This window comes from Apis florea, unplaced genomic scaffold, assembly GCF_048593485.1.
Source record: "Apis florea isolate Af1SG1 unplaced genomic scaffold, ASM4859348v1 contig_2272_pilon, whole genome shotgun sequence".
Classification (NCBI taxonomy): domain Eukaryota; kingdom Metazoa; phylum Arthropoda; class Insecta; order Hymenoptera; family Apidae; genus Apis; species Apis florea.
In genome coordinates, this window is record NW_028256549.1 from 4,662,326 (window position 1) to 4,796,250 (window position 133,925).

General features: G+C 42.9%; 23 protein-coding genes and 1 long non-coding RNA gene across 33 annotated transcripts; 4 read left to right on the forward strand and 20 right to left on the reverse strand.

Moving 5' to 3' along the window:
* Positions 1 to 429: 429 nt before the first annotated feature.
* Positions 430 to 1,539, reverse strand: Osi18 (DUF1676 domain-containing protein Osi18). The gene is made up of 3 exons (XM_003695803.4): positions 1,426 to 1,539; positions 980 to 1,344; positions 430 to 876 (listed from the first exon to the last, which is right to left on the reverse strand). The coding sequence occupies exons 1-3, from the start codon at positions 1,527 to 1,529 to the stop codon at positions 596 to 598; spliced, it is 750 nt and encodes a 249-aa protein (XP_003695851.2). The 5' UTR covers positions 1,530 to 1,539; the 3' UTR covers positions 430 to 595.
* Positions 1,540 to 2,237: 698 nt separating this feature from the next.
* Osi17 (DUF1676 domain-containing protein Osi17) lies at positions 2,238 to 6,700 on the reverse strand. Its single transcript, XM_012489964.3, has 4 exons — positions 5,484 to 6,700; positions 5,047 to 5,279; positions 4,219 to 4,952; positions 2,238 to 3,371 (listed from the first exon to the last, which is right to left on the reverse strand). Exons 1-4 carry the CDS (start codon positions 6,136 to 6,138, stop codon positions 3,233 to 3,235), a joined length of 1,761 nt encoding a protein of 586 aa, XP_012345418.2. The 5' UTR covers positions 6,139 to 6,700; the 3' UTR covers positions 2,238 to 3,232.
* Positions 6,701 to 19,298: 12,598 nt separating this feature from the next.
* On the reverse strand, positions 19,299 to 21,396 carry LOC147658417 (uncharacterized). The gene is made up of 5 exons (XM_086917590.1): positions 21,212 to 21,396; positions 20,615 to 21,036; positions 20,425 to 20,535; positions 20,196 to 20,312; positions 19,299 to 20,113 (listed from the first exon to the last, which is right to left on the reverse strand). The coding sequence occupies exons 1-5, from the start codon at positions 21,370 to 21,372 to the stop codon at positions 19,413 to 19,415; spliced, it is 1,512 nt and encodes a 503-aa protein (XP_086773716.1). The 5' UTR covers positions 21,373 to 21,396; the 3' UTR covers positions 19,299 to 19,412.
* A 780-nt stretch (positions 21,397 to 22,176) lies between these two features.
* On the reverse strand, positions 22,177 to 24,621 carry Osi16 (DUF1676 domain-containing protein Osi16). 2 transcript variants are annotated; one of them, XM_086917592.1, is made up of 3 exons: positions 23,687 to 23,976; positions 23,195 to 23,487; positions 22,177 to 23,082 (listed from the first exon to the last, which is right to left on the reverse strand). In XM_086917592.1, the coding sequence occupies exons 1-3, from the start codon at positions 23,953 to 23,955 to the stop codon at positions 22,700 to 22,702; spliced, it is 945 nt and encodes a 314-aa protein (XP_086773718.1). In that variant the 5' UTR covers positions 23,956 to 23,976; the 3' UTR covers positions 22,177 to 22,699. The 2 variants fall into 2 exon arrangements, with proteins under 2 accessions (XP_086773718.1, XP_031773855.2); XM_031917995.2 differs by having other exon boundaries at positions 23,195 to 24,621.
* A 4,379-nt stretch (positions 24,622 to 29,000) lies between these two features.
* Osi15 (DUF1676 domain-containing protein Osi15) lies at positions 29,001 to 31,488 on the reverse strand. The gene is made up of 2 exons (XM_012489967.3): positions 31,057 to 31,488; positions 29,001 to 29,467 (listed from the first exon to the last, which is right to left on the reverse strand). Exons 1-2 carry the CDS (start codon positions 31,421 to 31,423, stop codon positions 29,136 to 29,138), a joined length of 699 nt encoding a protein of 232 aa, XP_012345421.2. The 5' UTR covers positions 31,424 to 31,488; the 3' UTR covers positions 29,001 to 29,135.
* Positions 31,489 to 33,247: 1,759 nt separating this feature from the next.
* Positions 33,248 to 35,254, reverse strand: Osi14 (DUF1676 domain-containing protein Osi14). Its single transcript, XM_003695800.4, has 3 exons — positions 34,808 to 35,254; positions 34,415 to 34,600; positions 33,248 to 33,810 (listed from the first exon to the last, which is right to left on the reverse strand). Exons 1-3 carry the CDS (start codon positions 35,037 to 35,039, stop codon positions 33,419 to 33,421), a joined length of 810 nt encoding a protein of 269 aa, XP_003695848.1. The 5' UTR covers positions 35,040 to 35,254; the 3' UTR covers positions 33,248 to 33,418.
* A 3,107-nt stretch (positions 35,255 to 38,361) lies between these two features.
* Osi13 (Protein) lies at positions 38,362 to 39,835 on the reverse strand. Its single transcript, XM_012489971.3, has 3 exons — positions 39,732 to 39,835; positions 39,308 to 39,528; positions 38,362 to 38,706 (listed from the first exon to the last, which is right to left on the reverse strand). The coding sequence occupies exons 2-3, from the start codon at positions 39,504 to 39,506 to the stop codon at positions 38,381 to 38,383; spliced, it is 525 nt and encodes a 174-aa protein (XP_012345425.2). The 5' UTR covers positions 39,507 to 39,528; positions 39,732 to 39,835; the 3' UTR covers positions 38,362 to 38,380.
* A 1,684-nt stretch (positions 39,836 to 41,519) lies between these two features.
* On the forward strand, positions 41,520 to 44,380 carry LOC105736238 (uncharacterized). Of its 3 annotated transcripts, none has more exons than XM_086917595.1 (3): positions 41,520 to 42,995; positions 43,176 to 43,602; positions 43,926 to 44,380. In XM_086917595.1, exons 2-3 carry the CDS (start codon positions 43,347 to 43,349, stop codon positions 44,111 to 44,113), a joined length of 444 nt encoding a protein of 147 aa, XP_086773721.1. In that variant the 5' UTR covers positions 41,520 to 42,995; positions 43,176 to 43,346; the 3' UTR covers positions 44,114 to 44,380. The 3 variants fall into 3 exon arrangements, with proteins under 3 accessions (XP_086773721.1, XP_012345426.1, XP_086773722.1); XM_012489972.3 differs by having other exon boundaries at positions 41,520 to 42,845; XM_086917596.1 differs by lacking the exon at positions 41,520 to 42,995 and adding an exon at positions 43,005 to 43,054.
* Osi12 (DUF1676 domain-containing protein Osi12) lies at positions 43,713 to 47,265 on the reverse strand. Its single transcript, XM_086917593.1, has one exon. It carries the CDS (start codon positions 46,626 to 46,628, stop codon positions 45,846 to 45,848), a length of 783 nt encoding a protein of 260 aa, XP_086773719.1. The 5' UTR covers positions 46,629 to 47,265; the 3' UTR covers positions 43,713 to 45,845.
* Positions 47,266 to 51,485: 4,220 nt separating this feature from the next.
* On the forward strand, positions 51,486 to 53,069 carry LOC105736236 (uncharacterized). The gene is made up of 3 exons (XM_012489970.3): positions 51,486 to 51,947; positions 52,519 to 52,701; positions 52,799 to 53,069. Exons 1-3 carry the CDS (start codon positions 51,635 to 51,637, stop codon positions 52,954 to 52,956), a joined length of 654 nt encoding a protein of 217 aa, XP_012345424.1. The 5' UTR covers positions 51,486 to 51,634; the 3' UTR covers positions 52,957 to 53,069.
* Positions 53,070 to 53,213: 144 nt separating this feature from the next.
* On the reverse strand, positions 53,214 to 54,735 carry LOC100863462 (DUF1676 domain-containing protein Osi10b). The gene is made up of 3 exons (XM_031918143.2): positions 54,031 to 54,735; positions 53,883 to 53,942; positions 53,214 to 53,795 (listed from the first exon to the last, which is right to left on the reverse strand). The coding sequence occupies exons 1-3, from the start codon at positions 54,389 to 54,391 to the stop codon at positions 53,560 to 53,562; spliced, it is 657 nt and encodes a 218-aa protein (XP_031774003.2). The 5' UTR covers positions 54,392 to 54,735; the 3' UTR covers positions 53,214 to 53,559.
* A 2,227-nt stretch (positions 54,736 to 56,962) lies between these two features.
* Positions 56,963 to 58,846, reverse strand: LOC147658418 (uncharacterized). The gene is made up of 2 exons (XM_086917597.1): positions 58,031 to 58,846; positions 56,963 to 57,487 (listed from the first exon to the last, which is right to left on the reverse strand). Exons 1-2 carry the CDS (start codon positions 58,533 to 58,535, stop codon positions 57,069 to 57,071), a joined length of 924 nt encoding a protein of 307 aa, XP_086773723.1. The 5' UTR covers positions 58,536 to 58,846; the 3' UTR covers positions 56,963 to 57,068.
* Positions 58,847 to 59,668: 822 nt separating this feature from the next.
* Positions 59,669 to 61,819, reverse strand: Osi9 (DUF1676 domain-containing protein Osi9). Its single transcript, XM_012489968.3, has 3 exons — positions 61,095 to 61,819; positions 60,809 to 60,981; positions 59,669 to 60,692 (listed from the first exon to the last, which is right to left on the reverse strand). The coding sequence occupies exons 1-3, from the start codon at positions 61,364 to 61,366 to the stop codon at positions 60,379 to 60,381; spliced, it is 759 nt and encodes a 252-aa protein (XP_012345422.3). The 5' UTR covers positions 61,367 to 61,819; the 3' UTR covers positions 59,669 to 60,378.
* A 4,742-nt stretch (positions 61,820 to 66,561) lies between these two features.
* LOC100863345 (uncharacterized) lies at positions 66,562 to 68,374 on the reverse strand. Of its 2 annotated transcripts, none has more exons than XM_086917598.1 (3): positions 68,035 to 68,374; positions 67,419 to 67,929; positions 66,562 to 67,244 (listed from the first exon to the last, which is right to left on the reverse strand). In XM_086917598.1, the coding sequence occupies exons 1-3, from the start codon at positions 68,302 to 68,304 to the stop codon at positions 66,955 to 66,957; spliced, it is 1,071 nt and encodes a 356-aa protein (XP_086773724.1). In that variant the 5' UTR covers positions 68,305 to 68,374; the 3' UTR covers positions 66,562 to 66,954. The 2 variants fall into 2 exon arrangements, with proteins under 2 accessions (XP_086773724.1, XP_003695845.3); XM_003695797.4 differs by having other exon boundaries at positions 68,048 to 68,348.
* Positions 68,375 to 69,609: 1,235 nt separating this feature from the next.
* LOC100867180 (uncharacterized) lies at positions 69,610 to 73,427 on the reverse strand. Its single transcript, XM_086917600.1, has 3 exons — positions 72,874 to 73,427; positions 72,519 to 72,697; positions 69,610 to 71,831 (listed from the first exon to the last, which is right to left on the reverse strand). The coding sequence occupies exons 1-3, from the start codon at positions 73,131 to 73,133 to the stop codon at positions 71,434 to 71,436; spliced, it is 837 nt and encodes a 278-aa protein (XP_086773726.1). The 5' UTR covers positions 73,134 to 73,427; the 3' UTR covers positions 69,610 to 71,433.
* Positions 73,428 to 77,939: 4,512 nt separating this feature from the next.
* Positions 77,940 to 79,607, reverse strand: Osi6 (DUF1676 domain-containing protein Osi6). Its single transcript, XM_012491598.3, has 3 exons — positions 79,097 to 79,607; positions 78,919 to 79,021; positions 77,940 to 78,836 (listed from the first exon to the last, which is right to left on the reverse strand). The coding sequence occupies exons 1-3, from the start codon at positions 79,433 to 79,435 to the stop codon at positions 78,496 to 78,498; spliced, it is 783 nt and encodes a 260-aa protein (XP_012347052.2). The 5' UTR covers positions 79,436 to 79,607; the 3' UTR covers positions 77,940 to 78,495.
* A 6,707-nt stretch (positions 79,608 to 86,314) lies between these two features.
* Positions 86,315 to 88,186, reverse strand: LOC105736110 (uncharacterized). The gene is made up of 3 exons (XM_012489458.2): positions 87,457 to 88,186; positions 87,278 to 87,379; positions 86,315 to 87,126 (listed from the first exon to the last, which is right to left on the reverse strand). Exons 1-3 carry the CDS (start codon positions 87,923 to 87,925, stop codon positions 86,867 to 86,869), a joined length of 831 nt encoding a protein of 276 aa, XP_012344912.2. The 5' UTR covers positions 87,926 to 88,186; the 3' UTR covers positions 86,315 to 86,866.
* A 3,608-nt stretch (positions 88,187 to 91,794) lies between these two features.
* Positions 91,795 to 94,014, reverse strand: LOC100863228 (uncharacterized). 2 transcript variants are annotated; one of them, XM_003695796.3, is made up of 3 exons: positions 93,844 to 94,014; positions 93,211 to 93,771; positions 91,795 to 92,980 (listed from the first exon to the last, which is right to left on the reverse strand). In XM_003695796.3, the coding sequence occupies exons 2-3, from the start codon at positions 93,728 to 93,730 to the stop codon at positions 92,622 to 92,624; spliced, it is 879 nt and encodes a 292-aa protein (XP_003695844.1). In that variant the 5' UTR covers positions 93,731 to 93,771; positions 93,844 to 94,014; the 3' UTR covers positions 91,795 to 92,621. The 2 variants fall into 2 exon arrangements, with proteins under 2 accessions (XP_003695844.1, XP_086773727.1); XM_086917601.1 differs by having other exon boundaries at positions 93,211 to 93,785; positions 93,844 to 93,987.
* A 4,541-nt stretch (positions 94,015 to 98,555) lies between these two features.
* Osi2 (DUF1676 domain-containing protein Osi2) lies at positions 98,556 to 101,576 on the reverse strand. The gene is made up of 5 exons (XM_003695795.4): positions 101,500 to 101,576; positions 100,586 to 100,736; positions 100,175 to 100,478; positions 99,899 to 100,092; positions 98,556 to 99,708 (listed from the first exon to the last, which is right to left on the reverse strand). The coding sequence occupies exons 2-5, from the start codon at positions 100,713 to 100,715 to the stop codon at positions 99,347 to 99,349; spliced, it is 990 nt and encodes a 329-aa protein (XP_003695843.1). The 5' UTR covers positions 100,716 to 100,736; positions 101,500 to 101,576; the 3' UTR covers positions 98,556 to 99,346.
* A 657-nt stretch (positions 101,577 to 102,233) lies between these two features.
* Positions 102,234 to 106,425, reverse strand: Osi24 (Protein). Of its 4 annotated transcripts, none has more exons than XM_086917606.1 (5): positions 106,143 to 106,425; positions 105,359 to 105,841; positions 104,258 to 104,377; positions 103,881 to 104,176; positions 102,234 to 103,673 (listed from the first exon to the last, which is right to left on the reverse strand). In XM_086917606.1, the coding sequence occupies exons 2-5, from the start codon at positions 105,717 to 105,719 to the stop codon at positions 103,251 to 103,253; spliced, it is 1,200 nt and encodes a 399-aa protein (XP_086773732.1). In that variant the 5' UTR covers positions 105,720 to 105,841; positions 106,143 to 106,425; the 3' UTR covers positions 102,234 to 103,250. The 4 variants fall into 4 exon arrangements, with proteins under 4 accessions (XP_086773732.1, XP_086773731.1, XP_086773729.1 ...); XM_086917605.1 differs by having other exon boundaries at positions 104,258 to 104,431; positions 106,143 to 106,408; XM_086917603.1 differs by having other exon boundaries at positions 105,254 to 105,841; positions 106,143 to 106,408.
* A 2,244-nt stretch (positions 106,426 to 108,669) lies between these two features.
* On the reverse strand, positions 108,670 to 112,167 carry LOC105736086 (uncharacterized). The gene is made up of 4 exons (XM_012489423.3): positions 111,711 to 112,167; positions 110,890 to 111,160; positions 110,168 to 110,428; positions 108,670 to 109,669 (listed from the first exon to the last, which is right to left on the reverse strand). The coding sequence occupies exons 1-4, from the start codon at positions 111,966 to 111,968 to the stop codon at positions 109,584 to 109,586; spliced, it is 876 nt and encodes a 291-aa protein (XP_012344877.2). The 5' UTR covers positions 111,969 to 112,167; the 3' UTR covers positions 108,670 to 109,583.
* A 2,057-nt stretch (positions 112,168 to 114,224) lies between these two features.
* On the forward strand, positions 114,225 to 115,271 carry LOC147658419 (uncharacterized). Its single transcript, XR_015295201.1, has 2 exons — positions 114,225 to 114,469; positions 114,535 to 115,271. It is a non-coding gene; the product is annotated as an uncharacterized LOC147658419 (long non-coding RNA).
* Positions 115,272 to 118,005: 2,734 nt separating this feature from the next.
* Positions 118,006 to 120,165, forward strand: Sfxn1-3 (Sideroflexin-1-3). Its single transcript, XM_012490028.3, has 4 exons — positions 118,006 to 118,558; positions 118,618 to 118,794; positions 119,148 to 119,536; positions 119,633 to 120,165. Exons 1-4 carry the CDS (start codon positions 118,404 to 118,406, stop codon positions 119,875 to 119,877), a joined length of 966 nt encoding a protein of 321 aa, XP_012345482.1. The 5' UTR covers positions 118,006 to 118,403; the 3' UTR covers positions 119,878 to 120,165.
* On the reverse strand, positions 120,147 to 121,397 carry mRpL2 (mitochondrial ribosomal protein L2). Of its 2 annotated transcripts, XM_086917607.1 has the most exons (3): positions 121,124 to 121,378; positions 120,641 to 120,877; positions 120,147 to 120,574 (listed from the first exon to the last, which is right to left on the reverse strand). In XM_086917607.1, the coding sequence occupies exons 1-3, from the start codon at positions 121,356 to 121,358 to the stop codon at positions 120,180 to 120,182; spliced, it is 867 nt and encodes a 288-aa protein (XP_086773733.1). In that variant the 5' UTR covers positions 121,359 to 121,378; the 3' UTR covers positions 120,147 to 120,179. The 2 variants fall into 2 exon arrangements, with proteins under 2 accessions (XP_086773733.1, XP_003697668.2); XM_003697620.4 differs by having other exon boundaries at positions 120,147 to 120,877; positions 121,124 to 121,397.
* Between the last annotated feature and the right edge of the window lie 12,528 nt (positions 121,398 to 133,925).

Genomic DNA, 133,925 nt, shown 5'->3' on the forward strand with positions numbered 1-133,925 from the left:
CTCCCTCGATAACGAAATGATCGGCGAGTTTGTTGGAAATCGATCGAGGAGATCAAAATCGTTCGATTTTACGAAAAAAAAAAAAAAAAGGAAAGAACGATCTGAAACAAGACCGATCGATCGACCCAATTATTCTTACGTCGCTCGAACTATCGCTGAATGCTCAATCGACCCTTTCCACTTTCTCGGTCTTTCGAACGAACGGTCGATCCTTGCCGACCGATTCTCCTCGCGTAGGCAAATAATAAAAAGGAAAGTGAGCACCAAATGTACCCGTTAGTTTCCTTCCTTCCTTCCTTCCTTCCTTTTTTCCTTCTTTCTTCGATGGACGCGAGGGTGGATTCGCTTGTCTTTCTTTTTCTTTCTCTTTTTTTTCTCCTCGACCAAGTGCGAAGGAGCGAAAGATACGGAGAGATATGGAGACAAAGATTTTTGACGAGACCATGAAAGAGATTTTTTTTATTTATTATAAATAAAAGTCAGAATCGTCGCGCGTCAATAAATATTATAAATAAAACGAAGTTGTTCTAAAAAAAAGGGTGGGGGGGAGGTGGGAAGAGGTGAGGTTATGGAATGTTCGAGTGTTTCTATTAATCTATTTCCTGTACGCCCTGTAGGGTCCGTGGGCCGAGGTCTCCCAGTGAGGCGGATGCTCGACGGGCGGGTGTCCGTAATGCACGACCTCGTAGGCGACCTTGGGCTTCGTCAGCTTGAAGATCATCATTGCACCGCTGAGCACCAACGAGAGGAGGCCCAAGGTGAGGGCTTTCCACGTTTTCAGGGCGATCAGGGCGAGGGCTAGGGGGACCAAAGCGGTGGCCTTGAACTTCAGACCCAACAGGAACGGTATCATCACCTTCTTCACGAAGCCACGACCTGTCGTTTCGATATAAAATAAAATCGTGTAAAAAAAATTGTTTCACAATTTTATACATAATTGGGTTAAAATCCAATTGAGATAATTGAAATCGTTGTTCACCTTGACCGTTGTCCGAGGAGTCGGAAAGAGGTACGGTCAAGCTTCTCGGCATGCTGTCCACCAAGGATCTCGGCACGATGTTGGACCCAACGACGGCTTCGGGCAGCTTAGCCTCCAGCTGATGGCTCGACAAGTAAGCGTCCAGTTTCTCCAACATCAAGGACCTCAACAGCTCCTTCCTGGCAGGGTCCACGGATTCGTATTGAACAGGGTAGTAATCCTCGCTGTTGTCCTCGGCCAGGTCTCTGGACTTCACCAGTGCCAAGTCTTCCGTGATGGCCAGCCTGTCTTGTTTCGCCGCTTGGCTGAGGTAGGCCAACACTTTGGGCTTCGCGCAGGACAACATGGACTCGTTGTCTATGCATCTGGAAGAAAGTTATTTTTATAAATCGTAATCTCGTTTTTTTTTTTTCTTTTTAATCAACGAATTTTCCTCGTTCACTCACCTGTAATAAATGTGTCGAAGGGCGTCGACAGTGGTCTCGGTCCTCTGCGCGTTGGCGAGGGCGGCCACAAGGGCGAGAGACGCGAGGATCGTTGTGAACTTCATGACGGTACCCATCGATTTGCGAGGCTAAACACCGAATGCCGGCTCGAACGAAGACAACGCGGTTTTATAGCCGATGGAAGCCACGTACGGCCGATGAATTTTGATCAGGGACGTGTGCCCGGCTGAAAGGAAAGAAGAAAGCCTCGTTATCTAGGGTGACGATGTTTTCACGGGCCCCTCGTTCCGCGATACGATTTTCGTTTCGACACCCACGATTTCCGGCCGTTCGCCCAAAAAATCCAGGCCAGAAGATTTTCCTTCGTTCGATTTGGATGATTCGAAGTGGTAACTAGTTTTCGAGAAAAAAGAAGAAAAGAAAGAAGAGATTATTGACGCGATTGATCGTCCATCGGCGGGGAAGAATTAACGAACGACGAAGTGAAATTGCTCGAGGTGAGAAGAGAAGAGAATGAAAGTAAAAATTGATTTATGAGGGAAGAATGAACGAAGATAGAGATTGGATGGAAAGTGATTTTATATATGGAGGCTTGGCTCAAGTTTCGTGAATGGAAGTGATGGATCGCTCGTTTTTCTTGAACGAGATTCAATCGAGAGTGTGAATTGAACTTTTCATGGTAATTTAAGCTTCACGATTATGCAATTTTTATCTTTCTTCGAAATGTAATTTTGTAAAACTTCGTAAGTATATATAATTCTTTCGGCAATTTTATTTTAATGATATGATGAGGTATGAAACAGTGATAGTTGTTTTGTTTTGTTTTTTTTTTACATTATTTATTACGAACAATACAACTTCGAGGTAATCATCATCGAAGTGTGAATCGTTTTTGTACAATAAATAACTTACAATCTAAACGTAATCAAATTATTAATACATATATAAGTACAGTAATAACTGGGTATGGCACCCGAGAACGTAACAATGAATAAACGTTAAGAGTTTATTTTTTAAAAATATACTCATTGCAATAAGTTACTTACATACGTTAAAATATAAATTACATTTTGTGTATTACACAACGACATCGTGTGGATTTAACAATATCTTAGAAGAAGTTATCGTTTATTTAATTTAATATCCGGGAAAAATCTACAATTCGTACAAAGGATAGTAGTTACAAGTTATCACTAGGAGTTCCTTTTCTGACAAAGTGTCAAAGGTACGAAATTTGACATTTCATCAGAAAAAATATTATCCAGCTCCGGACGAGGTACACCGAAGACTGGACATAAAAACGCTAAAAAATATATTCTTGTAACTCCGAGAAAAAAATCTTGTAGATATTTACATTTATAATGTGTTCGAACAGGAAGCCCATTCCATTCGACTCGATATCCATCACATTAAATTCCATTTAATATTACCACTAGATACTTCAAAGCCCCGTTCGTATATTAAAAATAATATTATTTATCGAAAATTCTAAATACTAATTTTGCGAGTAAAAACAAACCTTGCTTCGAAGAAACGATCAAAAAGTAAAATCTTTATCTTTCTAAAAATATTTAAGTGTACAAAATCATTCGACGTCATACTTTCTTCCTCGAAGAATCGTGACCCTGACACAAATAAATAACCTACACTCGCAGCCACCTAAATAACATCTAGCGGAACCAGACCAGTCAATCTCACGTGGAGACTTCGATGCCTGGCGATGTATGGCGGCGGAAACTTCGACGCCTAGTTTGGCGCCGTTGCATAGCCTATTTGCGAAATCGTTTTACAAAATTTACATCCCGATTTATTCGGTGTTTATATGGCATGGATACGTTCTTAAACAATCTCCACCATCTTGCCCGAGTCTGGCCGCCTCGAGATATCTGTGAAATTTCTGGCTGGACAAGCTTCCGGTCCCGGTTTGCTTCAACTCTTGCGGATCTCTGAAAAGAAAAAAAAAAAAAATTGTCTCCGTTAATAATCTCTCGACATAGAAATCAGGCGACAATCATATTAAATCCTGACCCTCTTTCTCCTGCCAATATTTGCAGGAGAGTCGAGGTGTGTAATACTTTCGCCATTTAGCGGATGCACACACTAACGAATTAATCTCTCTCTTAATAATACATTGATAATTATGTACGCGTGTATAATAAACGACTTTTCTTTTAATTTAATTCTTCTTCTTCGTAATTTCGGAGAATTTCGAATTCGAGAATTTGAAATTTCGTAAATAAGAACGCCTCTTTCTTTTTTCTAAAAATCGATCTCTTTTCATAACATTTTATTATTCATAGCTAATAATTAATAAAAGAGAATACTTAGAGAGAATATTTAACCTCGATTTATATATATATATATAATAACTTATTACTAGAATTAATGATTCTTGTAGAATGAATGCTTCTTGTTTCGCGAACAACGTTTATCGTTTTTAATGGGAAGAGAGAATAAAAAGAAAAGGAATCAAGTACGAGAGGAATGTGATTCAACGTTCTGATTCGAGCGATTCGAGAACGATGGCTACCTTTCTCCTCGTAAGCAATTAACCGATCGGATTCGAACGCGACGCGGATCGATGAATACGTAATTAATATCCGAAGATCAACAGAGGGAAGAAGAGGACAAAAGACATCAATATCGTCTCGATAACGTTCGTGAAATTATTTGACCAAGGACGGACAAAAACCAAATAACCACGTCCCCGTTTCCACGCTTTCCAACGTTGAGCCAACGTTCTTCTAAACGTTAATAATTATCGGTTAATCTTCATTTCTCATCCTCTCCTACCTGGACAACTCGTTCGAGACGAGGTTGCTGTGCGGCGAATAAACAGCCGGGTTCTTGTACATGCTGCACACGAGCCTCTCTCTGCAAGGCTCGTCGGCGAATCTCAATTGCTTGAATATGTCCTCCAGCCTGTTAATTATCGGCCCATAAAACTCATCGTCGTACTCAGATCGCCGAGTGCCAGCTGTTGTTATCTTCGCCTCTGCCTGATTGCTTTTCGCGGATCCTTGCCTATTGGCGTTCTGCATCTGTCCAAATGTGTACGCCTTCACATTCGTCACGGTTGGCAGCAAAGTGGAGGGCAAGTTGGCAGGATTCAAGGGATTCCCGTTGGCGGAATTGGTTCGACGTACGTTGTCGGCGTACGCTGAATAAGCCAAATTGTGGGCCGACACTTGTGGATGCTTCTCCAGGTACGGAGACGCTTGGATCGGTTGAACGTTGGACGCGTATTGAGAGACGCTGTACGTTCCAGAATAGGTGGGCGCTGGAAACGGCGCTGGAACCACACCGGGAGGATGGACTGGACCCGTGCCACCTCCTATTGACTCGGTTTGAACCTCGTACGGCTCCTCGTAAGGCTCTATGCCCCATTCCTTCAGCTCCTCGATATCTTTTCGATATTGGATGTGAGGATGGGCGTAATCGTAACCGTCGAATTCGTTGTGATGGTGGTGGTTGTAGTAGGTTGGAACCGGTACCGGAACCGGGACATGGTGATGATGATGCGATATCTAAAAAATAATAATAATAATAATAATAATAATTTAACGTGGCTGGAGAAGCTGGCGTTCGCCAGATGACATCGAAATGGATTTAACGATTAACCTGGTGATGATGATGGTGATACTTGGTGCCATGGGTCGAGTAATAGCTCGAGCACAATTTGAACACATGCGCGAATGCCGGTATGAAGAAGAGCAGCAGCTTGAGGAACAATTTCTTCGCGGTACCAACGCCGAATAAAAATGGTATCACGAACATGAACTTCAATTTGATCAATTTGATGAGCAGCAGCAGGGCCAGGAAGCTCGTCAACAGTTTGTTCTGTATGAACTTCTCTAAAAATCAATCAACGAACATCGATCAAATTGTGGAAAATTTTAAGCAAATTTTTCTTTCGTTCAAAAAGTGTTTATGCACGTTTCGTACCGTTGAATTTATATACGTATATGTATCAATTTCGTTTCTATAATTATACATAAAAAATTTGCATAAACATTCGTAATCTAGTATTGCAAAAGGATATTTACAAAGGATCGTACTAATTTTTTTGAAAAAGAGTCGCCCTTGTTGTTGGTTCTCCACTTCTCCACTCTGACCAAAGTCCACTCTGACCAGGGCCCCATTTTCGTCAACCTCGCGAGGGCTGAGTTTAATCGTGGCACCCTCGAAGAAAAAATCGGGCAATTGGATCTCGTAATCTCTAGTAGCGAGAAATTTCACCGTCTTCTTCCTCAACGCGTCAGTCACTTCCTCCAAAGGTGATTGCTTTTCGTCAAACTGTCGATCTCTTTCGTCCTCGTTTTCCTCTTCGTTGCAGTCATCCTTGATAGACCCGTCCACGAGATTCTCGTCCATGGAATCCTGATAATTCTCCTTCAAATTCCCCCTGCAAGTACCATAATCCAGTTTGTTCTTGGTCATGGTTAAACCATCGAACACCGTGATGTTGTCCCGTTCCTCGAAAACATTGTCCAGATAAGCGTATGCGTTCTTCTGTATGCAGGAGAACGTAACCGACCGATCGCAGTCCCTGATTAACCCGTTCCACAATTCGTTCCCGGTCTCGTTCACCCATAAACCACCAAAATTAAAGATCCTCGAATACTTCTCCAAGTTCTTCAAGACGAAGAGCCGAGAATTTGCACGCGCCACGAAGAAACAACACACGATCACGACCACGTACCTCAGATGCATCCTCGTCTTTGGACTAGATCCAACTACTTCAACCGAAACAAAAATTTAAAAACTCGTACGAGTTTCAAATAAACTCAAATAACTCGTCTCTGATATATATTTCCAATAATAATACTTTTTTACATGTTCAAACTATGAATCACAGCTACGAAATAGACCGTCTTATTACTCCGTCCTATCTCCAACCAGTCTGCTGTAATTCATCCGACATTTGCCATAACAGTTCGATCGAGGTGTTGATCGATACACTTTTGATTTCTTCCAACAGATATCCACGTGCACCTTTTATCACTTCCGCCGCCCCCACCAGCAGCCTCGACCTCGATATCGATCCGAACGGCGTTGCTCCCCTTTTCTTTTTTTCTTCAACGATGCTCGACTACCCTTTCACAGGTTGTTGTTGGGTTCCACGCAATTCATGTCGCGAACACATCGATTCCGTCGACATGCCCGTGTCACCTGGCACCCGGCATGTCACGCTCCGTCCTCTCGTTTCTCGTTCCTCTCCGTCCTCTCTCGCGAGACGCGTTCACCACGATCTCCCGCTCAAAACTAACCGCAACCTCCTCGGTTCCCGGCTACAATTCACTTGAGCGTCAAGTGTGTCAAAGGCCCTCCTACTCCGTCCATGCCCGCTCCGTGGAAGGTCATTATCGTCTCCTCTCCGGCTGCAACCGGCCACGCGCCACGGTACACGCACGCTCGTGTCGAGAGGCGTCGAGGAGGATTTCGGATTTCGTATGCGCCACGAGCTTGGACCTCTTGGCACCGGCCGCCGGTGAAAGCGGATGGAAAATTCTCTGTCGAGAAAATTTTTTTCTTTTTTTTTCTTTTTTTATGTTACCAGTTTTTCGTTTTTTAAACACGAGACACGAGTTATTTATATATATATGGATTGTGTGCCGGTTATTATGGAGGATCTTTCTTTATTTTTGGTTAGGTTTAGTTAGGTGAAATTTCATAGCTCTTTAAGTATCGAATACTCGTTTAATTATACATTCCATAACACGGTTATTCATGATATAACTGTACATGAATTTATTGTGAATCCTTTGGTTTATCTTGTTGCGGATGAAAAATAGTTAAGATGTTTAGAAAGTGTAGAAACTAGGAATTAAAGCTGATCTTTTAATTAACGTATGACATAACGTATAATACTACGAGTTGTCGAAAATTGTTCAAAGATCAGACGAATATTCTCAGATCGCTGTATCGTATCTTATATTTTGGACTCAATATTATATTTTTCTTTTCCATTTATCGTTCCATCTTCGTTTCATTTCCTCTTCCACATTGTGAAACAGGAAATAGATTCATCAAATAAATAAAGATTTAACAAGATTTTAATCGTAACAACGTTCGACGAGGTTGAAAAAAGAACCAAGTAATTTCTCGTGAAAAACTTTTCTTCCATCGGATTCAATGGAAACTGCAAATCAGTGAACCGTTGCGGCTCCCTGTTTATGTGCCATCAGACCGGTCTGACGCGAGATGACGCGAGTGATCTCATTTCGATTATCGCTTGATTGCAGCCACGAGATCCAGGATCGCTTTTTGCACCGCTATTTGAGCGATCGGCCCATGTATCCGAATGTATCCATGGAACAAATGCAAATAAGTGGAACGCGAGAGTGAAATTCGGATCGTGTACCGTGAAAAACAAAACGAGAAATGAAGAATATCATGGAGCGGAATATTAAGTAACTCTGTCCTCTCCTTATTTTTCGTATCGAGGTTAACTGTTGTGAAAGACGTAGCAAAGTTTTAGATTCGACTAGGAAGCGATGGCACAGTGATCTGGAACGAAGTGTAAGTCAACGATTTCCAATGAGTGCCTGAAATTTCATTTACATCCTTTCGCACATGTAATTTCTATTCTGAATTTTTATCATCTTGATTCTTCTGTTAATTATTCTAAACGATTACTCCGCTCCCTTCTATTCTTCTATTTCCAAGGAGTAGATATAAATTATACCTCCTCTTGGACAAAAGTTATTTCTACTCCAATTCCCAATTAATTATTCCACTCCTTTTTTTTTTTTTCGAAGTTATTTACAGACGTCATGGATCAAGTAGCCATCTCATAAACATTGTTACGAATTCTTAACCAGCTCCACCTTGGAGTTTTCACTAATGGATCGTTGGTGAAGGTGTTCCCATTATTGGAAACAGCCGGTTCCATGCCAATAACCTACATTCATGAGGAACGTACGATAAGCAACGTCGTCGTATGATCTCAGCCACTGTTTTCAACAATCGGCGTTTCCTCAATGGGAGAAACGGTTTCGATGTCACTTCTTCCTGAATGGGAAAACGTGATCTCGAGATTAAATGGTCAAGATATAGGAAATACAATAGGAAACGCGTGATCATCCTCTAAATTTGATGATCACATCGGACGGGTCAATGGAGATGAACACGATGATCGAACGAATTCCATTGACCTACTATCGATCTGACCACTGGGCAGGTAGAGCGACGACCGGCTTAGTCGCTCGACGACCACCGAAAACGATCGTGCTCGTTCATAGAAACGGCCTCGTCTTTTTCCTCCTTCTTTTTCGTCATGGCCCTCGATACCCATGGAGGAAGAACGGCCACGCTCCAGACAGCCTAGATATTAGTACCAGTACGTAGAATTCCTAGCCGCTACGTACACACGATACCACTCGTCGACCTAGAAGAATTTCCATAATAATAACACTCTTCGAAATCCTTTCGATTAATACTTGAAACATATATATATATATGTGTGTGTGTTGGCTGGCTGGTTTTATGGAAATTTTATTAATTTCCGAGAGATTTCGAAGAGCGATAGCGTGTAAGAAGAGATTAGACGAATGTCGTGGCGAGGAAACAAAAAGGAGAAACTCGAATGCCGAAGTAGGCTGAATGAACCGTGTCGTGGAAGAATATTTCCAAAAAAAATTCTTCCTTTTTTCGTAATATATTCGTATTCGTTTCTAATCGTCCACCAGATCCATTTTTATTTGTCTTCTTGTAGACGATGATTAAAGCTGTTTTTATGACAAACGTGAATAGATCGTGAAAAATTAATAATTCGGGAATATTCACTTCTGAAATTTTGATGATAAGCCGATACGAAATACAAAATTGTTGCAAATTTACATAAAATTAAAAATTATATATCATAAATATAATCTTATATATATATTTTAATATGTAATCACGTTTATCGATACTGATCGAGCATTGTGTTGTTGAACGGACAACAACATTAAATCGGAAGTCTATGCGTGTCATTAACTGAGAAACGCCGGCAGAAAGTATTTGTACAAGACATACTGCATCGAAACTGGTTTGCACGTGCTCTAAGTGAACCAAGGAACTGGGACACATTGCATATATTGGGTGTGCGTAAAAATTTTAAGCCTACTCCCTTGTTCGATATCACGTACGCGATCAAGATCGACGATTTGCTACGTGATATTATTCGCGCTTCCTGGTAGCTTCGAATATTTGGAACGGTAGATTCACTAGCCTGGAATGATACGAAAGAAAGTTAGAAGTAAAAGAGGAGAAGAAAAAGAAATGAATCCAGAGATTTTACTTGTATTTAAAAATTTTTCAAATTTTATTTATTAGCTCGAAAACGAAGCTTCGAAATGAAAAAAAATCCTTTCTTTCTTCGCGAAGAATCTTTTATCTGGTCATCGTATCATCGTATAACGAGACACGTTGTATAAACGGATGATTAAAATGGTCAATGAACTAAAGCGATTTCTGTTCGACTTACATAACGATTAATGATGTTATCTACAAGTAATTAAAAATGTCCTTGACCAAGAAAGTTTAAGATAGAGACGGATGGACATAGATTGACATAGATTTTTGATATAGAAAACGAGCGAGAAGCCAGACTTTTACCAGGATTTTCTTTGGAAATCATCGTCGTTTACTTTGACACATAGCGTGCACGCGAAGAAAGATACGATTTCTGCGCTCCTTAATTTGTTAATTATCGCGTCATTTCTAGGAAATGAAAACAATGCGATCACATTTCCACTCTTTTTCCTGTCCGGCCGGTTTCTCGTGTCGATAATGCCCCTGTTACATCAACGAGCAATTGAATAAAGATCCGTCACGAAGCGTGCATACGCTCGTAGGAAAGTGAACCGATCCACGAACTCGTGACGTGACACATTCCACCTATTTCTGGCACTGATAAACGAGTCTACGCAAGAACTTTCACCGATTTTCCCAATTGTCCCGTTGCCCATTATTCTTACGAGTTTTTCCTGAAATTAATTATTTTTATGCAACCATTGTACGTATAGAGAATTCTATGATGAGGTTGTCGAACGCGTTTTAGATTTAATCTAACATACTTTTGGCCCAAGTGAAAGTAGTTTAGAGAATCCTTAAAATATGGAGCAATTTTGTGTTCAACGTTTCGAGTTAAATGTTAAAATTATGTTAAACTCTTAATAGATTTAAGATATTTGAATTCTATGCAGACAAATTTTACAGGAACAGATTATTTTTTTATATCCATCTATGAGGAAGGAACAGGCGAAATCGTTGTGGTAAAAAAATCTGATTGCCGTTATACACTTTCAAATCGAATCGTGCTGTCTTCGAAAAAAAATACGTGGTACGAATATGAAATGTACGTGTTAAGCTCGCAAATCGATGTGGGTCAGTTATTGTACAGAGACGATTCTAAGACGAATCGTACGTTGAGTTGTATATTCTTCTTATATGTAGTATTAAAACACGCATTTTTATATGCAACTTAATGCTTCTTGGTATACAATTATCATATAATTAAAGCGTGTGCATCTTTTTACATTTGTCTATGTTGTAGCTTTTTATGGTATGGAATTATATTATGGTTTATCTCATTCTTTTATATTGCTTTAGATGGTCGTTAGTAACGAGTCGTTACACATAAGTATAGTCAATTATGATTAAAAGCGAGGTTTGAATGTGTAGTGTATATATAAATTGTAATTGTTATTTAAAATTGAATGACAAAAAACTTACAGATATTTTAAAATGTGATTGAATTAATAAAAGAAAATCTAATATTAGGTTGCAAATTTTATTTCTTTTATAAAATGTAAAAGATTTTATTAAAATTATTCAAAAATAAAAATTCTATTTCATACTTTGCATTTCGTCGATAATTATGCATCATCGTACGAAATATGAATTACTCGGAAGCTAATTTTTCGTACGATTCTTCATAATGGAAATTAATTGGTTGATAGATTTAAAAGACATAGTAACAATGCTCTTCAATTTGAAACTTTTCAATCGATAATTCAATCGATATCTTGTAGATTATTTCTGATTTTATATTTTTATCAAATTTTTATTTATATTTTACGAGATCTGAGTTGTTCTATACAAAATCGAGAATGCATATATTTTATATTAAATTAATATACATCGCAGTTTTGAAAGAGAAACGACGAAAGTATGTTCATTTGACATCTCATATTTTATTTGTGGTCACGCGCTAAAAGTAAAGGAAAATATAGTGAGAAAAGGATAGAGATAGGATAAGAATATTAAAATCAGCGCCATCTTCAGAGTGCTGTAAATAAAACATATAAAGAAAAGAAAGAAAATAAAAATAGAGTAAGAATTGATCATCAGTGCCATCTCTTGCATACTTTTAAAAAGATGCTTTACTTAAAAAATAATTGCAATTCTTATCCTTTTTCTATTTTTTCGCTCTTTATTTTCTTCTTTATTTATGTGTTTCATTTGTTATATTTTGGAGATGGCACTCATTTTTATTCTTTGTCTTTCATATTCTATTTGCTCTTTTTATTTATATTTGTTATATTTGTTCTGTAAAATTTATGTGCTCAACAAATGCTTATATATGATTATAAGAAATATAAAATTATTTCTAATATTAGATGATAATATTACTGACTAACTTGAAAATAAAATTAAATATAATAATTATAAAATTCTTTCTAATAACTACTGCGAATATTTCGTAGATTTTTATACGAGAGAAAATTTATCTGGCGAACTTAGAAGGAGCAGATCGTTTCGGCCAATAGTCGAGCCGCTAGCTGGTCACGTGATACATAATTCGGAATGTTTCGTAGTTCTTCGTTCGAAGAAAGATTTACCGCGCAAACGTTGTTGAGGGGGGGACTGCTCCAACCAATAGGAAAGCTGCTAGGAAGTCATGTGATACGTTGCGTCATTCGTCTCTCGAAAATCCTTGGGACAGGACGTGTCGCCGGTTCGTACGTCGCAATTTTTACTTTTATTAAGATATTTTATTAATATTGTTATTAATTTCGTTTATCTAAGTGTTCATTGTACATTGTGATAAGAAAATCAAATAGTTTTGTGAGTGATTATGTGATATATTGCGTTATTCGTCTTTCCGAAATCTTCTTGAAGGACGCATCACCGGCCTGAGGTACGTAAATACATATTTCGTCGCAATTTCTATTCTTATTAAGTTATATCGCTTATATTACTATTAGTTTTATCTAACTATCCATTGAATTATATTATTGAACAATGTTCAAAGTTGCAAAAACATTTTTCAACGTAATTCAATCTTTCGAGAAAATTTCAATTCGCGTTCATACCAACGTTCGACAGGTTTCGACTTGTTTAATTGCTTTTCCCCCTCTCCCTCCTCCCCATCAGTTTGAAATTGTTATATGGAGTATCGAAATTATAGTGTTTAAACGCTTCTCTTCCCTAAGTATGGCCAATTTATTACGTAATATGCTATTTTTTCAATTATTTTTTTATTTTTCATTATTATTTAATTAATACATTTATTCAATAATTTATTATTAAATATTATTATAATTCTTCGAGGATATTAATTTATTCAATTTTCTTTATTATCAAATTATATCAATTATTGCCTCGTTTTAATGCAATCTTTTAATTTTCATATAATTTATATATTTATTCTAAAAATTTGATTATTTTTTATGCAGATTAACTATTGGGATATCAAGATAGAATAAAGGAATTTCAATATGGATGCTATAGTAATTTTCGACAATGATTAAGGAAATCGGAAAAGTGGTAACATTTGATATTTTCATATCAAAAACAGATTCATTTTTATGTTTTTTTCATTGAATTATAATATACTAATATATCTATATTTGTTAAGTAACTCATAATACATGAATTATTAAGAATACTTTAATGACTTTAATGAAATTAGATTAAATAAATTACATTTTTATTTTCATAAATTATAATTTTTATTTCAAATAAATTAAATTTATTTTTTCATCATCTAATTCTTAATTCCTAGCTTCAGAAAAGTATTTTCTTTAATAATGCTCGATAAAAAATAAGAAAAGATCGAAAGATTATTTTGTTTCTTTTCTTAATTTATTCCCTCCCTGCTAATCCAACTTTTCTTTCAGAAAAAATTATGACCGCGCGCAATGCGGTTGATAGAGTCAGTGTTAGTCTCGTAATAGTATTTAAAATATTTTTTAGAGCACAGCTGCTCTAATTTAATTTAATTATATTAATTATTCGCGAAGTTAGAGTCAGTGTTTGTTCGTCGATTGAAATTTAAACGGGCGCGTTAATAATTTATTTTTTTATTTTTTTAAATATTCGTTTCGGATACATATTAGAGTCAGTGATTCAAGAAAATAAGGCGTTCATCCATCATTCGAAGAGGTAATTATTTTTATCATAATTTTCATTAAATTTTTATTTTTAATTTTTAAGAAAAATATTATGAGTATATTATGATATTTTACATTTTTTAAAGGTGCTGATAGTTTTGCTGTTTTTTCTTGGACTTGAATCTTAACAAATTTGGAACCGCGCGCAATGCGGTTGATAGAGTCAGTGTTATTTTCGTAATAGTATCTTAAATATTTTTTAGAGCACAGCTGCTCTAATTTAATTTAATTATATTAATTATTCGCGAAATTAGAGTCAGTTTTTGTTCGCCGAATATTAAATACGGACGCGTCAGTAGTTCATTTATTTATTTTTTTTTTTCTTACAAATTTTCGTTTTCGGTACAGGGTAAAATCAGTGATTTCAAGAATATAAGGCGATCATCCATCACGTGAAGAGGTAATTATCTTCTTATTATATCTTTTTATCAAATTAAAGTTTCTATTTTTTAAAATAATGATATATATGTATTTTAAATTATATTTTATTTTTTGATATAGCTGATGAGGATTTCCCATGGATCATCGATGGCAATGCAGATTCTTCGCATCGACTGGTGAGTCGCATGCATTTTGTTTCCTCTGGTTACTCAATCATGTCGTAGGATGAAAGATCCAAATCGACACGGGTAACTGGTTGTATACGTAGAATTTTGCACGAGCACAGTGACCACGGGTGTTTATTATACTCGTGAATAGTAACATTTTTCTTGTATTTTATTTATTAGTTCAGGCTAGGTCTTCTTGTACATCGCGTTTTTAAATACCATTAATTTTTCAAAATAATTAATTCTAAACATTTTCAAGATAATAAAGATAATAGTTTTATTTCTTTCGTTTAAAAATATATCAAATATTATGTGCAAGAAGACACTTCGCGACAGATAGATTTTGAAATCAAAGCTATAAGTTTTGAATATTTATTTTGTACTTTCAAAAATGTGCTTTGATGAAGGAATCGTCTGAGGATATTTTCATTGATATTTAACTTTCAATTATTAAATTTTAATTATTATATTATTATACATTATATTTCAATTTATTTTTTAAATAGATATATTCCTATTTGATTAATAATTTTATAGAATATTAATGTTAAAATTTCAATAATTCATTATATTGATAAAAAGTAAAGTAAAAGTAAAGTAGATTCATTAAAATTTGAAATATGACACAAATATATACATATATAAAAATCATTAGCCCGTTAAATATGTATATTTTAATCTATCCTTTTAGCTCAGGATTTTCAGATTTAACCCTTTCCATGTCATTGCCAGGAACTCACTCACGTGCCCAGGTGCTACTTGGGTGAGAGAGAGGCAATGGGCATGATGATCTTAGCTCATAAGCTCATAAAAATTTCTCAGCGATTGATGATGCGTTAGTGTATCGTGCACGACGTATTTTTCACATGTGTATGTGTGGTTAGGCTGTGGAATTGCGTCGTTTTAACGTTATTAGTCCATTAACAATTATTAATTCAATCAAAATTTGTAATATTAACATAATCCGTTATTATATATTACACATTAAAAGTAGTAAAATATAATCTTACTTATCAAATTGTAATAATGATACATTACTTCCATCCATTCCAATGTTTAATTTTGTTAATTAGAGGACATACATTTTTTCAATTGTACAGTATATCTACTATAAAAATTTATATATACGAAAGTTTATTGTCTCACGCAATGATCGCTAGCCATCATCAGTCGATTTCAGGAAAATGGTACGTAAAGTTAGAGTATGCGTGGTAGTGTGCCAAGCTCGGGTGTCGGAGGCGTCCCGGGACGTTTTCCCTAGTGTAGGCTTTTGCGCCCGAGTATTATGCGTGAGAATATCGTGGAATGAGTGTGTTGGTGTGCCTGCTTTGCTCATTTTTTAAATATAGGGCTAGGTAGGATAGGTAGTATGCTTCTGGTGTGCCTGTTAATTGTAAGTAGGTAGGGCCGGGCAGATTGTCACAGTCTCTGATCGGGTAGGCGCGTTTTCGCGTGGCAATCTGTTTCAGGGAATAAAATTTGAGAAATCGAGGGTGAAGCTGAGACGAGTGGAGGCCAATGCCATTCGTCTCTGGCTTTGCTCATCGATTTTTCGAATTTCGCGGTCGCGGTCGTGATTTGCTTTCGAAACGAACGTTGCGCTCGAGATTCTGCGCATGCACGGAGAACGATCGTTGCGGTCGTTGGTCGTCCATGTGCATTTAGCTTCCGCGATTTAGTCCTTTTTTTTTTCTCTTTTTTTCTTTGATTTCCGATTAGCGAATCTCGAGCCTAGATTTAAGTTTCAGCGGGCATCGCGCCCGAAGGAGGAAGACCGAAGAGGCCCGACAAACTGTCACGAAGAGGGCTGCAACGAATGGCTTCTCATCTTTTGGGTCCTCTTTGGGCCCAAAGAATGGGAACTCATTGTTACTATTTTGTCACTGTGCTCGTTTTACATGATACGTAGTTATTGTTTGTGTTGTCTGGCCGATTGCATGCCGGCCCATCATCATCCAGTTCCAGTCATCGTGGGCATCGCGGTTTTTTATTAGTGTTGCGATTGATAAATAACGGGTTGCATTAGAGTTGCGTTTACGAAACTCGCGTTTTGAATTAGTGTTGCGTTGAAAACGATATCGCGATTGTTTTTAATTATTTTGATGAATTAGCCTATTTTTTTTTATTTTTTTTTTTTATTTGAATTTATTTTTTACTTTTGCTATCGTATGATATCATTAATTCTATAGAGAAATGTAAATAATTTTGTATTGCATTCACTTTAAGAATTAGCGTTGCGATGACGAATGAATCGCGTTTTGTTAAATAGTATTTCGTTTACGAATTGCCCGTATTTCTTCCACTTGGATTGTGGAAACATGTTCCAGCTCTTGGATCACCTATTGCGACCAAAAGAGTTGCAAAGGTGGTTTTATACGACGGCAGCCTCTGATATGGCTGCAATCTTCCGCTGTTAGTGTTGCGTATTAATAAATACGAGTGCATAAATTAATTGATTTAGAGAGTTTCATAAATATTTAAAATATTTCGTTATATGTTTTCGCGAGTTTTTTTTATTTATTTATTTATTCTTTTCTTTTTAGCTTTTTCTTTTTTATTCAAGAATTGCATTATAATAAAGCACTCTTCGCGTATTTTTGGAGATTTTTTAGTATATTAGTGTTGCGAAATAGAAAAGATTCCGCTCACGGTTTGTTCGGGTTTACATTGAGTGGATATTTTTTTTTTTTTTGGTAACCCTTCTGGTTACCTCTTTTTTCTTTTCAGCATCCCCTTATTAAGAGCATTTGCTATTGAAAATACCTTTAAAAAATATTAAATACTGTTTTCCTTTAAAAAATGTATTCCTTTAAATACACAAATATCTTTCGTTTAAAATTATGAGTTACTTAACAATATTTTGATAATTTGATTTTATTTTAAAAATTAATATTTCTTTTTTACTAGTCCAGTGATTGAGTTTGTTACAGGTACGGATTGAAGAAAATAAATAGAAGAGAAGAAGTAATTAAGAAATAATGATTCGATTTTCATTTGTTAGAATCTAATTATCTGTGCTATTAAATTTCACTAATTCTGTTGTATAATTTGTTTCAGGAACTCTTCAGTCTTCAAATTCTTCAATAGAGGGATCATCTCATTCTTTTTTCATTTCAATTTTTATATTAGGTAGGATCGAATAAAGTTAGCTTTTTTGATAGATAGGATTTATAAATGATATATTTAATATTCTTTTCTTCCTCTTCTTAAAAGGCATCTTTGCCTTTCCTACTCCTACGATTCATAGTTTTCCGAAAGAATATTCCTTTTCAAGGCAACATGATCATGAAATTGCCATCCCTAAACTTCCTTATTTTAAACAATCAAATCCTTGATACTTGATAACTACGTGACTTCGTTCACTAGCTATCATTCGCTTTTTCTTTGACCACATGTGGTTCATATTCGTATTGTGAATTTTTGAAAATTGTGATGTTGTTGGTATGAATGTTTGGTTGTGAGAAGGATCCTTTTGATTTTTAATAGACAGGCTTCATAAATAAAATATTTCATTATTTGTGTATATAGGGATATGAAGAGAGCTCTTAGAATAGGTAGGAAAATGTTTTAATCCTATATTTAAGTTTGTTTCAGGATTCCTTCACAGAAGAATAGAAGATTACATCATGGAAGAATATTGATTAAAATGTATTTAAAAATGTAATTAAATGCATGCAAGTAGGGGTGTTACTTTGTAGACAAGTAGATAATGGCCAAAGTAGTAGTGCTTTGTAGAATTGTTTGCTTTGCTTCTTTTTTTTTTCTTCTTTTTTTTTAAGCTTCTAACTATCAATTATTTTCCATTTTCATAATGATGGAAATGTAAAATATCGATAGATTAATTAAAATTTCATTTTCAGATTTAGTCTTCCGCGCCGGTTTTCTTTTCATAGCTCCTTTTGTTGTTCGTATTGCGCAACGTGTAAAAAGCTTGAACGTTTTGCAAACGTACGCCAAAAGGAGAATTTATTTGAAAGTAAATTTTCACACGCAAAAGGAGGGTGGATGGGATGTCGTGGCCAGGGTGGGTCTCCAATTCGCAGCAACCTCCAAGCGGTGAGACCTGGGAAATCATTATTATTTAATATACAATATATAATCATATCATACCGTGTAGCCAATATCGTGTAGTGGTATAATTATACATTTTATAAGAAATAATATGAGCTAATTGGCTGCGATCGCGATTATATTTTTCATAGATAGGAATTTTATTAAAAAAATAAATAACAGTTTGCTAAAATCATTTTTATTTTGTATTTTGGAATCATTCAATTTTGTCTACTTAACTTTACTTATTACAGTTTGTTGGACAGCGTAAAAAATACTTTTGGTATTTTTTGAAGTCGGTATTTCAGAACAAAAAGTTCCATAAGTTTTACCGTTCGCAGATAAAATCGTGACTTAAATCATTAGCTTCTAGATCGTTCATTGTATTAATAAAAAAATGTACCGACACTGAATGTAATTTTAAATTATAAAATACATTAAAGCAAGATTTTAAATTTTATACGAAATTAAACGCGCATCGTATTTCGAAACGATGTGTTAATATCGCAAGTCGAAACGAAACTGAAACTTTATATAAACAGCTCGACGGGTAAAGTCACGCGCTGTATCGATACAAACGATTGTTTTTATTTGAAATCTTATAATTTCAGTATTCTACCGATAAATTATTAAATTTATTGAGTTCTTTTCTCTTTTTTTATTTATTTTTTTTTATTTTTATCGTTCTGATGATAGATCTATCCTATATTTCATCCGTAATTCATGGAATGTACGAATAAGGAATTACACTTGAAGACAGGTAAAACACACTTCTGCATTGTCTTACGTAGTTATTCGAAAGATTGCACCACTGTTTTGCACGTAATGGCACTTGATTTAAAATCGCGATCGCATTCGATTGATGGGTTTTAAATCAATTTCTTGAAAAAAGTAGTTTTTAATATTAATTTTATTTTCAAATAGTACACGAAGTTTTTCATTTTTTCGAGAGTTATATCAAATTGATCGCATAATGAAATATTCGAATTTTTTTCTCGAAATTCTTCTATTGAAATTTAAGATGTAATTTCTCTTCCGTTGATTGCCATTCGTCGCTGTAAATCGGTTGTGTTAAATTTGTATCGTAATTGCTACCTATATGATTCGTCAAAGCGACATTATTCGCGTAATCAACGATCGGTCTTGTATCGGTCACGTGATCCCTTGTACCCTCATTCACTTGATAAGTATTCGTATCAATAGCATATTTATCAGAAGAACGCAATAATGGCTCCATTCCTTTATTATTCTCCACGTTACTGACATTTTTAATTAAATACTGGTATTTCTGTGGTTGCTCGTGATTGCTGTAATTCCAATTCGAATACGTAAAATTGGAATTAACAAAAGGGTATAATCCATAATTCTTGTAACTGATAAAATTTGTATTTAGACCAGGTTTTCCTTCACTTTTGAAAAGTGAATTCGTCGAATTATTTGTACAATTCATTTTCTCGAGATTGTTGGCAGTTATAAATCGTCTTCCAAAACTGCGACCCCAACCACCACCCGAGGGTACACCATAGCTCATAGACGGTGGAGCACCGTAATAATCTCCTCCTCCGCCACCACCACCACCACCACCACCACCTCCGCCACCATAACCTCCTCCGCCTCCATAACCTCCTCCGCCTCCTCCACCGTAGCCTCCTCCACCTCCTCCTCCGCCATTAGCTTTCGTTAAGAGGACAATTTCTTTGTATTGACCTGCAAGTGACCAAGTGTATAATACTAGTGTTCATTCTATATTCGTAATAATCGACGATGATGAATATTCGTGATGTATTACCTCCACCACCGCCTCCGCCTCCGCCACCATAACCCTTCATGTATTTGTTCATCAACATTGCCATCGATATCATTAGGGACATACCTGCCATCATCATCCCTTTCATCGTTGCCATTCCTGATTTACAAAATTTGTTGATTAAAAATTTTAATTCGATAATTAAAATTGCATTGTATTCGAATTCTATTCCTATTCTTCGGAATGGAAGATAATATTTTATGCCGTTTACCCATAAATTTCATTTTGAGCATCATGAGACCTGCCATCATCATCATTTGACACCCTTTGCCTTTGCCACCTCCTTTACCACCACCACCACCACCTCCTTTTTTCCCTCTTCCTAGAATGTAATACGTACTTGGAAGTATTAATATATATTATTCCGTTAATTATTTATTACACTTTAAAATTTGACAAACCTTCCACAACGTCGGTTTCGTCGAACATAACGTCGATCTGATTCTTTTCTCGATTCCCCTTCCACCCGGGTAACGTAATTCTCAAGGCGAACGTGTCGAAGAAATCGTTTACACTGCGCTCTATATTGTCATTACTCTCGTTTACGAATCTGCCACGACTGCTCCTCGTTCTTGTCTTCACCAGTTTAATGTCTTGCCCGATTAAGTGAATCTCGTTCATGCTCCTAATGGACTCTAGGAACCGGCCGAGACGGTTCTTCGCGCAGATCAACGAGAGATCGATAACACAGCGGTTTATATCCATTGCAGGAAACTCCGGGAAGCCGTCGTCCTTGATCGAGTCATTTCTCAACGACGGCACCACTCTGATATCCACTCTGATCCCGTTCTTCCGGAAATCGAACACTCTTCGCCCGTTGTTACTAAAAATTCATACAGTTTCAAAAGAAAGCGAGAAGCGACATAGATATTAGAAGATTTTAAAAATTTTCCAAGAGGAAATAAAATCACTTGTCAGAAACGAACAAATTGGAAAACGGGCACATTTTCAAAGAATAACAAAGGGACAATAACAATCGTGTGAAGAAAATCAAGTACTATTGACGATCGCTGGCCTCGACGATCCTATGAGGATCCACTTGATTCTTCTTGATGGTCGCGTCGTTGGCTTGGCCTCGAATCGAAACGATCGGGATCACCAATAAAATTACGATCAACATCGATCCTTGCACTTCGCGCACGATCCTCCAACTTGTCATTGCTCGATCCCCAAATGATTTCCAAAGACTGGCTTCCGTCGGATCGTAATCGTTTATATACAATAAGATTTATGTCATCCGTCCGATTTTTTCCAAACTTTGTCACGATTACCATTTATCATTAGCCAGTAAGTAAACAACATAATGATACGTTTACTTGGTGTTTGATCTCCTAGATTGCAAAGCAGGATGCTGCTGCCTTTCGAGAATTCGGGGACAAGTTGTATTGCGAAAAGATTAATAGAATTTAATCCGGTCTGCGATGATGAAATCCTCCGCCGTTCGTTATTTAGCGTTTCTTGGATTATAATTGAAGAAATTATAATTTTTAAAGTAGAGGAACGTGCAAATCTCGTGTACGCAACAGGATTGGTAAGAAAAATTGTAACAAAAGTAATAATCTTTGAAAAAAATTATTTTGGGATGTCGAATTATGTCGAAATGGATAAAAGCATGATAGGTGTACGTACATTTTTTTTACAAAATATGCGAAATATGTATTCATAGAAAGCGTCGAATAGGAAATGTTCGATAATTGATTATGGATAACATCTGGATAGCTTCAGACATGCGCGCGAAGAAAGGAACGACCTTATTTCGCATCGATCTAATTGAATGCTACATTCATCTCGCTATTACAATCCGGTGTCTATAATTTACTTGGCAGAGAGCAGTCTTCAATTCTCGCGAGCTCTATGATTCCGTTCGATTTCTCGTTTCTTCCGCTACCAACGAATCTAAGGATGATCATTGAACGAGATGGATTCCAAATGTTAGAATACAAAAATAAGAGATAGGAAGCGGTTTCTTAAAAACATGATTTTTATTTAAAACTTTACAATGCGTATAAATACAATATAAATAACAAAGAGAAAATCATGTACATGATTCGAGGATGGTCCATGGTGCAACGACGACCAGCTTCTCTTCTCGAGCCTTGTGTGACCGTGTATGGAGGTGATACCGATAGCAATGGTTCCAGTAAAATAAATACCTACGAATAATCTATAACGAGTTTATAGCTCGGTGACGGTGATCGAGATTACAGAGAGACGGTACAATGAAACGAGAGAACCAGTTAGACGAGACGGATGGAATGAGCAGGGGAAGAAGAGCGATGAATGAGTGACAAAGAGAGATGAAAAGGAAGAGAGAGATAACACCGGTGGAGAGGGTGACGAAGAAAGGGAGCAAGAATACGAATGGAAAGATGAAAAGAAGACGGATAGAAGAGGAAACGGAAGTGACTCGGTGAGGTAGAGACGTGCTGCTAGATCTCTGCCACCGGCTGTTCGTCACCGGCGGCTCCTCCGATCACGAGTTAATGTTAATTTTGTCGAAGCAGCGATCGACGATCCCGCACGTTGCCGTACTTGAGAACGGCCTGCTCCACCTCGTCGTGGATCGCGTCCAAGGATCTTCCGTACCCGGAATGCCCGTACCCGTGGCCATGGTGCTCCTCCGAGCTGTGGGTGTGAGAACTCGAGTACACCGGTTTGCTCACGATCTCGTACGTGGTCTTCTTCTCGCCGCCGCTGGCCAGAGATTTCAGGCCGACGATGGCCGATAACATGAGGGCCATCAGGCCTGTCATCAGTGCTTTACCGGCGAGCAATGCCAGGGCGCCGAAGCCTATAGCGCCCAACGTGCCCTTCATCATCATCAGCCCGGCCATCATGCCTCCCATGCCGCCCTTCTCCTTCTTGCGTCCTGCGCGAATCAATCGAATCGAATCATTCAAAGTCTTAATCCTGAGAGAGAGAGAGAGAGAGAGAGAGAGAGAGGAGTTGATGAGTTAAAGAGGTTGAGAAAAATTTCTTACCAGTTCCGACGCTTTGCCCACCACCGCCAAGCCCGAGTTGTGCCAGGGTCTCCTCGTTAAAATTTCTCGCTGCCTCGAACGTCCTCGGATCGAACAGTTTGATGGAGATGGAGTGGCTGTTGAGGTAACTTCCCACCTTGTGAACGAGGTACGCGTCCAGCCTCTTCTCCACGTCGTTAGGGAAATCTCTGGCAAGGTTGGCGACCACCTCGGAGGCCGGCACGTTGGCCGAACCGTTCTCCTTGATCACCGAAACACCCGGCAGGATGCTGATGTCCTCCTGCTCGGACAGCCTGTCGAGGAACGAAACCACGTCCAATTTCAGGCAGGTGGCGCTGTACGACTTGCCGCAATCCTTGCTCAAGCTCGAGGCCAAGCTCTCGGGCGACTCCTCGACCATCTGCTTCGAGGTGCGTCTCTCGATCTCGCCGATCGCGGGACCGACGAGAAGGATTGGAAGCAGCATCACCGCGAACAGGACCTGCTGCTTACTTCGTTCGAGTAGTCCCTTCATTGTCCCTTTCGAGCTTTTGTCTCGTTTCAACGCTGGAGGAGGAGGAGGAGGAGGAGGAGGCCCCCGAGATATTGACGCGATCCTGCTGGTGAACGGATCCGGCGCGAGTCAGGACTGTTGCTTGGCCGAAGCTGACGGACGAGACGCGTACCGTGCACTGGACATACCCTCGGATAGTTGCACTATATATAGAGCGAATCACCGGGTAGTCCTTTTTCCTTTTTGCCTTTCGGCCCGTTCCATACATTCTCCTAAGTCGAGAGGCAACGGAGAGACGACGGCTCTCCTCTCTTGGCTCGTCCAAGAGGAGGCGAGGGGTCCACCATCGCCACCGCCGCCGCCGCCGCCGCCGTCTTGGCTCGCGGCGAGAGGGAGCGTCAAATAGAGCGGAGAATTCGAATCTCTGTCGAATTCGCGGGGGAAAAAGGATACACCGGAGACGCTCTAATGAGAGCGAAGCCTCGTTGATGATCACCTCGGATCACCCATTCACACCTTCTCGCGGAGTGAATCGGGATTATTCCAACTTCAGCTTTTTTCTTCGATACTCTAATAATAATTAAAATCGTACGGAAAGTTTCTACGCGATTAATATAAATCGTGAATCGAGAATTAAATTATCCGTTTTAAAGGATGGGAAGGATGACGAATTCGTTTCGTTATGGAAAATAATCTTTATCCACGATTTTTCTGTAAATCGTTTCTTTAGTCTTCTTTACTCTCGTCGTCGATTTTCCTCTTCTTGGGCGCGAAGAGGAGAAGGAAGAAGATCGGTCGATCGAAGTGTGGCGGATCGATGGACGACGACAGTAACGAACCCGGCGTGAACCACTTTCGATCTCGACGACGAAATCGAGGCTGGCGTCGATCGTCGATCGATCCGACGAAATGGGGGCTGGTTTACATCCGGTTATAGGCGGAAAATCGGTATTGCACTTTAACGGAAAACGACGCGGGGAGAGAGAGAAAGAGAGAGGGGGAAATGGCGAGCGTTGTTGCACATCGTTATATTTACATCGGCTGAGCGAAACGAGACGGAGAAGGCCTACTTTAAATTAGACCGGTTAACTCGGCGGAGATTGGATTTTCGCGCGCCACGCTCCAACGACGACAAGCGCGCTACAGACGGATCTGACGGCGAGAAAGTGGCCAATTTCCACAGGATCCGGAGGTGCATCTTTGAAGAGTTGTCCATTGGAAATCGCGTGAATCGTGGAAATCGTGATTTTACGCGTCCGCGGAAATTGCCTGACTCGGCAACCTTCGATGATCCTTAAATTTTTGCGCGACGATCGAGGAAAAATAATTCGATCGTTTTTGCCTGGAGAGAGAGACCTCCCCCCCTCCCTCCCCAATAATTAACATTTAGAAGAGAGGCCATTTATTTGTTCTTATGTAAATATTATTATTATTCTTAAAAACCGTTTAATTAAGAAGAATTTATTCGCTTGAAATTTGAACCATTGGAGGACAAAATTTGGCAAGTAAAAAAGGGACACTTGTTACATGGAAGCAACAGATCCATCCAGCCTGTGTAACGAAAATTAAATCGGAATTAAGGAAAACCTGGTTGGATAAGATTGGGGAAGAGATACTCGGTCGTATTTCACTAAATATTTAGAGCTTCTCGAAACAAAACGCGCGAACTGCGTGAAAAATTGCAGTTCTGCATTCCGCAGAAACGATCCACCGTCAATAGGGCGTGGAGTTTGGGGCGTGATAAATTCGCCGCGTGTGGCGTTTGCCAGGTATTTCGTAGCCGGGCAGGACGATGCGCTCCTCGGCGCGCTGCTCGGCCAACAGGTGTGTCGGAAAGGAGAGAGAATTAGCCTTCTTTTCTCCAGCTATCCATCTTTCGCCACTTCCTTTTACCGCAACGCCTTCCTTTCGTTAATAATCAGCTCAGCTGCTCTTGTTTCTCGCGATGCCGGAATCGGCCAATCGTAATCCAATCGGATTTTGTGTAAATTTTCTTCCAGATTTAAAAATTTACCAAAAATGTGAAAAAACTCTCATTAAGATTCATCGAATCTTTGGAAAATTCTCTTTCGAATTTTTTGATAAAATTTTGACAAAGAAACCGACATCTTGAATCTGCAGAACGATCGTTTCAACTCGTAGCAAAGGAAATGTTTTAATGGATCATGGGATCATCGTACAGCTTCTTCCTCTGATATCAAAATTCTCGACCGAACTTTCGTTACTTAAACTTTGTAAAAAGTGAAATTTCACATTTTGGATGAAAATTTGAGATTACCGATCGGCATAGATTGGATAGAGTTATTAGAAAACGTTATAGCGTTACAGTTTGGATTCCGTAGACTCGATTTTCATCGATCGATCACACCTTTCCAATCGATCGAAGCACTCGAACTGTGCCGCAAAGTGGTGAAACGTGAATGGGCGCTCTGTTGTTCCCCATAACTGTTCCTCGTATACTACTATCCTTCTGGCACATTTGACACGGGAACGAATATGCCGATCTCGTCTGAATTTCATCGGCCGATCGTTAATCCTCTACGCGCGCAATTAAATGATGATTCCTTGTTCGAAAGGCAGAAAAGATGGAAAACGCTATTTACCACTCCACTTTCGAGACGGCGCGAAAGCGAAAATTAAAATCGATCGACGACGATCAACGCTTGTTTCACGACCGATCCGCAATTTCATAAGTGTCCTTGATTCATCCGTCCACGAGCGATATAAGAAAATCGACCAGATTTCCGTGTCCTTCCACTTTTGAAAAACCTTGCAAACTGATAAAAAAGACTTGCGTGGAAATAAAAGCTGTGAATCGACCGAACCGCAGATCTATCTATTTGGGTTAAGTGGTCGACTTTGCGGCAATTAGCAATCGAAACTGGAGAAAACTGGATCGAATTACTCGTTCAATCGGCGGTGAAGTTCGATTTTATAAGACTGTCCCTGTCTAATCCGCAATCGGGTCAATCTCTGTTTCTTCTCTTCGACGATTCTATTCTTGGTCGATTCGATTTATATACAGGGTGTTGTATATCGAATATATGCTTTATAAACGCTGATCATTCTCCAGAAACGTATACATCGATCGAATCGAATATAACCTGACACCCTGTATATTGGAAGAGGCGAGGGTAATCTATCGTGCGCACGGTCAGCCCGTTTTCGTTTCGAAAATCGAGACGTAGAACGTGTCGAGAAAGTCGCGTGGATCGCGAGAATTCCCCGAAGATCTATCGGTAATCCTCGAACGAGATCGTTTCCTCGGTGAATGGCGATGTTATTTGGAAAACCGTGTCGCTCGACGATCATATCACCGCGTTCTCCGCGTAGAATTTCGATAATTTCGACTCGATTCCGGCTTTTTGCATAATATAAGAATTTTACACGGTTGCCTGTCCGAAATATCGAGTTTTTAAAAGATAACTTCGGAATTTCATTTTAATAGATCTTCTAGTGCAACGAGTTAACTAGAATTCTAATAATGAATTATGATATTGTGAAAGCTTTCGACAACAAAATATTCATTGGAATTTCATTTTAATATATCACGGTGTAACGAGATTAGCTAGAATTCTAATAATAATTAATGACATTGCAAATTTTCGATAAGAAAATGCGTTGAATTATGAATGTAATTGAAGCTTTATTCTAATCCAGTACAATTCGAAAAGGAATAGTTTCACAGCAATTTCACAGCAAACGCGTAAAATTTCTCTAAAGCCTTTTTCTATTCCATCTAAGTATCCGTTTAGTTCACGCGTCTAATGTTCTCAGGCATGCCGAGCGAATGCACGCGTTATCGAGTTGTGTGGAAGGAAAAAAGGAAAAAAAAAAAAAAAAAAAAAAAATTGGGGTGCAGTCGACGTCGAGTGATCCCGATTACCGGCCGAATGGCTGCGTAGACCTCGTTAATTCGAGAACGAGCATCCGTTATGCGCTCAAAATTCTTCGTGCGCGATCATACTTTTGCATTCTTTCTCTTCTCGAGGCTACGAATTCCTCGTTCGGGTTCAACTGTTATTATTAATAATTCTTTGAAAAGAAAAATCAATCATGTTAGATTCTACTGTAAAATTATCTTAATTTAAAGTTAATTGTGCAATGATTCAATTTGAAATGATTTTTTATAGAGGGAATGTGATAAAATTATTTTGATTACTAGATCCTCCGTTTGCAGAGGAAATTTTAATAGATTGAAACGAATTCCTCGTTTCGTTCATCGTTCATGAACGAACGATCAGATTGTTCGTTCAAGATGCGAATATTTTTCAAACAGGAGCACGCAAATAATAAAATTTAATCATTCTTTTAAATGAAGAGGGACAGAAAATTTGAGGGAATCTATTTTCGATAAAAAGGTATTAAACGAACTTCTAAAATCATCATCGCGTGAAGAGACATGATAAATCTAATCATTTGCACGATTCTTCGCGAAAATCGTAAATCAATCCTGTTTAAGAAGACTGTTTATATGTTTATAGTTTCAAGAAAAATCTTTCAAACAACTCGACAACGAACTTGGTACATGAACAGAAGCCAAAATTCAAATCCAAATCCAAACCCAAAACCCATCATTCGACTCATCAACTTCTCGCCTCGAGTTTCTCCAATCTCTTGACAGTGCTGTCCTCTCGATCGGCTCGTAATATATCCGAGGTTCTCGCCCTCTCCACTCGCGACTCGATCACAACCGATACCGTTACCTCCCCACTTGGAGGAGAATTGTGGGGGGAGGAGAGCGCAAAGGGGTAGGGGTCCACGTGGAGGCAATGACCCAGTGCCCTTGATCCTGAGGATTCTCCAAGAGGGAAGGGCAAACGGCCAATCGTTGCCTCGGCCACTTTTCCCACCTTTCGCGTCACAGTGACCTCGATTCCTTCCCCTTCCCACCTGTTCCTTCTTCCCCACCTGCCGTCCTTCTCTCTCTCTCTCTCTCTCTCTCTCTCTCTCTCTCTCTCTCTCTCTCTCTCTCTTCGAACAGCTTCTATTTGGGTCGTTAGCCTTCCCCCTCGACGAGGATAACCTGCTTACCTTAGCGATTATAGATTTTTAATTATTTATTTAATTATTTTAATAGTCGTGCCATCGTTCGATTCGAAGGAAGAATGGTTCGAAAGGAAAGTGGATAAACGCTTTGATGATGGACGAGGAGATTGGACGAGGAGAGGAATTTTAGGAATGAAGGATGCGGAATGGAAATTATTATCGAAGAGAATTTATTATCGAGGAGAGGATGACAAGAAGACACGTTGCAAAATTGAATGCAAAGTGTTTGTAAAAAAAAAAAAAAAAAAAGAAGAAGAAGAAAAATGAGAGAGGAATACGATGCCATTTATTTTATAAAATAATGCAGAGAGTAACAGAGGGGATAATAAATAAAATGAGGGTGGGGGGGGAGAGGATGAGAGGAGGATGAATTGGCAATGTTTCTAAAGATTAAGGGATTCAAGGGATATCTTGATAGGGGTACTGTTCGGGGCCAAATTCAGGGGCCCAACCTCTGTAGGGTTGATTCAGCTCCTCCTGCGACCTGTGCCAATGCTCGTGATGGATCTCGGGTTTCACGACCCCGTAGGTCACCCTGGCGGGGGGTGGTGGCGGCGTGAGCAACGCCTTGAGGGCCACCGCTCCCGAGAGGAGAAGTGACAGCAGACCAGCGCCCAGTCCCTTGATCCCTATCAGACCGATCAGAGTGATGATGATGGGCAGCACGATCATGGCTTTGAGTTTCAGGGCCAGCAGAAGCGGCAATACGATCTTCTTCAGTTTGGTACGGGCTGGAACGAAAGCGAAACGATTGTAAAATTTGAAATTTCACTTTTGCGATTCTTTTTTTTTTTTTTTTTTTTTCTTTTTTTTTCTTTTTTAACACTAATGCGATCGCTCGAATCGACCACGAAGGCTACAATATACTCTTTCGCACCGTTTCTTTCTTTCCACCTTCTGTACAAGGCTCTTCGATCAATTTCTTCCTCTTCTTCTTTTTTCTTTTTTTTTTTTTAACGATCAACAATGCGTTATTACATAGAGAAGAGCCTTGCCACTTTGCAAATTTACTCTGCACCCTTGATCAATCAAAGATGAAATTTATCGAAACGATGAATGAGGCCCAGGGAGGGTCCCCTGGAAGGGAGGGAGGAAGGTGATATCTAAGAATCTTGGAATCTTTATCGGCCAGCTATCTACTTTCTTCGACATGTGGCACTCTCGTTCAAGGTCCTCGTTCGTCGGCTGCCGTCCCAGAAACCCGGAATCCCATCGGCGGCCCACTTTGCTCCCCCCATCCCCACCGTTCGTTTCGCGGATGCGGAGGAAGTGGGACGCGTGGCTTTCTACGCCCGGCCACTTTCCTGTCTGCCCCCTCCTCTTCTCTCGCCTTCTCGATGTTTGCTCCTTTCCTGTGGAGAAGGAGAGAGGAACGCGGGAGAGGAGAATTAAAAAAAAAAAAAAAAAAAAGAGAGAGAGAGTGAGGAGGGGAGGGGAAGAAAAATTGGTGGAAATTTTTGGTGGCGAGGAAAAGAGGCCGAGGAAAAGAGGAGAGCGGATGGCGCGGCGAGGTGGTGGCGGGTCGAAATCCTCGCCAATCGGAAGCCTCGCCACCGGAAGTCCCACTTTCAACAGCCAATCGTTTCTCGCCTCGGTGGCTTACTTCGATCGTATTAGAGAGAGTTTAGAAAGGCGAGGGGCTATAAGTTGGCGGACGTGGCGCGATCCGTTCGCAGACGCCTCGAAGATGGAGGAGACGCGTGGAATTTAAGTTGGTTTAAATTAGAGATCGCCATCCTCGCGAATCCACCAAGATGGTGGAGCCGCACGAATACTTCTTTCCATTCCAAGAATACGTCTCTCACGTATTCGGAAGAGTGAGTCTCGAATGCTTAAGATGATCGATATGTAGGCCAAAGGAGAGATCGAAGGAATGGGTTTTTTAATAGAAAGTTCCTTCGAGCTTTCCTCCATGATTATGAATTCTCCCGTTCGCGCTTTGGTCAGTCTTTCTTTTCTTTTCGAGGATAAAAGATTCTCTTCCATTTCCTATCGAATTTCACTTTCTATTCTCGATCTTTTTAAAAGCTTGGAGACCTCGATAACGAAAACATGCGAGGTCAAAACTCGAGCTACAATTGAGCTAGAATTGATCGATTTCATTTCTTAAAAAAAAAAATTGCTAATTCAAAAAATATGATCGATCAGTTTAAAAACGTTCAATTGACAGATAAACCAACGACTCGAACGAAAGTATCGACATCTTTGCTCGACTCGAGTTCGCACGTGATAAATATATATATATTTTTAAAAAACGACATTTAAAAAATTCAATTTCAATTTCTACGATCTCCTGCTCGCCCTAAAGAATAATTCTCACCTTCAGAGGCCCCCGTGGTCAAGGCTCTGAGTTCAACGGCCATATCCTTCCGTCCCAAGGCTCTGCCAAACATATCCGCGGAAGATCCATCGTTGGGCAGATGAACACGAATCCTCCTGCTGTTGAAGAATCGTTCAATCTGTCCGACCAGTGGATCCTCGCTCGTCGATGATCTCCCTTCCTCCCTCGCAACGTCAACCTTCTCCAAAGTGATCATGTCACCGTATATCTCGATGGTATCCCTCTTATTCAACTCGTCCATCGCCCTCGTCAGCCTGATCTCCGCCTGATCTCTCGATGGATCTTGCGCGATGGCGGCGCAGGCGAGCGACAAAAGCGCGAACGAAATCGCGATAAATGGCTTCATCGCGGTGGTTGTTGGTGTCTGTTCGATATCGACGAACGCACGAGGATTTTGACTGTTTGCCCCGGGGGCAATTTTTCTTTTATACTTGGGCCCGTGATGGATGGTGGGGGCGGTCTGAACCATTTGGCAAGCGACGTGCAAGGACCGCGGTGTCAAGAATTTTAATTTCCACCGGCTATACGCTCGGCCCACGCTTAAGAGCCCTCGTAAGTAAGTAAGTAAGTAAGTAAGTAAGTAAGTAAGTGACGTTGTTGCGCGTTTAAACCGATAGAAACTTAATTTTCCTTTTCAGCGTGTGATCACTTTCGAGCGATCCCCTATGCTTTCCAATCAGATTTTGACATTAAAATTACCGTCGAACAACGCGTCTATCCAATTTTTATCCATCAAACGTATCGTATTCTTATTAATCTTTTATTCATCTAACTTATCTTTCAATTCTGAAAATTTCGTTCTAAAATATATATCAAAGTTTAGTTTTTAACGATGTATCATAGAAATATATGAATACTTTTGTGCGTAATTCTGGCAAAGTAAGCTAACGATTTTACTGCACATTCTTAATAATTGTCCCAAAAAAAAAAAAAAAAAAAATACGAAATCGTTTAACATTGCAAGATCGGATAACGTATTTTTTTACTCGATAAAGTAGAGAGAAAGAGAGAGGGGGAGGAAAAAGTTCGACGAGCAACTATTTGCTTGAGAACGCGAAAGAGAGGCGTATAGACGGAGAAATACGTAGATTTGTAGAAACTTGGAGCGAGGATACACAATTTTCTGGAATGGAAGGAGCATCTTAACGATGATTGAAAAGCGTGAAAGTTGATAGGCCATTTTGAGGTGCGGATAATTTGTTTTAGAGAAAAGTAGGAAGAGGCGCATCTCTTTTCAAGCGACGTCCATTTGCCAGCAGAAGTTGAAAATAAGAATCGCAGTTTATTCGAGGAAAGGCATGGGGCGAGAGATGCCCGCCGCACTTTCTATCCAAATTCTTCTATTCAACGGGAGCCGGGGCCTCGAACGGAGAGGAGAGAGAACAATATCGTCAACTTCAACAATAAAATATTTCTCGTCTCTCGAAATCGTAAGAATAATAAAAAGGATGTGTGGCGCCTTTTGTCAATCTCTCTCACAATGGCAGCGGAGTTTCCACGACGTGTTCCTGAATCGTGGCTCGCGATAATGGCCCGTTCCCCGACGCGATACGCGAGACGGCAGGTAATAAGTCTCTCGGTGAAAATTAGATTTCCGTGCCTGTTGCCGCGTGTGACACGGAACACGCGGCATGCAAAACCGACGACGCCGACCTGTGCTGCTGCCGCCGTGTCCCGAATCTGTTTTCGGTCGGAGGAGGAGGAGGAGGAGGAGGAGGAAAGGAGAGAAGGAAATGGAAGGAACGAGGAAGAAGGTGAGAAAATGGGGTACAAGAGCGGTGGGAGTGCGAACGAAACTGTTCGATGTCTGAATCGAATATGAGCCGCGCGAGAGACCGCGATCGTCTGTCGGCTCTCGTCGATATTTCGCGGCGAACACACTAATCACGTATCGGCCGCTTTTCTATGCACCTTCGGGCGCTGCACATCGTTTTTTGCGTAACAAATTATTTCCTCTTATTTTAAATTAGAAATCGGCTTTCGACTTATCGGATTTACAAATATAAAAAGTTTGCTTCAAGATTTTTCTTTTTTTTTTTTTTCTTTTTCGAATATAAATCTTTCCAAGATTAAGAAAAAGGGATATGTATACGTCTTCGTATACGAGAATGAAAACGAATCGGATCGATTCGATCAATTGATCGATCGACGAATCAATAAATAAGAGGTATTTTTATATGAAACGTTGAATACGAATAATTTATTAGTACAAAAGGATTGTTAATAATTTACTTGCTCCATAAATATTAATCTAGCAGTCGAGAATTGATCTAGATAGCATCTTAAACGCACCAGACTCGCGTCATCCTTCGTCTTCTTTCGCTCGAACATTGCCCGGATTTCAATTGGTTTCGTTGGTGATCGGCGCCTGGGCCGAGTACGCCATCGAGTGGGCATCCACTCGTCCATCCCGATCGTTGAAGCTTCTGTAGTAGCCCTGAGGCTGGACGTTTGTCCCGATGTTGCTCGACCAACCTTGCCCACCGCTGTTGTCCACCCACCCGACGGTCGACGGTTGATTGTTCTTGTTGAAGAGGCTCGTCGCCCCGTTGCCGCTTCCGAACAGCCTCTGGAATGCCAATACCCCGGCCAGGAGGAGGGCGATCTTGCCCACGAAGAGGGCTTTCATCACCAGGAGGCCCAGACTTCCCAGCACGATCGGGATCAGGGCGAATAATTTTACTCCCGCCGCGGCGATCAGCGGCAACGCGATTTTCTTTATCTTGGCACGACCTGAAAGAACGAACCACCAACGTTTCGGGGAAATGAAAAATTGGGAAAAGGCGCAGGATTAATTCGAGAAAAGAGACTGAATTTGGGGATTTCCAAATCTTTTCAAGAGAATATTTCAAGTATTGAAATATTCATTTTCTGCTCTTTCAGAGCAACGTGTATTAGAAAAAATTATCAAGTGCTGGTTCATCTTCTTTCCAAAAGAATTGAACGATTAAAAATAATTGAATCTCGAACTTGAATCTCGTCAGAAATAACATCCTTTCGAGATACATAAGTTTTACTCTCAATACGCTTAACCGATCCTGAACGGTTGCTAATTAATGTTATTAACTTCCGATTCCAAGCATTTTCTCTCTCTCTCTCTCTCTCTGTTCTTACCGTGCACAGCGTATAATTTGAGAAGGAAAGCGAACGTAGGAGGTGGAACGCGCGAGGAACGAGTTTATCCGGAACAGGTTGCCGCGGCGCGAAGATATCACGAAGGTGAAAGGCTTGGTCGAACAGTTTATTCGTTCATATGTGTGTGACGTGCGGTCATCAGGGTGGGATGGATTACGTAATGGGATGCGCCCGTCTCTCTATCATAGGATAGAAAGTTTACCTTGGTCCAGAGCGCGGGATATGGAGCCCTCCTCGGGCATGCTCAGCTTCAAACTGTGGGATTTGACGAAGGACATGGCCGAGTCGAACATCATGCCCATCAGCTTGATGGCTCTATCCGACGCGTCCCTCGGCAGCTCGTTCATTATGTCGACCTCGCTCCTCAGATCTTTTCCATTGCGCTCCACTGGGAAACGATATCATTTTCCATTTATTTCCAGTTATTCGATATGTAAACCAACGCAAACTTTACATCGAGTTTTTACATTTTCAATCAATCAAGAAGAGACAAGTTACGAGTAATAATAATAGATCCGCACGATCGATAAAATGGTAATATTATTCACGATTACGAATAAAGAAAAAATTAATAAAGACGAATGGTCGAACTCACTCGGCGTTTCCCTCACGAACTTGACTCCGTCGACGATCTCGATATCGCTGGACCTCGCGGCTCTGTCCAGCATGCTGACAGTCTTGACGGATACACAGCTGAACAGCGCGTTCTCTTGCTCGAAGCAATCGAGATCCCTGTTCAGTGGAGCGTTGTCGACGTTCGACGTGGGCACAGCCGTCGCGGACGCGGCGATAAATGCCAGGATCACCAGCTTGTTGTTCATCTTCATCACCAAACGATCTCGCGACCAATGTCCCTCTCTCTCTCTCTCTCTCACTGGTTCGAGGAGGATCGATCCTCGGAAAATTTTCGGAGCAAAGTGTGATCTGACCCTCCGTAGCTTCTATCTTTATAGGTGTTCGCCAGCTGGGACCCTCCCCAATATCCCCACTCCGGATGCGGCGGATGACGCGTGTGACGACGACGAACGACTAAGGCACACACAAGGCGTCATCGCCGGTACACCGTCGGTTCTTGCCCACCTCCCCGTCACGCCGAACTTTCTTCAATAATTTTTTAAACAAACGGCCGACTCTCAACCCGAGTTGTGGCGCGGAAGCTGGGCGGACCCTAGCGCGGGCAATACCGATCACCCAAGTTGCCAGATTTGGGTCAGTAGGGGGACAGACATAGGATGATGATATCTTTCGATGATCCGAGAAACCATTTTCGAATTATTGGAATTAATTTCAAGGAAATGTTTTATTGGGTGGGGAGTTTGGAAAAAAAAAAAGAAAAGAAAAGAAATCGTTCAAAATTTTCATTTCGAATCGAATATATTTATGATTCGTGGTCATGTGAGATGGAGATAGAACGGATCGTTCTATCCATTCGATTCGATCCACCTCATCATCAGAGATCATATTCGTCTCCCCTAAATTCTAGGATTGAAAAGTGTTGAGATAATTGGGACGAATGCGCGTATATAGGTGTCTTGTGCGTCCACGTGCAACGAGCAAGCAGTTCACCTTGACCCACAGACGTGCTCGTACAAAGCCATTGCATTGATGGATTTCCTGATACGACGCTTGATGATATGATTATCGAGTTTAGTTTCGCATTATCACTCCTTTTCTTCATTAATATATTGTTATATAATATAAACGCGTCTGCTTTCACAGATTAAAACGGATACACGCATCGATTAAAGCTCGTTTAAGGACGAACGAAGAATAGATCTCGCTCTCTCTTTCCTCGTCTCGCTTCGTCTAATTTCGATATCTCTTTTCTAGAAAAGAGTTCTCTAAAACTCCTAATAAGAACGTATCAAGATAATGGGCAAAAGGTACGAAATTTTTCGCGCGTATTTTACCATTTTTTCTCCATCGGAGAGAGAGAGAGAGAAAGAGAGAAAGAGATAAACTTTCACCGACTGGCTATTTGCTCTGTCAACAGCGTTTAGGTATACGAAGTGAATGAATTGAATCGATAATACTCGTCGATACTTAATTAATCGCAGTTCACCTCTATCCATTTCTCTCCGTGTGTGTTTTTCTTTTCAAAGTAAACACCGATCCCCAATTAACCGCGCAAACAAAATATTCGAACGTGCTCATTATTTTAAATAATAAGGATTTATCGCGAATTCCTGATCCATGATGACAATGGGCGGTAAGTAGCTCAGCCAGAGCTTGTCGTTCGCCCGGCAAACAATGTCCAATGATGCGTACATCGTATACACACTCTTCTTCGTCGTCCTCTTCCTCTTTTTTTCATTCTTTCTTTGGAATGGCGCGTGCCTCGGAATGGCAACTGCCTTATTCGCGGGCGCCGCTCCATTGTCTCGTTCCGGGTCTCTTTAAATATTTAACAGCCGCGCGAAACTTCGTCATCTCGTGCGTTTAACGGTATAACGTTCGATGGATTTTCGCGATTAATTTTCTAGGTTACGCCTCGAAGTCGGCCACTACATCATCTGTAACAATCATCAGCGATCATTTTCTAATTCTTCGTTTCGAATTTTCGATGTTTGGTTGAAAAAAGAGAGAAAAGTCGTCGCGAGGAGAGAAAAATTTCGAGACCCGTGTTTCGTGTTGTTTTCGAATTTTTCGATTTATTAGAATCGGATATACGTGGGAGAGAGAGAGAGAGAGAGAGAGAGAGAGAGAGAGAGAGAGAGAGAGAGAGAGAGAGAGAAAATCGTAAAGAATCGGTTGGCGGAACGGAGATCGAGAATGTTAATATACAATAAATGGAGAAATTTCTTACTCATCTTGCTTTCGACGATGATTCAATTTCGATTGCGTCTATATTACTTTCTTCCCATTGTCATCTTCTTCTTGTATTTCGACTTTCAATCGACGTGATTTCATTCTCAATAGGTTGTTAGTTGGAAAGACAATGTTTTGCAAATTGAAATTTTTGAATAGAGTAAGAGTGATTGAAAAATAAGAGACATTGGAATTGGAAAGGCGAGTTATTATTCTTCCACGAATTTTATAACGAGACTTGGTGGGATGGAGACTTGTTGCCCTATTTAATACAGCTAGCTCGTTCTATAGTTTTATTATTTTTATTTTTTTTTCATTTACTTGTGAACGATCGTGAATGAGGTAAATCTTGTTCTATATTTTTATAACTTTTGTTATTTGTTACCATCTCGAAGTAGTAACACCAAAGAAGTAGAAATCACCAAATCGATCAAATTTTGACAAATTTTAAATTTATCTTACTTTCAAAAAACAAGAATTAATACTACAGCTATATTTAATTACTTTCAATTCTATCGTATATTTAGTACAATATCATCACTATTTAATTATGATAAGCAACTCTTGTAATCTAGAAAAAATAGATGATGGAACATTTACGAGATCCAAATCAATTTCTCGAAACAACAATTTTACTTTAACTTTAGGAAAACAAAAGTTATTCACACATTCAATGAGATCGTTTACTTGGTAATTCTCAAAAGTTAGAAAAGATACGAGCTTTCTTTTTTACGCGAAGAATCGACGCCAAGAATCAAATTCGTAGCGATTAATCATGGAAATTTTCTCCCCCGTATAATCGAGGAATATTGACAGTTATTCGAAAAACACTTTCTATGATTCGCTTCACTTTTCATTCGCTAACTTCTTACCTCGTTCTTGCTTCGTTCCTTTTGCGTAACGGAATAATTAGCGAGTCTCGTTCATATTTGTGAACGAACAAAGAAAGTTTTATAAACCACGAAGCTTGTTTGATAAACGAAGTATTCTCGAGTGCGAAGCAACTTTCGATCAATTATCAATATTAAAAACAGTGTTAACAACTTCAATCAGTTATTAAATATTAATTAAATAATTAAAAATGTCAAGATTCTTTTGATTGCAAAAAAAAAAATATCGATAACGTTCACTCTTTGCTTCGACATAATTATCTTTCTCAATTGTTGGAAGTGAGATCTTCAAGATCCTTGAGATTCTTTATTCTTTATTCAAATTCATCTTCCTATATGTTAATCGAATTTGCAGTTTGTTGCTTTTCAGAGAGAAAATGTTTCCTGAACAAATTTCATCCTGAAAGGTTTAAAGAAGTTGAAGGGATAAAATGAACGAGACGTCATCAAGTTTCTCTCGATATAAATCTTTACTTTCTCCTGCGCCGTTCCCTATAAAACTTGTAAGGCTCGGTGTCCATCAAGTCGTCCCCCGTGTCGAGATAATCTTGCCTTTTGTATTTGTTGTGGGGCACGGTTAGAACCTCGTAGCTCCCTCCCGTGTGGCCCTGTGCGACCCTCTTCAGCCCCACGATGGCCGCCAAAATCAAGCTCATCAAGCTCAGAACGACCGCCTTCCCGCTTAAAATGGCCAACGTCTTCAAGGCAATAGGCAAGAGAATCGATTTTATCAACATGAATCCTACGATCAGGGGAATGACGTATTTGTTCAACTTGTGTTTCTTCTTCCTACGAGCTGCAACAAATTGATAACGATACCAAAAACTGGAGAAGAGCATGGATTATTTGTTATGTGTATATATATTACCTAAATTTTTAATTTTAATTCTTTCCGTGGATAAATTTCAGATGGACAGCAAAAAATACGACAATTTTTGAACGAATAAATTAAATTAAACCGAACGACACGATGTAAATTTAATGATTAATCCATTTTCGATTATCGATCGAACTACAAAATCGGATACCGTTTCTATGTCATCGGAGATGCACCAAATAACGCAAGTCATTGGAGGCAAAAAAGAAGCTGATTAGTCACGTTCGCGAAATGAACAAGGTAATAAGGTAATAACTGGAGTGGAAAGCATTTATGGTTATTGCGTTGACCAACTGTGTGCTGTGTGAACGGCCGTGCTTTCGCGTTATGATGCATATTAGACGTCACTAATGAGCTCGTCTAACAACATTGCCGCGCAACCGTGCAATTAACACGTTATCGTGACGCGGTTTCATCATTCGTAAGAACGGTAAATATTTCTAAAATTATTCTATTATAAGATTTTATATTTTTATTTTAAAAAATATATATATATATTTTTCGACTCGACTCGAATTACCTCGTATTCCGTCGAACGGTGATCGAGTCACGGGAAGAACGGTGCCAGCAACGTTCAAAATTCCATCACCGATCCAATCCGCGGGCCTTCTCCAATTTTCCAGCTGGGGCTTCCACCTTTCCTGTATCATGGTGGCCTGTGTGCTCTCCGCCATCGTTAATAACAGAGGCAGGAACAGCAACGGATAGAGCAGCAGCATTCCTCTAATCGCTATAGGCACGCTGTCGACAAATACGTGATATATTCTATGTAACAGGAACTTGACGATGGATGGAGCGGTTCTCAAGAAATTCAATTTATCACTTGAATCACCACGGGAGAGAAAAGAAATGCGTCATCCTCCAAAAGAAGAATTGTGAGATCGATCACAAAAAAGAAAAGACTATAGAGTTATGTATATTATAATTATATATATATATCTGACCATCGAACAATATTGTTTCAATGTCGAATATTTTTATCTACAGATTCTCGAGAAGGAAGTGTAAGAGCAACCGTCCGATCGGCAAATCAAATGTTAACTGACATTCGCCCTAGGCCGGACCATTAGTTTATATATAGGTGGGACGTGAAAAGGCCAGAAGAAGGAGACCGCCATCTAACTTGGTACTTGACGCGTGACGAAAAATACACTGTCCATTCCACCTCCGTCTTCTCTTCTCTTCGATCATTGGCCACCATTGGTCCCCGGAACATTTCGATCGGCGACAATGGGACGCGACACGCTCCCGTGAAAAAAACACCGTGCGCGATTTCGATCCGTTAATTATTGGCCAATTTCACAGTCGAGTTAATTAATCGATCTTGAAGGGATCGCTTCGATATACGTCCAATATGGCGGAACGAAGGATCCTTTTCCTTCGTTTCGATAAAGTTTGGAAGTTTGGAAAGGTTTCATCTATTTTCCTACAAGTTGAGGTTTTATTTATTCTGAAGGTTTGAATGATTTGGAGATTATTATTATTATTAATATTATGGAGATTTATTGCGAAAATTTATGCCAGATACTCACGAATCTCTCGCGTGTTTTTGCTCGATCCTTTGATTAAGACGTATGAATTAGTTGTTTAATAACGCACGAGATCACGCAACGAGGCGTCAATTTTTACGATGTCGAGTCGGTGAACGATTTTAGGATACGAAAGCTTTCGTAATTTGGATTATACAAGCAACACGGATCTGTTTATCGTGCGAGTCGTTGGAGCAAAACTAAGTAAATTTTATTTTAAAGTGCACGCGTTTAATTTTTTTTTTTTTTTACTCGTGATTGCGTGTCTTTTTAAGATTCTCGTTAAGATTTTACGTTATTCAAATTACAATTTAAAAAAATATATTGCATAATGAAAGTTGGATCGTTTTTCGTTGCAAACCTTTCAATCAATTTATTCACAACTTCACCGTGAAGTTGAAATGAATTGGATCGAGATCGGCGAAAAAAGGAGCACAAGACCGGCATCCTATTTAATTTTGAGTTCTTTGAAAAGAAAAATCTCTGATCGTTCTGGTTATCGCGACCGCTTTCGACGCTTTTTGTGTAGTGGGCAACACCCGACCGTTACATTTCTTTGGAAATAAAACTGCTTTGATATCGATCGTTACGGCGACACGCAACGAACGAGACAAAGAACGCGGAAAGAGGAGAGGGACACCGCAATGATGACAGTGATTTTGCAGGCAGGCATAGTAGTAGTGGAGTAGAGTTTTCGTCCTCCCATTTTTCCTTTATACTCCTTCCCCTACTTTTTATTCCGTGTCCCGTTTCTCGTGCAATTATTCGCGTCACCGTGTTCACGCAGGAAGCTACGAAATTACCCTTGCCTTCCTCGTGGAACGTTGCAACGCTCTTTCACCTGCCACTTGAATAGGAAACTGGACAAGCTCTGACTTCGCCTCGACTCGAGGAAGATTTCGTGTGACACGGCATCTCCGATTTAATGGCCCTTTTTTCATCATCCTCGTAAATAGCGGAGATTACCTCGATCGAGCCGTCCAATTTTTTAAATTTTTAATCCTCTCTCGCCAAGTTCTCGATCGAAATATTCGGGTCGCTCTAATTATTGACTCCGACTCCGTTATATCCTCTTTTTTCACTCGTTCAGTTTTATCGCTCAGCGGAATTATCAAACTTTTGAAATTGAATTTTTACGAAAGTTCTTTTCACCGTTGAAGTGAAATTCGCATCGCCCCATAGGTAGTATGTTATTTCCAGTTACTTTTTCTAACGGTACGCCGCGTGATAACGACACGATCGAATTTTCACAAATTTGAATATCGCCGAGAGGTGTACGTAGTGGAAAATATACTTGGAAAGTATTTTTACCGACGATAACACGCGATCCGATCCAATTTAACAATCTGCGTACCAATATAACGCGCGATATTGAGTTTGCCGAAGCATTGAGAGGCGGCTTTCTAACAATCGTTTATCTGTGTTTAAAGCGATTGACAGAAAGAATTCCATGCAGGTATTCCGGAACGCGATAAACTGTATCGCGTGCGGTGCATCGATTTTCACGATTCCAAGAACTCCGCGCTAGAAACCTCTCCTCTTAGTCTCGATTATTTTCAAGTTTAAAAGTGGAACGCCGTAACACCTTCCCCAAACTCGATCCTTACATTTTTTTCTAATTATCGATCATTTTATGGTAATGGTTATTCGTACACGTAAATAATTTTCAACCAAAGGGAAGCGAATAATACACCGCATCCTTATTTAAATATAGAATCATTATCTATTTTCATGGATCGTAAATAGGTTTCGATGAGAAAAAAAAAAAAAACTTTCATCTCGTTTCGACCCAATTCAATTACTTTAACCCTGAAATCATTGTACACTTTAACATTTTCCAATTTCCATCGAGCTTTACTCTTAATTAATTCGAACGAAGGGTTCAAATCATCTGGCGCGTTCAAAGATGTTCAACTTTTTCCACGTTCGAAAAAATTAAAACCATCGTTTCTTAAATCTTAAACGATTAAAGATTTTCAACCTTTCCACTTTCTTTCCTCGACATCCCCTCTCCTCCAATCCCCCTTGGTATAAATACCCAAGATGATACGTTCGTAGGATCGATCCACCCAGCGCCGCGATTCGTTCGTCGGGCCTTCGTCACTCCACTTGTCATCGGCCCGGTTAAACAGCGTAGCGTAACTGAAAAAAGATCGCATCGTCCACGTCGCGGTATGTGATTACGCGGGATCCAGCGCTCCACCCCCTCATTGTCCTTCCTTCCTTCCTTCCTTGCTTTCTTGGAACGCGGCTTGCAATCCCCTGTACCGTTGGACGATGTAACCTGACACATATATCGCCGACAATTCGGATCATAGAGCTTGTACCGCGCTCATATATTGCCGCCACGTCGCGCGGTGCTCATTTTTCACGGACTGTCGATCCTCCTGGTAACTGAAGCGTGCCCTGGCCGGCCACAGCCCCTCCGACAGATCGTTGCCGAGGAATCAAGAGCGCATCAGTTAGCTCGCGGTCGCGGTTGCTCGCTGTTGCACTCCGTCACCTGCCAACGATAATTTGCATTTCCAAGTGAGTGCTTTATTTTTTTGTCCACCCTTTTTCTTCTTCCAGTGTTTAAAGTTTTGAAGCCCCGTTGGGAATAGATTAGATTAAACGAGCTTGAACGATCGGTGGATGTTAACAAGAGGAACGTAATAATACATAAGAAGGTTTTTTAAGGTAAGGAAGCTTGGATGGATAGGGTTGAATTGGGGTAGTAGTTTCTTCGAGGATTCAATGTACGTTTAAAAAATATTCTAATTTTCGAATTTTGAGCGAGATCACTTCGTCGTGATACGTTGAAATTTGATGAAGTGTTTTAAATTTGGTTGTCGTTCACGCTTTGTCACGCTTTTTCAGAAACAATTCGGAATAATGGATGATTAAGGAGAAGAGTGATGGTGTGGCCGGTCAACGACGGTCGTGATCAAGAAGATCGTGCAACCGGAGGTATTTTTGAACGTTTCGAGGATGTGAATTGAGAGGCGGCGTGTTTGTAAATCGTGGAGGACGTGGAATGAACTCGGGACGATGAAATCGAGAGTGAATCTAGTCGCGATTCTGTTGACTTTGGGCTGCGTGGCGCGCGTATTGGAAGGATTGAAGAGTGACGAGAAGCATGCGAGTCAGAAGGAGTATCCACTTGGGAGGAAGATCGTGAAGGAGGTTCATAACAAAGTCGCGTCATCTCAAAGCGCGGCTCTTCTGCGGGTAGAAGATAAAACTAAAATTGTGAAGAGCAAGAATACCGGTTTCGGTTTGTCGAAAGATTACTCTCGTGAATCAGGTAATGTTCTCTCTGAAGAGAACACGTTAGAAAATAATTGTTATTATTTACGTACTACAGATCATAATATTTTTATATGATCAAATAACAACGTATATTTAATCGTAATGTAATTTTCATTCTCATTTATTAATCTCTCTTACCATCTATGTTAAAACGTTACAGAAAATTTCTCGATAAATACGCGATCGTTATACAAGAAAATAAAATAATATCTGTCATAATTTCCTTATATCTATATGATAGATAGATCGATATAAAAAGGAAGATAATCGACAGAACATATACGACGAATAATAATTGTCCCCCTTCCGTCCTTTCAGACCGTCCTCGCCGAAAGAAGCGAAAGATGGACCGCACGATGATGGCGTTGCTGATGGCGTACAAATTGAAATTCGTCGCTCTGATTCCAACGCTGGTCGGAGGGCTGATCTTGTTAAAAGCTACCGCGCTACTCGCAGGCTTCTTCTTCGCGCTGTTCGCCGCGGTTCTCGGTCTGAAAGTGAAGTGAACGAACCTATCTCACAGCGTGATTTATTACAAAAGTGTGGGCCGATATAATACTGATTTCGGTAAAACTGATCGCCGACTGTCGCGGCTATTTCGAGGTTATGATCACGTGGATGCGCCGCACGCGCATGCGCAATGTACAACTGTGCGGCGACCCACGTGATCTTAGATCGAAGATTTAGGCGTAAGAATTGTAACATATCATATATGTATCTCGTTATCTGGTGTAGTTGAAGAATAAGCGTTGGAAATGATTTAAAAAAAGAAACCGTTGTGTCTTCCTTATTCACGTCGATTATTCGCGTCTCTTTATTCGATCTCAGGCTCGATCCATCCATGGAGGAGTCTGTTACAAAAGTCAAAGAAGGATTAATATACGTAATACATAACGATAAATACGATAAATGGCGTTCAGGAATAAATAATCTTCTTATTAGGATAAGGAGGCCGCCCAGACATGAGAGATAATATTGTTAACGACGATAAATAGAAGTAAGAATTGTTTTTATCCCCTCGTAGTGGGGGAATTAAATTGAAATTCCGTATGCTCTTTTTGTCAGGTACACTTTTTCATAAATCCATAAACGTAAAAAGTATCTTTAACAATATTATTATCGATCGTTATTGGGCCTCTGGGTCTCCGTAGGTTAATTAAACTATTAGGGAAACGAATATGAGAGAGTTCGCCTTGTTTGCAATTGGGAGAAAACAATTGCAAATAATACGTAGAAGTAATTTTCTCTGTTTGTAATTCGTTTCGAACACAAAAGTGCCTCGACTCGGTTCCGTTAGAAATTCGCATGCGTGAAGATAGTTGTGCGGCTGTTATCGTGCCGAATGGATTCTTGGTTGACGAGGAACGAAAATGAGTGGCAGTTGTAATACGCGATGCACTTGATTATCGCGTGACGGTATTTCTTGATAAGTGTCGCGTTAACGTATATGTATCTATCCGATATATAATTGCTCTCGTTTCTCGTGTTGGAAAAAAATTTCGGCTTTAATTATTTTTAACAAATAGAATCCTCGTCCAATATTACGATTGTTCAATTTTATTTGTGGAGCAATATTTTGATATAAAAAAAAAAAAGAAGATGCAAGTGAAAGATGTGGGAGAATCGCGAAGCCTGAATAAATTGAAACTAACAATTTAGAATAAATATGTATCATAGAATCGTGAATATTTTTGTAAAAAGTTACAAGCAAGAGACGTTAAAGAATTTTTTGTTTTTCGTAGAAAGGGAGGAAAATTGATTCGTTTTCGTTATAAATTATGCGAATATTCTTATCCATTTTTTCTTTGTTATTTTTCAGAATAGGGCACGTCTACGAAAAAAAAAAAAAAAAGTAACTAACAGAATTTAATAATTTCTATGTCTCTTACATGATATATGATTATTCGACGTTATACATTGAACACCAATGTTTCTCGGAAGAAAGACTCGTGTCTCAAATGTAAGTTTTCTCTTCGATTATCTTATACTTATCCACGAATATTCATTTACGTATTCGTAACAACTACGTAACAACAACAACGACAAACGAACTTCTTTCTTTATCGATAATTTCTTTATGTTAAAGAAAATGTAGCGAGGTTCACTGTGATGAGAATAATCCAATAAACGCGAGGGGCAAACGTCTGTGTGGAATAGACGTCATTCGAGCGCCCGTGCACGCCGTGAAACGGAACCGGAAGAGATCTCCCTTCTTTCCCTTCTTCCGCCATCACGACATCAGTGCTGATGCCGCGCCGAGTAGGCCAAGTTCTGCGCGTATTCCCGCGCCAGTTCCGTCGTGGTGGCATCCGTCGTGCTGAGAACGTTCTTCAAACTCCTGTCCCAACCTCCGCCGCCATGCTGCCAACCGCCATGATCGTTGCTCTGCTTGGAGCTCAGCAATTTCTTCAAACCGATGATCAGAGACAAGACGAGGGCTATTTTGCTGATGATGAGTGCCTTCCCTGCCAGCAGGAACAGCACCCCGAGGGCGATCGGGATCATAGCGGCCATCTTCATGGCCATGCCCATCATCATCATTCCCATCATCTTCTTCATCTTGCCACGTCCCTCCTCCATACCCCGTTTCAATTCGCCGGGGCTGGTTCTTGGCAACCTGATCTGAACGTTGAAACTGTTCAACAACGAAGCCACTCTGTCGAACAGGATCTCGTTCAGTATCTCGTCCTTGCTCGACGCGGTCCTCCCCAAAGTGGTCTCCAACTCGGCCAACGAGCTCCTCGTCGGTGTCTCCGTATCCGTGTTCCTGACCAGCTCGAAGTTCTCCGTGAGGGGAAGGGTGCGTATCCTGCCCAACCTCTCGAAGAACGCTATCGCCTTCTTCTTGAGACACGGTGACACGGCTATGTTCCGTTGCTGGCAATCCTCGTACACCCTGTACATCATCCTGAACCCCCTGTCGACGAGGCCCTCCTCCTCCTTAACCTCCGACACCCCCTCGCAGAGCGCACAGCACGCCAACAAGAGCGTCACACACTTGAATAGATGGACGATCGACATCTCTTCTCCTTTCCGAACAATCGAATCGATCCCCGAACCGATGAACTACTTTTATTTTATTTTCGTGCAGATCGATCAACGGACGCGAAAAAAGAGGAGACGCGAGATTGGATGAGATTCGCGCAGAGAGAGATAGAGAGAGACAGAGGCAAAGAGAGGGGGAGAGAGAGAGAGAGAGAGAGGACAAGAGGAGCGAGCGCACTTCCGCGGGGCCAAGGAGATCCAACGACAGGAGACTGACGACAGGAGAACAAGGCCGGACAAATATATATACGATCCGGCGATCCGCCATCCCTCGCGAATCGGGCTGAGTTGTCTCCCACGTAAGGAGCTGTGCCAACGGCCCGACAGTACGTACCAATGGTACACGTGACGGCCACGTCCCCCTCGCTTCCTTCAGACTCCCCTGCGAAAGGCCTCTAAACAACTAACTCGCCTTGCCCCTCGTCCTCGTTCAACGGGCCGAGCTTCTTCGTCCTATCACCTTACACGCTATTCCACTCGCTCTCTTCTTCCCCCCGCGTACGATTCTCTCACAGTACGTGACCCATTCTGACACACAGACCCACTGAATCCGCCGAGATCGAGATAGAGGAAGAAGGTAGGACGCGATCGGATCCAACGCGTCTTAAAATTTCCCTCGCGTCTCTAGCACAGGGGAGGGGGAGGGAGGGGGGGGAGGAGGCTGAACGTAGACGTAGAGGATCGTTACCTCTCTTCTTCCGAGGTGCCTGGTACCGTGACCTTGTTGACCCCCCGTGATAGATGGAAGTAGTTTTAGGTCGCGGACGATCCGTGGCCTTAACTCTCGCATCGTATCCCTTTCCACCTCTTTCTCTCTCGGTTGTTGCATCGTGTCTTCTTTGGTCCAGATTCTCGAGCGTCTTTTCTTCAATCTTTCTCTTCGAATATTAAAAGATTCCAAGATTCTTCCGCCGGGAGTGTTATGTGAAATGTGACGAAGGATGAAAAACGTCGACGATAATCTGGATAATTTCGTTCGAATTTCATTATTCGATTTAAAGGGAAAAAATTTATGCAACTGTGTCTCTCCACCGGTTCGTTCCACCCGCGGAATGACGAAATTAATGTTGTCGCTCGGCACAATTGTAATTAAGGAAGACGGGGACTGTGACGTTATTGTTTCGGCGTGGTGGCGATCTCTCGAGGCGTGGATCGCGTAACAACGAGAGCGGTCGGCCAGGTTGGAGAGTAGCATCTTGTTGCTCGCATCTTTTTCTCGCCTCGCCGCGCCAGTTTCGCCCCTCACCTTCACTCGCGGCCCTCCTCTTTTTTTCTCTGGCGGCTAACTAGGCGTGTCCGCGGCGGGGAAAACAAACGCTGACGCCGACAGGGTGATCTCTCACCTTCCTTTTCCAACCTTCACTCTCCCGTCTGAAACCATTCGAACTCGGCAATCGTCTGTCAAGTTTGGATTTTGCGACGATCGAAAAGACGAGTGGCGGGGTAAAATGAATTTTTGTTCTTGAAAAAAAAAATCGTTAACGCTAGGATCGATCGGTATTTTATATTAGTTCGTATCATCTGTTATTGATTGATAGTTCTAGGATAATGAATGTATGTAACTTCTCAACTTCATATGGTAATGAATAATCAGTGAGTCGATCGATAATTTATCGTAAAATCTTGAGGCGAGCATTGGATTGAAAATGGTGTGACATTGATCGAGATTGATCTTGATTCGCGATTCATCGTGGAGAAAAAATGAAAAATGGTCAAATGGAACGTGTCACTGTGCCATGATCTTGTTGTATAATACGAATACACGGTGGATTGAGGTTAACGCATCTCTAATGCGTCAACAAGGTAGGAACCTCGCGAGGAACCGAGGTGAACAGTGTTAACGCGCGTGCCACATTCACAACACGCAGGTGAATTCGCGCGCGGACGGATCTGCTGGATTCCACGGCAAACAATGGAAATTGTTCAAAGAACGAAACTCTGAAGTAAACGTAAACAAGTTGGAAAGATTCGAAACCGATTCTTCCGAAGCTTCGATGCTCGTTCATCGTGATTCTTCTTTTTTTCTTTTTCTTTTTTAAACGTGCGAAGGTATACATATATATTCGGCTGATTTGATTCCAGGTGAGTTTGTGAGAAACGTGTCTAATCAACTTTGTGTTACGAAATTGTGATGTTTTGATCGTGAACTAGTTTCTAAAAATCTTTATCTTTCGAACCTCTTCTGCTGTGCCAATTTTTGTCCAATATTTGGAGTTGTGAAATTTTTCAATAATTTTTTCCATTGATACCAAATTGGGTTTCTGTTTTAAAATTAACCACTTAGAGATTATTATATAAAAATTCTGTGCCACGTCTCAATTACGTTTCTTAGAGTAGTTTTCATTTGTAAATATATCCATCGTAGCGATTCTTTTTAGAGAATATTTTGACCGTGGCACAGATATTATATCAGGTGAAGGGACGACAAGGTAGTATTAGTAGAAAGGTCACTTTTTTGACACTGCAATCCATATTCTTCTTCGTCTTCTCCTCTACTGTAATCATTCACATTACATCGTGCCACTTTTTCCATTTTGGGACACTGTACACTTTTCAACTTCTTTTTATTTTGCAATATTGCATTCCATTTTGTCCATGAGTCATTACATATTATTTACCGCTTGGAAACTGAGAAATTTGGATCTCTATGTTATAGCAGTGCTACTTACTCTACTTTTATTTCACCACAATGAAATAGTAAACGTGACATTGGTTCATTCTCCATTGTTACGAAGGAAAGTTCTCGGTTTACTGGTAAACGGGGACGCGCGGAATTAATACGAGCGAATACGTTATTGTCGCAACGTGAACAGATCCCGACGATTCTTGTCAAACCAATCCGAAAATTCACTTCTATTCACAAAGAGGACAAAGAGTCTTCGAGGACAAAGATTCGGTCCGAAAAAGAATGTTCAAAAATCTTTCCGAAAACATCGTCCTCGACTTTCAAAACAAAGACTTATACGAAGAAATCGTCGAAGTAGTCTCGTTTCCAAGAAGAATTTCTTCTCTTTTCTCTTCACCAATGTTTACACGATGCAACGTGATACGAAGAGCAATGAGTCGGAGGAAAAAATATTTTTCTTCTGATTTTCTTCGAAGCTTCGAACAACTTTTACAAATTAATCGAATAGTCAATAGAAAATTCTTTGAACAGGTAAATAGACAATGTTAATTATATTTAAAGTAAAAAATATATCGAAATAGTTTTGTTATTTAAATAAAATTGAAATTATTAATTGAGATAATACTTTGAAAATTATTCGAATAATATTTTAAAGTAAAGTATTTCTAAATTTTTATTTTTGATTATTTTTAAATATTTAATATAAACGGAATAAACGTTAGAAAAGAAGAAAAGTAAAATTCTCTTTTTTAATATTATTATTAAAATATTATAAATATTGCATCTATCGCAATTTATCCCGATACTTTTTTAATCCTAATTTTAGATTATTATTATTATTATTATTATAATATCCTTGTTGCTGGATTCAGGCCAGCAATCCACAACAACAGATGGCTGTAACTTCTGACCCGGCTCATTAGCTTCCTCTGGAATTTATGTTCATCGTTCAGCTACTGTTCGATTTCGCCTCGAGCGTGTTCTCATCACCGATGGGATTCTGGGCCTTCTACCATCCTTCTCTAGATGTTATCTAGAGAGGAGGAGGGATCTTTAAAATTTACTGATGATGCGCAAAATTCTTTATGGACGCAAAGTTTTGGCAAATTGAATAAAGGTCAAGAAAGGCTTTGTGCGAACTTGTAAGCGTTTAATTATCCAACGATTGTAAAATATTTATTACGCGGTTATTACTTTCTTGAAACATTGTATTGCTAGTTTTAACAATTTTATTACCGACTATTATGTAACGATCTACTTTTCCTTGTTAACAGGGGAGTCCCGAAGAGACAGGTTACACACATTTGATGATGTAACAAAAATATTTGATTTTTCGCCACCATGCGCGAGATTTCTAGACAGAGAATTCCTTTTGTTAGAATATTAAATGGTATATATACACGTATATATACTTATACTGTTTTAAATAATAACAAAATTTAGATAATGGATCATTACAATTATTACTGACATTTTGTCTTGAAAATTACGATATATTTTACAAGCCAACTACGTGATGTTCTCGCAGGGAAAACGCACGGGTATTTTACCATGATACCGTGAACAGAAATCGTGTTCCCGCCGTTTTCACGCCGCGTGTAAACGCGCGACCTTCCCTATAGTTTTATCTATGGGAGCAAGTGAATCGAGGATGCGCAATCGGCCCAGTGGCACACAAAGCGAAGAAAAAAAGCCTACCTTTTAGACCTTGTTCTCCACTTCCTCGCGTGTAAGCAGCACGGGAGGCGGAGCTAGGGGGAACAGTCTCAATTTGGCGACAATGTTTCCCTAGATCTACGATTTCAGCTTCCTAACGATGACTTTCCAATCAGATAGCTAAGTATTACGGCGTTACTCTTCCATTGAATTATCGAGGTTATTTAAAAATCCTCGTTGAAATTTAAGAAAGGAAAAAAAAGAATGCATTTTCGATTATTCTTCCACGTAACGAATCGTTACGTTTCGACGAATTCTCGAATAAAAAGTTTCGAAGGAAAAAAAAAAAAAAGGAGGGGAGAAAACATCGAATAATCTCTCTACTCGTTATCTCACAGAACATTACCCTCGACCATCGCGATAATCCTATGCTTCCAACCTATGATTCTAACTCGCTCGTTCCTCGGATCGAGCAGTTTTTCCCGAACGCCCTCGCAATTAGCCCGATTCCTTTTCATTTGGAATCGTTCTTTCACACCGTATGGCCACGGCGCGCAATTATCAACGGGCCATAATACAATTATGGTACATATAGGTAATCGCATTAGAATCGACAAAACAAGTTACACAGAAGAACGATCCAGAGCTGGATTCACGCTCTGTATGCCGTAACTGTTAATTATACTCTGTTTCTATAAAAATGGTCATTCGTTTGGCCGTTCAGTCCGCGTCGAACATGCCTAGTCAACGTACGAGCCTCCTCGTTGTCCCGACGTTGTGTTGCGCCCTGTTGGCCGTATGCTGTTGCACCGTTCTCCATCGTTCAAACGCTGCCCGTAGCGACGACACAGTGTCGAGATCGATCGATTGCGACCACGAAAAGAATTCCACCGAATGCGCGACGGGGATGAAAGAGATGGGATCAAGAAGAAGGGGGAAGGATCAGTCGTTGACTGTCGGGCAATCGAGGATCGAAGAGTCGAAGAGCGAAGATGGCGCGATCGTTGAACAGGGTGAGTGATTGAAAAATTGAGGATGGTTACTTGTATACGTAATCATACAAGTGTCATTGGATAAGCAGATAATAGAATTCTAATGTATACAATGTTTACGTAAGGAAAGATGGTTGATGGAAAAAAGGAAAATTATTCCGGTAAGAGTAGAATAAAATTGAATAAAAGTATCGTCGTTGAAAGTTGATATTATGTGGTCTGTAGTTACTCTACCTTGCATAAAATGGGAACGTTTCGGTCAGACAACTGCTCGAGTAACTTCAGTAGTAGACGATATTTTTTTTTTTTTTTTTGTTCTTCTTATGACGATGCATATATATATATATATAAAGTACCGTTTCCGCGAAAACGATTCTTTCCAGTTATTCATGTTGCCTGTTACCTGTTAATTATTCAATTAAGGCACCGCCATTTTTGTTTCCTTTCATAACTATCATCGCGTACGATCTTGCACACAGCGTGACACAAGTTAAATTACTTTCTGCGTTAAAAATGAACGCGTATTACGAGTATTATATCTTCGTTTATTATTGTAATATAACGGAAAGTTTGATTTTTTTCTTTTTTTCAGTCACTGGACGAAGAAAGAAGAACAAGGGATACGGGCAGATGTTGCTCTATTTTCTAGGCGCGTCCAAAATGACTATGCTTTACGTAATAATGAATGCCGTTGCTGCAATCGCTGGAAAGGCTCTGATCGTCGCCAAAGTTGCTCTAGCGATTGCGACCGCGATCGCATTGAGGAAAATTCTTGGTTGGTTTTTTTTTTTCTTTTTTTTGAAATTTTTATTTCTACAACGCGCGTTACAAATCACAATTTGTTGTTAATAAATCTTTGTCTTTACTTTCAGAACACAAGGAGAGAATATCGTACGAGATAATCAAATATCCGTATCACAGCTACGAGAATACGCACAGTACAAGTTTCGATTACGATCATCATGGTGGATCGTGGGAACGTGATTTTGGATATCAGAGACAAAGAGTGAATAGAAAATTAGTTCGTTGAAGGGTAGAAGAAATAAATGTTTTATATCGATGAAGAATATATATAATTATTTCGAATGAAATAAAAGTAAATAATGTGTAAAATAAATGAATAAATCGGATTATTGATTCTTATATTATTTATAAAGAAAATTTTGGATACTTCTTCAAAAAGTATGTTTGTTTTTTTCAACTTAGAATTATATGAATAGAAAAACATTTCTTTGGAATTAATTAAAAAGTTATTTACAATTCTTCAAATTTCCAGGACTGAAAATATTTTGATAGTAATAACTTTTTATTGATGTCATTTTTACACACGAACGCACGTTGCAATATATTTGCATGTGCAAAAAATAAATAAATACAACAATGCAATACAATATAATTTTTTGGTAATTCATCAACTATTCTAACTACGAAATATACACGAATCCTTAATAAAAACGATGCAATCGTCTGTTCTATAAACCTCCTCGATTATTATAATCATCGTACACGAAACGAGGCTACAATCAACGTCTAATTTTATTTATATATACAAATAGTGGAAAGTATCTCTATCCTTTTTTTTACTCGCTTAGCAAATATCGTACAGGGAATAAATTAAGTTTATTTGTTTCATTCAAGTTGTAGGAACGCCCTCCATAGCCCTTTGCCAGCCACCTCCGTATCCTCCACCGTAACTTCCATGGTGTTCAGAGCCTGTAGCGTAAATCACCTCGTGCCCGCCTCCGCCGTGGCTGGACACCAGCTTCTTCAATCCGATTATTGCGCTCAAAACCAGGGCTATCTTGGCTGTGAGCAAAGCAGTTCCAGCGATAAAGGCGATTTTACCGTAGGCCAGTTGCGCCATCATAGCTGGAAAAGTAACGATTTTCCGTTAATATTTCAAAAACGTGTGAAACAATTTCGTATTCTTATTCTTGATCGATTCAATCGTCTTACCACCCACCGCCATTGCGCCCATTATCAGTGCACCGTATCCCTTGTCCTTTTTCTTTCGACCTGAGAACAAGGTTGAATTTTTAATTTTATCCAAACGAGGAACCTTGCATCGAATCGATATAATTCCAAATGAAATTATCTCTCTCACCTTGAAACGCATCCCCAGGAATAGTCAACTTGACGTTTCTTGAGGAAATATACTCGTGAAACTTGTTGTCCAGCATCTGGTCCAGACTCGGCTCGGTCCCGTTCTCCTTGAACGATCTATCGATATTCTTGGGGGCCGCGGGATCCCTGCCGATCGACACGTACTCGTTCAACACGTACACCGTGTCGTCCTTGATCGCCGAATCCAGGATCTCGAGCGCTCTCCTCTTCAAACAGTCGAACGCGTTCCTCTCGGCGGCGCATTTGTCGAACAATCTCGTGTACTCGTTCCTGGCCTGCGCCCGGTCGAACAGTAGGAGGCAAGCGAGCAACGCGACAACGTGACAAATCGTTCCTCTCATGTCAAACGAGACGATGATTCGCGCAATATCGAGGCTTCGGAGCGGACGAGGTTGTGGACAGTTTGGAAAAATATCGCGGACTAATTGAAATTGCCGGATGGCCGCTCTTTTATAAGGGTGTTTCCCGCGTTTCCTCCTACCTTACGATACTACTACCGGCTCACACCTGATCCACGCGCTGTTTAACGCCTCCTCCATCCGAGGAGGGAGGGACTCCCTCTTTCAAAACAATGTCGTACAGCCCCGTAAGTAAGTATCCCTGTGACCCGGTTGCCAAGCGAAGCTTGAACCCTCGCGCAACAGCCCGCGAATCGAGTTTAAAGGCAAGTTTTAACGAGAATTGCGAATCCAGGCTGTAGCTTTTCTTATATATACACGTAATCACGTATGATTGTCGAACTAAAAATCTCGCTAGATAAAAATCGAAGAGGGTATATGAGGGTGGATGATCACGTTTTACAGTGAAATTGGAATTTACGAGAACGAGAAGAATCCGAGCGTAACGAATTTCAACAACGAAGCAGAAATTTGTTTATATTATTATTCGATCATTTTAAAAATTTGTGGAAGAAAGAAGGAGAGGAGAGAGGATTTTCGAATCGAAAATATGGAATGTATAGAAAGAGAATGGAGGCTGCTTTTTATTATTTATAAGCAGCGAAAGTTTGCTTTATTTACATTTTCGTTAAACGGCTCGCGCAGGTCCCGTCCAAATGATCCTTAATTACGCGGAATTAATTAACACGCCTCGCCGAGATACTGTTAATCCGACACGGATTACAGACCGTGACGCGCCACATCCGTCAAATTGTGGGCAAAATTACGCGCGCACGAAATTTTTATATTTAAAAATGTCCACGCGCGCGAGCAACGGTGGTCCGGGTTGAAAAATTCAGGACACTCTTCTCCTCTTATTTATCATTCCCTACGCTTTCCACGATGGCCGTTTCTTCTCCGCCATGAGCGAACTCAATTACCCTACTTGACAGACAGAGAGAGAGAGAGAAAGAGAAGAAGAAGAAACGTTTAACAATGTTATGAACAAAAAAAAAAAAAAAAAGAAGAAGAAATTTCCGACATCTTCTCGAAAAAAATCTGGTTGCAAGTTTGCCGCGACTCGTTATTACCCGCGCGGATTTCGTGTTTCTTCTTTCGGATGATTGCCGTCATTACCCTACTTCGAACTTTGAATCGGTGAAGTGAAGGGGAGAAGAAGGAAGGGGGATTAATAAGCAATTTCGCGAAGTACGAGGGAGACGAATTTCACGCGATGATGACGTGGAATTTTCCGTAAACACGAGTTTAAAGATTACGGGGAATCTAAAGGACGACGAGTTGGAATTGTTTAGAAGAGAAGAAAGAAGGAGGAAAAGGAATAATAAATAACGCGGCAAATTGCATCCCGTTGAAAATGATAAAAACTTGGAATTAATTAAATAATTTTATTAATATAATAACTCTGTTCGAATAACGATAAAAGGGCATCGATCTCCAAGGAAAAAGATAAAAGAAAAAAGAGGAAAAGAACAGGCTATCGTGAAACGGGTTAGTGATTCGAATAAATAACGCTTCGAATTAATTAAATGAGAATAAAAAAAGGAGGAAAAAATCTAGATTAAATAAGAAATAACTCTATTAGGCTCTATTATTATCGAGTAAATAACGATAAAAAAACGCCGATTTCCAATTACCGAGGAGAAGAATAAAAGAAAAGAAAAAAAAAAAAAACGGATCGTTTCCGATCGAGCAACTTTCCATGAAATATATCGTAATTTCGAGCAACATCGAGCTCGTATTCGAATTCTATAACGACGTTGAAACAGCGAACCGTTACATGGTAACGAATCGGACGTCACGCACGTTCGACCAGGGCAGCCGAGTGCAGAAACGGCTTAAGAACAGGCTTAGATGGAGAATAGATAGGAGAAACGTTCATGCGGCCGTGAAACGGTGGCGGAAAACGAGCAAACTTTTACGGTCGACGTGTCATCCACGATAATGTATGCCGCGTTCGTCGTCACACTTGACATAAGGAGAGACGTAAGCTCCCCCGCGTGGACCCACGAGGAGGAACGCAGCAGCAGCACCATCACGTTCACGGGATCGTGAACACTGTTGCGAGCAAACCGTGTCTCCCGGACGTCGGTGCTCCTTCCTTCGTTCGAGATAATCGTGGATACAGTACAGTTACGATAATGGCGCGGCTCTAATGGATCTGTCGTGGAGTGAAAACTCCAGTCAGGCTGTTCCTCTTTTTCTCTCTTTTTTTGGAACGTTGGAATCTCTCGGGGGAAGTGGAAACGCGCGAAAACGACAGTGAAGTTGTTTCTTTTCCAGGTATCGGGATCAATGGAATGGACGGACGGGAAGATGATGGGTATCGCGTTACAGGAAGGCCTCCTTTATCCAGGTTACTCGGATATCTGGCTTTCTGCCAATTTCACGGTTGTTCGATTGTGACGAATTGTTGCACCGACTCAACCTGGAAATCCTTTCTCATTGTTTGTATATATCGGCCACTAACCTTCTTAATCGATGACGATTGTAATTACGAAGTGTGAGTGAGAAACGTTTGTTCAATTTATCTCATTTTATTGGAGCAACGAGATATTAAAAATACACAAAACATACGGACGAATACTCGATCTCTGATGAATTAAATCGATTCGAGTCACGCTCAATTACTCTTGGCCCAAACGAAATTCTTCCGTCCCTTGTTCTTGCCAACCTGGTCCGCGTTATCGTAAACGTCGACCACCTCTCTGATCACGTGTTGGGCGTACGGCTCAACGAAGTCGTTGCCCTGGAATCCCCTGTACGGCGGCCTGTGGTGGAAATTATAATAATGCTCGTAATGCGGTGGAAACGCACCGTGCGCCTCGTAAGAGTGAACCCCTCCTCCTCCCCCGCTTGGGTAGGCGGAGAGCAAGGAATTCCAACCGAGCAGGCCGGTGATGACCAGCGCCACCTTGGTCAACAGCAGTGCCTTCTTCGTGAGCAGTAGCAAAAAGCCGAACAGCAGGGGAATCAGGGAGGCCAGGTTGAACTTAAAACCTAGCAGGAATGGTATCAACAGGTGTCTCATCATTTGCCTTCCTGGAAAGGAGAAAGTTGCGGGGCAGGCTTTAGACGTCCGTCATTTGATTTAACCTTGTTCCATTGGAAATAGGAACATTCGGTCTGAACTGTACAGGTTTATTAATGGAAGATAGACCTAGTTTTATATATATATATGTGTGTGTGTGTATGCGCGTGTGTTTTAGATGCTCTGATAAATTCTAGAGCTATTATAGAAATGAAACGAGAGGGTATATAGAAGCTATATAGGAAGAGGCGGGTGGCCTTGACCGTGCTGCCTGCTGGAGGTGCTTCCTGAAACCAACTTATGGCGAACGCCGACTCAGCCTAGATACGAACCATGAAGAACGGCATGGGTTCGCTTCCATGCTGTTCCAAGATCTACGAGACCTACTACGTATCGCCATATCAGGATTATAGCAAATCGATACAACATGTGGTTGTCGATCGAGAAAAATAAAATTCGTATCGAAATTCGTTTTTGAAATTCAACGTTGCACGAATTACAGAAATTGTAGGATTATTATACTCGACAAGAAGGCGATATAAAGGAGAGCTTACCTGGGCCCAAAGCTTGCCTGTCCCCGAAAATCGTCGATTTCTCGTTAACGACGAACTCGAGTATCCCGTTCCCGTTCAACATTGGTCCAGCCCTCAGTTCCAGTCCAGGGTACACGTTATCCAGATTCCACCTTAAGCTTCGTCGTTCCATCAATTTGGTCGCCGCCCTCACCACGTTCCCAAAATCCTTGGGATCGTAATCCCAGTCCAAAAGTTGTCTACCGTGGAGGCCGTCCGCCCTCTCCAAGTGTGCATCCCCAAAATCCAAAACGTGCTTGCGATCGATCGATCGAAGAGCGGTCAGAGCGCCGCGATTCACGCATTCCAAAGCGGCGTGCTCTTTCCCGGCCAGACAGGAGCCGAGGGCCTCGCCGAAACTCGCCTGACGGTCCTCCTCCTCGTTCGTCAAAATTCGCTCCTCCTCGGTCGATTCCTCCACGATCGCCGCGATCCCGGTAGATATGTAGATTAGGTAAAGGCACAAGGTTCTCGATCCGTGGTTCATCGCGTGCAACGAAAGAAGGAAAGATCTCGCGGAGAAAGTTTACGCGATGATGAAGTTTTTTCCCTCGAGAACGTTTCTCCTCGGTGTATATTAGATCAATCGCTTCGAGGATCGATCGATTTTGCTTCCTCATCTAATCACGAACGCGTTCTCCTTCATTCTTTCTTTCCTTCGAAAAAAAAAAAAAGAAAGAAAGAAAAGAAAATAACAAAGGAAAGATGGAAAATTTCGCTTAGAAAGAAGAATATAGAGAGAGAGAGAGAGAGAGGAAGAAGAATTGTGGTAACTGGGCTCTCTGGAACAATACTGTTGATCCAACGCCCACGATCGGCCCCCTATATAGGCGGCAAAGGACGTTCACACGCAACGGAGCACAATTGGTTTCACTCGGTGAATCTCTGGCGAGCAGCGAAAGTACCGGTTCTTTTCATTCATTTCGTACGAGAGATGGAGGATCCCTCGATACACCGGATGCACTCGAGCAGGCCAATTTCCCGAGAGTTCGAGAAGCGAGGAGTGCCTCGTTAGAACTGTCAAGAATTGTCGGTTTGGGAGAAACTCTGACGCGAACGTGATTTTGGATGAAAGGGAAAAAGAAAAAAACTATTTTGACGATGATTGAATTTAATCGATTCATATGTTTTTCTCGATTCGATATGCGTTTCCCGAAGAATTCGTTCAAATCTTGGGATTATCATCGATGTAAACCGGTATCCAGTCATCGATTCATGAAAGTGATGAAATTGAGAAGGGAAAAGTTGTTGGATCGCGCGCGACATCGTTTCCCTCCTAAGACCAAGTGGAAAGAGATCCTCCTTGAATGCAAATTACTCTTTGCTTTTATTTAACTGTCGTGTCCATTCGGCCTGTTTCAACGTTTATTTGACAAATATACACTTTCGAACGTCGAGTCGATTACGTTCGAGCATATATATATATGTAAAACTGTTTTCCTTTTTTTTTTCCAAAGAAAATATCGAGAAATGGAACGAAACGATCGAAAGTAATGGCGAGTAATAAAACTTTATTATTAAAAATTGATTAATCAACAAGAGTTCCAATACTCGCTCTTAACTTTTAAAAAGAAAAAGAAACACATCGATTTAGAAAGGAGAGATAGAGAGAGAGAGATCTTCGTATAAAATTAACATTTATTTATAAATAGTTCGATATAAGTTACATGGCGATCCGGGCGCGGGATGAGAATATAAATAATCATTGGATGAAATCTGGTAGCCCTGTACAGGTACTGAGTCCGAGCGCGTTCGACCCTCCCCCGTTCGAAGGGGACATATAACATCGTATCGGCACTGTGGCTGAATCGTTGAAAAATATGCTACGACCACCACCACCGTTCACCACGTCCATAATCCGAGATTCCGTCATCGAGAGCTGCTCTTTTTCATACTGCTCACGTCACGACGATCGAACGACAATCGTAATCCTTGTGATAAATCGTTCGATTTATCATCCGGTATTGTATTTGCGTAACAACGTGTCCAAGTCTGTGAAAAAAAATGGCAGTCGGCAGTCACGGTACGTCTGTGTGCGTATGCGTTCTCAGTCACTGTAACAATACGAAGTGGACGATACATATACTACGACGAGGATCGATCGTGTCCAGGTGACGGATCGGATGGATACGTCCGATCGCCAACACGAGTTTCAGGCGAGAGTTTTTTTTTTTCTTTTTTTTTTTTTTTTTTTTAGTCCTCGAGGGATCGAGATCGCGCAGCGGTCCTCGGGTGATGGCCAGCGGCGAATGAGAACGATCACTTTGGCGAGCGAAGGTAGCGAGTTGAGAATGAAGGAAATCGCTGGGAAAACCACGAGCGACTTAAGCTTATTGGGAGGGTTTGTACGCGTTGTACGCGAGATCGGCGCCGTCCGACGATCTCGCCCATCCGTGGTGGTCCTCCTGCCCGTACGAGTGCACCGGGTGAGCGACCACTTCGTAGCTCTGATGCTTGTTGGCGAACAGCTTCTGGAGGGCGATGATGGCGCTGATGATCAACGCGATCTTGCCGATCGCGAGCGCCTTGAGGGCGAGCAGGGCCAGCCCGCCCAACGCGATCGGTATGAGAGCAGCGGCCTTCAGTTTGAGGAGCAACAGGATCGGCAGCAGAGATTTCACGATCTTCTTCTTCTTTCCTCGAGCTGGAATCGGTTTTTCTTTTTTTTTTTTTTTTTCTTCTTGAATGGGAATAACGATCGCACGAGCGGGAAATAAATAACGAGACGAGCGAATCTTTCGAGGATAAGACGTACGTTACCTTCGTCGAAGGAGCGGGACACTTCCTCGGGCAGGCTCAACTCGACGGTGTGGGTGGAGAGGAACTTGGCGGTCCTGTCGAGGATGGCCTGATCGATGGCGGCCTCTTTGGCCTCCGCCTCGGCGGGCAGGCTACTTTCGATGTCGTTCAGAGACCTGCCGTTGTCCGCCCGGCTAAAAAGTTACACGATCCTCGCGTGAACCTCTCTCTCTCTCTCTCTCTCTCTCTCCCTCCCCCCCTTCCCTCCCTCCTCCCGTTCATTTTCCCGCCTACTCGTCTCCCTTACCTGCCCTCGGCCTCCTTCGTCTGCACGATCTTGAACCCATCCGCGAGCTCGATGTCCTCGGCCGACCTGGCCACCCTGTCCACGAATCTGAGCGCCTTCAGTTTCAGGCAGACGGAGATGTCCTCCTCCCCCGAGCAGGACGCGTACACGTCGAGAGCTTGTTCGAGCACGGATGACGGTTGATGGACGGCCGAGGAGGCCTGTTGGGCAGCCGGGGCTGCGCTCGCCGCCGCGGCGAGGAGCATGGCGATTACCGACAACTTGATCATCATCTTCCTCTATTGACCTTGATCTTCGCACTTACGATACGCCGAGATACTTTACACGCACGAGAAGTGTTGGGATCACAAGAACGAGGAAAAGTTTTGGACGCGTGTGTTGGAGGTTGTTCACAGACGTTGTTGTGGGCAACAACGCGCGGCACGGTTCGAGAAGAAGAGAAGCACTACTGCGGCGATCGTATCGAAACTGACCGAAAGAATCACGATTGCTGCCTTTTATCCTCGTCGCGAAAGGGGCCCGCGTACGTTTTTGAAATTTTGATGGCCCCCACCGGCTTGGTCCCCGCCTGGGTTACAACCCATACGAGCTATTGGTTCTCCTCCAGGCGGTCGTCGCGTCCCGTGTTTCCCTGTCGCGCGCGTCTCTCCCGTTGACGCGCCTCCGCGCTCGCTCCTTCTCGCTTCTCTCCTCTCTGTTCCTCTGTTTGAACCAGCCCTGACCGCGCACAGGTGAGTGAGTGCTCGTCGGACGATTGGTCACGGACGGGGGGGGGAGAGAGAGAGAGAGAGAGAGAGAGAGAGAGGGAGAGGAAATTGTTGGAAGATGCTTGGAAGCCACGCGCTTCCAGCCCTTCCTGGCGTGGAGGGTCCAATTGGGAAATGGAATACGCGTCGTTTCGAGGAAAGAGAATCGAAGGTACGAATGATGTGTGTTTTTTTATTTTTGCGTTTAGAGACGACTTGGTGTGGCTTCTTTTTCTCGAAGAAGGGAATGCGGAATCGTAATGTCGTTGAGTTGAGTTCCCTCTTGTTTGAAATATATATAAATTGCAAGAGTGATGGACGTATGCAAGATAGAATTAAGTTGTAACTAAATGACATTCTTCGTGACGAGTGTGTGTATTCGTGTATATACTTCTTCGTGTATATACTTAGGTAACAGGTTTTTATTAAAACGGGTAAAATATATACACGATGTATGTGTGTGTATATGCGGTAGGAAGTTGTTTCAAACTGTTGCATTTATTTTTGAACACGTGAACTGGTATCTCTCATTCACGGGATCGATTATCTCGTATAAATGAATATTCGTTTGATTCGAATATTCGTAGCTGATATTCGAAGCTGAAACGATGGATCTTGGGATCGTTGGATTAATAAGTAATAATTAGTTTGGCACATTAGTCTGGACGAATGTTCGAAGGAGTCGATACTATTGCGAGGTGATAATATTTTTTGTAAAGTTGTAGAAGGAAAGTTCGTAGAATTTGGTTACTTTCTCGTTCTGCCGTACCTTGTTTCCGAAGAGAGGCCAGAAAGGTGTATTTAGAAATCGAATATTCAGGGTCAATGATATTCACAGGGAATCGTTTCGGTTTGTAATAAGTCTTCTCACGGCGTGCTCTTCAAAATTGTTCTGTAAATACACCATAAAATCGAGTTTTTCCTTTGTTTGCACGCATCTCTGGGAGAACAAGTATCCAAATTTAATTACCGGTTCCGCGGTAATCCATAAAATTACTTTCTATATTCTCCAAGAATTTATTCTTGAAAATAGTTAAGTTCCAAATTCATTAAAAGTAACTGTAAGAAAACATCATAAAATAATAAATAGGAAACGCTTTGAGAAGGAAAAAAAAAAAAAAAAAAAAAAACTATATTTTTCTTCCTTCCAACTGTTTTCTATCTATTTCCATCTCCGAAATATATATATATATATATATATATATATTTCAATCGAATTCGCGTTGCTTTTTGTGCTCGGCCTGGAAAAATTTTTCCAAACGGAGGGGAGAGGGGTAACATCCATTATCCTCTCGAGGACTCGAAGAAGGAGGAGGAGGATCGAGCGATAACCGGCGCAATTTCCCTTTCAACAAGCCGTGTATAATACCTCTCGCATTATGTACAAGATACTTGAAATCTCACGCCTCCGCAACTTTCCTCGTCCGCAACGACCTCCTATCGAGCGGAACGTGCGTTCTCCATTCGCCAATCCTTCCTCTCCCCTTCCTTTCCTTCTTCCTCTGCTCACCCAACTCGAAATTTCATCATCCATCCGTAATTCTCATTCTCGTAAATTCGTTTCCACGATTCCTCGTAACACGAATTCGACGTCGATCGACACAACAATATATAACAACAAAATTTCTCAAAATTCCTCGCGCCTATACGTCTCGCGCCATTTCCCTGTCAACCGTTGATGCGATTCGGATGGAATAAATATGCTGCCACGCATATAACGATAACGATATCACCGTTGTGAAAAATATTCGATACGAGCGGGACGGATGGGTTTTAAAATGTTGTTGGAAATTAATGTATTCGTGCGAGCGGGGCCGGTATAACGCGTATAACGCGTTTAACGGTTTTCCCGTGGAATGTCCGTGGACGAGTTGGGTCCGCGCCAGACCTCCTCAAGGAGAACAGCCGGCCGGCCGCGCCTCGCCGTGACCCCGAAGACGTCTCGCCTAGAAAAGTGCGCGCGGACAAGGAAGGAAAAAGATGAGAGGACGCGAGGCAGGCGCGAGCCTCGTTTCCGATCCCCGCGACTTTCTCCGCCTGCTGCCTGCGAATTCGACGTTTTTCTTTTCTTTTCTTTTCTTTCTTTCTTTCTTTCTTTCTTTCATAACTTAATTCCGAGTGGACGGAACTTTGTTATCGCGTTCCCTTCTCGATTGGGGATAAATTCTTCTTTTTTTTTTTTTTTTTATCTTATTTTTAGAATTTAGAAGGTGGAATGTTGGTGGATGAAAGTAATTACAGTTACAGGAGGTCTTTTTTAACTTTTTTATTTTCCTGAAGAGAAGGTTAGATAGTTTTTTTTTTTTTTTTTTTTTTTTTTTTTTAGAATTAGTGGAATGTGAACAATTTTTTCGTCGAGAAACGAACGTTTAAACTGTTCTTCCGGAAAGAAGAGAATCTTTGTATTCTCACGTTTCGCGGTAAATAAGTAATACTTAATTAGAAGAGGAAGAAAAGAAAATTTCTTTAACGCGTATAAAATTACGAGCAAACGAGTATCTTCTACGCGAAGAAAGAGGCGAAAAGACGAGGAGGAAAGTCGATAGGAGAAAGAAATAAAAGAAGAAATGCGTTGCCGATCGCCATCGCATCTCGTTAAGAAGAACTTTCACTTCATCGATCAATATCGATGATTCTCTTTTTTTTTTCTTTTTCTTTTTTCTTTTCTTTTTCTTTAGCAAAGTGGAAGACGAGCCTCTTCTTCCTCGAGCTCGACGTGATGAACGATCGTGCACGTAACAACTCGATAAAGTCGTTCAGAGAAGACGAGAGTCGCTCGGAGAGTCGCCAAATTGTCGAGCGCCAAAACGCGCTAATCCTGATGGCAGAACGAGACGGCTGCGAGTTGAGCGTGATAATGGAACACTTTCCTCTCGACGACGCCGGCGAGAGTGAACTCGGCCGAGGATCGAGGTCAGGTCAAGGCCCCCACGAAGCAAAGCCCCTCCTCTCCTCCTCCTCTTTTTCTTCTTCCTCTTCTTCTTCTTCTTATTCTCTTTCGCCGACTCTTCTGCGAATCGGGAAAAGAAAATTCTCCTCTCGACAGAGACTCGACTCGTCGTGATTCAAATTTTATAAATTTGAATAAACTCGCTTGTTGCAGAAACTTTTAATAACGGTTTTTAATATTGTAATCGGTGGTAATTGATGAAATTGTCGATCAAACCTATTAGATTTCACGAAATTGAATTTTAATATTCGGCGAGGAAATTTTATAAACTCGCCTTTTTATAAAAATTTCAAGGAACGGTGAGAAAGTTTTTCTTGAGTTTGATTTTAAATATCTTTGCATATAATTATTCCCGAATTATGGGTATCTCGTGGGAATTAGCTTGATTTCGATCTATGAATGAACTATTCCAGGGAAGAAAAAGTAGCACGCAAAAGGAGAGTCGTCGGGCGCACGGATGAATGAACGCGATTCACGCGTATTCGATTCTCTCTCGCCTTCTCGATTCCTTTTTTTTCTTTTTTATCGGTTCCCCAAAAAACTCGCCACCAGCGAAAAAAAAAAAAAGAAGCAAGAGACGAGAGAGAAACAGAAAACTTTCCATGCGCATATATCACATGAATGAACGAGTCCTCGTTCCCTCCCCTCTTCGCATTAACTTAACTTTTAACCTCCCCTTATTACCATCGTGCGAATTAAAACATGGAAGTAAGAAGGGAACGAAAACAAGGGAACGAGAGACGTTCCACTTTCCATAATTTCGCTTAAAAAAAAAAAAAAAAAAAAAATAGGAATTGATCGACGAACGCGTAATTTTCAAACGTTCGCTCGAATCGAAATAGGGAAGATGATTTCCAAAAATTCGAAAAAGAGAAATTGAGAAATTGAACCACTCGAATACTCCACACCTTAACGTCTCAACAACTTCGTAGATCATAATCACCTCGAAATTTCTGCTCGACGAGATCGCGAGAAACACGACGAGGAGAGGAAGATTCTGAAAAGCAACGCGTGGAAAACGAGGCGAGGCGCAACTTCGGCTACTTTCGGCGGTGTCGAAAAGGGCCGAGCCTTCTTCTCTCCGGAACGGGACCACCTGACCCGAGATTGTGCTCGAGGATCGATGAACCTCGATCGTCGTCACGCGGCGGGACGAGGGACGGATCGATCGACAGATGTCGAGGAGGAGGAGGAGGGAGGGGGGGAGGAGCGAGTAAGAGAGACACAGCTTTTTCTTCCGGATGGTGAAGAGAGTGTTAGGCAGGCTCGAAGAGACTCTCGGCGGCGCGGATGCTGGCTGGTGGCCTGGTTTACTTCTCGTCCGTGCGTCTGGCTGCTCGTCGAGCGCGTGCGCGGACCTCGCCAGGTCCCGGCCAGGTGCGTAAGGTAGTGTGCGGTAGTGTGGCTCGTCTCTAGTATCTAGGTAACGACGCTCTGCTCTCCTCCGTCTCCTTTCCAACTCCGCAGGAAGAGGGAAAAGACGGAAGCGCTCTCCTGCCCTGCATCGCGCAGAAAACGCGCGACCGTATCGAAAAACGCCTCGTCTCGAGCGTTACTTTCAACGAACCCCCTCCTCCTCCCTCCCTCCCCGATCAATCCCACGCCTCGAACCTTCGATGATTATATTATTCTCGACTCGTCGAATTATTTTTGGCAAAAAAAAAAAAAGAAAAAATTTCTCCGCTCTTTAAAATTGAGAGAGAGAGAGAGAGAGAGAGAGTGTGTAATTTGGGATCGAGGATCGCAGAGAGCAAGACAACAAGTCGATCGATGGATACAAACAAAGTTCTTAATATATTTGCATATCTATAAATATACATAGGCTGGCTAGCAGCAGTTTCGCGCAGAACAATAAATACGTGTGGTGTGGATGGGAATACGAGTGGTCGAATGGCCACCGATGCTTTCGGTGTTTCGCGTTTCGTTTGAGGATAAATGGGGAAGCGTGACTCGTGTGTGCGCGAGAAAGAGAGAGAAGGGAAGATGGAGGAGAGTTGGAGAAGAGATTGGTGGCGAAGAAGATGGGAGAGATGGTGAAAAGCGACATCCGGACTTTGTCGAGGATGCCCTCGTGAAAGCGAAGTGTAATAACGAGATTGAAAAGGCGAAGAGGAGGGTCTTGGTCTCTCTCTCTTCGTCGTTGCTCTCCCGTTGTTTTCGGCTCCTAGGTGGACGATGGCTTGTAGGCGGAGTAGGCGAGGTCGTGACTCGATCTCGCCCAACCGCTCGACCCGTGGCCACCCGCTACTTGAACCACTTCGTGGCCGTGGTCCCCACTTCCCGACACCAGCTTCTTCAAACCGATGATGGAGGCCAACACGAGAGCGAGCTTGCTCACGATCAGAGCTTTCCCAGCAAGGAGGGCCAACGCTCCCAACGCGAGTGGCACCAAGGTACCACCGATCAGCAAGGGTATGGCGAGAAGGCCGCTCATGTTCTTCTTCTTCTTGCGACCTGTCGAGAGATAATCGAACGAATTGAACGAATTCGACGAGGTTAGGCTTGGGAAAATCGATGGAGGAGATCACGCGGGGAGGTGAAAAAGAGTGGGCCACGCGGTCCACTGAGCCGGGAAACCGGATCTGGAAACTTTCTTTTTTTCGGATCATTGCAAATCACGATTCTCACCTTCCTCGACGAGACTTCGTTGAAGTTCCTCCACATTGGGCAGCTTCAACTTCAAGGTGTGGCTCTGGAAGAACTTGACCACCTTGTCGAAGATCATCGTGTTCAACGCGTCCTCCTTGTCCTCCAAACTTCTCGGCAGGCTAGCCTCGATTTCCTGAAGGGATTTCGGCGCTTCCTCCTCCGCCACGCTCGAAATTGGATCGTCCTGGACGAAGGTGACGCCATCCGCGACGTTCAACTGGACGCTCCTCGACACCCTGTCTATAACCGACAGCAGCCTCACTTTCAAACAGGAGCTCAGATCCTCGTCCGCGCATTCCTTGTAGATCTGATACATCTGCCGAAGATCCCCAAACACGTTGCTGTTCCCCGTCGATCTGCCCGCCTCCTCGTCGATCGAATTGCTCGTGGGATTGGTCTCGGCCGATCTCGCGTAAACCAGGGCGAACAGGAGGGCCAGCAGATAAACGGAAAGTTTATGCGCCAAGCGTCCCATCTCGTACGAATCCACCTGAAACCCACGAAAATCTATATATATATATACAGATGTACCGTCTCGAAGAAAAAAATTCCCAAAATTCTTCCATTCCTCGCATCCGTATGTTGTGACACGCACAGGCGATACCCACCGATTATTCCAGGCTACGAATCCTACGATCTTCTCTCTCGATGACAGCCTCGGTCCTTCCTCGATCGGTTTGACACTTTGGGCCGCCGAGATGAGTGCGTGCTTGCGCAGAGCACTGTAACTGGACTGTCCGTGACGGAAGCCCTGCCCTAGCTCTATATATCTGGTCAGGTGTACCTCCGTTGCTGGCGATATTCTCCCCACCGTGGCGCGTGGCCGCGCCGCGTACGAATACCGGCATTGTGGGAGCATTTTCATTGCCAAGGATCACTTGAGAGATCGCGCGTCTCGCCAGGGTTGTTGCATCCGTGAGATGGAGAGCAGCGAGAGATCCCCTCGGAATTTCGCGTTTCCCCTCTCCTTTCCACAGGAGGGGAAGAGCCACGGCCATCCCAACCCCCCCCTCTACCGTCCATCCATCGATAAAACGTCGGATTCAGTCGAATCGTTTCGCTACTCTGAAGCGGAACGCCCTTGTCGCTCGACATCTTTCGCTCCGTCGCATCGTTCCTCGTCGTACCATCATCCTCGTTCTCGATGTTTCGAGAGTATCCAACTGAAATCTTTCGGCGCATCTTTCGTCTGGAAAGAAAAAAGAGAAAGAAAAAGAGAAAAAAAACACGATTTTCATTTTCTCCCGCGTTATCGTCGTATCTCGATAAGCCTGAAATCGAAAGCATCTTCTTCCTCCACGACGAGGAGAGAGAGAGAGGAGGGGGGTTCACGTTGATGATAACGTGAATGGATTAAACAGAGAGGAATGTAACGATTGTTTTGACGACAAAGTGTAAATGTAACGCTCGTTGGATAAACGTATTCTACATTTATGACACGAATAAAAGTAGAAACGAAGCTGTGTTAATTAACGGGGACCGTTAGTCATCGTATGTGTATAAATATATATATATATATATGTATCAACCGTCCTGGTTAGAGTTCGCTCAGTGTGGACGCTTTTCCCTCTTATCCTGCGTTTTGCCATCGTATCCTCGCCATTTTCGTCCTGGCCGAGCGAGGAGGGGGAAGGGGTATAGGGGGGTCGGGGTAACTGGGTCACGCCAAGTGAAAACGCGTAGATAGACGCGTGGGCCCCCTCCCTCTCGAAGGGGGCATCGTTCCTCTTGATGTTTGGATTCACGTTGGTGGGCGCAGTGAAGCCAAACGCCGAAGGAAGGCGGCGAGGCAAGAAATTTGAAATTTCGATCGGGGACCTCCTCGATTCCGCCTCGATTTCTTTTCGCTACTTCTGTCTCTCTCCCACGCTTCGACGTCGAAAAGGGAATTCTTCCGGATCGATTGAATTTCATTTTTCCTTTGCATTCGATTGAATTTGAAAAATTGGATCGAATTTTTATTCTCCGTTATCGTTTGAATAAAAATTATTTACAAGTATTGTTGGCCTATTCGTATTCGAGTTTGAATGAGGCGAAAATTGAAATTGAAAATTATTAAAATTACAAGTCGTATCGAAATTTGGGTGAAACGATCGAGTGTGATAACAGAGATAGAAATGTCTCGTTCAATCTTGAAATCTTGAACTGAATAACAGGAAGGAAATAGAAATTTTTTACGTGCAAAATAATAAAATTTTTATTGGCATAATTGAAGAGACAAAGATTTGTTTTATTTCACGCAATTATCGTACTATCTATGTAAAGAATCTAAAATTTATTAAAAAATAAGCCTCGATATTTTTACGTCGATCGATGTTCGTGTTTATTTAACACTCTGTACAGTAATATTACAATATTGTTGTTGATTGAATGAAAACGGAACGATAAAACAGTATGTAATAATGGAATTATTAGATAGTATTTATCATAGAAATAATCGCGCAATGATTTGATGAAGAAATATTATAATACTATTTATACGTAACAGTAATTAAACACACTGTATATCTTTTAGATACTGTACTGTACTCTGTGCACACAGGCAGACCGAAAGCAACCGCTAGATCTCGCTAGCGCCACCAACCTCTTGCACAAGAACCACAACGATTTCCTGCTCGACAGAGATCCCATCCCGACCTAATCATTTTCCGCTTGGCGGATCCTCGTTGATGATACGTTTTCGACGAAACCCGATGCCACGCGTCACATTCTATTGTCGTCCTTGCGCCGAGCACAACACGACGTGTAAGTAAGTAAGTAAGTAAGTAACGTTTTATCTGGTATTATACAGTTGCAGGTATGCAGGTTACCGGTTGGAAGTTCACGGCGCATCCGGTTTCGCTACGCCGACGCCTGTAATCCAAGCGGCTTAGTAATGAGAGTGCTTGGCGAAAAAGAGCCATTACGGTTTACGAGCCATTAAACGACCGGTGGATCGACGAAGCTGGGTCAGTAGCGACACGGTCGAGTGGACGTTGGTTATTCGATACTTTACATTGTTTACGACGTTGCTACGGTTTTTATTAAGACGGGAGGAATTTCGCGTCGTTGCAGGAAAGATAACTCACTGTGGAGAAAATTTCTGAGTTTGTTCCCTTTTTTTTTTCTTTTTCTTTTTTTTTTTTTTTTTCGTTTGGAGAAAAAAAACAGTACAATTGAATTGCATGCAAGCGAATTACTTTCTACTAGCCGGAATCCCCTATAACTCATTAACTCGTATCTGGTTCAGGTATCAATGGATGCACCGACGACGCGTTCCTACATACTACTTTCGCTCGTTTTCATAATAATATTGAACGGTATTAAAAGAGAAAAAAAAAAAAAAAAAAAAAGAAGCTCAAACGCGCGTGATTCACGGGGATTCAATGGTTGCCATGACAGTGGTGCCATCCTACAAATACAAAAATAATTTCCTCGAAGTGCAAGTGTGAATAAATAGAGCAGCAAACGGATTCTCACGCTCGCGTACGCTTCGTTTTCTTCTTTTCTTTTTTTCTCTCTTTTTTTTTTTTTTCCTCTTTTCTTTGGGACAAGAGACGCATCCGCGCCGTTCGTCATCTCTTTATTACAAAGAACAGAAATGTGCAGGCGGTAAACAAATAACGCGCGATCGAATGGATAGAATTAAATTAAATAAATACTAGATCATGTTAGGCGCAGTTGAATAAATAAACAATGCTCGACATAATATATACGCTATACATGGAACGAGTATCTCGCGAAGGTACTGGTTCCTCGTGGAAACGGAACGAAAGAAAGAATTTCGAGGAGAGTTCGAGGAAGAAGACGGGAGGGAAGAAGAAGTGGAGAAAAACGTTGAGATGATACGTCGTTCGAGGATACAGGAACAACAAATAAATAAATATAAAATAGAGAGCGCAAGGATGAACGAGGAAGAAGGAAGGAAGGAAGGAAGGAAGGAAGGAAAGAGTGGAAAGGAAAGTAGTGAATCAAAGGACGAGGTAAAGAGGAAAGTGACTTTCTATGAGATTCTTTATGCTTGCGGTTGAGGTTGGTGAGCGCGATAAGCCAGCTCGTGGGCGTCTTGAGGCAGACTTCTGGCCCAACCGTGGCCACTGCTTCCGCCGGAATAACCGCCGCCATAGTCGGCGCCACCTCCGCCGTAACCGCCGTGGCCCCCGTCGTCGTGACTGACTATGTGGCTGCTGCTGCTGTGATGGGGATGCGACACGACCTCGTACGTCACGTGTTTTCCGCTCGAGCTGAGCAACTTCTTCAATCCAATGATGGCGGAGATAACCAGAGCTATTTTACCGACGAGGAGAGCTTTGCCAGCGATGGCGGCGATCGCGCCCAGCGCCAACGGCAACAGGGCTGCAGCCTTGAGGGCCAGAGCCATCATCAGGGGGCCGAGAATCTTCTGGGCTTTCTCTGCGAAACAATTCGACGGAGCTCGTTAAACGAACAACGATAACGTTGTAACAATTTTCGTTACGATCGGGACACGTTTGTTTGTACGGAATTTGTCTCATTTTATCGGAACGAAATAAGATCAAGATTAAGAGGTGAGAAAAATTCGTGTGACAAGGAATAGTTGGTCGTTGCTAATGTTTATGCAACGTATACACGCGAGATCTCGTGCGAGAACTTATCTGGAACTTCCCACGAAACGGGCAAAGGAAGGAGGGCCCGACCTTTCTCAGAATGATACGCGCGGAGAGATCCGTTTAAGTGGAATAGGCGAAGGTCAAGGCGACGTACCCCGTGAACGGAAGAAAGTATGTCAAAAATCTCGCGCGACGAGATCTCGAGAGGAGGTCTGTCTTTTTCTCTCTCCTCGCTCGCGGGTGATCGCGTCTCCGTTTGTGGGTCCGCTTCGAGGGGAAGCGGAACCAGTTCCTCAGTGGGTCAACGTCTCGCGGCCAGCTTCCTCGGCATAGCCGACGTCGCGGTTGAAAAGCGTCGACGACGAGCCTTGGGAAAACCGGCATCGAACTAATCGCGTCTCCTCGTACAAAGTGGTATCCCGATAAGTGATGATGGATGAGCCGAGAGGAAAGTATACAGTCTTGGAGTTATAGTGGTGATTACGTTAGAGTAATTTGAATCGTTAATTACTTTTCTTGCCACGACTCTCCACGGCGTTGTCGGAGGTGAAATCCTCGAAACTTCGACCGGCAGACTCGATGGCGCCTAGGATATCGGTTCCCTTGAGATCGACCTTGATCGAATACGTCCTCAAGAACCTGCCCAGACGGTCGAACAGAAGCGTGTCCAAGTCGCTCGACTCTATCGATCTGCAATAATCGCGACGAAACGAAAATAAAAAAAAATTAAATGTCACGCGCGAAAAGGAAAGAAGCCATCGAAATCGTGCGTATTAAAAAAAAAAAAAAAATCTTATTAATCTATAATCGATCTATAACCGATAAGATTGCTCAAGACCAAAAAGAAAGAAGAAAGAGAGACCGACCTAGGTGCACCTTCCTCGTTTGCATTGGACGTTTTGACCACAGTGATTCCGTCCGTGAGCGTGAAATCCTCCTTGTCGGCGAGCATCTTGTCCACGTACGAGAATACTTTGTACTTGATGCAATTGATCGATTCCTTCTTCAAACAATCGGTGTATATGGTCGCCATGAGGTCGTTCTCGGTCCCGGGCTTGTCATTGGCAGGCAGCGCCGCGGCCAGTATCGGAAGCAGCCACAGAACGGTCACAAAGTACTTGGTCATCTTCCTCCTCAAGATCAAGATCCTCGACGTAAGAAGTTACGAGAAGAAGAAATCGGGAGAAGAAGAAGAAGAAAGGATCACCACCGATTCGAAAAAAAAAAAAAAAATTGAAGAAAAGTCGCTCGTTATTATTATTATTATTATTATTATTATTATCCTCGATACGATCGCGCGAGTAACGTGTCGAGCCACGGAGAGGACGCCAGGATGAGCGTCGATCGAACCTCGTGTGTTACATCCAAAAGAGGTTGCTTTGCTTTTATACCGAAGTATCGCACGAGGGGAGACCTCGTGGGCACAGGCCATCGAGAGTTCGCGTTCGCTTACCATTCCGTCTCTCTCTATTCCCCGCGTTGCAATCCCCTCTCTACTCCCCCTCGTTTCTCTCTCTCTCTCTCTCTCTCTCTCTCGTACCCCTCTACTCTTCGAATCCTCCAAGGCCTCTCCACGAGCCTCTCCTTCCCTCGTTGCATCCCTCTCCTTTTCCCCGATCCTTGTTATTTCGGCAAGAAAAAGAAGAAAAAAAAGAAAAAAAAGACTCGTAAACTCGGAGGAGGAGGAGGAGGAGGAGGAGGAGGAGGAGGAACAGGATACGCACACAACTTGTATACACACACACACACACACACACACACACAGAGAGAGCGTGCAACAAATAATACAAGGCGAGGATTAGCACATTAGAGGATTATTGGACAAAGAGGATGGACGCACTTGCATTTTCTTTTCTCGTCGATTGTCTTTTTCTTTCTTTTTTTTCTAACGATGTTGTTGTGGTTGTCGATGGGCTCTCGATACCATTCCTTTCTTCCTCTCTTCTTCCTCTTCTTCACCGCCTGCAGCAGACCTACTTCGGTTACTCCATTAAGGTTCTCCGAGTGGTAGAAGGGAGCCTCGTTCGATTCGAACGAGGGAAATCTACTATGTCCGCGCAAGTCGTCGTGGGGATACGTGGACTCCCCTTGTGATTTCTCGCACGACTTCACGTGTCTCTCCTCCTCCTCCTCCTCCTCCTCTTCTTCTTCTTCTTCGCCGATTCTCTGTTATTATAGGAGGAGCGTGCACGTTCTTTTTTTTTTTTTTTTTTTTTTTTTACACGCGACGAGGTGCAAAAGAAGATCGTCCATCCCGGATGGAATTCGAGCGCGATACTTTTCCATCGTATCTTAAACGGAGATTGCTTTCGAAGATTTTTGAGAAGAAAATGGCGAACCGTTGATTTCTTTTCAATGTTTGTTCAATTGTTGTTACAATCTGTTGGAAAGTGTACTTGACACTGTTTCCAAATTGTAGGAAGCTAGTTTTAGACCGGTCCTTATTTAGCGCAGTCACAGTTAGCCGAGATTTAATGTCGTTAAATCCGTTCCTTCCGAGGAGGGAGATATTCGAGGCCACGAATTAAGATATTGAATTACGAAATTACTATCTCCATATAGAGATAGTAATTATTCTTATTCGAAAAAGATACTAAGTAAATCCGATCTCTTATTATTAAAGGAGCAAAAAGTGTCGCTCATTTGTTTCTCAAAGATTTAAAAATTATTTCCTCTGATCGGCTTCTCTGAAACGAACTCGTCGTTTCCCACGATTCCCCAACGTTCTCCGCGAGGGAGAACATGGAGACAAACATCTAGTGGATCGTTAATTGCCGGAGAAGTTGACATGGATCGAAAAATTCATCGTCGTATGATGGACGCGAGATATTATCTCGAGAACGGGGTCGCTCACCCATTTACAACTGGGTCGAGAGCCCGACGTTCGTTTCGGCTGCCTCTTTCTTCTTCTTCTTCTTCTTCTTCTTCTCCTCCTCTTCACGAGCACACCTGTCTTCATCTCTCCTCGATCCCTTCCAGAGAGAGAGAGAGAGAGAGAGAGAGGGGGGCCGGTTTCGGGGATCAAGATCGGGCGGCCGAGAACGAGTGTCGCCCGAGGCAGGAATCATCCACCTGACGCACCGACTGTTACGTGCCGACGTGAACGCGTGTGAACAAAAGGGAAGAGGCCACCCTCGAACGCAAAACGACGCCTCGATTTCGAACGTCGAAAGAATAGCGGAGAATAGCGGAGAATAGCCGTGTGGAATGCGTGCACTCGAATACGTGGAAAAGGATGGAACGCTTAATGTAATCGCTTTAGCGGAATGGGGAACGGTTTCTAGTAGCGATGGGAGCGAACGCGTCGCGAGCAGAACAAGCGTTTCGAAAGAGAAGCAGAATTGGATTTTGATCGATTTTCTTGCTCGAGTATATATATTGAACTGTCACCGTGGCCGAGGAAACGAGATCGATTCGTGAAAAATTTTCAATATTAATGATAATCCTTCTTCTCGAATTCAGCGACAAAACGAAAGATATATATATATATATGTATAAATAGAACTCGAGCCCATCGCTGGCTTCTAGTGGCAGAAACCATTCGAGTATCGAGGACATTATGGTTAGAGAACGCGGGAATCAAAGGTTAAGAGCCCGCGTGAGAGAGTAGTGGAGAGGACAGCACACTTTCAACCGATCGGAAAGCTGTTGAAACGTTATCGAAAGTATATGTGCATATATGTGTGTGTGTACGTGTGTTTGGAAGTAAGTCGATCGAAAATGACGAGATCGATGAAAACCGTTGATCCGATATTTCGTTTTGCGCGCTCGAAAAAGAAGATGTTGCGTTGTAATTAGATTTGGACGTGAATGGAGACGAGCAGTCTGAAAGAGAGCGAACCTCGAGAGGAGCGGAACGATGCCGCGGGAAAGAGTAACGGGTCAGCTGGCGATTGTTGTTTCGAAATTCACGGTGAAGTTCAAGGTGGTTGCGTGACGACGCCGCTCGCGTGTATCGATCCCGGCTTCCTCTCTCGAAAGTTGGAATTTCAGTTTTTCTTTTCTGTTTCTTTCTTTTTTTTTTTTTTGTTTCTCTCGCTTCCGGATGAACGAAGTCCTACATCGAGGTCTTATTTTTTTTTTTTTTTTCCCCTTTATTTAAATCACGATGTACAAGATATGTTACATTAACATGTATGTAAAAGAAAGAGTTGGAGGTAATTATTGGAGAGAATTTCTTTTAATTGCAATTTTAAACGTGAACGATCGAACAATACGATCTGAATCGTAATAATATGAATTCCTCGAGAGAATCGAAAATTTTATTACTGCCTTTAGGCGAAACGTAAGAAGCGCCTTAACTATACTGTGCAAAGTAAAAATTGTTCCCGCTTTTTAAAGATAATTCCACCGGTTTTTTCCCCTCCCTTTTAGAAATTATCCTCGACAATTGGGAATACAAATTTTACTCAGGGGAGATCCGTCATCGACCTATTTCTAGGCAACGTACGAAGCGAGCTTACCGACTCGGTTTAAAAACGGGAATAAATTATTTTCGATGGGTAACCCGAATTTGAGAGAAGAAGGCTCCTTCGAAAATCGTGCGTCGAAACTTTCCAATTTCCTCTTGCTCTGTCGTTCCACACGGACGGAATCCGTGTCGCGCTTTTACCACATTTTTACCAAGGACCACCACCGCGATTCGAATCACGCCGAACACCTGTCGTGCATCTATCGTCCATACGGGGGCACTAATAAGGCGCTAAACGCCGTGTGCCGTGGCGAGAATCCGTCCAATGCCGAACCGGTGACGCGTGAGAAACTCGACTTGGCTAATCGAGGAGGCTCGAGGAGGAACCGTGCCGAGATTCAGATAGCGAGCCGTGACTTTACGACTCTCTAATAAACGAGATAGAAGGCCTCCTCTCGCGTTCACCAGGTGAAATCCCGCTTTTCTGACATCCAGAAGAAAGCCTCGTTGCTCGTTGCTTTTTTTTTTTTTTTTTTTTTCCCCTCCTTCTTTTCCTGACCAAATGTCGGAAAGAATTATTCCTCCCTTTCCAATGGACATCGCGTTCCGATTTTTCTGCCCGCGTTTCTGCCGCTCCACGGTTACGGAAGAAATCGAACGATTCATAAGGTCGATTGATCAGAGATTGGTTTATTATCAAAATGAAATGATTCGAGGGAAAAATGTACGGTAAATTAATTCCAGATTAAGATTCCTCGAAGAGAGAATTCCGCTGGAGAGATGAATGATTAATGCCCCCTCCCCGCGTACCCACTAACGAAAGTTCTCCTCTTCCTTTCGGAATAATTCCGCACCTGTTTTTCCTCGGGATCCTGCTGGATGTAACGAGCCGTGACACCCGTCCGTGCCACCCCTCGTTCCTCGTTTCACCTTCGTTCTCGATCGAACGAACCTTATTTTCTTTATCTTTATATCTCATCTCGTCGTCGAAATTTGTATCAAAATTTTCACGGCGATCGATCGAACGAAATGGTTCGTTGGCTGGCCCAGAAACAGAAACGGGCAAAAAAGGATTTTTACCGCCGGCCTGGCCAAGCGTCGGAAGAAACGGCAATTTTGCGCCAACCTCCTTTCCAGCCGCTCATTTCCCTCTATCTGGGACTTAAGGACATCGGCAAGATTTACTGGAATCCACCGACCCGATTACGAATCGATGTACGCCGCGACCCCATCGACCGGATGTGTACGCGCTTCTTGCACTTTCCCCTCGTCGCTCTGCCGTATCCGCCATTCGCTGCCGTCCGAGGATCGATTTCGCGGGGCCGGTTTCGAGGCCGATCGAAATTTCGCCGAGAGAGAGAGAGAGAGACGGTTTCGAAGGTTCCTGGAAAGGTTGGAAAGTCGACGAGTGATTTCTCTTTTCGGATCCGGCAGAATTTTCGACCGAATCTGACGACCAAGCGCAGTCGAAGATGATGATATCGTGGTGGGAAGGGAAAATGAATCACTTTTCTCTCCGTGTTGTTTTCACTATTTTTTTTTTTTTTCTCTCTCTATTAAACTGTATTTTCACAGGCATGGTCACGCATAGTTACACACAGATGATCAGGTAGTAGGGGGTTGACAGAGTTGATCTAAATCGTACGTGGACTAGATGGTGTTGATTTTCAAACTGCGATCGATGCGGGGAGGATATCGATACGATGGAATCGAGGGAGAAACGCGTTTGTTATACGACTAGCCTCTATGTTTGATTCCCAAGTCCTGTCAATTTCTTTATATATATATATATATAAAACATTATTTACACTTCGACTCCCTGGTCGGGGATGTCTAAACTATCGTTACAGACGTATCGGATAAATAATAAGATAGCAATAAATAGATCGATTCAGGAACTATAAAAAAAAAAAGAAAAAAAAAAAGAAAGGAAACAGGATGATTTCGCTTTCTACATAATTCTTGGATCGAGGGAGGGAAGGTGAGAGAGGATAGAAACGAGGATGAAAGGAAGAAGAAGAGGAAGATGAGTGAGAAGGAAAGACAGTTTACGCGAACAGGAAACTAAAACTTATGATCAATGATGATATCCAGAGTACGCCTGGCTCTGCGCGTAGCCGTGAGAATCGTCCCACGAGTTGGCCGAGGAAGACCATCCGCTCGCCACGGGGGCGACCCATCCGCCGTTGTTGCCGCCCGCCCAACCGTTGTACGGGGTGATGTCGTGAGAATTCTTGGACCAGAGCGCCTTGAGGCCGAAGAAGGCGGAAATGGCGAGCGAGATGAGAGAGGCGAAGATGGCCTTCTTGGCTATCAGGCCGATGGCGAAGTAGGCGAGGGTTGCCAACGCGCCGATCTTCACTTTCGCTGCGATCAGGAGGGGCAGGATCGATTTGAGTATCTTCTTCCTACCTCGGCCTGGAAAAGTTGAATTGAGTCAGAAGAGGACGGATTGTCGTCTAAAATTGCATCTAAAAAGTTTTTTTTATCAAACACGTACCCTCGACGACTTCGTCGACCGCCTGGCGGACCTCTTCCGGCGCCGAGTCGCTGATGGCACGCGCGGACTCTCCGATCTTCTCGAAGGCGGGGGCAAAGTTGATCTGGAATGAATCGGATCGTCGAGATTAGCGGAGAGGATACTGTGTCGTGGAAGACTGACTACTGTTGTTATTTACCCTAAGGCTGCGACCGGTCAACAATTGGCCAGCCTCCTCGCTCACGAAGTTCTCGAGAGCGTTCTGCCTGTCCGTCACACTGTTCGCCGCGTCGATTTCCTGCTCGTACATCAGCTCCTTCCCACTCCTCGACCCTCTCCCCTGCTCGTTCTTCACCAGGCTGACACCGGTGAACAGCTCCAAGCTGTCCTTGTCGAAGAACTCCTTCGCCTTCCTGTACAGGCTCTTCTGCACGCAGGAGATGCTGTCGCTCTGCAGACAATCGTCCAAACTCTGGCCACCGGCCACGACGACCGTCAGAACAGCGATCGATGCCAACAACGGTAATATCTTCGTCATCTTCTCCTTCGACGAAACGGAAAGTCGAGATGTGTATGTATGTATATATATATATATATAGAGAGAGAGAGAGAGGAGAGAATATATGTACGCGTATTTCGAATCACGAAACGGCGGCCGAATTTTCCCGAAACCCGTCCCGTCCGTAGTGAAATTTCGTGTGGTCCATCCGTGCAATCTCTTTACCTTATATATTTGGCGGGCCCCTCCTCTCGCGCGTCACCGCCCCACCCTGTCTCTTTTTTCTTCCTATTTGCCGTGGGACGTGTCGTCACAATGCTCGGACGGGCGGCGTACGGGCCGTTTAACCGAGGGGCCCAACCGAGGAAAGTACTCGAGCGAGGCGGGCGCGGATAGGTGTTCCACCACGGCGTCCACAGCCGCCCATCCATCCATCCACCACGACCTGCGACCTGCCCACGGATAACGGATAACGGAGAGAAGCGGGACCCCGTGAGAGAACGAGGAAAACCGTTCCCTTTCATCTCCACTCGTCGTGGCCACTCGGCGAACGTTTCGAAGGGAAAATTCGATTTGGATCGTTTGGGCAAGTAATTCGTCGTACGAAGATGACCCGGTTTCGACGAACCATTATTCAACAGGTTTTACAGTTAGCGATCGGGTAATAATAAGAGGCCAAGGTATCGGTAACGGATTGAATTGTGAAATATCGAGCGTGAATATCAAACAGATTAAATTGTTACGAACGGTATTAAAGAAGAGATCGAATTGACAAGACGAAAAGTATTAAGTTGCAAACCTCGGGTGAAAATATTATTCAGATTTCAATACCTCTGCCGAGGTTTTCTCCTCGGCAAGAAGCGTCGGATGAAGTCACGCGGAGCAATTAACGGGGATCCTCCAATTAACAAAGGCTGTTGTTAGAGAGCTTAACGGCGCTAAACGCACGGTGGACAAGATCCGATTGGGAAAGAATGGAGAGAGAGAGAGGGAGATCTAGTCTCCTCCAACACGAGTCGTCCAATTCTCGAGGGGACGACTTCGTCATTCTATCTCTATCTCGCGAGATAGCAAAGTAAAGTGGAGAGTCTGGTTGAATCGTGATTTCCGGAGGACGAGAAAATTGACGCGTGCGAACTCTCTCTCTTCTCTCTCTCTCTCTCTCTCTCTCTCCTCGCGTGAATGAAAGAAAACTGGTATAGATCAGGTTCAAACATCCCGGATCCGACCTTGATCGCGCGCGGACACCACTTTCTACTCTGACCCCGGCCGCGGCTGGCTCTCACGAAGGGGCCCCTCGTTGATAATGACACGAAACGCCTCTTGTCGTTTTCGTTTCGCTTCCTTTCGACCGCGAGGAATTTCGGTTGCGAAACAAACCCACCGTGGAATTTCCTCCTCGCCCGAAATTCCGAGCTCGTGCAACGATATTTATATACGTTGGAAGGAATCTCGAAAATCGATCTTGGAGGAGTAGATCACCAACTTTTCGATTTTGAATCGATTCGAGTTTTCTCGAGAGAGAGAGAGAGAGAGAGAGAGAGAGAGAGAGAGAGAGAGAGAGATGAAAAATTCAGATTTTTATTCGAGAGTAATCTTGCGAGGAAGATTTAAGTTATTTTTTAAATTTCGAATTGATTCCGTCCGTAATCTCACGTTCCACGGCGCAGGTTCGAATTCTCCCCTCCCCCCACGAAATCGGAGCCGAGGGTTGTTAGACGAGCGATGTAAGGTCAGAAGCGAAATGTTCGCGCACGTAAGAGGACGCGTCGTGTTTTCGCACGATCTCCGTTAATAATATTACCGCGAAATTCTCTTCCTTCTTTCTCTTCTCCTGTTTCTCTTCTCCTGTTGTTGACGTCAGTGCCCCATTCATTCATCCTTTCTCGTGGATCATCCTTTCGTTTCGATCCTTCTCCGCCCCCTCGTTGGCAAGGAGTAGGAGAGAAAGAGAGAGAGAGAGAGACTTCGTTCAAAAGTAAAATCACGGTTTCTCCTTCCGTGGAGAGGAGCAGAGAGGAACAGACACGCCCAGCCTTCTTCCAGGTGGAATCGTGTATAGGAGGAGAACGATCTTGAAGAGCTTGATCGCGAAATTAGGTACGCTTGATATACGCTCGTTGAACGGATTATGTAAACTTTCACCGAGCCAACTACTTCTTCTTTTCTCTTTGTGTACGTGTGTTTGTACGCGCGTGTTTTTCGCCTCGAATTTATTCAACACGCTGTGTTGTCGTATCGCAGAATAATAGAATCGAGAATATTCCGACGAGAGTTGAGAGTAAATTTTATCAAATTGATCGTTGTTTAAAAGTTTGTTTTTTTCTAAAATATAGATGTAGGAAAAATTTCATTTTATCCGCTGTATATTTGAGTGTATATCGGAGATAATGGGAGAATTATGTTTGGAATAAAGAAGAGATTAATGGTACGGTGATGAGCGTGCAATTTATGCGAAGAATCCGTGTTTATTAACCGAGGTTTGTCGAGGCTAATCGTTGAAAGTAATCGTTATTATTTCTATGCCGCAATAATTTACGAATCGAAGGAATATTATTCATTTCATCCGTTTGATGCAATGAAAATGTAATGTAGCGGAAAGAGAGAGAGAGAGAGAGAGAGAGAGAGAGTAAATAGCCGGCATAAACCGACTTCGTATAAATATCTATCGTATCTATCATACTACTTTATTACAATGATACTTTTTAGCGGCGTGCTTTGACACATTGTTGTTTGTTCCATAGGATAATTCCACGCGTGCATCCTCGAGTTATATCATCATATAATAACGTGTAATAATACATTTGCGATGGAATTCCAATTCCCCCGTCCGCTTCCTTGCCCGTTTGAAACACGAACTGCTCTGATTTATTGTTTGACAATTGTGGAACGAGTTTTCGAATTTCACCGATTTCTTTCACGAATTTCTTTCAGAAATCGTATCGTATCGCGAAACGAGATTCCGAGAGAAAAGAAAAGAGAAGAAGAGAAGTTGTGAGAATAAATGTCATCGTCGTGCACGCACGTTAGCCTCCAAGTTGACGTTTCTCTCCGCCTCGACTCGCTTCGCATGCACACGGTTCGCCCGAGAATTTCACTCGGACCAGAGAAACGACGACGACGACGACGACGACGACGACGACGACCATCGGTCGATCCCTTGATTGGCCGATCCAGTGTTAACCCAGAAATGCAACACACGCAACATTTTCCTCGCAAATTCCTTATAATTTGCCTCGAGCTTCTTCTAACTGATTGAACTTCGAAATTGCAAACTTTTCGAACGAAAATATCATACATTGCGCCAAGTCGGTCAACAGGAAACGGGGGGAAATCGTGATCGAGTCGAGTTTTTCCACGGTCGTCGGTTCAACTTGAAGCGTTTTTTCTTTTTTTTTTTTTTCGAGCGAGTTTTTACCAATTTTTCGACAAGGGTGGAATATTTCGCTCCGCTTTCTCCAAAATCCATGGTTTTTTTTTTTTTTTTTTTTTGGACTCGTCGCCCATTCAACGCGCGACGAATCCTTTATTATCCCGTACATTCGAGACGATGGAAAGAGTTCAATGAGATTTGTCAAAGTGTCGTTTTATCGTTCCACGAATTGGTTGTAACGAGTCGTCGTGTAAAGTGACGAGTTTGACTGTAAATCGGTCGAGGAACGTGTAAAGACTACCGTATTTCTTCTTGTGTTGTGAAATTAATGGAAGGAGTGATTTTTTTCTTTTTTTTTTCTTTTCTTTTCTTCTTCTCTCTCACGAATTTGACACGTATATATTTATACATTTTATCTGTTCTAAAACGATCGAATAAAATTTTTTTAAAAACGATACAATTCCATTTATGGGTGGATGGATCGTTAACGGATTCGTGGAACACTTTTAAAAGTATCGATTTTAGAGACTAGAGAAGGAAAAAAAGAAAAGTATTTATATCGAATCGAGTTGAACGAACGAAAGAGGAAAATAGATAAGGACGATTTTCTCGATAGTGTTCTCGATAATCTCGTCTCATTTTCCATTCGTTCGAGAAAATTCTTGGGTCGGGTAGGAAGGAAGGAATTTGAAAAATCCTCCGGCCTTTTCATAAATATCGTTCGACCCGAATAATCTCGGCGCGAATCCATTTGCATAAACGATTTTTTAAATTAGACAGCTTCCATCCATTCGTTGTCGATCCTCTAATACCCTCCAGCCTGTTTGCATAGAAATTTCTGATTATTCAGTAACAGTTGTCTACTACAGTGTGCGTCCGAGGCATGAATCGCCTTTGACACACACGCGCGCGTACATTCGTAAAATCGGTCGGCACGATCGGCGCATTTGAATTTTAAATTTCCTTTTCGTCGAACGGATAATAACCGTGGAATGTAACGGGCTACTCTTTCACGGCATGAAATATTACGGCGATCGTCGTTCGATTCGTCGTTTCGATTTTAGACGAGTTTATCGTTAGAATGTCTTACTTTCGAAAGATTTTTCGAATTCCTTTCAATGAAAGATCTCGATCGAGGAAATATTTTCAGATATTGTCGATTTGTCTTTCAAGCGGATCTATCTTTATTAATTTAGAAGAAAAAAGAGAACGAGAAACGAGAGGCGGAGGTGTCTGGAAATAGATTCGAACTTTTGCTTGGCAATCGATCGTCGCGATTTTTGCCGCTCCATTCACGAAAACGTTCCAACTTTCGTTTTCCCTTGGCGATGCGGGGAAGCTTCGTCGCGCTCGAGTTTACGGCGCTGTAAAACTTTAATCGCCGTTTCGTGTCGTGTCGTGTCGTGTCGTGTCGTGTCGTCACGTGTCGTTCGTTGTTCGCTGAGAGAGAGAGAGAAATGGAAAGCAGAGCAATCGGGATTACGTGCCGATTTTGATAAGGTTGCTGCCCCCATCGAGATGATGGAAAAGGAGGAAGGAAGGAAAGAAATTTCTTTTTTAGAACGAAAGCGAAAAGCAGCAGCAATTGCGAAGTATGAAGTTCGAGAAGGAAAGTATATTTATGCAAATTTTAAATGAGAGAGAGAAAGAAAAAAAATCCAAGTTGGAAACTTGTTTACCAATCAAGGAAACAGAAAACAAAGCGTGAAAGTTGATGGAAGTAAAAAGTAAAAGAACAATGAATGTATAAATTACAATGTTAATATTTAAAAAAAAAAAAAAAAAAAAAAAGAAAAAAAAGAAACGTACAAAGGAATCGCCTCGAGGAATTCGAATGAAACACGTATCGATAACGAAGAAACTTTTTTTTTATTTTTTTTTTATTCAATCGAGAAAGTTGACGTATCATCAGAAATACGTATCGTCGAAGAAACTTGTATATTTAGACGAAGAAAGTAAGCGAGAAAGAGAGACGAAGGATAGAAAGGGAGGAAAAACAAGTCACAAAAATAAGATCGATAAAAATATTATTAAACTCTGTTTACAACTTGTTGAGAAACAGTTAGAATCGATTCCGGAATTTCCGAGCATAGATAGATAGATAGAATCGGTTCATCGTCCGTTCGTGGCATTACGAGTGCGCGGCATTCACTGGATGATCTGAGCCGATTACCACCGCGTTTCCCCCGTTTTATGATATTTTTCAAACGTAAAAAAAAGGAAGTGGCGCGGAATCTGTGCCAGTGGGTCTCGGTCTTCTCCTCGCTTCATCCTCCCACCAGAGGCGCCTTCGTTCGAGGCGAGCAACTCGGCGAAGAAACGGGGCCGAGGGTGGGGGAAGCGGCGGCTCGAGTGGTGGGGGGTTGGGAAGGTGCATAGAAAGAGGAAGCCTCTGGAAAGCTGAGCCCGACTCTGCCGCTCGACCGCTCCGCGGCTTCTCCGAGAAACGAGATTTGAAAATTGTTCGAGGGCACGACGAGGCCTCGATTTCGAAATTTGATTCTTTTTTTTTTTTTTTTTTCGCAGAGAAGAATCGGATCTTGAACGATATTTCTTCGTTCAACTTAGAATAAAATATATGTAAATCGGTTGTAGCCGAAACGAGGAAACGTTGTATAATGTATTTATTATGCATCGAGTTATTAATTAACTCGCGTAGCTTGACTTTTCTAGACTTTTCCTCACTTTTTCATTGGGCGATTGCGATCACGAAACGCACAACTCCGCGAGACGGTTGGTCGAAAACCGACCGGTCGAACGTTTCACTTTGCACGATTTCTTACACAATCGGTTTGTGCCACTTGCGAGACACGCTTACCCACAACCAGCGTCCCGCCAACGCGGACATCCGGATCACGCGAGGGAGGGGGGGGGGGAGGAGGCGCCGTCATAAGTGGTAGCTTTTTGCCACTTTTATGCTCGTTAATCCGATCGATTAGGAATAGACGGGCGGAGGGAGAGTTTAATCGCGAGCGCGGAGAACTGAAATATGCAACGCACGGCGAGTGGCGACTCGTTGGCACACTTTCCTCGATCGGCTTCGATCCGATTTTCCTATATATATATACATATATATATGCGTGTGTGTGTGTGTATTCTATCGGATATTATTACGGTCCAAGCCTCGATTCTCGATTATCAATTTTGTTTCCAATACGAGTTTAAAATTTTCTTCTTCTCTCCACTCCTCTCTTCTCTTCTTTCCTAAATCTTAGAACGGTTATTTCGACGCGTATCGGAAATTTTCTTTCATTTCTTTGCTCGAGCGACAAAATGGAGCGGAATAACTGGTCCAACGTTCCCAATCACGAGTCGAAGCCTTTCTTCCTTTTCATTATTTTCGATCGAGCGACGGATTACTAACTAGATATCTTTGAAATTTCAGAAATGTTTTTTTTTTTTTTCTGAAATTTTATTCAAATTTTCCAGCGTTATTCGGAACCGATTGCAAAGTATCTTATTCTCTTTTCTCGATCGGACGGAAAGCGACGGAAGAATGGAGCAGACGCACAGACGACGATTGTTGTGTTTTGAGCCAAACAAAATTGGATAAAAATTTTTATTCGGTTGCGATAAACAAACAATTGAAATAAATAAATAAATAAATAAATAAATAATACAAAAGAAATGGAAGAAATGGAATGAGTCAGAATGAGAGAACGAAAGAAAGGGATCAGTAATAAATAAAAATTCTTGTGTGCGGTGAACGAAGCTCGATGATCGAACGTTCGATTTCTCTCCACCGTGTCCAGCGCCCGTCGTTTCGTCGTTCCTCCCGATCCATCGCAACCGCGTTCAATCGTTACGTTTTCAACACCTCTACGTGTCACGTGCGAATTCTTTAAAACCGTCACTTTCTAACGGAGCCTGTGCGTGCGTCAAGTGTGCGTCCGAACTGTCTTCGCTACTCCCATCGTCCCATCGTGTCATTGTCACCGTCGTCCTTGTCTCGTCTCGTGCTCATGCTCTCTCTCTCTCTCTCTCTCTCCTTCTCCCCTCTCTCCTTTCAATTAATTGAAATGGATCGACAAATGTATCGGTGCTGTCTCGTCTCGAAGAAGAGGCGACGAACGATGGCGGGTGAGGAGGACGGAGGATCAGGACACCCTCGAGTCGGCGAACAGGTGAGCGTATCCCCTGTAAGGGAGATCCACCTCCTCGGACCGCTTCTTCCGGTAATGGTGGTGGCCCACGTCCTGCGCGTACACCACGTGGTGGCCGCCGCCGCTCTCGTGCCCGCTCGCCAGCTTCTTCACGGCCACGATCAAGGAGAGCATCAAGGCCAGCGCGGACACCATCAACGCCTTCATTGCCAGCAGGCCGAGCGCGCCGAATCCCAGCGCCGCCATCATCTTGCCTGAAAATTGCAACCAACCAATTGTGATCGTTCGAACATTCAGACAGAGAACAGAAGAGAGAAATTTTTATAACATCTCATCTTAAGGTATTATGATAATTTTCTTCAGTTTTCAGGACGAGATTATCGTTATTAGGAAAAATCGTCTTACCCATCATGAGAGCGAGCATCATCATCCCGCCACCGCCGCCTTTCTTCCCGCCGCCGCCGCCGCCGCCGCCGCCCCCGAAACCTCCGCCGCTTCCTCGTCTTGCTGAAACCGAGACGAGAGAAACGAATGAAGGAACGAATATTATTCATCCCCCGCCCAATACATCGAATCTATCGAACCTTGATCGACCGGCAAACTCTCTTGGAGAGCGGCCTCGAGATTTTGGGGCAACAAGGCGGGCAGTTTGATCCTCAGCTCCCTCCCCTCCAGAAACTGCATCAGGCTTCCCACGCTGCCGAATCCCTTCATCAGCTTGCCCTTCCTCGACAAGGTTGGCTCCACCTCGACCAGGCTGACCCCGTCGAAGATCTCGAGGTCGGGCTGCTGGCTCGACCTCTCCAGAAACTGTTGCACGATCCTCCTCACGATCCTGATCCCGTAACAAGACACAGAAATATTCTTAGACGCGTCCGCGCCCGAGCAATCGGGCGGGAACGCCGAGGCCTCGTCCCTCGTCCCGTTGACGTCCGTCGCGCTAGCCTGACTCGCGATGCAAAACACGCAGACGACGGACAGGCAGATGGCCAGGCAACGGCCGCGCCGATCCCCGTGGCGCGACAGGACGAGCGCGATCCTTGCCCAATCCATGCTCTCCGCGCACTCGGACGATGCTCTCTTCCGACTGTATATCGCGACGACTGCTGCGGCGGTTTAGAAACACGCGGTTGGAAAATTGTCGGGAACCTGTGTGGAACCTACGGCGGAGGTCCGAGTGGTGCATCTCGGCCGATTCGTAGTCTCGTTTATATATACGTAGTTGTTACGTGCCGGTCGGTGATTGTAACTATGAAGAAGAGAAGAAAGAACAAAAAAAAGAGAGAGAGAGAGAAGGAAGAAGAAGAGGAGGAAGAAGGAAAAGGAAAAAGAAGGGAAGAAAAAAAGGAAGAGGAGAGGATCGGGGGCCGCCTCGACCATCCGTTCTCCTCTCGTTCTCGCGTTGCTCGCTCGTTGCGCGCCTGCATCATCATCGCCATCATCATCCTCCTCCCGCGAGATTTTTTTCTCTTCTCCCTCCTCTCCTCTCCGTCTTTATCTCCTACTCCCCTTACGTTCTTTTTTTTCTTCTTTCTCTCTTTCAATTCTCATTTTTCCGAAGCGAAAAGTTTCAGAGCGTTACGCCGCGGTTGGCTGCAACGCGCGAGCCTTTACGCCTCCGCCTTCCTCTCCTCCCGTCTCTCTCTCTCTCTCTCTCTCTCACACACATCGTCTCGCGCTCCCCTTATTCTAGATCACTGGATATCGCGCAACACCCCGCCCAAACGGAACGAACCTCGGCTTCCTTTCCCTCTTTCCGCGATTTAGTGGAGCAGAAGAGAACGTAACCGATTTCGAATCTCGGCGCGCGCGCGCGCGCGCCTCGTCTTATCCGCAATTAACGGCACGCGAGATCCGCGCCACATATTAGCCACGATTTTTAACGACTCGATTCACAAATTTTTCCTCTTTTCCTTCTTTTTTTCTTTTTTTTTTTTTTTTTCAGAGAGAAAATTTTCATCGAGAGACGTCGTCAACACGGATCGTCGTGGAGGATTCTCCTTGGATCGAATTAATTTTATTCCAAGGAGAGGAATGTGGACGAGTCGTTGTCGTTGTTGTTGTTGTTGTCCGGGTCCGGGTGATAAGCGGGTGATAGGAGAGGACGGGAGCAGAGGGAGGAAGGATCGGCGGTCCGGCTCGATCGAGACACCAGGCCGGGATCGAAACTAGTTCATCTTGCCGCATACCTTTCTCTTCTGTTCCACTTCCCTTCGCGTGCCGCTCGAACGATACACGCGGTATCGTATACGTGTGTATATATACGTAATGCTGGATGGTAGGTATAACTAGGCCCGGTTTGATACCGTTCGCCTCGTTCCTTGCCACGACGCCACGCCACACGGAACGTGAACGTGCGATCCTGTGAAACCCGATCGACGGGATGAGGCTTGGATGGACAACCTTTCTTTCTTTCTTTCTTTCGTTCTTTCTTTACTTCTTTCTTTTCGTTTCGATTGGAGGAGAGAAGATGATGATCGAGATCCCCGGGGTGGGTTTGGTTTTGGATCGAAATTCTTTTTCTCCTTGTTTGGACGAGTTGTGGAAATTTTTTCGGGGAGGGGAGGGGGTCGTTGTTGGGAAAAAGTTTTGGAAAAAAAGTTTTCGAAGGTATATATCGTGGTATATATTCTTATATTGAATTATGAGGTATTCGCGAGGTGGTGTTTATTACGATTGGAAAGAACAAACGTCTGAAAAGTCTTGAAATTTTTCATGTTCCTTTCCTTCAACAAGGTGGGTAAGTTTCTTAATTATTTCTCATTTACAAACTTGGTTACAGCTGTATTTAACTGTACTTAGTCAACACTTCTATATTTAGAATTCAATTATCTTTCTTTCCCCGTCAAAGTAGCTGTCTTTAATTATCCAACACCTTCAATTTAATATTTTACGATCGTAAATTTCCCCTTAACGACGCCTTTTAATATCCTGTGTAATGATCATCAAGTTTTTCAAACGACTGGACTCGAGTGTCCTTGTTTTTCCGTGTTAAAAAGACGAGAGAGGAGAGGAAGAGAGAGAGAGAGGAGAATTTAATCAGGCATCGGGTTTCTCCCCGGGATAATTCTTCCTGCTAATAAGCGAGGGAGGAGGACAATTTGGAACCGGAGAATCGGTTGGAGAATCTATCGTTGCGGACGTTTTCTCCTTTCGATAGACGAGGAAATGTGTGTCGGCAACAACAAGCGGCCGATCATTCAGACACAGACTGGTCGACACCATTTACGCGCGTCCAACATCCTTCTACGACGATAATAAGAAAAGATACGATCGATACGTCCAGAGATACTTTCTCCTCTCGCGACGAATTTCTCCGAATCGGGCGAAAACGCGCGCGCGTTCGAAACGAAACGAAACCAGGCCACTAATTTTCTCGATCGAGCGCGTAAATTCGATGATAAACGATCGAGAAAATGAAAAAAAAAAAAAAAATGAAATTGAAATTCCATTCCACGCGAAGTGGATCTTTTCGAATTTCCTCCCAATTTTGAAGATCATTCGAAGAATTCGATTATATTTTTATTATCGAAAATAATAATCTCGATCCTTTCGATCTATAATTTTATTATAACTTTTGAACGATTTTCTACGAATTCGATTTCGTACCTGTTTACGAATTTCGAAAGATCGTCGAAAAATAATTTCAAATTCTTCGCTCGCTATTAATTATTATACACAAAGTGTATTCCTTTTTCTCGTCTTTGTGTGATCCACGTGTCGATATTCTTTTTTTTTTTTTCTTCTCTCCAATTTATCGAGAATATATCGAGAACTGGGTCAACGATGACGTCCGCCTCTCTCCGATACCCGAAACCGAAAGTTGATCGCGCGAAGAGGAGGAGTAGGGAAGAGGGAAGGGAGAGAAAGAGATTCTTTCTCCCGGGTGTCCCTTATCGAGCCATCATCATCGTCGTCGTCATCTTCTCCTTCTTCTTCTTTTCGATTCTTCCCAATCGAGGCGGAGAAAGCGGCGAAACGGGGACGGTTTATTTGAATGAGAGATGCGCTTCGCCGCTACTTTTTCGTTTTCCCTTCGTCCCTCGATTTGAAAATCGCCTCCGAAAATCGACGAGGCTTCCGACAGCCTCGAACTTTCGTCTCGAAGATTCCACGAGTGCAAAGAAGAAATTCGATCCGAATTCGTTGAAACGTGTGAGTTCGTCTTTGTGTAATTCTTTTTTTTTTCTTTTTTTTTTTGTAAGAATACCGCAAAATTTTGGAAACTGGAAACGTTACGAGTTTTGTTAGTTGAGTTAGAAGTTGGAATAAACGTACGCTCGAGGATAAAGATTAGATGTTGTAAGTCGAGTCAAATTCCTAGCTCGAATCGCCATCTGGTGGTGTTGTTGAAGTCCCGCTAAGTTCCGCAAAGCGAAGCACGACGTGACGAATACCACGAATATATTGCATACATATTTTTTTCTATCCAACAGTTAGAAAATAATTTATCGAATTTTCGTTCCGTGCACAATCGGCCAATTCTTCTACCAGTCGAGATGGAATTTTTGGCGGTATAATTAAATTTTCCGTCAATCTTTATTGATTGCATTCATTTCGTAACGTATGAACCGCTAATAATTTCTGGATCTAAAATTAAAAAATCTGGAACATTTTTTTTTTTTTTTTTTTTTTATGTTACGTCTATCATTCTTCCTCCTCTTTTGCAAAATGTGGCCTCGTTTGATGAAAAATTGTGCGAGAGAGTTTCTCGTTCGAATTTAATCACGACAGAATGAACGATTAAACAGTGATAATGATCGAGTGATTGATTCGCACCTACCTTTCCGTAAAACAATTATTCGTTCTTTTATTGCATTCTTCGATAATTTGATAACACACAGTCTCCTTTCTTTTTCTATATATATAATTCCAATAAAACTATTAGATAAAATATGGGACGAGGATTAAAAAGACAAAAGTTTCTTCCAAATATTGGACTAGTTTTTTCCTCTTTTTTTTTTTATACAAGATTATATGCAAACATATATATATATATATAAATAACAACAAAATAAATATTTATTTATACAAGTAAGTAACAACGTAAATTAAACAACATTATTTTTACAGTTCTGCGCCTCGGTTGGCGAATAAGTTAAATCATAAATTAGTCGATAAATAGAGTATATAGTTACAGTTGTTATGGAACAGTCCACTCGTCGATGCAGTAGCAGTAGTAATAGTAGTGGTAGTAATAGTAGTAGTATTCCGTGTCGATGGGTGCGTCTCGTTCGTCCGTCTACCTATAAACGTGATCCGACCGCTCGATGAACTCGTGGGAACGCGATTCCTCGATCGAATTATATTCGCGATATATGCGAGTCTTCCCAACCGAATCGCGATCGAATTGAAACGCGTTCAAATAAAAAAAAGAACAAATGAGGAGCATATCGATTTTTTGGCACGAATAAAAATTGCATTAAAATATCGATGGCAACGCTATATATATATCGAATCCATTCATCGTTAACTCTACGAATCCCTCCCAAGATCTGTCCAAACTCTGTCCAAGTCTATCAGTCTACACAGTCGAATACAGTCGAGAGTAGCAAAGAGTTGTCTCGTTTCGAGACGAAGAAGAAAACAGAGAGGAGTGAAGAAAAAAGAGAATACGAAGAGAAAAGGCAAGAAGAGCGCGTGGTGTTGGCAAGAATTAATTGTGGCGAACGAGAAATGGCGTGAATAGCGCCCGGTTCAAATCAATCCATCACGTATCCACGGATTACTCTCCTTCCTTTTCCTCTTCTTACTTGGCGTGAGCCGAGTAGGCCAGCTCGTGGGCGTCGCTCTGAACACCGGAAACCGGCTCCTGGAAACTTCTCGCCCAACCGCTCGAGTAGCTGTCGCCGTGGCCGTGGTCCGAGCTGAACGTGTGGCTCGAGCTGTGATGAGGATGGGCCACCACCTCGTACGTCACGTGCTTCTGCTGGGAGAAGAGCTTCTTCAGGCCTATTATACCGGCCAGCAAGAGGGCGATCTTGGAGAGGAGCAACGCTTTCCCGACCAATAGAGCGAGCGCTTTGAACGCGAGGCCGCCGATCAGGCCGATCTTCAACACGGCCGCGGCGATCAACGGACCCATGTTGTTGTTCTTCTTCCCACGACCTGTGCGAAAAAATATTTGTTATCGCTTTCTTTCGAAACGATTCCACCGGGATCCGTGGTTGGATCGGGGAGGAGGAGAGTAAAAGTGGGGCGAGATCGTAATCGAGGATGTTTCATCGATGGATTAGAGATCCGTAGAAGAATCTCTTGATAGATCTCTTTTGGACGAACGAAATAACGAAGTCTCGTTGGAATTTCTTGTTGCTGTAACTGTGGGAAATATACTTTACCATCTTGGGCAGGGACGTTGTCCGCCCTCTCGATGGACAATCCGAGGTTGAACGATCCGTTGCCGTCCTCGGATGCGGAGACGACGACATCGTCCTCGGGCAGGATCCTCCACTTGATGCTCCTCGACTTGACGAACGCGTACACCTTGTTTGCGACAAGGTCGAGGACCTCGGACTCGTCGTCTTTGCTCCTCCCGGCCTCGAACGTGATCACCTCCTCGGACGCTTGGCTCGTTTTTCTGATCTCGATGTCGTCGGTCAGCTTGATGGACGCCTTCTTAAGCAGCTTGTTCATGTACGTGACCAGCTTGAGCATCACGCAGCTGCTCATGTCGTTTTGCGAGCACTTGGAGTTCAGCTTCCGTAGCAGCTCCTCCTCGTACTTTGCCCGATCCGTGAGCGTCACGGACTGCTGCTCGAGGACGCTCATCTTGTCGCTCAGCTTCTCCAACGGGGTTGCCAGGCAAGCGGCCAGCAACGACGACGAGATCGACAACAGCAACACTAACGTGGCCTTCATCTTTCTCTCTTTTTTTTTTTTTTTTTTTGCCTCTCTGCGAACTTTTCAATCGAATCTGCCGATTTTAAGATGAAATCGAGGAGAGATAGATAAGTACTCGAGAGATTACTCACTCGGCGAGAAAAAAGAAAGGTTTCGATGCGTTTCGAAGGAAGCTGGGTGGTGCCGCGCCTCTTCTCTGTCCCTTTGCTCGGCTGGTCGACGTGGCGGGTCCACCACCCGATGCGTGGATCGAGCGTAGCGAGTATTCTGAACCCGTCGTCTCGCCCCGGCCGCTTTTATATACGATGGGTCGAATAGGTTGCACGCGAAAACGCCGCGTGGTGCACGGGGGCGGCGGGTGGTGCCCACTTTTGCCTTTGATACGAGGTTGGCTGGTCGACTGGTGGGATCCATCGTGTGGCCTGCCTCCCTCTACCCGCGCGCTGATCTCGCCTCTGCGGAAAAGAGCGGCGACCCCCGAGAGAGATCCGACGAGGAGGCCCGCTGAAACTGGTTCCACCTTTGCCGGACACCTTGGGAACAGAGTGCCGTGGAGCAGAGTGTAGAGCAGCGCGCGTGGAGTAGAGTGGAGGTCGGCCAACACACACGTGACCGATTCCTGGACTCTCCTGGTGGTGTTGTCCACACACGACCCATCGCGAGAACCGTGTCACGGATGTGGAACACGGTGCGCCAAGTGGCCACTTTGTCAGACCTCGACACTCGGCCGCCGATCCCGATCGATCGATCGATCGATCGATCGAATCCAACATTTCTCAAGGGTCTGTGTTTGCCAGAGATCCGAGAGATCTTCTCGAACGTTTTTCTTTTTTTTTTTTTTTTTTTTGGTTAGCCTTCGAGTTTGGTGAGCTTTTTGGGAGAGGAGGAAGATTTAAAGATTTAAAGATTCGCGTAGAACGACGATGTTTTGTTTTTTTTTCCCCCGATTCAATCGAGAGAATCGAGGCGGATACAAGAGTCGTTTTTCCAAGACGTTTCCGTTTTTGATTCGTTTCGAGGGAGGAGGATCTCGAAACGGGTCGAGAAGGAAATGGAATCGAGGTGAAAAATATTCTGGAAAGCATTATTCTCGGGGGGAGGGAGGGGGGGCTCGTTATGTTACGCTCGTAAAGAAAGTAAATATCGCGTGCCGTAATAAGAAACAAATTAGGGGTGGGGCAGGGGGAGGGCGTGTGCGCGAGACGAAGTGTGCCAAGCGTGTGCTCGGAGCACACTTCCTCCTTGCAGGACCGCTGCTCGCGAACTTCTCGCGAGATTTCTTTTGCCTGGTTTCGTCGAGCAGTTTGAGAAGGCAAAAAAAGAAAAATAACACGCGCGCGATCTCTTTTCCTTTTTGGTCGTTGGGAAAACTGTTGTTAACCCGGATAAAAGTAAAAAAGTAGGAAAAAATCGGACGGAACAAGTAATACGAAACGAACGATCGAGATGAACGAAGGAGAATGATTCGTTCGAAAATCAAATATTTGATCAACGCGGTGAAAAGAGTTGAGATTGAGCGTAAATAAACGGATTTTCTCGAGGATCTTGGAAGAATCATTGGGATATTGAATGGTAGAAAGTTGGAATGACACGGTGCCGTGTTTGCGTACCGAATGATACGCGGCTTCGTGGCGGAGGAGCGAAGTTATTGGCGAAATCATCAAGGATCGGATCCACGGCATCGCGTGTCGTCGAGATACGCCGGTTAAAACTAGGCGTGAAGTGGTGGAAAGACGTGTAGAAAAACACCGATATCCGCTTCCCATTCTTCGAATCGGGTAGCTAGCTAGCTTGCTACCTGCTTTCCCGGGATGGCGGGAAGAAAAAAGATTTAATCTTTTAATCGAATTACGAGATCGTATCTCACGAAATCGAACTTGTCGTTGAAAAGTTTGAATTCTCGCCCCCTTTCAATTTAAAATTTTATCCGACTTTCGACTCGTCGACTTATCCCTCGAAACTTTCAAATATTCAAATTTCCAAGGATAATCGGTCAACCGCTCGATAAATCACCCGGTGAAATCTAATTCGTTCCGTCGGTGAGATTAAAATTCGATACCGAAACGAAACCGCTAATCCGCATGACCTGAAACGCGAACGTCGTCATCGTCATCGTATTCGAAGTCGAGGATTTCGCGCTACGCTAGAATTTCCATTTGTCGAGTCGAGCAAATCGATCGCTTTGCGTCCGTATCCGATCGCGGATGGATCCAAACTCGGTCCATCATCATGGGTGGCGAGCATGGATCTCCGAACACCTTGGCTCTTCGATCGGCAAAGTGTTGAATGTTGAATGAAAGAGAGGAAGAAGAAGAAAAGAAAAGGAAGAAAAAGGAAGGAGAAGTGTGCCAGCCGCGGATTCGTGTATATGGTAAACGATTATTCGACTCGATCTTCCAATCCCCGGAAGGTGTTTTGGTTAAACGGTCCGAGGACCGTTACCTATCTCCATCGAAATTTCCAATTCGTCATCAGTTTTTTTCGACGCCCCTCCTCGTGATGGAGGTGATGGAATATGTTCGATCGTTGGTAATTTCAATTAGAAAATTGGAATTTTCGTTTTTCTCAACAAGAGCTCGGTTGTTCACATACGATCGAAGTGCAAATCGTTGCATTAAACACTCTTAGCCACCTTGCTTGCCTTCGCTTCGTCCGAGACGTAGAAGACATCTGTCTTCTGGTTGAATATCCACTCGTCGAATCGCATCTTATCTGAGTAAACACGCCTAACTGACCAGGAAAACCGCAGGCATGTACATCGTTCGGTCACATTCATCCAGGTAAAAGCAGGCATACTTTCGTGCCAAACTCTCGTTCATCCAACTCGACGTATTTACGCACGGTAAAAAAAAAAAAAAAAAGAAAAGAAAAGAAAAAGAAAAAAGAAATATTCGGCCTCCTAAGCGTTTCATCATATTCGATCCGTTACAATTGCGAGGAATCATTCCGTGGTCGTAATCGTTTCTCCTCTTTCTCTTCGTATCGTATTTTCGATTGAATTCGAAAAATAATTCTTGTCGAAATAATATAACGATCGATAATAAATTCTCGATCAAATTATCGGATTAAATTATTCGTTGTCTATAATTTCAAAATTACTTTCTTCTCGAAATTACGAAGAATCGTGCAAAGATTCTCTTGAATCTCGAAAAAAAAAAAAAAAAAAAAGGGATCGCGAACGAGTCACGTGCGATCTTTGGTCGATTTGCATTGCTCGAGTGCCTTTGATATCTACCTGTTTCGTTAACTTTCTCCTCGGTAACCTTGTTCCCTCATTTTTTTCTTTTCTCTCTCTCTCTCTCTCTCTCTCTCTCTCTCTCTCTCTCTCTCTCTCTCCTCGCGCGATTCCACCATTCGTGGTTCGGCGATATGGTCGACACACGCACGCGGGAAATTTCGTTTCCCTTCGTGTGCATCGTGGACGAAATTGGACGAATTGTTATTAATTTTTAAATTTGTTAACGGAGATGGGAAGACACGATTGATTATCAATGGCAGGCCATTTAAAAGTGAAATCATTTAGCGTTTCCGGCCGTTCAGATCGCGATTGTGGATCAAAGAAGACGTGTGTTGGACGAAAGAAGAAAAAAGATGGTGGAACGAGTTTACGTCCTGTTTTAGAAATTTCTTTTCCTTTGAATACAATTCAATGGAATTATAGAGCACGTTCCGTTCCAGCTCTATTCAAGCTCGAGGCAAGAAGGGGAAGAAGGAGGCAAATTTTACGAAGGAATCTTAATCTTAGTGTCGCTCGTGATGAACAATGAATGAACAATCGATACTTTAAGAATTCGATCCATGGAATCCGGCTCTCTTAAATCCAGACTCGATCAATTCCAATCCTTCCGATCTCGAGAAAGATCGAGAGATCGTGGCGGACACACGCGCACGATAAAAAGCGCACGATTCCATTGTGAGACTGGATGATACGTAAAAACTGGTTCGCAAAATCGATTGTTTTTTCCGTGTTTTCCGTGTATCGGCCGCTTCCGGTCTTCTCTGTGTGTGCTCGAACGAGGCCACTTGGTCAACAGGTCCGCTCCATCCGATTCTCTGGATCGCGAGTGAGAATCGCGTCGAACCGGTTGCCTCGTGCACTCTCGTTCCGTCTTTTCTCACCACGAGAGAGAAACAGAGACAGAGAGAAGATTTTCACGCGACTTCGAACCACGCTTATCGTTTCACGACGACGAAAAAAGAAGAAGAAGAAGAAGAAGAAGAAAGAGGAGAGGAGCGAAAGAATGTGAAGTGCTGCTCGTTGTTCGATCGAGGCTATTATTTGGAGGACGACTGGTTTTCCCGTGTTTGCACGAGTGGAAATGTTTGACGAGAGAAAATGGGGTTTGAAGGGTGGCGAGAAAATGGAAACGGTCAATATATAATGACACGTTATTTTGCGAAAAGTTAAAATCTTTACACTATATCTTTTACAAAAGATTTCGAATATAGAAATTTTGCGAAAAACAAAGCTTTTAATTTGTCTTTCGATCTAATCTAATCTTGAAATTTGCGAACGATAAATTTTCATTGTTAGGCAGAGGGTCAAGATACAAGACTTGTCTCTCGCGAGTATCGAAGTTGTTGTAGGAATTTTAGAATTAAAAGTAGCTCAGAAATATCTCAGAAGGAAGGAAAGTACAAAGATTAACGTATTTTTAAATTAATGTTTACATTGTTGGGATAATGTTTTGTCAGCGTATACGACACATCTATATAAAATATATAAAGATACGCACGAGTGTGCGATGGTCCTTCTTTTCGTCCCCATTTTTTGACGGCTTTGCATGGGTTGAGAAAACGTGAACGTGGTGGAAGGAATGCGGAGAAACACGAAAACAGGTAATGCGATATTAATTGAAATTTTATACGACACTCCGCTCGAGCAACTTTCCATTCAGGAAGATATTTCAATGAAACAACAACAACAACAACAACAACAACAACAACAACAACAACAACAACAATGTCTTTTAATTCCGCAATATTTTTTTTGTTATAATCCTTTTTTTACTACTTAATTATTAATTTTAATTATCGTAAGAAATGCCACGTAAGATTAATTATTATTAACGAGAAAAGCAAAGAAGTAAAGGCGATCGATTGTTATTTAAATTTTGTGAAAATTTCCGTTATTATTCCTTTTATTTCGTGATATTAATAAATATCTATATAATACGTGAATCGAATCATAGCTAGTAATTAAATTTATGAATTGTATTAATTATCCGAAAAACGATAATAAATCTAAAATCTTAAAATCCTATCTAAATGTATACGAAATAAAATTATCACATCTTATAATTTTCGTACATACACACACACACACACACACACACACATACTTATTCATAAATTTATAAACGAAAAGTGGACATAACTGATCACTTGTATCGATAAAAATTCGATTATCGCGTTCAACGATGGATGGCATGGATTTATAATCTAAAAAGAGAGCTCGTTATTCCTTGCATGAATTGTCGAGGATGAAATTTTTTGCAAAAAAAAATTCCATTCCAAACGTATGATAATGATGTAATAAAAATTGTACCGTTGCATTATCAGAAACAAATAATACTATCAGGTGAAGAAACGAAGAAGAGAGCGTGGGTCAAAAATTTTCGAAATTCAATTCTCTTATGACTGGTAATCCCTCTGGTAGCCTCGATAAGCAAGATCCTGTCCATAGGTGTCTCTGTGATATCCGGCTGGATATTCGGGGCCGTGTGGATGCTCCCCGTAAGGATAACTGTTTTCCTTGTAATACGGGTGGTAAGCTATGCCACTTTGAGTGTAGACGGGCGGGTGGTAAGTCTGTGTGAACGGTTTGTACAGTTTGAAGAAGCCGATTAAACCGGGTATCACGATCGCCAGGAAGCCTAGGAACTTCTTGAAAGAGGCCAGGCCCAGGATCAGAGGCAGGAACAAGAGTAGCTTGAGTTTGAACAGCTTCAACACTAGCAGCATGGGGATGAGAAGTCTCTTGAATTGATTACGAGCTGTTGGGAGAAGAAACGAGATTAACAAAGTGTAATATTGGAAACAGATCCAGTAAATCCACGTTCGAAGTTCGATCTTAAAACTTCAACGTGGAGAAATTTTATTAGAAAAAGAGTATTTGTTTTTGATTTGAAAAGAATCGTTCGTGTTGTACGTCGTGAATCTTAAGGCTGGTTATTTTTTGCTCACAGAAAAGGGTATCCTTTTTGTTCTCAAGAGTATCGATCTCGTCGGCGATTTCATCCAAGAATCGTGGCGCGTACACTTCGTTCTCTCCAGTTTCTTCGGCAGGCACGTGCAACTCGATAGCCACGGTTTTCACGAACTTTTCAATTTTTCTCAGAGCGAACTTGATCAACTGATCCCACTCAGAGTCGGTAGACCTGAGAAAAAAATTGAGAAATTAAAATATTTGCTTCGACTAATAAAACGAAACTATGCGTAGATATTTTTTTGAAGCTATACCTCGCTTCGCTGGAGTATTCATACGGTTGACGATTGACTTCCTGCACAATGTCATTTGACATCCTGACCACCTTCACGCGATCGTTCATATCGTAGCGAGGCTGGTCGAAGAAATCGGAGAAGTGAGCCAAAGCCTGAGATTTGAAACACTCGGCCAGATCGCCGTTTAAACATGCTCGATTCGTCTTGGCCACGTAAGGATCCTGTGCGTCTCGTCCTGTTCCTAGCCCTATCCAATCGAGAAGTCCCTTTCCTTGCCGCGTCTTGTTGAAATTTCCCCGCGATTCTTCCGGCACGTGATTCTCTAAAAATCGAATCAAGCGAATAAATTTCTCTTCCGCTTCGACACGCGTGTTGCCTTCGATTTTTCGAGTCGAAAAATTTTACAGTTTGGAATTTCAAATGACTCACCGCGTGGCTCCTCGGAGGTATCGCGTCCACCGGAAGTTCCATCCTCGAAAGTGACCGACAGACACGGTGCCAACAGCACGGCCAACAACACCAGGCAACCTTTCGTTACCAACAATTGCACCGGTCGCATGCTTCTCAGCCGTACACAATCCTGCAATCACGTTTCTTTATCGACACACTCGCGGCAACATCCTCTCGCGAAAATATCCTCGCGAACGAAACCCTTAGCCGGACACCATTCCGGTTAAGAAAAGAAGCCGCACACCCTTTTTTCGACTCGAGCGAGGAAGGAAAATGAGTTTGAACAACGAGAAGATCTATCTTCCTCTCCGAATCACGTCGAGTGGCGACTGGATCGGGTCGAACGACATCGTTCCAGGGTAAAAAAAAAAAGGGGGGGGGAGGGGGAAAAGAAAGAGAAGAAAAGAAAAGAAAAGAGAGAGAATCACGGCGATCGTGATTCACGAACCGCGGTCGAACGTCTGTCTGGAGACGTTCAAGTTGGATCGTTAACCACGCGGCGGATCTCCAAGTTCCGTTATTCTCGGCGGACCAATCGCGAGTCCTGGTTCAAAGGAACCGGGTCCGTAACCTTGTATTCCGGTCGCGCGTCCATCGCGTTCGTTACGCCGATCACGCATCCTCCTTAACCGAATTCATCGCGCGCGACTATAATATCCTTTTCTAATCGTAACGTTTCTAATTGCCTGGGGAATGTTTCACTCGACTTAATCAATCATCGAGTTTGAGAAATGGAATTAGTTGTGGTACACTATTATACTAAACTGGTACGATACAATAACTGTTTGGAATTATCAAAAATCTCACCATCTTTCTTTTCACTATTTTACTTATAAAAATTTGAAAATCGATCGGTTTCGAGTCGAAGAAAAGAGAGAAAGAAATGGTCTCACCTTCTCGATGGAGGAAAATACAACGGGGAGGATGGACTTGGAGCGATCGGCTCGCGTCTGTTCCTCTTTATTTATACGGAGAGGAGATCCGCGTGTAGTGAGAGGAGAAGGAAGGATTGTGATGCGGGGGCAGAAAAGCGGGAGCACGTAAAAATCGAGAGTGAAAGCGGTCCCCCGGATGTGGGACCGGAACAAGCGGTTCGGTTTCGAGCGAGCAGGGAGGAGTGACGAGAAGAAGTCGTTGGACTTTCCTTCGTAATCCACGATCGAGCGTGCGTCATCGAGCTGCTCCTTTCGTTTTCTCTCCCGTCTCCAGCATATTCGTTTCGTTAAACCGTGATCGACTAGTAGATAGTCGACCTGTTCGTGTTCGAATTTTCGAACGCAAAAAGAAAAAGAATTTTTATTCTTTCAACAGAGTCGGTCTTTTACGCAGCGTGAGATAGCTTTGAAAAAATTTTACAAACAAAGATTTCCTTGTCCAATTCTAAAATCCGTTGCAATCTCTGGAACGAGTACGTTCGTTTGTAATCCTATCCTTTCCTATCCTCCAAAACTATGAATAAATGTATCAACACCTTGTATAATGTACAATTAAATTAAACGAATTAAATTCGAATTAACGAATTACCTAAATGAATACAGTTACTGCCGATATGTTTCGTAGCCGCGCGCGTGGACGAAGAAGAAGAAGAAGAAGAAGAAGAAGAAAAAAAAAAGAAAGAAGAAATCGATAGCGCATTCACACACAATTTTATTGACGCACTGTACAAAGAAAGACTTCGGTTGACCCAGAACTCGGCCCGACTCTCTCCGACTTTCCTGATGGAAATATTATATTAATAAATTAACAGCCAAACAGTCTCACCCTTGGCCGTAATAAATAAATAACTAAATTCGTGGAGTTTGGATCCGGCGTTAATAATTGAATACGATTGAATTAATAAAAAAAAAAAGAGAAAAAGGTGTTCATCGCGATCTCGAACTCCACTCCGTGTGATACTTTGCCGATTAATTAAACTACGCTAAATCGAATTGCTCGTTTCCCTTTGCCGGAAAATCGTGGTGACGTTGTATACATCAGATACCATAATTTTCCACGTCGTTGACTCTATATGATCCAGTTACCTTTGAATCATCGACGTTACATTCGTCGAGAGAGAGAAAGATTATTTTAAGAATCACTTTGTTTCTTATCTCGACTAATTGTCAGCGATTCAAAGATAACTCGAAATCGATCGAAGAACAAAGACACGCCTTGTATCGTGCGTGTCTCTGATCCAGATGCAATTATTCATCGGACTCCCCCCTCCCCGATGAGTCCCCTATTGCGCAAGTAACGATACACGCGTTTCCAGCCGTTTCGTGTACCGTTATCGACGTAATTATCCACGTTCTTTCGTTTAATCGCTTCGGTTTAACTGTCTCTTCGACACCTTCTACGAAACGATCCGTCATGGTGTACAGTACGTGGACAAACACCGAGCTCGAGACTTCTCGAATCTCTCTACAGAATAATAATCCTTGTGAACAACACAACCGAGCGGAGATTTCAATGCCCGCATATGAGAATATGGACTGTCGTGGCTATCGAGGCAGATATTGTAAAAGAATCATATTTCGAAAATAAAACTCGTCCCATTCTCGAGAATCGAGCTCCACTTGATCCTTGATTGAACGCAGAGAAATATTTGTTCGATCGTAAGATCGTAAGAGTGAAATAACTCGTCGATCCAGAGAATCCGAATATCTTACAACTTCCTCGCGTGCACCAGTTTGTCGATGTCCTGATAGGTGGCGAGCATCGCCTGATTCTGCCTCAGATTTTGATCGTCCCGCGCGATCGCGCAACTGGAGTAGGCTGCCTCGCACTTGACCCCATCCTGTCCGTCCTTGGCCGCCTTCATGTACCGGAAGAACCTGAGCACGTCCGGATTGTCGCTGCTCGGCCTCCTCAGCTCGTTCAACTCCCTGGACAATTGCGCCGAGACCAGGTTCGAGTAGGGCGCGTATCTGGCCGGGCTTCGATACATGGCGCACACGGCGTACTCCCTGCAACCCTCGCTCGTGTGGCCGAGGCGCGAAAACACCGCGTCCAGGCGGGACAGCAGGGGCGAGTAGAAGGGATCGTAGTTGGTCAACAGCAACGAGCTCGTAGGAATCTCGTGGAACACCTGAGACGAAAGTCGATCGAATAACTGTTAATTGTGTTAATTGTTAAAGAAATGGAAGAATCACACTTTGGAGCGATATTTGAAAGTAATCTAGATCCAAAATTCAATATATATCGGCGTTGCGTCGAATTTGAAAGAGGAAAATCGAAGATTATATGGTATACTGCTGCTCGTAATAATAGTAGTAGTAGTAGTAGTAGCTTTTACCTTGAAATCTTGCTTTTTAGAAAGTCCATTAGCAGCGACGTGCCTGGTGTAGTAACGATCAGCGACTGCGTTAGCGTGCGTCATTCTGTGATCGGTGAAGGAATATCTGGAGGCGATTTCTGCTGGGGCCTTTTGAGGCTGCATCATTCCTTCGTCGTACATGGCGGAGGCTGGCAGAGTGCCTACCGGCTGCCTGGTCAAGTAGTCATCGTTGTACAGATCGGAGTTATCCTTGAACTCGAAACTCTCTTCGGGCTGGGCCGTGGTGTGAGACGATTGCGCGAACGAGGAGACACCTGAAACGGGAAGAGGAATTCGTTCATTCGTTTCGTCGACCGATTCGTTGGAACGGAAGGATCGAAGAAAATTGTGCTCACCTTTTCCAACGATATTACCGATACTCCCTATGATACTTGGCAGGAAAAGTGCGAGCAGGACGCTCTTAATGATCTGTACACCGAAAATGAGAGGTAGCAGCAGCTTCTTCAGGCCGAATGCTAGAAAACCAAGTCCGAATCCTGTTAAAAAGGAACTCTTTCCCTGAAAGATGGCTGAAAGCAAAAGTACCAGCGGTATTAAAGCACTGCGGTTAGTCCTGCAAGCCATGCTGCTGCTGCGCCCGTCGCGTCCTATATCTCTCTCCCTCTCTCTCTCCCTCCCTCTCTCTCTCTCTCTCTCTCTCTCTCTGAAAATCACTCGACGTGAAAAAAAATTGTAATTTTAATCGAACCGAACATCTGTGTGACAATTAATTCTTTCAGCAGGTGTGGTCAAGCTGCAATTACATCCTTCTTTTTTTCTTTTTTTCTTTTTTTTTTTTTGTTCAGCATGTTTCAGCGAGAAAGCTAAAAGGATCGGTGGGGTGCGTTCGCGTGAAAAGCGGATTATCTTTGAGAATGGACGGCGATCCGTTCGTTCGAGCTTTGTGCGTGCACCTCACTTGCAACGAGTAATCTGTTTATCTCGCTCGCTTGCGGGCCTCGATCATCGTCGAGCACGAAGAATTTCGCGCGAACGAAATAGTGGAAAGTAGGCTTCTCCAACGAGAGATTGAAAACGTTTACTTTTGCTCGCGCGTTACGTTTCGGAAAGGGTCGAGGAACTCGCCTACTTTCTCGAGGGAAGCAAACTTCGATCCTTCCTTCCTTTCAAACACGAAACGAAAACGGAAGAGAAAAATAAATAATAGCGAGAAAATCGGAGGAGAAGTTAGGAGGATCCGTTTGAAACGAAATTTCGTGGAATTGGAGAAAATTCGGAGTGGAAGGAAGCGATTTTGCAGCGTCCATAAACAAAGAGCACACGATGCCGTGAAGACGAGGGCTCCCCGAGTGCGAGGATTACGAAAGCGTGACACGTTCACGCGGACTCACCGTTCAAGAAGTTTCTAGCTTTTCTACCGGCTACCAACTCCTGCCTCAGACGTATCTTTACCACGTGCTCTCTCTCTCCGCCGCCCCGCCGCCGCTCCTTTTTACCTTTTTCGCCCTTCTCCCTGCCGTCCTGCCATCCGCTCCCTGTGCTCAACGTCGCGTTGCCGGCCGCGTCCTCCTCCCGCCGATCCTGGGGCGACGACGTGGTCGAGTTCTCGGCCACCGCCCCTCGAGATACGTGGTCGGTTCGCACGATTTCGTTCACGTTCGCGTCCAGTTTCGTTGGTTTGCCGGGCACCGATTGGTGCGGGTGGCTATCACGCTCGTCGCTGGCCAGCGAAACCTCGTTCTCGATGGCGTCGAGTTCTCGGTGGCTGGTCTCGTTCAAGGCCGCCACGTGGTCCTTGAACCCGGCCGCCGCCAGCCACGCGATCGCCAACACCGCGAAGATTCTCGTCGCGTCCATCGTTCTCTGACTCTCTTTCCCTGTCTCTCTGTCCCTGTCTCTCTCTCTCTATCTTGCTCTCCTCTCGGCTAGCTACTTTTACTGGCAAGACGTAACTGCATCTCGGTCCGTGGCTCCCCTACCTGCAATAATAATTTCGTTTCGTTTCAATCGTGAGCCAGAGATTGAAGAACAGTATTTGGATCGTTCGATAATTACAGTTTACGAATGCTTGTTTGCTTATTGGATTTCGTAGAAGGGATAAGAGAAGTGCAGAGGAATCGTGGCTTTTACAGTTGCGCAAAGATACAGGTAAACAGTGTAACAGTATCGATCGTGAATAAAAACAACGCGATCCCGTGCAACGGATCATTGAACTGTGGCAATATATATATATATATATATATACATTCTAAACATTCCGTGTATCCATCGTGTGTTTACCTTTCTATCTGCTTGTGAATGTAGGGAGATGTTTGTCTCGTAAGATAAGCAAAATTGAAAGAATTCACGAGAGAGACTCTTCGTTGTACACTTTTACGTCGCGACACGTACGAAACGACACGAACGAATCCGATCAGCCATCGAAGCGTATCTCCGATCGATTCGCATTTAACGATCGTTCGAAAAATGAATTCCCCAGATTTGTTATCGAAGAAGCAACGTCGAAGACGGAGCCTTCGTGCACGATGGTCGACTCGGGCACAACTGGCGAGTCTCTCTCTCCAGTTGGATCGGTTGGGCAGATCCGATCTGGGTTACCCGGCCATTCGTCTGCCCGTCCCTCTGTTCTTTCCTTTCCACCTTCTTCTCCTCGTCGTCATTCGCCGGCCCAACTCCCGCCATACTTCTCCCGTCTCCTTTCATCCACCGCGCGCAACGCTTCCCGTCCTCCTCTCATTCAAATCGAATTCTCGACGCGGGTCTAACGATCGCCCGACCGATTTCACCGCTTGGAATTTCGGCGTCCCAACTTTTCCTTCCTCCTTTTCTGCCTTCGTTTTCTTCCGTGCCCTTTGCTCTTCGCTCTTTGATTAACTTGCTTTTCTTTCTTTCTTTTTTTTTTTTTTTTTTCAATTTTTGGAATTACGACGAGATATGAAATTATTTTTTTTTTTTCTTCCTTTCTCGTCGATCCAATTTTCCTCCACGAAGAAACGTAGAAAGAAATTCACGATCGCTCTCGCCGCGAGGAGGAAGACCACCAGCCTTGCTCGAGGAGAAATTCTCACGTGAATCTCACGTGACGCTCGAAGCTCGCGCGGAAAGCTCGTCGTGGAAAATTCCCGGCGCAAAGCGTCCTCTGTCAAGTGTCGTTGCACCATCGACACGAATAATCGTGGATTTTTATTAAATTCAAGTAGGCCGCTAATCCGGTTTTCAATTTATTTTTTTTTTCTCCCCTCCCCCCCCCCTCCCCCCCGATGATGATGGTCTTTGAAAATTTTTCACTCGCGAACGAGTCTTTCCATTTCCCGTGTATAATCTGGGGAAGGAAGGTGAGAAAGAAAACGTGGACTATACGTTAACCGCGTTGATCAATAGAAAAGGGTGTCTCGAGCAAAGTTTGTTGTCGCGCTCTCGCTGCGCGATTTCACTGCGTCGACCACTCCGTTGAGATCGTGAGCGCGATCGTGGCAGGGAAAATTCGATCCGATAAGAATTTCAATTTCCCCTCGATCTCTGATACCTGTTGAATTCGGGTCGGGAGGAGGATTTGTTGAAGGATCGATTGGGAATAATTCGTGAAAATTGGTTTTCGACATTAAGCAGACAAGATCCATTATACAAGTTTTCGTAATTCGATTGATCAAAAATGGTATGGTTGAAGTGCGTACGCTGGCCGAGGTTAAAAATTTTGTTTGCTTTGGGAATTGGGTCGTGTTTGGAATAATTTATCGACGAATGTTTGTAGTTGTTTTCGATAGGATCGATGATTAGGCTACGAAATACGATAGATCAGGCGACTCATCGTGACACGATTATCTGAATTATAATAAATCGAAATCGTGCGTGGAAAATGAAAAGAGATGAAAAGAGATTTTGGGCAAAGTTGGCACGAGACTTAAGGGGATGGGATGGTCTCCAGAGATTCATAATGAATCGTATTAATTAACGTACTAATACCTTGTACACCTGATAGATGAGGTAGCCGAATCTGTTGATGAATAATTCATCGATTTTTAAAAGCGATCGAAAAGATGAAACGTTTCGTGTTTATCGTGGAGGAAGAGATTCCAAAAAAAAAAAATATCAATCCGTTACGTCCGCTCAGAGACAACAGATCTTTCCGTGTCCAAACCCTTTCTAATTTCAATTCGCTTACAAGGCGTCCGTTTTTAAGAAAAATCCTTCTTATTAACCCGCAAAACTTCCTATCTCCTCCCCTAAAGGTAACGAACTTGCAAACTTCGAAAAAGCCTGGATCGAGCGCTTTGTGCCGTTATGTTAATACTTCCCTAGCTGGCAGAGGTAACGGCGAGTGCAACGCTGCGTGTCGGCCACCCGATCGGCTGCGATCATTGTTATTAAACGTGCCGGCCCGTGTATTATCGCGTGGAACGATCGTCGCCGCATCTGAGCTCTATAACGGTCCCCCCTTTCCTCGTCGATCGTACGCGGGCAGCCACCGCGTCCAAATCTGTCAGTGGGTCACCATCGTTCGTGCGCCGCTCCTCGCGCGAGTTTCCAACGGAGCCGACCTTGACCGCCATCGTGGCCGTAACACTCGATGCATTTGGAAAATGGGCGGAGAGAGGAGGGGAGGGAGGATTGGTGAAACGATCGAAACACCTTTAAAAGAAGAGATCGTGGCGCGAATTTTTTTTTTTTTTTTAATTCTTAAGATGCATCTGAGATGTCGTTGCTGCTTCTCTTCGAATCGGTCGCAACGAAGAGGAAGAGTCAACTTGTACTTTATGGTACAAGTTTATCTCGTTCCTCTCTCAATTTGAATAAAGATATACGTGTATATGTTAATTGATATACGATTATTTGCAAGTAATCTTGTCTATCCAATTTTATTTGAATATATATATATATATATATATATATATGTAGTACTATCTGCATAAAACAATTTTGTAAAATTTCTACGTCCAAATCTATCCACTTGCAAATATCCAATTTTATTTTGTGAAAATAAAAGATACATATGTTGGAGTTACAATCGTTTCGACGTACAATAAATCTACGTAAAACAATTTTATAAAATTTCTCCATAGTCCAATTCTATCGATCGTGGAACCTCAACTACTTGCGGATATCCAATTTTTATTTTTAGTCAAAACTAGATATACTAGAATTACAATCGTTTCAAAGAAATAAATCCACGGTAAAACAATTTTAACGAATAATTTTTCTATTCCTTCAACTCGATTGACAAAGTTTCTTCATCCAAATCCGTGGGAGCAAAGTATTCACCGCTACGATTCACACAAAAGTGCGTGTCTCGCCACGTGGTGTGCATCCTCGTTACGTTACGTCCCGGAAGTGGGCGTCACGCGAGGTCGTTGGCGAATTCCTTTGGATTTACGGTACACCTAATCAATTCGAGAACGATACTCGCGTGACGTGTACAACACGCTCGCTACGACGACGCGAAATCCGCGAGAAGAACAACGCGCTCGTCACAAATAACGGTAACGGTACTTGGCAACGTGTGAAAGTCATTTTCTCGCCGGGTGGAAAGCGATCGATAATCATCGCTAAATACAATTACGAACCTATTATCGTTTAAGAGGAAGAAGAGGAAGAAGAAGAAGAAGAAGAAGAAGAAGAAGAAGGAGCGAGCGGAGAGGAAAGTTGGCGAAGAGAAAGGAGGGAAGAGTTTGTCGAAGCGAGATTCGGCACGAATTGGATGATCGTTGCACTTTTTTCCCAGCTTCATCCGTACGGGTTACGGTAGGCTAGATAGGGAGGACCTTGTTGATAGTCGTTCCTGTGAGACGGCCACATTTCCTCCCCGTATCCTGTGGACAAGAATTTTGATCGAGTTGAATAAATACGGAAATATTTTATATTAATTTTGTGGCGTGCATGCACGTGGTTATTATTGTTACGAGAAAAGTAATATTTTAAAGAGGCAAGCTTATTTTAAGGAGGACAGATTATTCCTAGAGAACGTTACGCTCGACTAATCTCTCTTCTTTTTTTTTTTTTTTTTCCATATTCCAGAAAAGAAAAGACGTGCAATTACGCGCGGAAATCACTGCGATCGGAATATCACTGGAATCGTTTCTCGCCCATCAATTCCACGCCGAGGGATCATCGAGTGTTATATAACTGTAGTTTACGATCGAGAGAAGTATTGTGTCATCGCGATTTATTTCGACCAATCGTCACGGTCGTGTAACAAAACGGCCCGCGTAATCGTGCCACGTAATAAAATCGTGATTTACGATTTTACGATCGTTCCAAAACAACGAACCGTGAGGAAGGTGAAGAAAAATGCGTGGATTTCCATTTACCTGACGGATAATCGACCGGCGCTTCAGCGGCTGTGCTCCACAAGTGGTGGGGGTAAGCTTGATGATAGGGCTGCGACATTTTGCAGATCTTGAGACGCGTGAACAGTATCGGGAGGAGGATCGACGCGATCACTAGAATCTTTTTGATGAAGTGAACGGCGAGGAAGATGGGCACGATCCAAAGTTTCAGCTTCATCAATTTGAACAGGATCAAGAGGGGGAGGATCAGTGCCTTCTTGTGCTTGATCCCTCTCCAAGCAGCTGTATGGAAAAATTGAGAAATAATATTATAAAAGTATATATTAAAATTTTAAAAACATAGAAAAAGGAACTCGGCAAATATATTATTCACCTGTTTATCGAAAACATTGATTGTAATTTTAAGTCGATCTGCTCCATGAATTATCCATGAATAAATATTTAATTAGCTGCAGTATATATAGATTGTAGAAAGGTAGCATAATAAATTGTCTTTTAATTGAATGAACGAATTAATGAAATAATTACTGTCTCTAAATTATTTAAATTTTTAGTTAAAATTCTAAAATTTAATCACTGGGACGATAAGACCCTATAGAATTTTATTTAATTTATTATTTATCTAATTCTCGACGATTTTATTTTTAAAGTCGATAAAAGAATTTTTAAAATTCTCAATTTCCATAAACTCTTCATTCAATTCGTTGTCCATTTGTTTACAGTTGTTCGTTCAAGCAAATTACCGTCGGATATGCCCCTGGTCTGCATCTGGACGAGTTGATCCTCGTCCACGATCATGGGCATCGCGGCGAAACTCCTTGCCGAGGAGGCCGTGTCGTCGATCGTGTAAACGAAGGCTCGTTTCGCAATGAGATCCTCGGCCGTGTCCCTGGCGAAGTTCAAGGCCTCCATTATGCCGCTCTTGAACACGCGGGACTCGGGCAATTTCGGGATAACCGGTTGCTGCGACAGTGACGGGATCCTGACGATGCGGATCGCGCCATACTTGAATTCCTGGTTCGAATCAAATTATTATTATTGCGTACGATAAAAACGAACGTTAAAAATCAACGAATAAATAATCGTTGGATGGTGTTTTAAAATTGTTGAAAAGGAAGGAATGATCGGTAAATTTTTTCGAAATAAATGGCGCGAAATGAAAGATTGGCGTGTCGATTCGATTGTTGTGACATGGTATTAAAAAGTAAAAGTCTGAGGAAAAGTAAGACAGGGGGATCGTGTGTCCGATACTCTCGCCGCTGCACGAACGCTGGATTATAATAACGGTTTGTAGTAGCGAAATCGCGATGCATAGTGTCACGATCAACTGTCGTTAATTTTACACGAAAATAATGGAATCTTGTGGAAAAGATTGCTTCGTTTTCGAATGATGAATAATGAACGTACACACGACTTTTTTCATCCGGAACTGGTGCATGAAATTTCCTCCGAAAATTCCTCTCTCCTTTTTTTTTTTTTTTTTTTTTTTTAACAGTCGCTTATTTAACGCCACGCGATTATTTCGAATTGAATAAAAAATTTGTGTCCCAATTTGTGATCCTACCTTCTCCCTCGCGATGTCGTTCAACCACCTGACGACCCTGAACTTGCCGCAACTTATAAGATCCTTGTGCACCGCGCAATCAGCTCGGCATCTCTCGACGTACGTCGAATTACCGCTGCTCGAATTGAAAATGTGAGAGGACGCGCTCGACGAGAGACAAAGGATGATCACGAATAAAGCGCAGCCAATTCGATGGATTCGATTCGAAACTTGACACTTGATGACTCCTCGATCGAAGAGCGAAACGAACAACACCATTGTTCACGATTGTTTTCTTCGTTTTTTTTTTTTTTTTTGTACACCAATTTTTCTCGACGGATTTCCCTTTCCACTCGAATTATCTCCGAGCAAATCGTTTGTCCGTTTCTTTCGAAAGGATTTTGAGATTTTGAGACGCACTCGCCAAGCAAACACAAGCAGGATGATCGAGATTAAGTCCACTCGCTATCTGCTTCAGCGAAGAAGGTGTGTTGACCATTTATATCTGGTGCATTTAGGTCGGTGGGGGTACCGGTCCATGGCTTAGATAATCTTGCACAGAGACTGGAGAGCTTGATTCTGCTCGCACACTTTGTGAAAAGGCGAACGATCACGACAGGATAAGATAAACTTCTGAGGATGAGGATGAATTCGCAAGTTTCTGAAAAAACTGCGTGCGATTCGTTGCTTTTCGGGTGAATTGAATCTGCTTTTTTGCGCAATTGAACGGGGTGGAAAAAAATCGTATGGAGATTATTATTGTTGGAAGTTGAAATTGGAATTTGGAAAGAGTTTTGATTATTTTTAATTTAATAATCGTTCGTAAAAGACTGTATCGATATTTCATTTAAATTGTGTATGATTGACAAGATAATGTGGAGCAACTCGTCTAGGATCCAACGTGCAAGAAAATGGAATTCAATCAGCCTCTTTCCGCGACCGGTTTATACCCCTATACCTGTTTTTCTAAACTACTTTCAATCGAATTAAAATAATTAAGTTGTATTGCATATAATTGAAAGATGGCGTTTAATAATTTCGAGATTATTTTTTATTTAGAAATCGAAGAAAATAATATATTATTTTGTTTTCCATATGAAAGAAGAAGAAAGAAAAAAAAAAAAAAGAAAGAAAAAGAAAGGAGAGATTTGAAAATCTGTGAAAATTAAAAAAAAAAAATTTATATTTAACGATTCGAAGAAAATTGCAACTACAACTACACAAGGAAAGGAATTATGCCTTGAATATGAAAATCGTAATAAAAGTGTTAACGACACGGTAAACTCGAGGTCAGAGAGTAAAAAGATTCAAATTTCGTGTCGATTCGAGGAAGGAAAGAAAAGAAACGATCACGATTGTTGACGATTATATTGGACGCGAGGAGAGCAGGAAGAGGTTTTGCTGCAAGCTTTCTCGTTCCTTCTGAATCTTTACTTTTGCTTATCTAACTGGTCGTAATCAGTGGCATAGATTTTCTTAATGACCCGTAACATCTTTGAGATCTCGAACATTTTTACGATACGGTTTCTGTAAACGAGCATTATAAGATTCAGTTAAAAGAAAAAAAAAAGAAAAAAGAAACAAACTAGTTTAGTGATCGTCGATCAAATCTTGCTATCCTCGCAAAATAATCGTAATTACGTGTAATATTTTTCTTTATTCCGTCCACTTCCATCAATACTCGAGTACCAAACGAGTATTCCCTCTTACTTTTCCAAGACTCGAAATTCTTCGTCTTTTGTGGAGGGAGGGAGACAATTTTATTTTTCGTCCATCAATTTAACCACTCGAAAATTCTAATCAGAAAGGGAAGGAAATCAAATAGTGTTAACGATTAATCGAATCTTCACTCTCGAGATTAATCTATTCAATCTTAATCGCTGTTAATCTCTTCTCTTTTCAAAGATTTTTTTTATTAATCGAATTTTTTATTCAAAATATTCCAAACGTTCTATATATATATAGAAGTAAAATTCTTCTTGAAAAAAGAATCATTAGATAAAAGAACACATAAATTGTGAAGCTGAGAAAAATTCGAAGAGACTGGAACGATGAATTTTATTTTCACGCGTATCGAGCTATTACTCTTAAACACTTTCTTACGTTCTTTCGGCCTCTACGGGATAAATCGGGATTAATTAATTCTCCGCTTCTCTATTTTCTACGCCATTGACTACGCTGCAAATCGAAAGAAATATATCGTATTTCGAGTTTTATTTGGATTTCTCGGCTAATGTATATTCTCTATTTTTTGTATCCTGCTTCGACTTCTTACGAATAAAATGTTCAATTGCTCCACTCGTCGACAATCTTTATTAAACAATGTTAATAGTTCGTAATATTTCACGTTTCTTTTATTTAAGTATATAAGTGCGTGATATTTGTAGTATTCTTTTAAACTAATAATTTATAGACGACAGACATTTATAATTTATTTAAACGTTGCAAATTATTAATTATTAATTTATTATTATTCATTATACAATCAATCAAAAATTGAATGAATATTCCTTTTTTTTTTTTTTTTTTTTTTAGAAACTCAGAACAATGTCGTTTCTAGAAAGAAAAATGTTTGATGGGATCAAACGAGCCGGATGTGAATAAAAATAAATAACTATTGGTACGAAGAATTGATAAATAAACAGGTTTATGGAATTCATCGATAAATCAAGGAAAAAGTGGAAGCAGAACGAGCACGAGTTTGACTTTAGATATAAAAATCAAGCCTCGTCTGATGTCTGGAAGGCAAGAATCCTTGGACGCGCCATGTCCGCAACTATGTATGTAACCTGCTTTACAATTATGTTTTTTTTTTTTATCGACCCACTTTTGTAATTGTCCACAGGATACGACGATAATCCAGTTTGACCATCACTGATACCCATCCTGCAAGGATGGAAAAAGAATGAATATTTCATTCTCTTCTCTTGGACCCGATTGATAAATGATTTCTATTCGGTTAACGAGAAGAGAAAATTGTGAATGAGATTGTTCGATCGATTGTGTTAATTGCAAAAATTAAACCGAATCGATTAATATATATAAATTCGTCTTTATAAAATTCAGATTCTTTTTTTATGTGTGTGTCATCAATCAAACGTAAACAAACAAGTTTCTATAAAAATTAGAAAAATTAGAGAATGGAATAAAGGCAAGATCAAACACAAATTACAAATAATCCGTAATCGTATAATAAGTAATAAAATTAATGATCGTATCTAATCTCTTAAATCGTGATAAGCTTGTAACCGAAGCTTATGCCGTGTTCACATTGGTTTTGTAATAACGACTCGGCCATTTCTATTAATATATTATTATTAACGCGGGCAAACATATATCAATCGGATGTGTTCAAGTTGATATAACGATCATAACACGTTAAACACGATACGAGTGAAATAATATTACGAGATAATATTACCATAACATAAGCGAGACGATAAGCGAGAATTATTTAAAGAATTATGCCATCGATAAATCTTGGACAACAACAACAAAGAAGATGAGATAAATAGGCAAACTAAAAACAAATCGCCTCTTTCGTAGAAATCCGATAAATAAATAAACATTAACGAAGCCTTAGTGGATGCCTTTCTTCTTTTCTTCTTTCCCCGAAGAAACAATGTCACGACGATTTCCTCCCACGAAGAAACGTAAAGAAAAAAAAAAAAGAAGAAAGAATTGACGTCAAACGAGACCGCGCCACATTTCACGGAAACGTTCAATCAAAACGAATCAACGAATTGGAAATAATCATAAAAAAAAAAAAAGAAGAATAAAAATAACAAGTCCTCCTGCTTTGCGTATAATTTGCGAATAATTTCATTGTTTCGAATAAAGTCGAGCCAAGTCGTTAGAAAATATCGTGGAAAGAAAAGGAGGAGAAGGTTCGTCGTCATTCACGGTTCACGTGTTACGTCTTCGAATGGCCTCCATTTCGCGGCAACGATGCGCCATAGATAGATCTGGTATGCATCGATTGCATACGCGATCCATAAACACGATAATCCTGCTGGTGAAAGTATCGATAATCGTTGAATCCTTCCGGAATAAGAAGGATCGTTTCATTTTTATTCCCATTCGAGGCGATCATTATGAAATTATGGGGGAATCGTGGTTAAACTCGTGGCGAAAGAAAAAAATAAATAAATGCTCGTAAATATGGTGAAACCGATCGGGTTCGTCCCTCCGTTGAACTTGGAGACACGTGTGAAAATTTCACGGCCTGAATACTGCGTCGTAAAAAACTTGTCTCCTGTAAAAAAAAAAAAAAAGAAAAAATATGGATCCGGATTATTGAAAAAACAGAACCTCGAGAACCTAGAGTGATTATCGATAATTTTTAACTTTAGAAACTAGAGTGGCTACGTTGGAGTATTTTTTCCTTTTATCGCGTTGCTGGGTTTTTTTCTTTTTTCTTTAAATTAAATCGAATTATTTTAAAACAAGTTTTCTGAAACAATTTTTCATTCCCCTAGACTCACTTCTGTTCGATGATGATAAATGATCAAATTTTTCAAACGTCGATATGGCTTTATCGAATTGGCATAATTTCACTTTGTGCAACGAGCAATCCAACGAGGTATTATATAGTATCCAGGGCAGGATATTCGATAAGACATTGACGTAACCAACTGGTTTGGTGATCAACTAATTGATTTTTCTAATCGTCCAAATCATTTGCGAGTAAAAATTTCTATTGTTAAGGAAAACGTTAAATTAAATACAGAGACTTAATACGTGTATATTTTTTATTATTTTAACAAAAACTTGGAAAGCCAAGAGCACGGTTAATACGGTTCTTATAATGAATACCCTATTTAAGCTTCATCAATCTAATCGGCCAAAGTTTTGCCGGTAGAATTAACAATCACGTTTAGACAATGGTGGCGGACGCCGCTCATAATGTTGCAAATTACAATTTTCTTGCCTTTCGTTTTCGATTTCAATTGCGCGGTGAACGTGCGATGAACAAGTGGGGCAACGTGGTGATGATCGAAAAGCCTGAGAGCCGACGCGTTTTGACACAATCAAAAAGACGAAAACGTTTAATTATAAATTCCGAACGGCGATATGCAACGGCGTACGGCCTCGATTCTCTCGATTGAAGGAAAAATATGCTGCGTGTAACTGAAACTGGACTGCAACAGGACAGCGCAATAAATGTGTAAGATAAGACATTTCTGGCCTGGAAAGAGCACGTGCCGAGCCACGTCGCTCCCTTTCGGTTATTAATCTCTGTTAATTTTTAACTATTTTTCTTTGCTATTTTATATCTTTGTTGCGCAGATACAAGGAAGAATCGAATAACGTGTCATTTCGTGAGCGAAATGAAATTCACGACACGAATTTTTACGAATCGGTAAATCATCTGTGAATAGAGAAAATAGAGTAAGAAGGACGGTGGAGAGAAAAGGTAAAAGAGAAATGGAGCGAGATGAAACGATGAAAAACGGAGGCATTTGGTGTTATGAGATTTTTTATTTCCGATGGACAAATAAATATTGGCTTTAAACTTTATTGCCTCGAATTGGATCAATGTTTAGAAAGTTTTCCGATTGATCGTATCGCAATTTTGATTAATTAATAAATTGACATTATAAAATCGAGAGTAACGTTTCAATTCATTCCCTAAGAAGGCCGCGTCTTCGTTCATTTTTTTAATTATCAAGAAAAAACGATAAGATACTGTCAATCCATCGTAAAAAGGCATCAAAAACTGGACGTATACGTATATATATATATATATTATATATATAAAGTTTATCGAATAATTGATTTCAATTTACTGCGATCGATTTTCATTTGTAACGTGGCGTTACTAAAAAAAAAAATTCAAATAAAATAAGCAATAAAATTTGATAGATCGTGATTTAAAGGTTAGTAGCATAACATATCATCTGACTGCATCTAGCGTTTATTATATTATCGTGCCATGAAATGTAATGGGAACAGGAGCGGGGAGGGGGGGGGGGGTTTAAACGAAACAAAAGAACAATACGATATTTCGAGACAAATTTCAAACAATCTCGTAATATCATTACTCGAAACTTGTATTTTTATGGAAATGACGCGTTGCTCCATCTGTTGAAGGGTTGAAGAAACAGAAATTAAGGGTACACAATCCTTCAACTTTCGAAACAAAAATAAAATATCAAATTTTGGACTGAACTGCCACCACCCTAAAAAGAGATAACAAAATTTACAACACACTTTACGTACAACACAACCGTGTTTGTTATATCTTTCGAAACCGGACGAACGAACAAAAAATTCCAAATTCCAAACTGATAAAGTGTCACCATCTCTTGGCGGAGGAGGTAAGCTGGGCGTCGTGGTGGTCGCGCAGGCGTGCAGGCGTTATCGATAACAGCATCGAAGGGGGTGAGAAGCGGGGTAGATAGAGAGAGAAGTATCGGGATCGAAAGGTCGAGCAAGCTGGCGATGGGGCGATATCGCGTTGTGCAACGGTTCGATTCAGTCGCGGGCGTGCGAGACGCTTGAGCGTCCTCTCTCGAGGATCAGCCCGTATGAAATCGTCCTCACGTCTTAGAATCGAGGCGAGCGGAGGAGACTGCCGCAGGCAAAGAACCTGGTAGGGCCGCGTGGTGGGGTTGCGTGGCCGTGTGTGCGTGTGGCAGAGGGAACGAAGGAACAGGTGTGAGAGAGAGGAGCCGGTGGGAGAAGGAACGAGGAGTCGCAGGAGTTGGCAAGATGTCGAAGGATAGAATCGACATCGAGAAACCGTATTGGGATCAGAGCACGTACAGGGGTAGGGCGCTTCACTTCCTCGCTGTGACGAACCCTTTGAATCTGTTTGCCACTGGCAGACAGCTGGAGAATGCACGAGACGTGGTCACCAAATACAGGTAATTACCCACCCACGATTGAGTTTTGTTCGAATATTGACGAGACAATTGTTATACAGGAAAGGGGATAGTCTGGCGGATTTGAAAATCACGGAGGACGAGTTGTGGAGATGCAAATACTTGTACGACAGCGCGTTCCATCCCGACACGGGAGAGAAAATGTTTCTCATAGGACGGATGAGCGCTCAAGTACCGATGAACATGATGATCACCGGCTGTATGTTAACGTTCTACAAGTGCGTGCTGAATTTTTACGTTAATCTTCGCGAAGATTGTGATATGAAAATTCGATTGGGAAAATTGGGACGATTTTGTATCGGTTTATATCGGTGGCATTGAACCGATAAACATTCGTCGGACCTTTCACCTTTTGCCAACTATCGAATCACGCTTATATTTATTTGTTGTAATCGTGTTACAAGAGAGAGAGAGAGAGAGAGAGATACATAAACATGACTAATCAATATGCGAAAAAAATTTAATTCAAATTTATCAACGTTGCAACGTAGATTTGCACACGGAGATAATAAGAATTTTTATCACAATTCTTAATAGTTAAAATATTTAATTTTTTTGATTTTTGATCCAGAACAACAACGCACGTCATCTTCTGGCAATGGGTGAACCAGTCGTTCAACGCTATCGTCAATTATACGAACCGTAGTGGATCGAGTCCGATTCCCATACACACGCTCTTGCAAAGTTACGGTATCGCAACTGGAGGAGCTGTAATAACAGCCCTCAGCCTGAATCGACTATTCCGGAATGCACCACCTATGGTGTGTCGATTGGTACCGTTCGCGGCAGTGGCCGCTGCCAACTGCGTAAATATTCCCTTCATGAGGATGTTGGAGCTCCAAAATGGTATTGAATTACAAACAGAGAAAGGAGTGAAGGTTGGGAACAGTAAACGTGCCGCTAAAAGGGCGATTGCCGCTGTTACTCTGTCTCGTATCCTTATGGCCGTACCGAGCATGAGTAAGTTTTAATCAAACGTTACGTTGGAATTATATATTATGAAACTTTCATCTACTTCTATATTGGAATAATACAATATTTTGTGTGTATTTTTAGCATTGGTGCCCTTCATAATGAATATAATAGAACGGCGAAAATTGTTGTGCGAGATGAAATGGGCTGTCGTACCTATACAAGTTTTACTTTGCGGGATTTGCTTAACATTTGCCACGCCTCTTTGTTGTGCGTTATTCGAGCAACGAGTAGCTATTTCGGTAGACGATCTGGAACCAGAAGTACGGGAACAAATAGTCTCCAAGTATCCTAATCTTCAAACAGTGTATTACAATAAAGGTCTTTGAACGGATTTAAATATCGAAATACTGCCAAAGAAAGCGTGCACGATTGAAAAAAAAAAAAAAAACAATACATCGCAAAAAGAAGCGAATTATTAATTGTAATATTTCCAATAGAAATAGAATCGTTAAAGATTCGATAACGATTTCTATCATAATCGAGATACAAGATGTAAACATATCCAGTTTTATTCTCTGGTATATATTACAATTACGTGTATCGTCGCAACTATTAATAAAAAAAGGCTAGCAAAGTTAAGTAACGAAGACAATAAAACAGTACAATAATATTTATTGAATGCTGCAATTTAATTTGAGACAACGTTCAAACGCGATAAATTTAATTCGAGCTTTTCCCATTTTAAACCAGTCATATTTGGCCCAATCTTTTGTAACGGAGGTGTAGATTTAATTTTCCGCCCGTATCGGCCTGTTTTTCTCTGCCACAGACCGCTTCTCGGTCGATTTCCGAGCTCTCTATTTTTCTGGGCGCTACCAATCGGTATCGACTCATGTTCGATGTTCGACAGTCTACCGACTGTTGCCATACAACTCTCGTGTAAGCTGAATTCCCTCTTGCTTGGCATTTTAACAACTATACGATCATCTCCATCTTTTCTTAATATCGTACCGTACGTTCCGGCGGAATGAATAAGAGAACCACCTAAACCTGGATACTTTTCCACGCAATGGACGATTGTACCTTTGGGTAATGCACCAAGCGGATAAGAATCTCCCTCATAAGCTCTGACTGGATTCGGAGGGATACCTTTATGAGTATGAAGTATGTCTCCAACTTTCATGTTTTTAGTAGCGAGGATATATTGCATGTGACTACCACTTCCGATCAAAGCCACATTTGACGTTCTGCAACCATCTTTTATTATTGCCAAAACTTTGTTTTTCTTTGGAGGTTCATTGAGATCAGTGGGTCCATCTCTGATCCACCTAACCCAATGATATTTGTGTTTAATACCTCCACCGATTCCTTTGACTACTAGTCTTCCTGTTTTTAAACACGAATAATACAATGGATGAATAATTTAATAATAATTAATAAACCGGTTATGCGTGTTAATCGAAATTCCCGCCAAAATAGAAAACTATTTTATCAACTGATGATTTTATTACGAAATGAAAGAATCTAAATACTTACTCGCTTTGAAAATTAATTTAATTCTCGTCAAAATCAATATCATTTATTATATCTCACGGATATAAAATGGATAAAAAATTTAATTAAAATACACACCTGTAACAGGATCTCTGCCTCCTAAATTCGTAACCTGTAAAGGTTCGACTGTGTATTCATTTTTGAAATGTATAATTCTTCGATAGGTCTTCCCTTTCATTCCAGGTTCTGGAACTTTCACTAGATCCCATTTGTTTCTCTTTGGTTGTACTTGATACGATACCGAAGCAGCTTTATGACAAATTTCTGCACTGTATTTACCGAAAACACGACTCATCAAAGACATGGTAGACATCTTGTATACGAATTGAGCACAGCGCCATCATCTCTGGTTTTAAGACCGAGTTTAAATCGACCAGTTGTCAATAGATGTCGCTACCAATGTTTCAAACGGACTCTAATTAGTTAGTTTCCGATTTGACTAGTTAAACGAACAGTGCGATAATGTTCTGTGTCGAATGAATTTTAAATTTTTGCGTTAATACATTATTATTAACAAATTTGCTTTAACGTGGGTTGATACGCCAGTGTTACGAAAGTGGAATGAAGTTAGAATGTAGTGTGAGATATTACAAATCGAGAATCACTCGAAGAAATACGGTCGTCGATGCTTCCTGTCAAGGACAACGCAATTAGCCAACGATCGAAAATGGAAAGAAAGCAAGACGAGAGTATCTACAACGATGAAAAATAGGGCGTGCCGGATTCATCAGGTACGTTACCGAGGCCATTATATTTATACGAAAGATAAAACACCGTTATTGGAAATCAATAAATGATTTTCCGTGCTGACGAGCAATGCATCGCCGTTTCATGCTAAATTTTCACCGGTGCATAAATATAAAATGCATTATCGCCGGTGCACGTTAAATCTCTCCCGTACACGGGAAAAAGTGCGAGTGGTGAGCCGTTAAATAACGATACGCGTATAAAATACGCGGGAACAGCGCGAGCGCGCCCTCGCGGGCCCCATATACACACATATGTACATATATGTACGTACATAACGACCGATCGTAACCTCTTTAAAAAAAAAAAAAAAAAAAAAAAAAAGAACACCCCTTCCCCAAAAAATATCATTCTCGCGATGAAAAACTGTCAAGCTACGATCGAAATCGCGTTTATAAATCACACATCGAGGCAAGCGTAATCGTGTCTGAATAATTCTCGCCAGGTTTAATCGTGTGCCCCGTTTGGCGGGCATTTTGAAATAATAATACCGAGTAAACGGTCGTGTAACGACCGTGCGGAATAGCTGCCTCTCTCCCGAAGAAGAAAGCCTCTTCGCTCAAAGGAGCAAGAAGAGCGCGAGTTATACGCGAGCCTTGTACTCCCCCTCCTCCTCCCCCTCCCCCTCCTCCGCCTCGGCGAGGAACAGGGGTTAGGTATTGGTGGGACGAGTGGTCGGTGGGGGGACGAAGGGTTGAAAGGGGGATGGGGAACGCTTAATTGGCCTGGGGTAATTATTTTATTAAGTGAGAAGATGGCGGATGGAATGCTAAGAGAGAGCATGCTGGTGCGGTCTGGCGGGTAGACTGTCAGGGGTGGCGGGCGGGCGGAGGGGCGGGAGGTGGAGGCGCGAAGGGTGGAGCGAGCAGTGGCGGCGGCAGGTGACGGTGTGGAGAGCGTTTAAAATACCTACGTACCACGAGCGTAGTGAATACCGCGGAGCCAGTCGGTGTATATGCGAACGCGGCCGCAACTTTCCGCCATGTACGTGTCTCCGCTGTTCGCGTGCACGCGTGATTCTCCTCTCATCGTCGCTTGTATACATATATACATGTACACACACGCACACGCGCGCGCGGCATATATGTATAAAATATATATGCGTTCATGCGCGGTTCCACACGCGCCGAGAAAGGGATGGAAAAGCCGCGAGAAGAGGTCTTTCCGTGCGGAGAAAGAGGAGAGGCGGTTGGTTCGGATAGGAAAAGAAGGAGAGAGAGACGGCGAGAAAGGGAATGGGGTGAGGGGTTGAGGAGGGTGGAAACCGGTGCTTGCGCGCGCGTTCAACGTTTCTCTGTTGGTCGCGAAGGAGGAACATCTATTACCCGGTACATGGGCCGGAGGGGGAGGGGTGGAATCGCGTGGAGGGAGGAGAGGGAGGAGGGAGAGGGGGTGCGGGCAAGAGTAGTCGAGCGGCAAATTGTCCGCCATCTTACCCACCTTATACCTTATCTCACACCCTCACCGTAACCACCCTTATCCCCCTTCCTCCGTGGTCTCCTCCTCCAGCCGGTTCTTCTCTCATCCTACACACAGGTTCACCCCCCATCCACCCTCCCTCCTCTACCTCCTCCCCCGCCCCACTCTCCATCTTCCTGCTCGCTTCCTCTCCACGTCCCCCGCTACCGCCTCGAAAGCTTTAGATTACCTACCCCTTATAAGCGCTCGTGTTGCCCATTTATTACCACGACTCTCGCGACTGGTACGAGACCACCACCTTCCTCGCTCCCCTTCTTCGTTTTCTCTTTCTTTTTTCTTCTTTTTCCTTCTCCTTCTCTTTTTCCTTTTCTTTCCTCTTTTCCTTTCCTCTCTCTTCTCGCGACGTTCGTTCGTTTCTTCGTCCATTCTAACCATCCATCCCGATGACTCTCTTCCGACCCGATGGCTGGATTCGTTTATTTCTCTCGTTCCCTTCTTACCTATCACACCTCGTGATTCTCGTTACGTTTAACGCTTCTACTGTCGGCGTTCTGCAACGTATATACGGAGAGGAGTAACACGATTAGTCGAATTCGCGGGAAATGGCCTGCACGTCGACGCGATTCTCGACGCGATGAAGACTTTTCCAGAGGACCGGCTAGCTAAGAAGAGATTTCTTTGGAAGAATATTATACTCCCGTCTTATTTTTTATTTTTTTCCTTTTCTCCCCCCTTGCACGATTATTATTATTATTATTCGAGAAAGTTTGGAGACAGCGTTCGAGCGTTAAAACACGAATATTGCGTTTAAAAAGATCTCCCTTCTTTTTTTCTCTCTCTTTTTTTTTTTTTCTTTTAAGTTTCCGGTTATCAGTCTGATTCGAGATAACCGTCCCGCTCCTCCAACACGGGTGGAGAGATACTTCTCAATATTAGTCACGCGAGGAAAGTTTCGGTGGTGGATGTTGGAAAAGAGGGAGAGAGAGAGAGAGAGAGGGAGAGAGAAGCCCGGAGGAAAGCTGCGAAAAAAACGAAAGGAAAGGCGGTAGGAGGACGATGGTCTCGGTCGATGAAACGTTTCCGCAGGGACGAGTTGCGGATGAACTGCGCGTCGAGAGGGAAAAAGAGGTGTCGGGGTAAACGACGGAGACGGGGATAGAAGCGTTAGATAAAAATAAAAAGAAGGGGACGAGGAAGAGCAAAATACTCTGGGATAAAAAAAAAAAAAAAAAGAGTAGAAGAAGAACCGATGGAAAGAAACGCGCGACACAGGGATGGCATTTTGCATCGTAAAGTTTCGCAAACGGCCATCGTGGAGAACGGAGAAGCAAAAAATGGAATGGAAGAACAAAGAAACACGGGAATAGAATGGAAGGCGAGATAGAAAAGAAAGAATCGTCGTTGATTTTTTCCTTTCTTTTTTTTTTTTTTTTTTTTTTTCCCCTCTCTTCTTCTCCTTTTGACTTATCTCCGCTCGTTTCCTCTTAATTCATCGGAGAGCGAAGAGTCGTGGTTGTAGCAGGATCTAGAGGCTCGCTCGCCTTCGAGAGAAGAGAATCAAGTTTGATTCGAAGGGGATGAGCAGAGACTGGAGAGGAGGAGGAGGAGGGAGAAGAGAAGGAGAAAATCAGATAGAGATCAGAGGGACGAAGGAGAGATATAGATATAGGAGGGAGAGAATGGCAACAAGAGCATCGGAGACGACGGCTGACGATGAAACGGGACGAGCTGGCGAAAGAAAGACGGGAGGGGGAGGGAAGGGGACAGCGGTAGGATGAGAGGATTGCCACGAGGAGGTGAGGAGTCAGGAGGATGCGGTCGAAGGAGGGTGCAAATAATAACAATAATCATATTTCCCGGCAACATGGCCGCTGAAAGAGGGTGGCCGCGCAGCCTGGGCCGCGTAGGAGGGAGACAAGGGTAGGGGTGAGGCAGCCAGGCAGCCAGGGAGGGTTATCATAATATTACAAACCACCGCCGCAGGGATGTATCTATACAACCCCTCGCCCTCACCGCCGTCCGCCATCCCTCTTTCTCTCGTCCCCTCCATCTGTCCCATTCTTGCCTCCACTATCTTCCAACGCTTCCTCATCCTCCTCCTCCTATTCCGATCCGCCTGTTCCACTCGGCCTCGTGGCGAGGATTCACGGTGTATTCACGTGTGTGTGTGTGTGTGTGTGTGTGTGTATACGAGCTAGCTAAGTCCTTGTGCGATTCGCGCGAATCGCAGTATCCGGCAATTGTCGCCGGTTATATACATCCTCGCGCCTCCCTTTTGGCTGCAACCACCTCGCCTCGTCCTCCTCCCCCTCACCCTCTCGTCGAATCTCGCCGCCGTTCCCTGAATACGATCCCCCGTAGAAAATGTACATCCGCGACATGATCAGGCTTTAGTTTCCACGCCCAGCGGTGGTGGAAGGCTCGTTCGCCGGAGATATTCGCTTGACGAAACACGTCCGCGGCGAGGAGGGTCCTCCGCCTACGCCTCCTCCCCAATGGGGAGGGAGACGGCGGCGGACACCGTTTTCCGAGAAAAATAATTACCTATAAATCCACCGCGACGAATTCGATGCTTTTCATCCCAGCGTGGTGGCTTTTTTTTCGCCGCCGCGCCACCCCCATTGTCCGCCGCGTATTTTTCCACGCTCGATTGTCTTTGATCGGCGGACCGAGCAAGACAAGTTTTTTCCCTTTTTTTACCTCCCCTCCCCCCCCTTCCATCACCCACGGAATAAATTTTATCAATTTTGTCCTTCTCCTTTTCCAGCTTCGTCGCGCGCTGGATTTTATTCTCGTTTTAAAAAACGATCAGGAAGGGAAGATTTCTCGCGAATGGTGAAATAGTTTTAGCTCGATTCCATATCTCGAGTCGCGCTTGGGATCGGAGGAGAAGATCCTCCCTTTCCTCGGAAAAAAATATATCGCAGGACGCGGCAGACAGTCTGTCTGCGGAAGAAGAACCGGCCGAGTTAATTTCATCCAGATGTTCGAGGAGCTCGAAGAACGATCCGTTCGCTTTTCCTCGCGTCTCCTCTTTCACAGAGAGACGAGAGATCCTCGGAGGGAGGACGTCCTTGTCCGTTCGAAGGACAAACAATGGAATGGAACGATTGCACGCGGATTATTTTGCTCGGCGCGGAGGAGTGGAAGGAAAACTAGGTGTCACGAAGTAATTTCGCTGGGAGCGTGGAGAGAGAACGGGGAGGGGGTCGCGGCGCTCATTCAGCGATAATTATGTCATTTACCGAGTACTCCGCCGCTCGAGTGCGCCGCGTTACGGAAATTACGAGTCTCGCGTGCGGCAATATTATTCTAATTATGGAGGCCGCCGTTTCAAATTGCGAAAGTAACGCTCTATTTATGCCGGCATCGCGCGACGCACCACCGCCCCGGAATGGGAATACGTAAATCGGCCGGGTAGTTTGCCGGCGAGATTTCAAGTGGAAACCATACATGCATACGTGACGGTTATGAATTTCATCTCTCGCGTATCTTCTCGCGTTTTATGCGTAATTAATAATCGCGCCGATTAAGAAAATTGCTCCTTTCGAAGGAAAAAAAAAAAGGTTTTAAATTTTCATTTGTATCCGAGAACCGAGTCGAGGCGTCGATAATCTCCCAATTTTCATACTCTTCTTCCACGTAATCGTAATCTTCCAAAAGTCCTCTCGACTCGGTTCAATTTCAAGCGTGGCACGCGCGCGATCCTCCCCCCTCCCCTCAACGCCGTACCGGATAATTAATCCACAACAGCGTTCGTCGCCCTATCCGATTATCGAATGCATTAAAGTCGACGCATCCAGCCTCCTCCGAACGCTTAACTTCGCGTTAAGAAGATTAAGGGGCCGCCCCCTCTCCGTCAAGGTGTACAAAGAGAGGCGGCGTGAAAGCCGAATCGGAGTCGCGCACACGGTAAAATTGCTAAAAGCCGTCTGCCTGCGGAGGAGCAAGGATCCTCCTCGGGAGGATCCTATCTAGGACGAAAACGGAGAAAAAGGATGGAAAGAGAGGATCGACCGTTGCATACATACACACACATAGACACACGTAGATACGCGGAAAAAGATCCGGAGCTTGGCACCGCGAGCGCATCGGTCTGAGGAGGGGGTGTTGGTGTCGAGGAAAGGGGGTGGCGGCGGCGGTGGTGGTGGTGGTGGTGAGTCGGGACCGGTGGAGGATCGGCCCCCCCGGGGTAAGAGTGGCGAGATCGGAGGCGGCGTGAAGGGTGAAAGGAAGCACTTAAAGAATTATCCGAACTCGCAGGAGGGATGGGATTCCTCGCAAGCACGTGCAGCCTTTCCCAGGCCAACACCTAATACCTACTAATACCGTGCCGTGTATCTATCTACCCTTTTACCGCCCTGACGCGAGTCCTACGAGGCCAGAGACTACGGAAAGAGTAAGTAGGGTCGTGTTTATAAGTGGATACCTACGTAGTGGCGGGCTGCGGACCACCCCGAAAGACCGAAAGGTCGGCCCGGATCTACCAACATCCCCCCTTCCCATCCGGGATAGGAGAAGGGGGGGCCAGGGAGAGGAGAGGGTACGATGCACACACCTCGTTCGTGTGTACAGCCTGACGATAAAAAATAGTTCTTGGATCGTTGTTCTTTGCCCCGATCGTTGGTCCGATCTTTCTTGGTTTCTTGTGTTTCGTTCCGTTCAGCTTGTTCTTTGAAAAGAAATCTTGAACTAATTCGACAACGAGGAAGAAAATTAATCGTATAATTAATCGTTACACGAGTAGATAAACGACAGTCGATATTCTGCCAATTTACTTTGCTCTACTTTTTACGCGTGCTATAATAATAAGGGCAACGGATCGACGTCAGAGTTTCAACTTTTTCACAGCACGTGTAGCATCCTAGCATGTGATCCTTCCGGAAATCCCTAGGGCGTCTCCTCCGCGGCAGACTGCTGGTCTAGGACTGCTGTTCCGAAATTCGTCGGCGGGCTAATTGTTCTCTCTCTCTCTCTCTCTCTCTCTCTCTCTCTCTCTCTCGAAGAGAATCTCGTCTGCCAAAGTTTTTCAACCACGTAAGCTCTTCTCTTCTCTTCTCTTCTCTTCTCTTCCCGTACGTACGGCCAGGCTGAAACGGGAGAATCTCAACGCACGTGTTGCCAACGCATTCTCCGACAAATTGACTTCAGACCTCGACGCGGTCCACGGTCTTCCCTCCCCTCTCTCCGCCGCTCGACGACGTCGTGGCACCCTCTGAAAACGATCCTCCCTCCCTCTCTCTCGTCGCGCTCACGACGACGCCTTTATTATTAGCCGCGGCGAAGCTAGTTAACCGAGTTAGTTAAGTGAGAATTATTATTTAGCCGTCCCTGTCCCGGCCTCCTGCCTCATCCGTGACACCACTCATCCTCCATCCCGCCCCCCGCCCCCTTCTTCGCGTCCACGTCGTCCTCTTGGACGGGCTGAATGGAGGAGAGGCGAGCGTCTCCAACGGTGAGGAGAGTTTTTGAATGCCGCGTAGAGCGGAGTCTCGGTATCGCTACGAAAGCGTACAGCGGCCGGATCCCACTCGTCGCCGCGGTTGTCGTCGCCGCTTCGTCTTCTTCCACTCGCCGTCTTATTTGTCCAGGAGGGCCGAGGTGTCGAGCACTTTACGATTTCCGACTTTACTTTTCCATACCCGTTTCTTTCTCCCGCCTCGTCCGCTCCTCCTCGCTTTCGATCCGGGAGAGGATCGAGTTGCTCCTTTAACGCGTGTATATTATACACGAGGCGAGGTGAGGCGAGGCGAGGCGAGGCGAGGCGAATATTTAGGAGGGTATTTAGAGGTGGAATTAGAGGGAGGGGAGGGAGGTGGCGTGTTGGTTTTAGTCGGATGTTCGGGGGGATTAATGGCGTGGCAATGAACGTGCTTGAGCTTGCGAGGCGAATTTTAATTGCGTCGGTAAACCGTGAGACAACCGGGGAAATATTGTACACATCTGTTTCCAAGACTTGGTTGCGCGCTCGTTTTCGTTTTTTCGAGCGGGGCGGGGCGGAGAGGACAATTTTTGGAAGGACAATTGGATATAATTGATCGAATTACCAATTGGGTAATCGGTTTTCGATCGAAAAGGGATTCCTCGATAATATTTTCAAACACATTTAACTTTTATCGCAGCTTTTCGATCGCTCGTTTCATTCTCAATCAGTAAGTGCCCCTCCTGAAATCTCCCTGGCGCATCCACTTGTACACCACAGATCAGCTGAGAGTTTCTCACAGTTCGCTGGCCTCCCTTTTTTTGCCTACCGTTTACCAATCTTACTTGCCAAACTCTTAAAAAAAAAGAAAAGCTTCGAAAACCGAATTTCGAACACAAAAATTCCGATCAGGTAGAACTTTACTTCTTCAATTTCAACAACGACTCGAAACGATAGACACCTTGCATCGCAGAATCAGATCGGGGAAACAGAAGGATGGGAAAAATCTCTATGAAAAAAAAAAAAAAAAAAAAAAAAGAGAAAAATCACCAAGATAAAAATGTAAAAACCGGAACTCTCCATGGGATTCTCCGTAGAGGGAGAATCGTTCGCCGTCCCCTAAACACGCCAGGTCCGCACGTAACTTTTAAATCGAACGTAACACGGTTCTCGATGATCCTCCTCCACCCCTCCCCTCGCCCCCTCAATCGCTCGAAATCCTGACCAGTCACGGTTCATCGAGGATCACCCGCCACTTTAGGAGTATACGCGGATAAGTCGGCTCCGGGGAATCCAAGAGGATTCTACGCTTCCTGGAACCTGGATGGACCCCGTCGAGGGGAGGAGGGGGCGAAATACGGACGGAAGAGAGAGAGAGAGAGAGAGAGAGAGAGAGAGAGAGAGAGAGAGAGAGACTCGGAAGAGCAGTCGATGCTCTTATCTGTCTACGGATACGTCGTAACGATTACCTCGCCTCCTCGGTCCCTGTATATATGTATAGGTGCACGAAAAGGAAGGGTCCTCTTGTGCTCGAGTTCTCGAGAGTCCAAGGGAGGTCATAGGATATATAGGTTCGCCAGTTTAGAGGATACATTTTCCAGCGGAACCTTTCCCCGACGGGGGATACGACTGCCTCTTAATTAGCTCTTAAGCGAAAGGCAATTTGTACGCGGATATAAGCCCAAGTACAAACTCTCTCTCTCGCTTTCTCCTTTCTTCCAATTGTATCTTGCTCTCTCTCTCTCTCTCTCTAGTTTCCTCTTCGGTGTTTCGCAAGCGTTTACGCAAAGTTTGAATCGCGACCGCGGCACCGGGCGAAAGATCGTTACCGCGTAAGAGAATCTAAGTAATACTCCCCGATCCAGTTACTTGGAACTTGTTGTTCCACAAGAGGGATTCTTCTTCTTTGTTGCGGAACACACGCAGCGCGCTAGCGTGGCGTGCCTTTGAAAGGGAGCAAGTTCGCGGACGGATCTCTTAATTGAGAGTTTGGCTCACAATCGATCTAAAAGAAACGAAGTCGAATTCTTCCGATCATTCGAAGGATTTAAATGCTCGAGATTGCAAAACATTTGAATCAGAGATTCCCCATCAATCGTGCCCCCCCCCCCCCCGATGAAACTCGCAACAAAAGAAAAAGGATGTTTCTCCGGTTGAAAATTTCGAAAGGAACGCGGATTCGAGCGGCTGGATATCGATTCAAAACAAAAAGAGGAAAGAGAAGGGAGGAGGGGTGGTGAAAAGAGAAAAAAAGAGGAGAAGCAGAGATAGTAGAGAGATACTCGGTGAAAACTCGTGGCGAGAAAGCGAACGGATAAATTACCGGGCGAGATTGCGTGGAATGAAAACGGGCAATAAAGATATCGCGGGGGTGGCGTTGCCGCGGGGAGAAGGAATTTTCGCATTCATACGGAACGTCGTTGCATGATAATAAACAAAAAAAAAAAAAAAAAAAAAAATTCGGGGTGGCAGGCGCCTCGCCAGGCGCGATGATGCGGAATAGAGGCGGGCCAGCCTCATATCGTATTAATAGGCAATCCGGGCAGCAGAGGGGGTGTCATAAACTCAAACCCCTAATACTCGCCTAAACTACCTCGGTTAAATAATGGAATCCCTATTCCCACCTCCATCGCCTCCTCTTCTGCCTCTGCAATTTCCCTCTCCCTCTCTCTCTATCCATCTATCTTGTTATATCCGCCCGTCTCCGTCTATCCACGGTTATTCCCTCCTCACCTAGTAGCACGGAAACTACTACTACTACTACGACGACGACGACAGGGGGGAGGGAAGGGAAGTGGTGCTTTGTACTTCTCGTTGCGGCTTCCGCCGCGGCGGCGAGAATATCCGTGCACCACCGAGATATCGGTGTACACCACCATCGTCTCTCGACGATGATCGTCGGCCAAATTAGTTGCCAATGCTCGATTATTCGCCACGGATGAATTCCCCGCTCGAGTGGTATCTCGGTTTCATATTGTTCCCATGAATCTTGGCTTCGTGGCGTTATTACATGCCGGCGATGTTTCTTCGATCCATTATTTAGACTTGGATGTGAGCGACGCGTGAGAGGATAATTGGAAAAAAGATGGATCTCTGTCTCCCTATCGTTCCTCGACTCGATCTCGATTGAAATCTCCTGATTCGAGAATTTTACCACCAATTTTTGGTATTCATAAGTGATGGTATTTGGAGGAGCACAGGCCGCGAGGAGGAGATTCTCAATGGAGCGTTCTAATAAACGTTGTAAGCGAGCGTGGAGCCATTTAATCAAGCACGGATAGCGTGGAGCGGCGTGATGACGGGGATGTTGAATACGAGAAACCTGGCCAGGGCCAGGATACACGGGGCGGGAATACGCCCTAAATTTGGCAGGCAATGGGCCTCGAAATTCCTCGAAACAAGGATCCGTCCGCGTTACAAGCGTTTCCTTCTTTCCCTTGAACAGTCGATGTCACGGATCATCCATTGCTAGATATTTTTCCTTCTCTTCCTTTTTTTCTTCCTCTTTCTTTCTTTCTTTCTTTCTCAATATTTGCAAACACGGACAAAGTGGAAGCGGAACCACAAACGAACCCGTTAACGAACGCCCCGGGAATTTATAACGTATTAGCGAAGCGATTCGTAGCGGCGCATTAAGTTCTCCCCATCGTTTCGTTCGAACGAGACCCCAACCCAGTTGTTCGTCTCCCTATTCGGCCGAGAATAGTCGATCGCCGATCGTTTTCTAATTTGCCGAGCAAACACTCGCGCCGAAACCGAATAGGTTAGCCGGGGCACAATCGTCGAGCCACGGGAAGAGAGAGGCCGCAGGAAGGGGGGGGAGGGGTCCCGTGTCCACAGAGAGCGCTGGCACACACGCGGGCGGAAGAGAAAAGGACGAGGCGAGCAAAGTAAGTACCGGCAAACGAGCCCCTCCCCGAGTTCTCCCCCTCATTTGTACGCATCTGTGCGTGTACGAGTCACCGTCCCCCCCCCCCCCGTTTGTGTTTGTGTTTGTATGGGACCGTTGTAAAACGTGTATTTATATCCACCAATTACCCAAGTGCCCCTGATTTCGATGATTCTTTCACAAGAATTGTAAGAAAAAAAAAAAAAAAAAAGAAACATGGACGACGTGTAAAGGATCGATGATCTGTTCCGAGATAATTTCTTCTCTTCCAGGGAACAAGAGGCGCGTCTTCTTCCTTCTCATCGATCAAACGGAAATACAACTTTTTAATTTTTTTTCCTTCGTTCAAGATTCATCCGATTTTATCTCGTTCGAAAATATTTATCTTTACAAAAGAACGATCTTCACCGATATTGTAGCGGGCACCCTGTGCCGCGTGCCCTACGCTGCCACACCGTTTTTCCCTTCCAACGTCTTTGTGTCGGCGGCGTAACCATCCTCCTCCTCCTCCTCCTCCTCCTCCACCACGGTATACTCCGCTCCCGCGAACGTATATATATATATACGTTGTGTAGCGCACAGGTCCCACTGCACCCGGGGTAACAGAAGGCAGATCTCTCCCGGGAGACTCGACGCTTGTTTGCGCTGCTTATCATCAGTTCCCATTAATATTAAACCGCATTCAACGAACGAAGCCCGCCCCACGGCGGTCGGCCGATGTGTACATAGGTATAACGTATACACACACACACACACGCGCGCGCGCGAGCGCGTACCACCGCCACCAGTTTACATATATTAAACGCGTGTGCGCGCTCCCTCCTCCTCCTCCTCCTCCTCGACTCGCAGACAACCGAAATTTCGATATAACCCGTGAAAACCCGTGGCGTCCGTGAACACCACGACACCACCCTCCCCTCTTCGATGGTATCCGTGAAAACGGGCGGACACGATTGTGTCGCGGGGACGATTACTCGTCCGTGAAGGCGGTGTGTGTATGTATATATATATATATGTATGTATGTATATTGGAGCTCACGAACGCGACCCAATAGCGCGATATATACATACATATATATATACACGTTCTGGCCACGCTGTCCACGCGTTACGAGCGATCGAGCGACGAAATCGAGCCGAGGGTGGGTGTAGCCGACGATGCGCCGTTTCGTGGCCGAGCACGCTGCCGCCGCCGCGGGGGCCAGAGGTGGGGAAGGGGGCACGCGGTGCTCAATTTTCACCCTTTGTTTAATCGCCGACCTAGGAGTCGACTACATTAATTTAATACCCCACGCGTGCGCGCTCTCCCTTTTCGGATGGGGGGAGAGGTGTGGGGGGATCGTCTTACGGCGAGGGGAGGGGGTTGTATTAATATTGGCTGGAGGCGTTTTTTCTCTCTTTCT

Coding starts and splice junctions, on each gene's coding strand:
- LOC100863462 (XM_031918143.2), bottom strand. CDS start 54,391: ATGAGAGGAACGATTTGTCACGTTGTCGCGTTGCTCGCTTGCCTCCTA. Junction 53,943..54,030: donor TCCTGGGGATGCGTTTCAAG/GTGAGAGAGATA, acceptor CCTTGTTCTCAG/GTCGAAAGAAAAAGGACAAG. Junction 53,796..53,882: donor GGGCGCAATGGCGGTGGGTG/GTAAGACGATTG, acceptor TTACTTTTCCAG/CTATGATGGCGCAACTGGCC.
- Osi9 (XM_012489968.3), bottom strand. CDS start 61,366: ATGATGATCAAGTTGTCGGTAATCGCCATGCTCCTCGCCGCGGCGGCG. Junction 60,982..61,094: donor ACGAAGGAGGCCGAGGGCAG/GTAAGGGAGACG, acceptor GTAACTTTTTAG/CCGGGCGGACAACGGCAGGT. Junction 60,693..60,808: donor GTCCCGCTCCTTCGACGAAG/GTAACGTACGTC, acceptor AACCGATTCCAG/CTCGAGGAAAGAAGAAGAAG.
- LOC105736086 (XM_012489423.3), bottom strand. CDS start 111,968: ATGGTGTTGTTCGTTTCGCTCTTCGATCGAGGAGTCATCAAGTGTCAA. Junction 111,161..111,710: donor ACGACATCGCGAGGGAGAAG/GTAGGATCACAA, acceptor GATTCGAACCAG/GAATTCAAGTATGGCGCGAT. Junction 109,670..110,167: donor GCCGGTCGATTATCCGTCAG/GTAAATGGAAAT, acceptor TCTTGTCCACAG/GATACGGGGAGGAAATGTGG.
- Osi18 (XM_003695803.4), bottom strand. CDS start 1,529: ATGAAGTTCACAACGATCCTCGCGTCTCTCGCCCTTGTGGCCGCCCTC. Junction 1,345..1,425: donor CTTCGACACATTTATTACAG/GTGAGTGAACGA, acceptor ACTTTCTTCCAG/ATGCATAGACAACGAGTCCA. Junction 877..979: donor CTCCTCGGACAACGGTCAAG/GTGAACAACGAT, acceptor TCGAAACGACAG/GTCGTGGCTTCGTGAAGAAG.
- mRpL2 (XM_003697620.4), bottom strand. CDS start 121,358: ATGTCTACCATGTCTTTGATGAGTCGTGTTTTCGGTAAATACAGTGCA. Junction 120,878..121,123: donor AGGCAGAGATCCTGTTACAG/GTGTGTATTTTA, acceptor GTTTAAAAACAG/GAAGACTAGTAGTCAAAGGA.
- LOC147658417 (XM_086917590.1), bottom strand. CDS start 21,372: ATGACAAGTTGGAGGATCGTGCGCGAAGTGCAAGGATCGATGTTGATC. Junction 21,037..21,211: donor GAGGCCAGCGATCGTCAATA/GTACTTGATTTT, acceptor ATGAATTTTTAG/TAACAACGGGCGAAGAGTGT. Junction 20,536..20,614: donor CGAAACCGACGTTGTGGAAG/GTTTGTCAAATT, acceptor ATTACATTCTAG/GAAGAGGGAAAAAAGGAGGT.
- Osi17 (XM_012489964.3), bottom strand. CDS start 6,138: ATGCATCTGAGGTACGTGGTCGTGATCGTGTGTTGTTTCTTCGTGGCG. Junction 5,280..5,483: donor ACTCTTTTTCAAAAAAATTA/GTACGATCCTTT, acceptor ATTGATTTTTAG/AGAAGTTCATACAGAACAAA. Junction 3,372..4,218: donor GTCTCGAACGAGTTGTCCAG/GTAGGAGAGGAT, acceptor TTTTCTTTTCAG/AGATCCGCAAGAGTTGAAGC.
- Osi24 (XM_086917602.1), bottom strand. CDS start 105,719: ATGGACGCGACGAGAATCTTCGCGGTGTTGGCGATCGCGTGGCTGGCG. Junction 104,432..105,253: donor AGCTAGAAACTTCTTGAACG/GTGAGTCCGCGT, acceptor TTTTGCTTTCAG/CCATCTTTCAGGGAAAGAGT. Junction 104,177..104,257: donor CGGTAATATCGTTGGAAAAG/GTGAGCACAATT, acceptor TTCCCGTTTCAG/GTGTCTCCTCGTTCGCGCAA.
- Sfxn1-3 (XM_012490028.3), top strand. CDS start 118,404: ATGTCGAAGGATAGAATCGACATCGAGAAACCGTATTGGGATCAGAGC. Junction 118,559..118,617: donor GACGTGGTCACCAAATACAG/GTAATTACCCAC, acceptor ATTGTTATACAG/GAAAGGGGATAGTCTGGCGG. Junction 119,537..119,632: donor TATGGCCGTACCGAGCATGA/GTAAGTTTTAAT, acceptor GTGTATTTTTAG/CATTGGTGCCCTTCATAATG.
- Osi6 (XM_012491598.3), bottom strand. CDS start 79,435: ATGACGAAGATATTACCGTTGTTGGCATCGATCGCTGTTCTGACGGTC. Junction 79,022..79,096: donor TGACCGGTCGCAGCCTTAGG/GTAAATAACAAC, acceptor GATTCATTCCAG/ATCAACTTTGCCCCCGCCTT. Junction 78,837..78,918: donor GGTCGACGAAGTCGTCGAGG/GTACGTGTTTGA, acceptor CAACTTTTCCAG/GCCGAGGTAGGAAGAAGATA.
- LOC100863228 (XM_003695796.3), bottom strand. CDS start 93,730: ATGAAGGCCACGTTAGTGTTGCTGTTGTCGATCTCGTCGTCGTTGCTG. Junction 92,981..93,210: donor CAACGTCCCTGCCCAAGATG/GTAAAGTATATT, acceptor TTTTTCGCACAG/GTCGTGGGAAGAAGAACAAC.
- LOC100863345 (XM_086917598.1), bottom strand. CDS start 68,304: ATGAAAATGCTCCCACAATGCCGGTATTCGTACGCGGCGCGGCCACGC. Junction 67,930..68,034: donor ATAATCGGTGGGTATCGCCT/GTGCGTGTCACA, acceptor CGTGGGTTTCAG/GTGGATTCGTACGAGATGGG. Junction 67,245..67,418: donor ACGAAGTCTCGTCGAGGAAG/GTGAGAATCGTG, acceptor ATCTCTCGACAG/GTCGCAAGAAGAAGAAGAAC.
- Osi16 (XM_086917592.1), bottom strand. CDS start 23,955: ATGTATGGAACGGGCCGAAAGGCAAAAAGGAAAAAGGACTACCCGGTG. Junction 23,488..23,686: donor GAAGGGACTACTCGAACGAA/GTAAGCAGCAGG, acceptor GTTCCTCGACAG/GCTGTCCGAGCAGGAGGACA. Junction 23,083..23,194: donor TGGGCAAAGCGTCGGAACTG/GTAAGAAATTTT, acceptor TGATTCGCGCAG/GACGCAAGAAGGAGAAGGGC.
- Osi2 (XM_003695795.4), bottom strand. CDS start 100,715: ATGCGACCGGTGCAATTGTTGGTAACGAAAGGTTGCCTGGTGTTGTTG. Junction 100,093..100,174: donor GAATACTCCAGCGAAGCGAG/GTATAGCTTCAA, acceptor TTTTTTTCTCAG/GTCTACCGACTCTGAGTGGG. Junction 99,709..99,898: donor CAAAAAGGATACCCTTTTCT/GTGAGCAAAAAA, acceptor TTCTCCCAACAG/CTCGTAATCAATTCAAGAGA.
- LOC105736110 (XM_012489458.2), bottom strand. CDS start 87,925: ATGGATTGGGCAAGGATCGCGCTCGTCCTGTCGCGCCACGGGGATCGG. Junction 87,380..87,456: donor GAGTTTGCCGGTCGATCAAG/GTTCGATAGATT, acceptor TCTCGGTTTCAG/CAAGACGAGGAAGCGGCGGA. Junction 87,127..87,277: donor GATGCTCGCTCTCATGATGG/GTAAGACGATTT, acceptor TGCAATTTTCAG/GCAAGATGATGGCGGCGCTG.
- Osi13 (XM_012489971.3), bottom strand. CDS start 39,506: ATGCTGCTGCTCTATCCGTTGCTGTTCCTGCCTCTGTTATTAACGATG. Junction 38,707..39,307: donor ACCGTTCGACGGAATACGAG/GTAATTCGAGTC, acceptor AATTTGTTGCAG/CTCGTAGGAAGAAGAAACAC.
- LOC147658418 (XM_086917597.1), bottom strand. CDS start 58,535: ATGAACCACGGATCGAGAACCTTGTGCCTTTACCTAATCTACATATCT. Junction 57,488..58,030: donor CAGGCAAGCTTTGGGCCCAG/GTAAGCTCTCCT, acceptor TCTCCTTTCCAG/GAAGGCAAATGATGAGACAC.
- Osi12 (XM_086917593.1), bottom strand. CDS start 46,628: ATGTCGATCGTCCATCTATTCAAGTGTGTGACGCTCTTGTTGGCGTGC.
- LOC105736236 (XM_012489970.3), top strand. CDS start 51,635: ATGGTCATTCGTTTGGCCGTTCAGTCCGCGTCGAACATGCCTAGTCAA. Junction 51,948..52,518: donor TGGCGCGATCGTTGAACAGG/GTGAGTGATTGA, acceptor TCTTTTTTTCAG/TCACTGGACGAAGAAAGAAG. Junction 52,702..52,798: donor CGCATTGAGGAAAATTCTTG/GTTGGTTTTTTT, acceptor CTTTACTTTCAG/AACACAAGGAGAGAATATCG.
- LOC105736238 (XM_086917595.1), top strand. CDS start 43,347: ATGAAATCGAGAGTGAATCTAGTCGCGATTCTGTTGACTTTGGGCTGC. Junction 43,603..43,925: donor AGATTACTCTCGTGAATCAG/GTAATGTTCTCT, acceptor CCGTCCTTTCAG/ACCGTCCTCGCCGAAAGAAG.
- Osi14 (XM_003695800.4), bottom strand. CDS start 35,039: ATGAAGATGAACAACAAGCTGGTGATCCTGGCATTTATCGCCGCGTCC. Junction 34,601..34,807: donor GTTCGTGAGGGAAACGCCGA/GTGAGTTCGACC, acceptor ATCGTTTCCCAG/TGGAGCGCAATGGAAAAGAT. Junction 33,811..34,414: donor ATCCCGCGCTCTGGACCAAG/GTAAACTTTCTA, acceptor TCGTTCTTTCAG/GTCGTGCCAAGATAAAGAAA.
- Osi15 (XM_012489967.3), bottom strand. CDS start 31,423: ATGAAGCCATTTATCGCGATTTCGTTCGCGCTTTTGTCGCTCGCCTGC. Junction 29,468..31,056: donor GACCACGGGGGCCTCTGAAG/GTGAGAATTATT, acceptor CTTTCGTTCCAG/CCCGTACCAAACTGAAGAAG.
- LOC100867180 (XM_086917600.1), bottom strand. CDS start 73,133: ATGACCAAGTACTTTGTGACCGTTCTGTGGCTGCTTCCGATACTGGCC. Junction 72,698..72,873: donor AACGAGGAAGGTGCACCTAG/GTCGGTCTCTCT, acceptor CGATTATTGCAG/ATCGATAGAGTCGAGCGACT. Junction 71,832..72,518: donor GGAGAGTCGTGGCAAGAAAA/GTAATTAACGAT, acceptor ATTGTTTCGCAG/AGAAAGCCCAGAAGATTCTC.